Source organism: Strix uralensis, chromosome 13 (genome assembly GCF_047716275.1).
Source record: "Strix uralensis isolate ZFMK-TIS-50842 chromosome 13, bStrUra1, whole genome shotgun sequence".
NCBI lineage: Eukaryota > Metazoa > Chordata > Aves > Strigiformes > Strigidae > Strix > Strix uralensis.
In genome coordinates this window covers 24,414,903-24,553,071 of record NC_133984.1, presented here as the reverse complement: position 1 = coordinate 24,553,071, position 138,169 = coordinate 24,414,903, and the positions used below count along the sequence as shown (strand labels likewise).

The 138,169-nt window shown below is 55.8% G+C and overlaps 5 protein-coding genes and 1 long non-coding RNA gene across 15 annotated transcripts; 2 read left to right on the top strand and 4 right to left on the bottom strand.

Moving 5' to 3' along the window:
* The first annotated feature begins 9,294 nt into the window (after positions 1–9,294).
* PLP1 (proteolipid protein 1) lies at positions 9,295–16,682 on the top strand. 2 transcript variants are annotated; one of them, XM_074883153.1, is made up of 7 exons: positions 9,295–9,425; positions 11,784–11,970; positions 12,460–12,616; positions 13,532–13,700; positions 13,911–13,984; positions 14,101–14,166; positions 14,636–16,682. In XM_074883153.1, exons 1-7 carry the CDS (start codon positions 9,422–9,424, stop codon positions 14,705–14,707), a joined length of 729 nt encoding a protein of 242 aa, XP_074739254.1. In that variant the 5' UTR covers positions 9,295–9,421; the 3' UTR covers positions 14,708–16,682. The 2 variants fall into 2 exon arrangements, with proteins under 2 accessions (XP_074739254.1, XP_074739253.1); XM_074883152.1 differs by having other exon boundaries at positions 12,460–12,721.
* Positions 16,683–21,255: 4,573 nt separating this feature from the next.
* On the bottom strand, positions 21,256–28,475 carry RAB9B (RAB9B, member RAS oncogene family). 7 transcript variants are annotated; one of them, XM_074883160.1, is made up of 4 exons: positions 27,289–27,348; positions 25,257–25,617; positions 24,837–24,944; positions 21,256–24,702 (listed from the first exon to the last, which is right to left on the bottom strand). In XM_074883160.1, the coding sequence occupies exon 4, from the start codon at positions 24,665–24,667 to the stop codon at positions 24,062–24,064; it is 606 nt and encodes a 201-aa protein (XP_074739261.1). In that variant the 5' UTR covers positions 24,668–24,702; positions 24,837–24,944; positions 25,257–25,617; positions 27,289–27,348; the 3' UTR covers positions 21,256–24,061. The 7 variants fall into 7 exon arrangements, with proteins under 7 accessions (XP_074739261.1, XP_074739260.1, XP_074739257.1 ...); XM_074883159.1 differs by lacking the exons at positions 24,837–24,944; positions 27,289–27,348 and adding an exon at positions 28,457–28,475 and having other exon boundaries at positions 25,548–25,617; XM_074883156.1 differs by lacking the exon at positions 24,837–24,944.
* A 13,649-nt stretch (positions 28,476–42,124) lies between these two features.
* Positions 42,125–43,493, bottom strand: LOC141949412 (thymosin beta-15A homolog). The gene is made up of 3 exons (XM_074882949.1): positions 43,409–43,493; positions 42,985–43,089; positions 42,125–42,607 (listed from the first exon to the last, which is right to left on the bottom strand). Exons 2-3 carry the CDS (start codon positions 43,082–43,084, stop codon positions 42,570–42,572), a joined length of 138 nt encoding a protein of 45 aa, XP_074739050.1. The 5' UTR covers positions 43,085–43,089; positions 43,409–43,493; the 3' UTR covers positions 42,125–42,569.
* Positions 43,494–48,004: 4,511 nt separating this feature from the next.
* PRPS1 (phosphoribosyl pyrophosphate synthetase 1) lies at positions 48,005–60,495 on the bottom strand. Its single transcript, XM_074882948.1, has 7 exons — positions 60,151–60,495; positions 57,236–57,419; positions 56,797–56,895; positions 54,840–54,964; positions 52,971–53,144; positions 52,145–52,304; positions 48,005–50,069 (listed from the first exon to the last, which is right to left on the bottom strand). The coding sequence occupies exons 1-7, from the start codon at positions 60,270–60,272 to the stop codon at positions 49,977–49,979; spliced, it is 957 nt and encodes a 318-aa protein (XP_074739049.1). The 5' UTR covers positions 60,273–60,495; the 3' UTR covers positions 48,005–49,976.
* A 56-nt stretch (positions 60,496–60,551) lies between these two features.
* Positions 60,552–64,349, top strand: LOC141949413 (uncharacterized). The gene is made up of 2 exons (XR_012630758.1): positions 60,552–61,526; positions 63,429–64,349. It is a non-coding gene; the product is annotated as an uncharacterized LOC141949413 (long non-coding RNA).
* A 1,119-nt stretch (positions 64,350–65,468) lies between these two features.
* On the bottom strand, positions 65,469–137,686 carry FRMPD3 (FERM and PDZ domain containing 3). Of its 3 annotated transcripts, none has more exons than XM_074882945.1 (15): positions 137,581–137,686; positions 102,780–102,942; positions 102,429–102,531; positions 102,005–102,050; positions 100,661–100,765; positions 99,494–99,601; positions 98,839–98,970; positions 98,177–98,296; positions 97,901–98,037; positions 96,916–97,039; positions 96,130–96,219; positions 94,415–94,594; positions 83,417–83,561; positions 75,962–76,783; positions 65,469–75,147 (listed from the first exon to the last, which is right to left on the bottom strand). In XM_074882945.1, exons 2-15 carry the CDS (start codon positions 102,928–102,930, stop codon positions 72,281–72,283), a joined length of 5,130 nt encoding a protein of 1,709 aa, XP_074739046.1. In that variant the 5' UTR covers positions 102,931–102,942; positions 137,581–137,686; the 3' UTR covers positions 65,469–72,280. The 3 variants fall into 3 exon arrangements, with proteins under 3 accessions (XP_074739046.1, XP_074739047.1, XP_074739048.1); XM_074882946.1 differs by lacking the exon at positions 137,581–137,686 and adding an exon at positions 108,741–108,800; XM_074882947.1 differs by lacking the exon at positions 137,581–137,686 and adding an exon at positions 103,314–103,368.
* Positions 137,687–138,169: the final 483 nt, after the last annotated feature.

Below are 138,169 nucleotides of genomic sequence, written 5' to 3'. Positions count from 1 at the left end.
TCCTTTTTCAGCAGGAGCAAAAATCATCTCCGGGCAACAAATGCATGGCTAAGGGATGAATAACTGTGGTGGTGCTTTGGTGGGGAGACTGGGGCCCTGCCAGCACCAGCGCATGAGCAGAGAGCCCAAACCCCCACCGTGTCTCAGCCGGGCAAGCGGGCACTGGGTTCGGATGTAGCCACCAGCAGGGCAGGGTGGGACAACCCCTCCAGGAGCCCAGGAAGGTCATGGGATGCGGGGGGGGATTTGGAGCTGCTCCGAGGGGAAGGTGGCACTGTGGCATGGGAAGAGGGGACAGGATGGCAGCGGTACTGGGCAGCCCAGTGGGTGCCTGGTGTTTATGAGACAGTGCCAACAGGACCCAGTGCCTCGCTGAGCTGGGCGGGGCGACCCGGAGGAGATTGCAAGGTGAAATGAGACGTTGGTCCCAACTCCAGCTAATGTCACTCTATGATTTTGTGGCGCTTTTCCAGGCTAAAAATACCCCTGCTGTTGATGCGGGGCGGGTGCTGTGTGCAGCGGCTGCGGAGGGCTGCTCCGTGCTGTGGGACTGGCCAAGGGCAGCCGGCTGGTGGGGCTGGGGTGGCCTTGCAGCAGCCTTGGAGCTGGCCCTCCTGCTCCCCAAGCAGCCAGGCGCAGAGGTCACCTCGTCTCTCCTCCCGCTCCGAGGTAACCTGGCGCCTGTCTCCAGGGCTGTGCCAGATGCAACCGCCCAGCCAGCAGTCCCCAAAATACCGTGTGGGGAGAGAGCATCCTCAGTGACCTCTCTGGGCTGAGTTTCAGCCCAGCACTGGGTCCTCTGCTGATGCTGAGGGTCATACTGGCTCATCTAGGCGGTCCCCGGGTTGCATCTGGCCTATTTGGGGACCAGCCTGGGGGTGGAATGCTGCAGCAGGGCTCATTTCCCTAACGAGCTCAGCCCATCCCTGTGGCTGTGGGGCTGCTGCATGTGCTGAGGAAATGTGCCCCCAGCCCCTCCGTACAGCTGGGGGGGTGTTGAGCTGAGGGACCTCACCTGACCTTGAGAGTCTGAGCTGGTGGGGAGCTGAGTTTGGGACACATGAGCAGGTGTCTGGAGGTGACAAGGCTGGCAAGCCTCTCCCAGGCTCGGAGGCAGTCCCAGCACAGCAGGACCCGACTGGGCCAGCCCCATCCACCTCCTCCACCCTCCTCACCGCCCCGCACCGCTCTGCTGCCATGAGCAGATCGCTCAGAGCCAGGCAATGAGAAATGCAGGATCTGGCCCTGGGCCCATGTCTGCATCCGTGACAGGACTTTTCAGGGTGATCCATAGGGATTTGGTCCCCTGTGCCCTTGTGCAGCCTTGGGGTATGTCGTGCCATCCTGGGGATTGCTGTGATGGAGGCGAGGCGGGTAGCGCGTGGCTGGGGCTGGGTGCTGTGCTGGAGGGGAGCTGGCCGGGCAGCCAAGGGAGGGCTGCTGGTGGCTCTGCAGCTTTGTCACCTGCACAAAGGCTGCCCGAGCCCTGCCCAGCATCCTGGAGCCCTTGGGCATCCTCTGTGCAGCTTGGGGGTATGTCAGATGTTGCTCTCCTGAAAGCTATCAAAGCGTCCAACGCTTGTTCTTCAAAACCAACCTCGTCTAACAGGTGTTTATCCTCATGTGTCTGACATATTTCTGGTATTTTATGGCAGCTTCTCAAGGAAATATTTTGTGTATGTCCCCCCCCATCATGTACGAGCAGGGGACTCCCACCCTGGCCTGAAGATATGGCCTAGATGGTCCCAACTTGACTTTTCCCATCCATGGGCTGCGGACCTTGTGCCTCCTGGCGCCGATGGTGCTTTGAGTAAACTACATGGGTCGTATCTGCAGACAAAGCAAGCGTGGAGGGAACTGCGGGCAGAGGGAAGGCTGGGCAACGGTACTGGCTGATCCCATGACCTTGGCAAGCTGGACACGCTGAATGAGGAGGTTTAATTTAGGTAAGTGTCAAGTGAGACTTTTGGGGCCAGCAGCAAAGCCTGGAACAGATTCCAAAACCCTCAGTGGGGACCTCGCTCTCCCAGAGTGGCCTGGCCATTTCCTGTCCTCGTGTCCCTTCTCTTTTTCCATGTGTCACCCCTTTGCTGCCTACCTTGTCCCCAAATCACCTTGCGGTGCAGGCTGGTTCCCTCCTGAGGCTGGGGGTGTGGGAGGGGAATTACAGGGAAGAAGCTTGGACTGGAGCTGAGCTCTCTCCTGGCTGAGGATGCTCTTATCTGGCCCTGCTCGGCGAGGACGGCGGCTGGAAGGGGTTGGAATCTGCCAAGGGGTTTGGGGAGCAGTGCTGGGGGCGACAGCACTGGCCTCACCCCTGCTCTGGTTGCCACCAGAATTTTCAATTACTGTGGGGAAAATTTACTGGATTTTGACACTGCAAGACTCCCCAGCCCCTCTGCCTCCCCTAGCCTCCCCCGCTGCAGCCCTTGACCCTGCCTGAGCCTGGGGAGAAGAGAAACTACTGTGCAAAATCAATGCCTCGGCCTGTGCTGGGCTAAGGGCTGTTGTACCAGCAGAGGCAGGTGGGGATGTGGGACAGGGTCAGCGTGGTCCCCCAGTCTCCTCCCCACTTTGGGGTACCAGGCTGTGTGCATCCTTGGCCACGGTTGCCATGGTGATGCTCATCCCTCACTGCAGCAGGAGCGCTTGCGGGGTTTGATGAGCTCTGTTTGCTGTTCCTTCCACCACGGCTCTCCTGCCCTCAGCCCCGGTGGTCTCCGAGCATGAAAGCGGAAGGAGATCACCCAGAGCAAAACACGCGGTAGCGTTGCGTGGTGTTAACCACTGGCTGCCCACCTCAGCCTAATTGGATGGGATTTTTTTTTTTTCCACTGGAGACTCCCCGGGAGGGACAAGTTTGAAAAAATGAAGCGTTACACATCTGTGACATCAGGTGTCAAGCAGGGAGGGGAGAAGTAATAAGAAACTCGCCCCCTGCCCTGTGCCCCCAGCGGCTTCCCCCTGGCACGGCCGCCGCGGGGGAGATGAAGGATTTGTTTACTTAGATGGCAAATCCTCCCACTGCTGCACAAACAGCAGCAGCTCAGGCAGCAGCTGCTTCCCGGGGGACTCTTGGCTGCGGGAGTCAGGGTGTGAGGCTGCTGTGATGGCACCTGCGTCCCACAGAGCTGGTGGGTGTCACGGTGCCACTGAGGCTGGGGGGGACAGTATGCTGGGTGCCAGCCTGGCTGTGGAGGATGGTGCCCTGAGGAGCCGAGTGTGACACTGGCTTTGCTCCCCTACTCTGTCCTCTGCCTCCCATGCTGTTACGGGCTCTAGGGTGCCTGTCCTGGGGTCCCCGCTGCAGGTGGCATCCTGGCAAAGGCATCTCATCACTGCCATGTCATCACCCCGCCACCCCCAGGGGGCTGGTTCCCCCGGTGCGGCCGCCGGCACGGAGGGGCTGCTCGGTGGTATCGCCCAAGTAAATGTAACAGCCGAGCAGCCAGCGAGTCCCCCCATCCCAGGTGCCACCCTGGGAGTGGTCCCTGCGTGGCATCTGTGCGTTGTTTCCACCCGGCTCTGCTGCAGGGGGATGCAGGAGGGTTGTGTGGCCGCGGCTGTCCAGCCGACTGTCCGAGAGCTGCCCACATCTGTGACTCTGGGGAGAGGCAGTGGGTGCTGGGTAGGAAACGTCTGCGTCTCCCACACCCACCTCTTGGTCCTACCACTGGGTTTGAAACTGCAGTGTGCTCTCTGTGGCTCAGGCACAAGGTGCTGTGACAGAAATGCCACCCCAGGGGCTCTCACTGCTGTCCTTTTGCCACCCGGCCCAGCCAGGAGCTCTTCAGTGCCCCCCTGGGAGGGGCATCACCCCTGGCATGTGTGGGTGAGCCGAGGCTGGGGCTGGCATGAGGACAGGCAGGAGGAGAAGCATCTTCCTGGGCTCTGGAGGGAAATACAGGGAAAAGCTCCCTCTCTGGGTAGAAATCCAAGACCAAACATCGCCAGCAGAACCTCCACTGCTCAAGGACTGTCCTGGTTAACCCAGGAGCTCCCTCAGCATCACTCTCCCTCCTCTCAGAGAAAGAGTGGGACAAGTTAACACCTCCTTGGCTGATTGGAGGCACATGAATTCACCTGACACTTTCAAAAATGGGTCCCATGGGCAGCAAGACATAAATGGGGGTGCCCCAGAGCTGAGCCTGGCTCTGACGCTGCCTGCACCCTCCCTTTACAGAGCCCGCTTTGGCTTTGCAGGAGCAAATAGAAGCAGAGGGATCCTGGGCTGTGTTTGCTCTTCTCGGACACCATCAGCTCCAAAGAGGCAGAACAACATTTGTCTTTCCCTTCCAGGATTTTCTGAAAGGTAAATGAGAACAGTTCAAGAATATGACCCCACGAACAGCAGAGCAAGAGAGTAATGAACAGCCCAGAGAACATCAGCGCGAGGCGTCTGTTTACTCTCCTTTAGGAAGAAAATCAAGGAGAAAGGCAGTGGATATGAAAGGCAAATCTGCTGGAAAATCAGCCAGGGAAAGAAAAAAATTACCTTCATCCCCAAACCTGTAATTAACCCAGGGGACTCACTGCACTGAGCGAGGAGCTTGTTGAGAATTTTGGGGGAAAATTAGAAACTAGGACAAAAAAGCGGTTTGGACCAGCATATTATCCCCAATTTCTGCAGTAAACAGCAGGGCTATTTGGTGGGTAAAAGGAGCAGCAAGTAGCCAGCAGGCTCTGCGGTGCCTGGGCTGCCTCTTACATCAGCTGGGCCCCGGGTTGTGCTGTCAGCAGCTGCCTGCGCCCCTGATTCCACCCCCCGAGGTGTGGGCAGCCGTGCCCACACCCCTGCGCCGTGTGGCCCCACCACCCCGGGCTTCCCAGCCTGCAAAAGATGTGGGGAGAGCGGGGTGGCAGCGGGGCTCCTGCAGGCATCACCCCCAGGATGTCAGACACGCTGCCCCAGGTACGGCTGGGGGGCTGGTGGCCCTCGCGGCTCCTCCTACACCAGTGAGCCCAGGCATGGTGACGGGCTGGACGAGAAGACCTTCCGAATTTTAAAACTTGGTATTTTTAAAGAATCGAGCTCCTGCAGGAGAGAACAGCCAGGCACACCAAAAAGGAGGTGTGGGCTTTTGCTCATCTTCTCTAAAGGGCGACTAGGTGGGGAGGTGAAGGCAGCCCCAGCGCGGTCTCAGCCGCCCCACACCTCTGTGGCTGCTGCTGGGCTCCCAGATGGAGCCGGCAGCTGATGCAGGCAGGTGAGTGCTGGTGCCAGGGAGGAGGGCTCTGCCCCCGGGCTACCTGGCAGGGCTTTGTCATGCTGCCTGCAGCCCTCCTTACTGTCCTGAGAGCCTTGAGCGTTCCTGGGGGGCTGGGGGTGCGGGGTCCCACTGCTGCCGACCCCCACGCCCAAGACTGGTAACCGCGGAGCCCGCTGAGGATTTTAGCCCGCTCCTCTCCCAAACAGCCCCCGCCCTTCCTCTGTCACCCTCCAACACTGGCCTGTCTGTCTGTCCTTCAGCGTGCCCTCCTGTCCTCTGACAGCCTCAGCCAGATTTTTTTTTTTTTTTAAATTTAATTTTTATTAGCACATTTTGTGGCCTTGCAGCAACCCAGGAATACAAATAGGACAGCGAGCGCAGCCAGGCCTGGGCAGTGGCGAGCGGGGCTGGCTCCGGCTGGCGTCCTTGGCACCGCCGGGAGGAGGCAGCTGGGCAGATGCTGCCGGTGCCACTGTGACCTTCCCGCAGTCCCCGCATCTCCTCTCTGCGTGGATGGGGCTGCCGGGGAGAGCAGGAGATTTTGCACCGCAGGAAAATCCCTGGGCATCCCTGGCTGCTGCAGGAAGCCACCTGGCTCGCCCTGGCCACAGAGCTGCCCTGGGGCACTCGATCGCAGGACGTGGCTCGGGCTCCCAGGCCGGGGTGTTTTTACCCCACTGATGGGTGAACCAAAGCAGAGAGGTGGGTGAAGAGGGACAGTTAAAATCGGCAGCAGATTATGAGAAATTCAGCCTGGCCAGGGAAGTGGCTGCCTAAAAATAGCAGCAAGGAAGGCTCTCAGCTGTGACAAGATGCACTGGGATGTCTCCCACCGCCCCGTGTATAATGGATAAAGGTGCTGCACACGCTGCTGCTGGCTCCTCTTGGGGATACTGGGGCTGAGCCTGCATTTTGGGGGTGCAGAGCAGAGGGGCTTTCTGTGTTTTGTAGGGTCAGCACCCACTGAAGCGTGTGATTTTGGCCACCGTACATCTTTGAAAACCCGGCCCCATGCCCAGGGCAGCGCAGAAAACGAGCCTGCGGGGACGTAAGTAAAGAAATCAATTAAGGAGGAGAAAAAATCCTCCCTGAAACTGTGGGGCTGCAGCAGCCGGGAGCGAGCAGGAAACCTTCTTCTCCCAGCTGGTCCCCGCTGCGACTGGTCTCCCTGCTGCGGGCTGGCTCACCCCGGGGAGGGCTGCCCATGTGCCCAGCGTGCCCGATGGGGGCCAGGGCAAGCAGGAGCCTGTCCTGTGCCATCAGCATGATGGGAGCGGGTGTGACAGGCTGTCTGCGGTGATTATGGGTGAAGCGGCTGCTTATGGGGACAGGGACAGGGAAGATGCTTTGGTCCTCTACCCCATATGTTCCTGCTTGCTTTCCCACCTCGCTTCTTTGCGCTAATGCGGTGGAGCGGTGCGGATCAGCGGCGCCTCTGTGGCTCTCCCTTTGCCATTGGTGTCACCTGTTTGTCCCCCCAGCCCCAAACTTGCCTTCCCCAGGGCCCAGGGAAAGCCCGACTCTGAGCCGCAGCTGTGAAACACTGAGGATGGAAGAGAAAAACATGCAAACATCCCAGCGAGGCCTTACCATGTGGGGTGTGGATTTAGAGATGTGTCTGTGTGATTTCCTCCAAATACTTCATTTTGGTGCAGCCCGTTCCAGTGTCTTAGTGCAGGTGGCGGGTGGCTGGGGCAGGAAAGCCTCTCCATGTCTAGTCCTCGGCGTGCCTCGCACGGGGCAGCGTGGCAGTCCCGGACTCTATTAATGAGCACAGGTAGCTAAGCCCTTAATTGCCCTGGGGGGGGTGGTTTTGGACATAATTGGCCACTGTCCAAGGGTCAGAACAAATTGCAAGGTGATGCAGATTGATTTATAAGCACGTTTATTTTTACCAGTCTGTCATGGCCCTCTCCTGGCTGGCAAACAGGGATGCATCTCCCTTTCCTGCCTGAGAAATAGCAGCATTTTCTCTGGCAGGGACAAGCCAAAAAGGAAACTTTTATGCGGGCTGGCAGGCTCCCTGCAGCCACACGCTGCCCTCAGGGCCTCATCCAGGAAGGGGCTGAGCTGCAGGATTGATCCAAGCGTGCAGTTATGCACTGAGGATTTGCAGGAGAGGCTCTCACAGCCGCTCCAACTGAAATGCAAAGGGAGAAGGATGCAGGAAGGCCTTTTGAGCATCCCCGTGGCCACATGTACCCCGTGGGGCTCTGCCCCCCCCAGCCTGGGGGCAGCGTTTGAGGTGCAGCTGCTCAGTGCGGGGTACCCACACTGCTGGCGGAGGAAAGGCAACCCCAGCCACTTTCCTGCACACTTTCTTCTCCCTCAAGCCTTAGAAATCCAGGGAGAGGATTTCCCTCTTTTCCCATCTCCCTGTTTTGCAGCGCCGCTCTGGAGCACTGGCAGGAGCACTGCTGGGAGATCGGCTGGTCCCTGCTGCCAGCAAGTGATGCCAGTGGCAGCGCCGAGGAGTTTCCATCCCAGGAGGGAATGGCTTGCTGGCAAACACTGCCCGGTCACAAAGAATTTTAAGCAGAAATCACAGTCGCTCTTAGTTGCCCACTTTCACCCCTATGGGGTAAAGCTGCTGCTTCCCACCAGGGTGTTCAGAAATTGCAGAATTGGCAAGACTGGAATTTATATGGAAAGAAAAAAAGGGCTTCTATTTTTTTCCCCAATGTCATATTTTTTTTTTTTCTGTTATATTTTATATGTTATATTTATGGAGGTTTTTGATGTCATATTTTTTCCTCCTGGTGGCCAGGGGTCCCCCTGCACTGCCGTGGGTTGCAAGCTGGGCCCTGCTGGTTTCCAGTGGCCATCAGGATCATGGGGTACTTCCAAAGGGATGTTGCAAGGCTGTCACCTTCCCGTGGCCATTACAAGGTGGCTGTGGCCAGCTGACATCACTGCCAGGCCACCTGGGTGCCACCTGGAGGGTTAAGGGAGGTGCCCAAGGATGCCACCTACAGTGGTGGCGGAGGGTCTCCCCACTCTGTTGTCCCTCCCCATCCCTTCCCATCCCACAGTCAGCTGGGGACACGGGGCAGCCCCCGGCCACCCTGCCTTGCAGTGGGAAACTGAGCCAGGCAGTGGTGCTGGGGGGCCAAGAGCTGGGTCCCACCGATGTGGGGTGCAAGTGTCCACCATGAAGCTCTGGCAGCATTTGCACAGCTGCCCAAGAGGTGTTTGTTTCTCCCCAGCACACCTGCGGGCAAGCCAAGGGGTGGCTCTTTGGGTGGGCGAGGAAGGGGCAGGGGTGGCCCACCCTGCTCCTGGCCTGCTGTAGCCCAGAGACCCCCCCAGCCCACCAGCATCCCCAGCCCCAGGGACAGCCAGGCCCTGCCACCTCGCTGCCTGGCACAAAGCGGGGCATTGAGGGACACAGCAGGGCTTTGTCCACCCCGTGCCCGCCAGCAAGGGGCTGGTTGCCCTCTGCAGGCTTCCCCGGCCCTGTGCTGGCTCTGCAGCCGCAGCACCCAGGGGAGCTGGGGGCACCCATGGGACGTGGGGCACCCGAGGGATCTGGGGTACCCATGGGAGCCCCCAAGGGAGCTGGCTCCGTCTGCTGCAGCCCTGCAGCCACATCTGTCACTGGGGACCTGGGGCTGTGCCCACTTGAGCGCCGTTCCCCCATGGGGACCAAGAGGCCAGGGAAAGCGGCTGCAGGATTCCCAGCAAAAAGGGGAGAACTCCCGATTTGGATCCCCCCAAGGCTAAAAGCAGGTCCCCTGGGGCAGGGGACCCCCGTTCCCTGCTGGCAGGTGCTGGGGGTCAGGGAGGTAACTGCTGTCCCATGTGGTCAGGCTCCCACACTGTCACAGCCTGGCCGGGCTCGGGGGGTGTCCCCAGAGCCACCGACAAGGGGACACCCCATGAACACCCCTGCCCCCCAAACTGCTCTTTCTTTTGCAAAAGCCTTTTCCCCCAAAAGCCCTGAGGCGGGGCTGTGGGGCGGCTCTGCCCACGCAGCCACCAGGCACCCAGGAGCTGGCAGCCAAGGGGTGCGGCTGGGGGGGCTGGGGGGGGCGGGGTCCTGTCCCTTTAAGGGGGGTGGCTGTCACTCAGAGAGCCCTTTTCTTTGCTGGAGAGCGGGACAGGCACCCAGAGGGGGAAATACAGGGCGAGGGACCGCCTGGCGAGGGCTTCTGCAGACAGCACCAACGCAGCCGAGCAGGTGGTCGGGGGAGTTGACCAAGTCCAGCGCCATGGGTGAGTATGGGGTGAGGGTGGCAGACACCCGGAGAGCTGTCACTGGTGGCTCTGGGGACCCTGTCCCAGAGCAGAGCCCCTAAAACCAGTCAGGTCCTGGTGGCCTCTGCCATGCTGGCAATGGCCACCTGCCGGGGGAGGATGCCTTGGCACAGCAAGGACAGCGGGTTTTATTTCCCCCAAAGTGGTTTTCTGTCCCCATGTGCTCATGCGCTGTCTGTGGGGACAGATGCCTTCCCCACAGCCAGTCCCACCCGAGCCCTCGCCGCACTGGCTGGAGAGATGAGAGTTCCTGCCTGGGGCTGGTGGGAGCTAAGGAGGTCCAGGCAGGACGCTGAGACCTGTCACAGCTCGTGCCACTTGTATGCCGGCAGCCTTGGAAAAACAGAGGCACTCCTTGTGCCTCAGTTTCCCTGTCGATACACCAGAGCTAGTACTTACCAGTATACCCCCCAGGGCAGCAGGGGTGCTTTGTTCCCAGGGGTGCCATGGACTGCTGGCACCCTGCCTCCTCCTCCTCCTCCTCCTCCTGCCTGCAGCGTATTGTTTGGATCCGGCAGCAGCTGAGCCCGGGTACAAGGCCTGGGATTGTGTGGCACAAGGGCTCTTTCTCTCCTCCCTTCCCCTTCCTCGGTTTTCCCAGTGTGGCTTCCCAAAGCCTCAGGGGCCGGAGCTGTGTCAGGGAGCTTGCCAGGGCCTGCCGCATCCCAGGACCCACAGACCCCCAGGAACGGAGCCATTCCCCATGCCCCAGCCACGGGCACCTGCCACACGACTTCCCGGGTGGCCAAAAATAAAAATAAAAAAAAAGGCGTGTTTGGCCCAGCACACTGCTGGGTGCGCAGAGCCGCCCCCGTGGGGCCCAGCGAGGTTTGGGGAGCAGCGCTGGCCAGGAGGAGCAGGACCCCCCTGGACCTGCCACATCCAAGGCAAACCAGGGGAAGGGGTCCCTGCGCTCTCCCATAGCGCTGCCTTTGTTCCCTGTTTGCTCACGGCACAGGGCAGCCGCCCGGGTGGCAGTGCCAGGACAATCCCCCATTGTCCTCGGTGCCACTGCGCGCCCTTGCTCCCAGCGGGGAGGGGAGGGCACTGCTGCCCAGGGCCCCACGGCTTTCTGTGCTTTGAGGGAGGAGATAAGCAGTGCGGGATCCATGGGGGGAGGCTAGCTGTGGGAACGCTTCCCACGGGTGACTTTTTGGCATTCAAGGCACAAAATGCGCAGACGGGATGTGCTCAGGCAGCCGCTGTGCCCGGGTCAGTGGGGTGCTGGAACCCACACCTCGGGGAAGGGGAGCAGAGGTGTTGTGCAGCCAGCAGCGGGTTATCACAGCTTAGCTGGAGCCAAACTGATGCTCCGGAGCCAGATGCCAGTGGGTGCAAACTCACCTGGCTGCCTGCCCCCAAACCAGGCAGGAGAGTGGCTGGCTGAGCACCTCCAAACCCAGCCCATCGCGAACCTGAGCTGAGGATCCTGCACATTACAGCCCTGACATGCAGAAGGAGCAGGTGCCTGTGGCCCCACTGCTGAAAAAAAATCCAGCGTTTAGGCAATCCAAGCAGCCGCTGTCACGTGCCCTTGCTTCCCTGCCCTCCCCGCCCCAGGTACATGTGCTCTCTTGCCAAGTATCTGTCCTGGAGGATTAAATCTGTTACACAAGCGCTGCTGTTTGGGGAACAAACATGGCTCCTCTCCATAAGCACATCTGCCCGCGTACCCGGGCTGCTGCAGCCCGAGCTGCCCGCGGGGTGCCAGGAGAGGGGACGGGTGCACCCCAGGGTGCTACCCAGGGGAAGCCCGGGGTGCTCGGGGCGGGGGGGGTGTCGGCTCCTCCCGCACTGCCCCAAGGCCACATTGCTGGGTCCCCGCTGGGGTTTGTGGAGGTGCTGGGTTCCCCTCCGTCTCTGATGGCAAAAGAAGGCAGGGCAGCTGGCGTCGCTGTCGCTCGCAGCTGGGCTGTGCTGGCCGCAGGGAGCCCGTTCGCAGCTTGTTTGCCAGGTCCTGCTGGCGTTACGCTACATCGCTTTGTATTTCCATCCGATTTTGCACGGGTCAGCACGGCTGGCTCGCCTCGGCTGCCCATCCACCTCACACCTGGGGGCTGCCTCGCAGCCCCGGTGCCCCACACCGCCCTCACCCCCTGTCCCTGGGCGGGCGTGGGTGCGATCCTGAGTGGGTGCTTAGAGAGCTCTCGGGGAAGCTGCTGGGTTTGGCTCTCCAGCACCGCAATGAATCATTTCTGGGTTTTCCTTCAACCTGCTTCCCGCCGGGCACCCTCCTCCCGCTGTGCTCGCCTGCTGCAGGCTCTGAGGGCTCCGCAGCCCCGCGGTCCCGTCCCACCCCACCTCTCTTTTCCCTAGGTTTGCTCGAGTGCTGTGCCAGATGTCTCATCGGGGCACCCTTTGCTTCGCTGGTTGCCACTGGCTTGTGCTTCTTCGGGGTAGCGCTGTTTTGTGGCTGTGGGCATGAAGCCCTCACAGGCACCGAGCAGCTCATTGAGACCTACTTCTCCAAAAACTACCAGGACTACGAGTATCTCATGGACGTGTAAGTACCCTGCTGCAGCGCGTGGCCCTCACGCAGGGGCCCCTCGTGTCTCCGTCTTGCTCTGCGCCGGGAGGAGGTGTCCGGCTGGCCTGGCCGGGGCGATGCTGTCACCCAGGCACCATGGAGACCCCAGGCTGTGTTTGCCATGCGCCGGTGCTGTGGCTCCATGGCAGGGTCCAGTGGCCACTTGTTTCCGTTTCACGCCTGTTTTTATCTGACCCTCGCTAGGTGCCCTGGCTAGCGCTGGACCTCTGCACTGGGTAGGTATGGGGGGCATGGGGGAGTCAGCAACGGCCCACAGCCTTGCTTGCTACAGCTTTGCCCCGGCTCACTCCTCTCGTGGCTTCACCCTCTGTTTCAGTCCCCCGGGGTGGCGTGGGGAGGGTAAGTCATGGTGGCCAGGCTGCCCCAGCCACGCCACATGCAGGGCTGAGCATCCTGGCACTGCCCTGGCACCTGAGCATCCCTGCCCACTCCTCTCCCCCACAGCATCCACGCTTTTCAGTATGTCATCTATGGCACAGCCTCCTTCTTCTTCCTCTACGGAGCCCTGCTGCTGGCCGAAGGCTTCTACACCACCGGCGCCGTCCGGCAAATCTTCGGGGACTACAAGACCACCATCTGCGGCAAGGGCCTCAGCGCAACGGTAACCGGGGGCCCGAAAGGGAGGGGAGCGCGAGGCCCCCAGCGAGCTCACTCGTTGCAGCGGGTGTGTCAGTGTTTGGGAAAGTGGCTAGGACATCCTGACAAGGTGATCTTAACCGGGGTTTGGCACCCCTTCGCGCGCCCGCAGCGGGTTCGCCACGCTCGGCGTGGCCGAAGGGCAGGAGACTGCGGCCGTCCGGGTCCGGGTTTTGGGGTATCCCAAAGGGAAGCGCAGCTCAGCCGCCCTCCCCCAGGCCTGCCGTGGCCCCCGGGGACCAAAGCAGCACAATTTAACAAAACCGCTTCATGTTTAAGCATCAGCGGGGAGAGCCACGAGCATCCCTGTGGTCCCAGCAGCCCAAGGCTCCCTGGCACCCGGTGCCCCCGGGGTTGTCCTCTCCGCTGTGCTTGGGGACCTTGACAGAGTGCTGGCAAGGGGAGCCCATGGCCTGGAGGAGCAGAGGGGGATGGCTGCGGTTCCTTCGGGGGGGGCCGCTCGGGGTGGCACCGCGGAGGGAGGGCAGGAGAGCCGCGTTTGCACGCCAAGGTGGGTTTTGCAGCTGCCCTCCCGCAGAGGCCAAACAGTGCTTGGCCGTGGCCGCGGCTCTCCCCCCCACATGGGACGTGGCAGCCATCCTGCTGCCACCACCAGTCACCCCCACGCAGGCCACGAGCCTGGGGCTGATGCTAGCCCTGGCTATGAGCTGCAGGGCCGTCTGGCTCAGGCTGCTGCTCCGTACTGGCTGCTTGGGGATGCGCCGGGTTTGGCAGGCAGTGCGGAGCTGGATGCAGGCAGCAGCTCAGTCCCCTGCCTGACCCACGCCCTCTCCTGCCTGGGGACCCTCGTGCTCTCCTGTCCGTGTCCCTGGCTGCTCAGTAACCACGGCTCTGCCCCGGCTTGTCCTGCCCCTTGCAGTTTGTGGGCATTACCTATGTCCTGACCATCATCTGGCTCCTGGTTTTCGCCTGCTCCGCGGTGCCAGTCTACATCTACTTTAACACTTGGACCACCTGCCAGTCCATTGCCAACCCCAGCAAGACCACGGCCAGCATCGGCACCCTGTGTGCGGATGCCAGGATGTACGGTGAGTGCTGGGTTTGCTGCCAGGGCTCAGGGTGGAGGAGAGGGGATGGAGGAGCGGGCCCAGGCGGAAAAGTCTGGGATGAAGCGGGGGCAGGTGCTGAAGAAGCCCTGAAACGCTGGGGGGTGTGTGACACACGTGGCTGTGGGAGGTTGATCCAGGCAGCTGGCTGGCCGCCGTGCCCGGCTCACCCGGCTCTCCGTGTCTCACCAGGCGTCCTGCCCTGGAACGCTTTCCCTGGCAAGGTGTGCGGCTCCAACCTGCTCTCCATCTGCAAGACCAGCGAGGTGAGCACCCCCCCGTCCCTCACCCCACGTGCGCTCCCCTCAGCGGGCGGCCTCGGCGCTGGCCTCCCCAGCCAGCGTGCAGGACCCCGGGAGCTCACCCCGCTCTTCCCTTGCAGTTCCAGATGACTTTCCACCTCTTCATTGCAGCCTTCGTGGGGGCAGCTGCCACGCTGGTCTCACTGGTGAGTTGGTGTTCCCCCCGCCCAGCCGTTCTCCTCCACCCGGCGAGGATTTGGGGGCAGAGGGCAATGGAGGTGGTGGGCACGGACGTGACAGAGCCTGTGCTTGTGTCATTTTCTGGCACATAAATGCAGACAGTGAATTCAGGCCCTAAGAAGGTAGAGGTGTCTGCTGGAGGGGGTCTGGAGAGGCTTTAGGAGACTACCGGGGAGAGGCCCTGCTGCCCGTGTGCCAAGTCCCCTGCCCTTCCCTGCCTCTCCTCTTGTTCACACCAGCCATGAGACACCACGGTGTCCCACCGGCACAGCGGGGCCACAGGGCTCCGTGGGGCAACTGCCCTGTTGGGGTGCTGGGCTGGGGAATGCCACCTGGCGTGCACCCCAGCGAGGAGTCCCACCCTGTGTGCCCTCCTTGCTCCCAGGAGCTTCATGTCTCCTCCTCCCCCCTCGCTCACTCTCTTCCCACCCACAGCTCACCTTCATGATCGCCGCCACCTACAACTTTGCCGTCCTCAAGCTGATGGGCCGAGGCACCAAGTTCTAGCCCGCCCGGTGGAGCCCAGACAGACCAAAAGCCCTTCTTTTCTCTAACCCTGAGGCTTTAACACTGCAGCCACCTGACACCAGGTCTCCTGCGTTAACTCTGCCTTTGCTGCTGACTCCCCTCCTCTTCCTCCCTCGCATCCATCATGCTGAGCGTGACCAGGAAGGAGAGCTTCCCACCAATGGACACCTCTTCATGCACTTTTCTCTCTCTGCTCATCCATAACCGGTTCGCTCTAGGGCCAAGCCCATCAAAACCAGCCAGAGAAGAGGAGGGACTTACTCCAGTGTCCTGATGTTGCTTAGGGATGAGCAAAGGCCTTCACACTCCTGGGGGAAGGAAATCCATGTAGGTTGTTCCATGAGTAGCAAGAGGCTACCTAGAGAGAAAAGGAAGTTGGCCCCGTCCTGGTACCATTGCTAGAGACTCTCCTGGAGCTGTCTGCTGTCACCACCCATGGATGGAGAATAAGAGAAGGATTTTTTTTTTCCCTTAGCAAAGAAAGATTAATTTACCCCAAATTGCCTGCTGCAGCCAAGGCAAAGGGAGTTCAGGGCAAGGATCTTCCCGTTGCGGAGAAGAGAGTGCTGACCCCAATGCTGATAAAGCCCTAACCCAGCTGCCCCTATTAAAGCCTAAAGGAGTTTGGTGTCTCTGCAGACAAGGGCAACTCTTGGCTTTACCCTTCAGGCAGCAGAGAGGCAGCAGATAGGTTTGACCGATTTGGGACATCTCTGCGCCGCGCCCCGGGAGCGTAAAGCCAGAGCTGTCCCTCCATAGGCAGGGGATGCCCCTCCGGACTGCACGGCTTCCCCCGCCCTGCCCTGCCAGCGCCACGCTCGCCGCACGCTCCCGTCCCTTCGCAATGGTGCTCTTCTCCGGGGTGACGTCCGCTTCGCTAACCTCCGCGGCATCGGAGAGCTTCATCTGTTTCTCACCCGTGTCCAACGTAACTTTCCTTTGTTCTGTCCCCCTCTTCCCCTCACTTTTCTCCCCGCGTTTCCTGCAAGTCAGGACAACTGTCTTGTGTCTGCCAGGGCGGGAGGGACTGGCAGCATCTCGCTTCCAGCCAAAACCCACAAAGGATTTGAGGAGGGGAGGAAAGGCGGCGGTTTGGGGGGCATGGCGCGGAAACACGGCCCGTCTCTGCAAACAAGATCTTTTCTGGTGCCAGTTCAGTCTTTTCCTGTGGAAGGGGGCAGTGGGGCAAGGGGTTTGGTGGAGACGACCTCTCCCCCATGATCACTCTCCACGGCAGGTGGAGGAAAGCCCTTTGGCTGGGTAGCATGGGTCCAGCCAGACCCACCAAAATGCTGTTTCCAGTCCTCCTCGCCAACTGGTATTTTGTTTTGCTCTTCCCTCACTCTCCTTAATGCTAATCTTTGTGTTTATTTATTGGAGAAACTACTTTCAGTGGCAGACTGTAGCTCCATCTTGCATGGATTTTTTTTTGTCTGTATTATTATTATATTTTTTTAAGCGCCAGTTTCAGCAGGGGCAAGGATAAAGGAGCAGATCTGCTGAGCAGAGCATTTGAAGGATCCTTGCCGCCAGCAGTGCTGAAACAGGTTGGCCAGGCTACCAACGCACACGGGCTGGGGAGGGGGGAGATGCCAGGAGGGACAGCAGGGTGAGGAGAAACCAGTCAAGATCTTGAAATTCACATCAACGCTATCTCTCTTGGGGGTTTGCTGGGGTCTTTTTGGTATTCATTTAACAAAAAATAACCAGATCCTCCTTCCCACCCTTGTCCCCAGACCCCAAACACACACACACACACGCACACGTGTACACACACACACACACACGCAAAAAGAGAGTTAATCAACTGAAAGTGTTTCCTTCATTTCTGATCTAGAATTTCAACTTGTTAACAAGCAATAAAAAGGAGCAAGTTTTTAGAGACTTATCTTACAAGATGTATTTTATAAAAATTAAAGAAAATAAATTAAAATTAAGAACATTCTGAACAAGATATACGTCTGTCTGTCCTTTTGTTGTGCTGGTTTTCCCACCCCACCTGGCCAAAAAAAAGCAGGGAAAGGGAGGCTGCAGAGAAGGTCACAGAGGGGCAGCACTCACCAGCCCAGTGTGTGGGCCAGCAGCCCCTGCAGGATTCTGCCCACTCCTCCTTCCCACCCCAGCCATGAGGTTTCTCAGCCCTGACTTCAAAATCTCTGTTCCCAGCTGGGGAGCCCTTAAAACCTCTATTTCTCCTCCAGCCACCCAGCGGAAAGCTGGGGTCTCGCAGGAGCCGCTTGCTCGTGCTTGGTGATGTGCTGCTGCCCTTTAACACTCGGCCTACGCAGTGCCAGCCTCTGCCACGTCTCCTAACGTAGCACCTACAGCGCGACCACAGCAAAGCTAATCGGCACGGCTGGAGCAAAGCTCGCTGGCTCACCTCAGGCAACGCGTGAGGTACGAGCACGACCAGAGCCACGCAGGATGCCTGATTCTCTCACCTGCAGAGAGCCCTGTGTGAAGTAGGACGGTCCTGTTTAGGCACGAGGGTGGACTTGACTGTCGCAGGGCTCTACGTGGCCTGTCCACGCGCTCGGTGGGTGGCTACGTGCCATTTGCCCCAGGGTTGTTAACAGCTTGCACAGTGCTGGTGTGTATCAGCTGGTGTCTTTCTGCCCCTGATCAGACGAACGCTGCCCTTATATGCACGTGTCCACAGCAGCTCTCAGGAATTATCGATTCAGATGTTGCTTCTCTTGGAAATTCCCCCCAGGAGCTGTGCTCAGGAGCCTCTGGGGAGCAAGGCCATGGAGGGATGCTCCCAGCCCCACACTCAAACCCTGACACTGCTTCCATGTGCAGCAGATCTGCCCGAGAGGCAGATTTCAGGCACAGCTAGGTGCCCACGAGCAGCAGGGTGGGCCGAGAGCTGGCAGGCTGTTACCTACCCATGGCAGGACCCTCGCTGCTCTTCCTAAATGGGACTCTAGCCCAAATCCCAGTGCTCCTCCTCTCTCTCCCCTGGCTTCAGCCCCGTCCAGGCAGTCAGCAAGGCTTCCCAAGCAGCCCAGCCAGAGGAGGTTTAGCTCATGCATTGTTGCTGCCCCAGCTCAGTGCCCAGCTGTGCCTGCACCCCGGCCTTGCCCCAGGCTCACAGAAATCCATGGGGCTGCAGCCAGCATCAATGGGGCCCTTTGTTCCCTGCGTTCCCAGATGCCATCACCCTCCTCTCCCCATGCTGAAAGGGCCCTGTGTGTGCACGATCAGCCGCTGGGCAGGAGCGAGCCGGGGAACAAAACACCATCTCTTTCCCCTGGCAGAGACTGGTGCCCCCCGGCCAGAGTGAGGGTTGGGGACAGCAGTGTGAGGTAGCGTGTGAAAGCAGCCAGCATGGCCAGGACACTGGGCAAGTCCAAGGGCTGAAGGACACATGCAGCCTCTTGTCAGGTGTGCCCTTGGCTGTGTCCTGCTGCCACCCCACCTGGGGATAGGGGACCTGCCCTCACAGCTCCTTCCCTGGGCACCCAGTGCCCTCCGGGAGCTGGCTGAGAAAAGACAGGGAATAAACCCTGCCTCGTACCAAACCACACCTCTGTAAACTGGCCCTTCACGAGCGCTCCAAGGAGGGGAGCCAGTGCAATCAAACACTCTCCCCCTGTCTAGCGGCTGAAATGTGGCAGCAGTTTGCTCCCACAAAGGCTGGACCACAGAAAGGGACCCTGGAGCAACTCCTACCCCTTCACCCCATCACCCCATGCCCTGCCACCCCGGGAGATGGCTCTGTGCCCTGCTAGCAAGGGACACCGGGCACGCAAGCCCTTGGGACAGCGATGACACCCCCCCCCCTTGCGCAGAGCAAGGAGAGGGGAGGGGATGGGGGCGCTCAAGGGTGTCGATGTAGGGACAGCCCCATTCCCCAGCCCTTCGCTGCGGCGGCCTCCGCGGGCAAAGCCCCAGCAGGATGATGCTCCTCCCGGCCGCCTCGCTCCCGGGCTCTCGCATTCCCGGTCCTCCGTCTCCTCCCCGCGGCCACCGGCCGCAGCAGCGGCTGCCCGGGCTGGCGGTGCCGTGGCACAGCAGGACACGGCGGGCACCCTGCCCGTGCGTCCCCAGGGAAGGGTGCCCTGGGAGCCCCCGAAACGCCAGCCCACCGGCCACGCATCAGAAAAAATAACTACTGTCCCCTTCGAGTGCCTTCATTTACGCTGGGCTCATTCCTGTACAATGCAGCAAGGGAAACGCAAATAAAAGCTACCCTAAACAGCCCGATGCTGCCCTCCAAAGCCCACCTGCAAGCCCCTAACTACACAGCAAATTCCTCTGAAGCCACACAGGCAGGCACAGTCCCCGCTTGCTCTCTTAGCAAGGCCTCGGGCTCAGCCCTGGGGAAAGGCTGTGTGGGACGAGCAGGAGGGCTCAAGGAAAGGAAGCGGAGCTCGAGGCAAACCCAGCGGCTGCCCTGGCTCAGCCCCCAGCCCTCCGCCGGCGCTGAGGCTCAGCGGAGCGGGCAGCGGGCACTCCAGCCGTGGCAGGGCACACGCAGGCTGCTCCTCGCCGGCAGCTCTGTGCTGGCTTCAGTCAGGGCAGGGAAAGGGCCATGAGAGCCAGCGATGCCCTGGCAGGGGTGGCAGCTGGCAGGCAGCCCTGCCTGCAGGGCCACGGCCCATCCGCCCTAGAGGAAGGTCTCACCTGTCACCTCTCAGGCACCCAGCTGGTCTCCCTCCGTTTCCCCACGCAGTTTGGCTCTGCTAGGGAAGATGCCCGGGGACGAGGAGCCAACAGCAAGTGGGAAGTTCTCACGGGAAGGACTGACAATAGCACAGGCAGATGCTGTACCTGGCTGCTCATGAAGACAGGAGTCCTGTGTCCGCACGTGGCCACATGCACCAGCCCCTAAAGGACCCCCTGAAGCCACCAGGGAAGAGCTGCTCCACCAGCCACGCACGCACTGGGGTCAAGGGGTATCTCCGTCCATCCTCGATTGCTTTTGCCCAAGCAATCGCCTCAGCAGGTCGCCCACTATTTCACTGACTCCACAGATTGCCCCAGGGCCCAGACTCCCAGTCTCGGGACTCTGACTCACACCTCTTTGGGCAACCACTGTGGGAGCTGCCATCGCCTCCCACCTCAGCAGAACGGGGAGTGCTCCCTACTCCAGAGCAGGGGGTACCAGCGCCCCCGGCACCAGAGCAGCAACAAACTCCCTGTTGAGAACTGGAGTGTGCTTCAGAAGCTCTTGAAAGGGCATTTTTAGACTTTCTATCTTTCTGCTCTTCCTCAAACATGCAAGAACATGTGGTCCCCAGAGCCTGTGCTCCCACAAACCTCCTTACAGCTGCACTGCTGTGAGGAGCCAGGAGAGAGGAGCAGCACTCAGGAAACACTCAGTGTGTGAGCAGCCTCGATCACCCAGAGAGCAACCCCAGGGCAACTGCAGCCATTTGGGGCTCCTCAGCTAGTGGTTCTAGAGAAGATTTCAGTCTCCTCATCCCACCAAGCAGCTGCACGGCCTTACAGCTGCACTACCCGGTCCAGAGCAGCAAAATCCTCAAGAGGGCTGTGGGAGAGAGGGGTGGATGTGACCAGGAGACTCCCCACCACTCCTCCTCCTTTGCAAGCACATGGGGATACGCTACAGCATCTGTTCCCCACAGAAGCAGCTCACTGCTTTCCTTTGGAGACACTCCTTTGCCTTCCAGGGATCCATCTTCTCCCCAGGCCGTGACACTGAGCCCCCTGCTATTGCCTGCAGCAGCAAAGCTGGGAATAAGGGAACAGCCTCGCTCCTGCCTCTGCCCCGCATTTTCTTACAAACATCTCCCATCAGGGGAGTCAGTGGTTCTGATGGTTTTAGACAGACCCTCGCTGACCTGAGACAGCCCTACCACACAACTCCTCCCACCAGGTCATGTTGGCTGCCTGTTTTCAGCTGTTTTGGAACAGCTGAAGGTGCTGGAGGCCCCCAGACACTCCAGCCCACATTTAAAAAGCAGGGTTCCCAAGGCCTTGAAACCCTGCGCTGCCTCTGGAAGCGTGGATAGGAAAGCAGACATGGGAGAAAAATAAACTCAGAGGTTCTGCCAACAGAAACAGCAGGCACAGACTCTGCAAACACAGAGAACGCATCCCAAAATAAGCAACCATCCTGGCAGCGGAAGAGAACAGTCCCCATATGCTGATTTCTGTTTCAGCATCCTATGGAAATCATGCCTGGTTACAACCCCCTGGAGCCCGAGGGACCGGTTCCAAGATCGCAGGAAGAAATTAAAAGGAAAGTACCTGACTTGCTGCTGATAGCCCAGGCAGAAAATTAAAATCTGGTGACAGAAGGAAGCAACGTGGAATATTTCTACAACAAAAGTGTTTTCTGATACTCTTGAAAAAACAAAACTGGTCACTGGATTCAGCTGGTAAGTTCTATTCCTTCAGCTCCTGGTCTCGCTAGGTTCATTCAGGAATAACCAACCCCTCTGATCCCTTAGCGACTTCTCTCTGCCAGATGCTATAACCAACCCAGGTCCACATCCCTCAGGAGAACAGGAGCCAACTTGAACTTTGATAAACCAAGAAGGCAGCCACTTCCTGAATTCACTTGAATACATCCATGGTTTATTTGCTTAAATAAAGGTAGAATCTCGGTTTTACAATTCCAGTTCTGTAGCGATAGCAACAACCGCAGCAGCGTGAGTGGACACAGGGAGGGGGTGGCTGTTGGCACTGAACTTTGCAACAAGAGTTCAAAATCCTGTCTCCTTTGGAAATTGTGCGTATCGTTTAAAATAAGTTAAACAATTTAAATATATTATACTATACTTTTTAAAATGGATTTGTAAAACACCTAGGCCTAATAAAATAGGTGGCTTTTTAAAAAAGTCAACAATCCAATGTCTGTTAGGAATGAAAGATGCTGTGTAACACCCTCTGGCAGTACACACTGTTTGCACAGCCTGTGCACAATGAGGCTCTCGAGCTTCAGCTGTCAGCATCAACACGCACCCAGGCTACTGCAAACAGCGTGCTGCACCCGTGCCTTCCACAGCGCGGCTCGGTCAGTCTCTGCCCTCTCCCGGGGGTGCCAGTCCTCACACAGATCCCCCGAGAGCCGTGCTGGGGAAGCAGCAGCTTCAGCTGCAGGGAGCTCCCTCAGCAGTCCCTCTGGCAGGGCCGGGCAGCACACAAGGGCCTGAGCCGGGTCCAACGCCGGGTCCCTGCGCAAACCAGCTCTGCAGGAATGTGTCAGAGATGTAAATCAGAACCACAGATCAGAGAGGCTGCGATTTTGAAGGAAATATCAAGCAGTGTCAAACTGAAGAAAAATCTAGAGGCCTGGGGAGACAGACACTGGTAAATAAACAGACATTGGTAAATAAACAGTAACAATAACTTTAATATCCCGTAAAAATCTGCTGTACCTACAGAGGCAGAGCCTTCTCCTATGCCTCAAGGGACCTGGTTTTTCAGAGACTGCAAGCACTTCCTATCTATCCTCGTGAATATGAGTGTTCAGTCCTGTTTAGAAATCAGATCCTTCTAAAGCACTTTGCGTTAAAGCTTCAGTCCCTTCCACACGTGGGTGCCCTGCGGAGGAAAGCAGGATCACCCCAAGTTCCCCCAGAGGAGACTCCCTGCATGCTCAGAGACTGCTTGGCGATGGGGATTAGCTGCCACCAGCCAGCACCAAGGCAGAGATTGCCCTGCTTCAAAGCACAGGCTGCTCGATTTGAGCTACGTCACAGTGGGAATCACATCCAGCAGCTAGAGGACACGTACTCGGGGAAGCTCTCCCCACGGCAGGCTCCTATGTGCTTATGGGCAAAGTCATAGTTTTAGACAAACGCTTGCATGGGAAGTTGCAGGACATGAGGTTATAATGGTAATGACAGCAGTCAGCAAGCACTCATCTCTGCTACACAGACAGCTTGGGACTAACACCTAACGGGGGCAGGAGCTGGGATCAGCAAAGCCTGGCGCCCTTTTCTAGAAGGTTCCTTGCCCACCCCCCATAACATTTTTCAGGCGCCTTGAACAGAGGTGGAAGCAGTGCAGCTCTCTCCCCAGTGGACTGAGCACAGCAGCCACTAACAAAGGCCAGTTAACAGAGCAGACATCCTCTACCAGTGAAGCTGGTTGTATGAATTACAGATAAAATGTACTGAACTCCCCGTTAGGGAGTAAGGGCCAGGACAATGGCATGAGCTAACTGCGTTCAGCAGCACTGCACTTGACACAACAGGAAATAAAGTGAATGGTTCTATGTCGCAGCATCCAGATGGGAACACCCGTGTTAAAGCAACCGAAGGTGCTGATGCGCCAGCTAACGAAGCACAGTGGTCACTGGCCCTGCGCACCCAGTGAGTGGATTTAACAGCTGACCACACATGACTCCCCCAGCCACCTGCACACCTAGGAGACATCCCACCCACCCACCCACCCACCCACCATCCGGGCTGCTAGAGCATATCATCTGGACACAGCGATTACTTGTGACAGAAACCAGCTGAAGTTTCACGCTCCAGATCTCCTGAACTCCTGAGTAACTCTAAACCCTTTGACATGACACAGCAAGTGTCCACATCGGTATTTTTCATCCAGGGCTTCAAGGTTTGAGAAGTGAGATCCGGTGTTGAGCCTCCACAAGAGACAAGGAAACAGATATTAAACAAGCAGCAGACAGTCTCTCCACAAAATAACACTCGCACAAGACAAAGTTAGAGGTGAGGAAAAACAGACCAGAAATAGGCAGCTACGAAGAAGCGATGCTGCCACACTCAAACACAGGTCCATCTCTCCTTTGTACGTTGCTTCAGATCAGAGCTCTAACAACTCTCAGCACAACTGAGTCTCAGGACACAAAGCACTTACCCCAGACAACAGATACACACATCTCAGCCACTCTAGTATTTGGCATTCTCACAGTCGCATGGGCTAGAGTCTCTACAACAGGTTTTGTTCGGTATGTTGAGCAGACTTTCCTTTGGCAGTAAGGTCATGAGTTTAGTGGTCTAGTATTTCTTTTGAGTTCAGGACTAAAATACTTCAAAGAGTGTCTAGAGAGCTCTCAGCTTTGTTTCGCAGGCAGTTCTTGGTACAGATCAGATCACTACTGTCTTTAGTGACTTTAAAGGACTTTAACCCAGTCCTTTCAACCTGCTACAACAGGCAGAGATGGAAGCAGGACTACGCTCACATGCTCTTTTAACAGCTGCCTCCTGCAGATACATGCTCTGTGCCTGAAAATTCCAGCCAGAATTCAGATGGTGAGGCTGCAACTCCCCAGTGAGCAAAAACACCTATTGTCCTTGTGGCCCCTCTCCTCAGAGTGCCCCAGAGCTGCCTGTGCTTATTCCGATCCAGCCGCCAGCTCGAGCGACGTTCCCGAAGCAGCAGCCACTCTTAACAACAGGAAGACCCTGACTTGGAGCTGGAATGCAGGTCAATGGTGTGGCCCAGCATGCAGTGCTCTAGCTGCTCCTCCACCGCCAGCACCTGTCGCACGGCCTCCTCGAAGGCCACTGCCACATTGGTGTCATCCTTGGCACTAGTCTCCAGGTACGGATAGTTACCGTTCTCCATGCACCAGGCCTGGGCCTCCTCTGTGCTCACTTGTCTCTCGAGTTTGTCTATCTTGTTGCCCAGGACTACAAATGGGAAGTGTTCAGGGTCCTTCACATCAGCATAATAGACAAACTCCTTCTGCCAGTTACTGAGGTTCTCGAAGCTCTGCCGGTCGTCCACGCTGAAGGTCAGCAGGCAGCAGTCTGCTCCCCTGTAAAAGGGGGTTCGCAGACTCTTGAATCTCTCCTGTCCCGCAGTGTCCCAAATCTGGAGGGTCACAAAACGTCCATCCACCTCCAGGTCCCGGTTTAAGAACTCCACACCAATCGTGTGGAAAGCCTGTGAGTCAAACTTGTTGGTGACATACCGGTTCATGAGGGAGCTTTTCCCAACTCCACCATCCCCAAGGAGAATGACCTTTAAGAGCAAGGACTTCCCACTCATTGCAGCAGGACGGAGCGGCGCCGTACCAAGGCAATCTGCAGGGTTCAGAAATAGTACAAAATGGCTATTTGACTTGTGGATTCTGCAGAAAGTTGCACACAGATCAGAACATGCTATTTCCATTCCCACTTCTGAACAAATTTTGTATATAGGAGGCAACCTCTCTTACTAGATATTAGAGCTGGGAATTGGGCAAGTTTTCAGGCACACAAGTCCTCCATCAGGTCCAAAATGGAAGCAGCAGGAGGTCACCACTGTAAGTGCCAGGTGAGAACACCTGTTGAGAGTTTAGTGTCAATTATACCACTTCTGGTGAAAACTCTGTATCTGAAAGCTTGTCTAGTTTTTCCAAACGCACCATCACTAGTTAAACATCTCTTCTGGCCTGTGTCCTCAGGCTATCACAGAAACAGCAAAATCACCAGGGATCACCATCACCAGGCCTTCCTTTCCACTGTGCAATCACTAGCTAAATAATTCCTCCTATCTGACTTGCTCTACTGGAAAGATATAAAAGATGTACAGGCCTAACATCAATACAAGTCATCTGGCAAACCAGTTCTTAATCACCCCAAGAATGCTGACTCACCTTACAAGTGGAGCTGCGCTTGTTTTCTGCATGATCTCTGCAGCTCAGAAGGGGTTTCTCAGGCACAGAGACCCAGCTCCTCTGCTCCTCTTTTCTGGCAATGCTCTTTGCAGGCCAGTTTGCTATGGCACAGCTGCAAGTTCCCATTGCAACAACCCCGGCACCACAGTCAGCGGTCCAAGAGAAAGGCCAAGTGCCAACCAGTCCTCCCCCTCCCAGGGACATTCTGCAAGCAAAGGTAAAGGCCTGACACGGAATAAGAGGTTTGTTTGGCTGCTGTCTGTACTGTACCTGCTCTAGAAATACAGCACTTCTGTCTCCAGGACTGTCCAGGGAACACCTTCCTCCAGCATAACAGTCACTAAAAAACAAACACCAGTCAGTGAGGTTGCCAGAGCTGCACTCAGTGCACTGCCTTTCAATTTGTAATGTTTCATAATGGGACCCAGGCTGGAAGAACAACACCAAAGCTCTAGGAAGCTGAAAGTGCAGTACTGATGGCCGAGATAAACCAGGCAAGAACAAGGCGTTGCAGACAGAGTTTTCCTTGCCCTAAGTAGAATGGAACACAGCCCATTTCTGTCCAGGGCAGAGCCGGTACATTACAGATGCTAAACCCAAATAAGAAAATTATAAACTGAAGGTGCTCTGGCATGAGTGCACTGGCTGCGTAACCCACGTCTCCCCTCAATCCAGGGGATGCCAATAGCTTTGATCTGCTTGGCCTGCCTACCCACACACTCTGGAATCTGATCTGAGGATTGAACATGTGCCTGAATCTGCTAACCAGAAGAGTGAGCCAGTTGGCAAGAGCCTGGTATGAAAAGAGATGAGATCTAACTTGCTTACACCTGCTACCTACGTTCCTGGGAAGGGTGTGGACATGTAGTGCTGCTTTAGTGATGACACCACCAGACCAGCCTCCACCCAACTGGAACAGGAGCATTCGACACTGCTCAGATCAGCACTCCTATTCTGACTGTTGACTTTCAGGTCAAAACCCACTTTCTGCATTAATCGCGGGGGGCCCTGCTCAACTTTGTTTCTGCTCTTCTGCAGCTCTTTCAACCAGCGCTTACCACAAAGCCAAAATCAAAAACTTCTGCTTCTGTTTCAAGTTAGTTTCTGTGGAAAGTGCAGAGACTAACTCACGCCTCACCGATTTCACTTCCCCTGCACAGAAACACCCCAAATCAAGCGCAGCTGAACTAACCTGATGTGCCACGGGACATCTGAGATGCATCTGTGCAACCCAGTGGTTCTAAAGCAAAGACCAAAATGCAAATATCACAGAGACAAACAGGAATTGCAGCATAGCTCCCTGGGGCTGACAGCTTTGGGAAACTCTCCCCTCATCAGGTGAGCTGTTCAAAAGCCTTGCTCTTGCTTTTCCAAACCCTTGCTGAGTGGGGTTTAAGATGGTCCCTGCCCCCTGTCACAAAAACCCTTCCTGACACACGCCATCAGCCCTGACAAGACTTTCCGTTTAGAAATGATTTGTTAGCAAGTGATGAGCAGACACTTTAAAAACGTCTAATGGGTTATGCGAGGCTGCTCCAGAGCCCGGCAGGTCAGCAGACATGGCACAGCCACGACACCGATGGGCACGCTGCCACCCGTGACACCCGCATTAGCAACGCCGGCTGCAACCTGCGTTCGCCCATCAGCCCTTTGCCAGAGATTTCAGAGGCCAACCTCGACTTGCAGCAGGACCGAAGCCCCTCACGCAAGCCACCAGCACCTGTTTGCAGATAAAAACAGCGGGGTGCGGGTGTGGGAGCTGCGCGATGGGCCTCGCCCCCCCCCTCGACTCCCCAGGCCCTGGCTCCTAGCTCGGCCCGAGGCGAGACCCTCCGGCGGGCCCTTGCCCGACCCACAGGCCGAAGCGGCCGAGGAGAGGAGCGGGGAGGCGCTGCCCCCCGCGAGGAGGGGGCTGCCGGGGCCCGTCAGAAGGCTCCGGGGAAGAGCAGCGACCCGGCAGCGCCGCGGGGTGCCCGGGGCGCGGGGGAAATGGCGCCGCGCCCGCCCTTACCTCCCTCCGCGCCGCCGCCGCCCCCTGACCCGCCGGGCGCAGGTGCCGCCTCACCCCGCGCATGCGCAGCGCACGCGCCCGCCCGCCACCCGCCGCGCGCGCCAAGGGGCGGGGCCTGGGCGCTGCTGTCCCGCGTGTGCCCGCAGCGCCCGGCCCCGCCCCCCGCCGCCCTCCTCCCGTCCCCCCGGTGCTGCCCCGGCCCCGCCGCCCTCCTCCCGTCCCCCCGGTGCTGCCCCGGCCCCGCCGCCCTCCTCCCGTCCCCCCGGTGCTCCCTGGCCCCACCGCCCGCCGCCCTCCTCCCGTCCCCGCGGTGGGGAGGGCGGGCTCCGCGGGACCCGCACTCCGGCTCAGGCACGCGGCACCAGGGAGCGCCCCACTGCGGTGGTGGGGCCATGGGTGAGGCCGTGAATCCCAGAATCATCTCGGTGGGAAAAGCCCTTGAAGCTCCTCCAGTCCAACCATGAACCTCACCCTGACCGTTCCCAACTCCACCAGATCCCTCAGCGCTGGGTCAACCCGACTCTTCAACCCCTCCAGGGATGGGGACTCCCCCCCTGCCCTGGGCAGCCCATTCCAACGCCCAACAGCTCCTTCTGCAAAGAAATCCTTCCTAAGAGCCAGTCTGACCCTGCCCTGGCGCAGCTTGAGGCCATTCCCTCTTGTCAGCAGCTCCTTGCCACACAAAGCCCCGCGCCCGCCTGCAGAGCACAGTCCCCCACACAGTGTCACCACAGGCCACCCCCAGCCCCGCGTGTCCCCCCGCACCTGCTCCGGGGTGCTCGGCGGCCTCTCCCTCACCCAGCAGCTGCAGAAGGGGGATGTACAGAAATAAATAAACAAATATCCCAAACGGCTTCTCCCTGATTCCCCATTTAGTGCTGAGGGAGGCAAATGGCTGGCAGCTGCCCGAGGGAGCGCGACTCCCCCAGCCCTCCCCATCACCCCTGGGACCAGCAGGGAGAATGCCCTTAAGGAGGGTTCTGGGAAAGAGCAGTAAATACAAACATTCCAGGTGGTTGAAAGGAAAATTAGTGACAAGGTCACCTCAGCCTGCAGAAGACAGTGAGGTGAGAGGGAGGGGGAGACCAGTCCCCCAGGTGGCTGCAGGGAGGGTTTTGAGGAGCAGGAGCCACCCGCCCCGCCCGGCATCATCAGCTCTTCTTCCTACCAGTGCCTGGTGCACACCCAGAGACAGCTCCGAAACTTGGGGACACCACTCGCTGTGGGCTGCAGGACACCCCGGGCACCTTCCCTGGGGGGGACAGAGCCCCTCGCATGGATGGCCGGGGCTTTTTGGCCATCTGAACTCAGCACCAGCCCCAGGGCCGAGCGGGTGCCACAAAAGTGCATTGATTCTCTCCTCCCCCCTGGAAAAACATGAGCTGGGAGGAGGATTTAAAGTAAACCAGGGATTATAGTAATACCGGCCTCGGTGATCTATCAGAGGAGATGGGGAACGAGAGAAGCATAGCGGGGTGAGGAGTGGGCAGCAGGGGAGGGCCCGAGGGTGCAGGGTGCTGGTAGTCTGTGGCCAGGGGAGCCCAGGGAGTAGGGGGGTCCTCCTTGGGTGTGTATTTGGGGCACCAACGTACGCGCCAGCTCCAGGCCCAGCAGCGCAGGGTGCTGCTGATACAGACGGCAGACCCAGCCCCACCGCTGGCTGGGCCTCGCTCCGGACCAGCCCTGCCAGGGCCACCCGCCACTGGGGCGAGCCTCTGAGCACGGCACACCTCCCCCTGCTTCAGCAGCCATTTAACCCCATTATTTGTCGTTATTTATTTATTGGAAATCTAATTTAGCTTGTCAGAATACCAAGGCCAGGAGGGGCAAGACACCTCCTGAGTGAGGTAGAGCTGCCAGGACAGATCCTGCTAAGGCAAGAGGGGCACGGTGCTCTGCCCTGGCACACTGGATCACCCCAAGCAGGGCTGGCAAGCACCAAAGCCTCCGGGGATGCTGTCTGCAGGGCTTAGGGAGGGCAGCATGTCCCTACAGCGCATCCAAGGACACCACAGGGCCAGTGGCCCCACCTGATCATGCTCAAGGGGCCCCCATGTGCCCCCAGGCTGAGCCACAGGCACTGGGAGACGTTAGAGAGTCACCTGCCCATCTGGGCAACTTTGGCTCCTGGGGCCTGTGCTCGCTGAGCTGGGCGACAACCTGTTTGGCATCTGGAGTGGGTTGACCTTGGCTGGACACCACATGCCCACCAAGCTGCTCTATCACTGTCCTCCTCAGCAGGATGGGGGAGAGAAAATAAGATGGAAAAGAACTCATGGATCAAGATAAAGGCAGTTCAATAAAGCAGAAACAAAGGCTGCACATGGAAACAAGCGAAAACGAAAGATTTATTCTCTACTTCCCATCAGTGGGCTATGTCAGTATAGAGATAAAGCACTGTCCACTTTTCTCATTCAGCAATCCGTAGGGCTAGTTGCATGGCTTTCACTTCTGCAAACTGACTCACCCTCTCCTTCAGTGGCTTCAACAACTTGTCGTGTGGGACTCCGCACAGCAGCTTTCCACTTCTGGTGGTTTCCTACAACACGACAGGATCCATCAGTAAACAAAGCACAAGGCCTTTCATCTTCTGACAACTCATCATATGGTGGTGCCTCTTGGGCATGAGCCACCTCCTCAGGCAATGCTCCAAAATCTCTGCCTTCTGCCCAGTCCGTGATGTCTTCCAGGATTTCTGGGTGATTGGGTTTCCCCAGTCAAGTTCATTGCATGATAAACACTACCCACTTACTCCATGTAGTACTGGTTTCGTGATGCGTAGAGGGGATGTTTCCTTTGAACATCCAGTGTAGCATGGGCAATTGTGGTTCCAAGAGGAGATATGCTTCTGTACCAACAACTTCTGAAGCAGCTCAAACCCCCTCATATGCTGCTAGGATCTCTTTTTCAGTTGGGCTGTAGTGGGCTTCTGATCCTCAATACCCACAGCTCCAAAACCCTAATGGTTGACCTTGGATTTCTCCTGGTGTTTTCTGCCAGAGAGTCCAGGTAAGACCATGCTCCCCAGCTGCAGTGTAGAGTACATTTTGCATGGCTGGTCCTCTCTGGACAGGCCCAAGAGCTACTGCACGAGCTATCTCCTGTTTGATATGCTCAAAGGCTTGTTGTTGCTCAAGACCCCACTCCAAATAGCTCTTCTTTTGGGTTACTCAATAGGAGGTCTCACAAGCTGACTATAACCTGGAATACGCATGCTCCAGAATCTCACAAGGCCTAGGAAAGCTAGTGTTTCCTTCGTGTTAGCTGGGGGAGAAATAGTTGCTATCTTGTTGATCACATCCATAGTGACATGACAGTGTCCATCCTGCCATTTTATTTCCAAGAACTGAATCTCCTGTGCAGCTCCCTTGACCTTGCTTCTTTTTATGGTGAAACTAGCTTTCAGAACCATAGAACCATGGAATGGTTTGGGTTGGAAGGGACCTTAAAGATCATCTAGTCCACCTCCCCTGCCATGGGCAGGGACACCTTCCACTAGCCCAGGTTGCCCAAAGCCCCGTCCAACCTGGCCTTGAACCCTTCCAGGGAGGGGGCGGCCACAGCTTCTCTGGGCAACCTGTGCCAGGGCCTCACCGCCCTCACAGGGAAGGATTTCTTCCTTAGATCTAATCTAAATCTCCCCTCTTCCAGTTTAAAACCGTTACCCCTCATCCTATCCCTACACCCCCTGAACAAGAGTCCCTCCCCCCTTTACTGTAGCCCCTTTAAGTCCTGGGAGGCCACTCTAAGGTCTCCCCGGAGCCTTCTCTTCTCCAGCTGAACACCCCCAACTCTCTCAGCCTGTCCTCACAGGGGAGGTGCTCCAGCCCCCCGAGCATCTTCATGGCCTCCTCTGGACTCGCTTGAGCAGGTCCGTGTCCTTCTGATGTTGGTGCCCCCAGAGCTGCACCCAGCACTGCAGGGGGGGTCTCATGAGAGCGGAGCAAAGGGGAGAATCCCCTCCCTGTACCTGCTGCCCACACTGCTCTGGATGCAGCCCAGGACACAGTTGGCTTTCTGGGCTGTGAGCGCACATTGCTGGCTCACAGTCAGTTTTCCATCCACTGATACCCCCAAGTCCTTCTCCGCAGGGCTGCTCTCAATCCACTCCTCGCCCAGCCTGTATCTGTGCTTGGGATTGCCCTGACCCACGTGCAGGACCTTGCCCTTGGCCTTGTTGAACTCCATGAGGTTTGCAGGTCCCACCTCTCCAGCCTGTCCAGGTCCCTCGGGATGGCACATCCCTTCCCTCAGCGTGTCACCGCACCACACAGCTCGGTGCCGTTGGTGCACTCTGTCCATGTCGCTAGCAAAGATGTTAAACTGAATTACTCTTTTTTTCCTTCTCAAACACTTCTGCGTTGTTGCCCCACACAATGATGTCATTGATGTGTTGGAGATGTTGAGGGGCGTCACCCTTTTCCAGTGCAGTTTGGATTAGTCCATGACAGGACTGTGCTTCCATCCCTGGGGAAGTAATTTCCAGGTGTTTTGGACACCCCTCCACGTGAAAGCAAACTGTGGCCGTCATTCTGCTGCCAAAGGAATTGCAAAAAAATGCATTGGCAATGCCAGCTGTAGCATACCGCTTGGCTGTCTTTGACTCCAGTTCATACTGGAGCTCTAACATGTCTGGTACAGCAGCACTCAGCAGTGCCGTGACTTCATTCAGGCCACTACAGTCTGCTGTTAACCTCCACCCTCCATCAGACTTTGCACTGGTCTTATGAGACTATTAAAAGGTGAGCGAGTCTTGCTGATCACTCCTTGGCTTTCCAATCGATGCATCATCTCCTGGATGGGGGCCAGGGAGTCTCGGTTCGTGTGATACTGCTGCCGGTGTAACTGTCCTGGTAGAACTGACACCGGCTGTTCTTCAACTCACTGCAATCCCCCAACGAAGGGATCTCCTGACAGGTCAGGCAGGGTAGATAGCTGTTTGATCTTCTCTGTGTTCACAGTGGCTACACCAAAAGCCGGTCTACGCCAAGGATACACGGGGCCTCTGGGCCGGTCACAATGGTGTACTTTTGCCACTTGTCCCCTGTTAAACTCATCTCAGCCTCCAATACAGACAATTCTTGGTGTCCCCCTGTCACTCCAAAGATCCAGGTGGGTTCAGTGCCCCCATACCCTGATGGCACCAGTGTACACTGTGCACCAGTGTCTACCAAAGCCTTATACTGCCACGGGACCAATGTGCCAGGCCACTGAATCCACACAGTCCAGTATATCCGATCGTCCCTTTTCCCCTCCTGGCTGAAGGCAGAGACCCTCTATTCCTATTCCTGGCCAGAGTATTCACTTTCTGACCCTTTCAGTGCCAGACCAGAAGTCCCCTAACCAGGATGAAGGAAGGTCATCTCAGTCCTTTTCTGTCTGGGAGACTGCTGATTGCCTTCTTGTGTCTCTACAGGGACAAAGCTGACAGCCTTCTTGGGTGGCCCTTTCTTAATAACCATCTTCCCTCTCGGTTTGTGTACACGGGCTTCCAGCTTAAAGGTGGGTTCACCATCCCACTGCCTGTTGTCCTCCCCCTGGTCATGCAGGAGTGCCACATGGTCTCTTGCCCTCTGACCAGGGCAGGAGGGGACTGACTTCTTGGGTGTCCCTGACAGTCAAGGCACTGACCCATAGGGATGAGGAGGGACAGAGATTTTCTTCAAAGTTTTGGAGCCAAGAAGACGCTCTCTCCGCAGTTGGTGTATCTGTATCTGGGCAATACGTCACTGCCAAGCTGTTAGAATAGGACACTGGGGCACTTTGAATCACCTTCCTCTGCGTGCACAGGACATCCCCTGGATCTTTGGAGACCTCATCATTGTCTAGATCACTATAGAGGACTTCCAGCACCGCTAATTCTCTCAGGGACTGGATGCCTTCATCTGCAGTAGTCCACTCTCCTGAGTGGTTCACAAGATCTTCCTTGAATGGGTACCTTGGCCTCACACTTGAGAGGAGCCATCTCCAGAAACTGCAAATTGCTATCTCTTTTTCAATTCCCCTCCCAACTCCTCAGTTCCTAGCAAGGGATAGCAGCTACTGGGCTTCCCTACCTTCCAGTTGCTGACTGTCAGCCCCGTTACCCCAGCGTTGGAGCGGCCAGGCAGCAATCCATTCACCTGTAATCTTTCCACATGTCTCAAAGTTCTGATGAGGTTGGAGACCAGATAGTTCTCACTTCTTGTCTGAATTCCCTCACTCATTCCTCCAATTTCTTTGCTGAGGGACCAGCTTCTTGATCAAACCCTTCCTCTTCTTCCTCCTCCCTTACTAATTGATGATATGGACCTGTTGACCTGCTTGTCTGCTGTCTTTTTCACTACTGGGACAATTACTGTAGTTGTTGTTTGGGTCTCTATCTCAACCACGTCCTCAGGTGTAGTTTGCACCCCAGTCTCAGTCAAGGTATTCTCAGAGGCCTCTTGGGTCCCTGCCTTAACAACAATCCTCAGTTGCATCAGTCTGACAGGGTTACTTGCCTGTTCAGGTGTAAAGTCCCGGGCTCTGGGAGGTGATAACTGCCCTAGGCACCTGCCCAAATGCTTCCACACACCCTGCTGCCCAGGGACTGGCCGCCTCAGGGCACGCTTTGGTACCGCCTCACCCAGAAGTTGTCTTCTCTTACACCAGGACGACAACAGATTCCACAGACCCCGTAATATGCCAACAGGGCTAATTAGTAGCATTAAACAGCTCACCTAAGGCTAACAAGGACCTTGGGAGGCTGCATAATAAAACCACCCACATCAGCCCTGGGTAGGGAGAGGGAGATGTATTCCCTTGTTCTGTCCACAAGGTCGCTCCCCCAGCACAAGGCCATCAATGCCAGGGCAAAGCACACAGCCATTGTTTGTAATAACATGTTCCCAAGCTCAGCAAAATAAAGAGATAAGCATTGCAGCCAACAAACTCTGTGACCCGCACAGAAGCTTGCTACTAAATAACTACTACAGCCATACCACGCTTAATACAAAACTGCTGTTGTCTCGTGCCCCATGTTGGGCGCCAAAAAGCACTGTGGTGGGTTGACCTTGGCCAGGTGCCCACCAAGCTGCTCTATCACTGTCCTCCTCAGCAGGACGGGGGAAAGAAAATAAGATGGAAATGAACTCATGGGTCAAGATAAAGGCAGTTTAATAAAGCAAAAGCAAGGCTACGTGTGGAAGCAAAGGAAAACAGAAGATTTATTCTCTACTTCCCATCAGCAGGTGATGCCCAGCCACTTCCCGGGAAGCAGAGCTTCAGTAGGTGCAGCGGTTGCTCCGGAACACAAATGTCGTAATAACAAATGCCTCCCCCGCTCCTTTCCCTTAGCTTTTATCGCTGAGCAGACCTCATACGGTCTGGAATACCCCTTAGGTCAGTTTGGCTCAGCTGTCCTGGCTGTGTCCCCTCCCCAGATCTTGCCCACCCCCAGCCTACTGGTGAGGGGGGATGTTGGCGGGACAGCCTTGGTGCTGGGGGCACTGCTCAGCAGCAGCCACAACACGGGGGTGTTATCAGCACCTTTCTAGTGACAGCACAAAGCACAACGCTGTGAGGGTCCCGTGGGGAAAATCAGCTCCATCTCAGCCAGACCCAATACAGCATCTTGGGGAAAAATACATTTTATAAGTGAAGGGAGACCTCCGAGGGGACTAACTTGATGGGTTGCAAACAGCATCACAGCCACTTCCTCGCGGCACAACCTGGCACGACCTGGCATGGTTTGCTTGGCCACGCAGCGGGGAGGGGAGACCTGGACCCTCTCCTCAGGAGATCTGGCAGGAACAAGGGGAGAATTATACAGGAGGCAAACTGCAGAAGCAGGGCTCCCTGCCGAGCCCCCGGAAGGGAGCAATGGGAGGGAGCTGGGTGGAGCTGCTGGGAGCACTGGTGCTTCCCACGGTGCCTGGAAACCCGGTGAAGGAGAATGGGCTTATCTGGGCATGACCTTGGCTCATGAGGAGGCTGCCAGAGCAGGCATCACCCCAGCACTGCAGGCAGGACAGGCCCTTGCCTGCACGCCCTGGGCACCGCCACCAGGATTTGTCTGGAGATGGGGATGTTGCCCAGGAGCCATGTGCAGGGCAGGGAGTGCCAGGGCAGTGGGGCAGGGACTCCAGGGCACCAGGCTCCTGCAGCATGAGAGGTTTTGCTCCCCTGGGCTCAGCGGCACCTCTTCCCGGAGAGGCTGTGACACACTCACCTGCCGCCTGGCTCTCACTCCTGGCTCTGGGTGTTACGGCAAACACCGGGAAGCCCGTGCCAAGGTAAGGAGCCCTGATACAGCCTTGTCCCTGCTGCCAGCCTGTGGCCACGCAAAGCACTGCCAGCTCGTGCCCCGATGAACTCATCACACATCCCGTGCTGCAGCTGGGGCTTGGGCCTTTGTTCCAGCCCCGGTGCCCAGCTCTGCAGCTGCTGCTCCAAGGCTCGTACCCGGCAGCGGCTCCAGCCCACAGCATCTGCTCTGAAACACCCCCCAGCACACGTTCCCTCCAAGCACCCTTGGCCACCCCCATTCCCCTCGAGCCCATGGCCCTGAGCAGTGTCAGGCACCCCGGCACCCATTTCCCCCCACCAGGACGAACATCGATGGAGCAAAGCTGGGGAAGTCCCCCCCTCACATCCCCCTCTACCCCACACAGCTCAAGCTGCCCTGAAGAAGTGCCCTGTGAGGTTTTGTGAGCTGGGCTGAGGCCTTGCAAACTTGACACTTGCCAGCCACCACACAGGCAGCAGTAGCTCAGGGGTGTAGCAGCGTCCCCAAACAGCATCATCCATGGTGGCAAGTCCACACAGCTGGTGGCCGGCTGGAGATGGAGTGGCTGCCAACACTGCAGGGGAACCGGGACTGTGGCAGCAGGGATGGGTGCTGCCTTCTCCCCATCTCCTCCCTGCCATGGCCTGGGATGCCAGAGGTGCTGCTGGAGCCTACCCTGCGAAAGCTGCCGCCCGGTGAGGTCCCTCCCTCCTGATCTGGGAGCGGCGTGGGAGAGGAGCGAGGAGAGGAACGTGCCTGGGCTGCCGAGCCGCCTCTGCCAGACACCACACTGCAAGTGGGGGCTTGTCCCAGCTCCACCACAGCCCTGGGGCTGGCAGCAGCCGAGCTGTGAGCCACTGCCGCAGCCTTTCTCTTGCTTCTTTGCCCATCCCCAGCTCTTCCCCAGAGCCTCTTGGCTGGTTATCAGGGACCTGCTGGGTGACAGGGTGGTGGAGCAGGTGGCACCACAGGAGGAAGCACCAGCCAAAATTTTACCCTGATGGAGGTGCGCAGGCAGGCCGGGGCTGTGGGAGGCAGCACGAGGCATCTGTTGCAACAGGCTTATCCGCTGCCCATCGCTCCTGCGCTGGTTCCTGGAAAGCTGCGGAGGCGGATGGCAGGCTCTGGCTTGCAGCCTTGCAGGGGGGAGCTTGGCCCCGGCTGCCGTGGGCTCTGCTCGGGGACTCACAGCAAAGGCACACGGTGGCAGAGCAGGCTTCATGGTGGCAGGGACAGAGAGGGGCACGTGGCATCCCGGCTGCCTCTTGGCAAGGAAAGTGCCTGGGCAGAAGGTCCTGCCACTGCTTCGGAGGTGCCTCTGCCCTGCCCGCAGGGGATTTTGGGGGAAGCAGCAAAGTCTTCCCATGCTGATCCCCAGCTCGTGCCCTGCACCGCACCCTCTGTGCCCAGCTCGTACCCTGCACCCAGCCCAGCCCCGGTCCCCCGTGGTCAGCGGGACATTCCCCATAGGCTCATCCAGGCAGGTTTGGGGCTGTGATACCACATGGTGTGGGGACACCCAGGCCTGGGGACAGCAATATCCCTGGGGAGAGGCCCCTGACCTCTGCCTTGTCTGGACAAAGTGAGGCGACATCACCTCACGGGTGACACCCACCACGGAAAGGCTTGGGTTTTGTTTTTCCGCCCCTTGAGGTTTCCTCACATCATGCAGGTGTTTGCACAGTTGCTAGAAGCCTCAGGCACCCCTGGCAAACCCCGGCTGGCTGTGCCGCAGCTTGGGCACGGGATGCACCCCTGCTGCCACCACTGCCACGGGTTTGAGCCCCCACCTTGTCTCCCCCCAGCTCCTCAGGGTGCCGTACCCCAGCTGCTGCCTGTGGAGGGGAATAAATCACAGAGTGGGGGCTATGCATCAGGAGCAGGGGAACAAAATGGCTTTTCATGCCATAATCCTTTGTAGTAAAGCACCAGGGAGAATAAAGCCGATAAACAATGTCTCCTGTGTGAGCCAGCTGCTTCCTAAAATAAAGCGCTCCTCTCCGCCATCAGCTGCCCCTGCTCGGGCACAAGTGTGGACGCTGCCACACGACACCAGAGCTGCATCTCCACAGAAGCATGTGCTCCTGCAGCTCCCAGCGGGGCCCCACGGGCCTGCGGGAATCTGCAGAATGCAACTGGGGGGGGCCAGAAACGAGCAATTCATTCTGGCTGCTCTCGGGAGTGGGCTGTGAGCCACCGAAGGGCTCGGCACCCCCAGGCACCAGCAACGTGCACGCTGCTCGGCAAAGGCACGTGGCAAAGCTGCTCCCGTCGGCACCCTGCGCTGGGAACAACCCGAGCGAGTGCGGGGAGCAGGGCGTGTTGTGGGGTGGCTGGGTGCGTAACTCCCTGGCTTTATTTAGACCTGGGTGCTGGCAGGAGCCGGGTTATGGCCCGAGCTCTGGAGGAGAGGGCAGGAAGCTCTGAGCACTCCTGCTTCATCAGTACACGGGCTGAGCGCGTGCTGGCAGGGGATGAGTAAGCTCATCCTGGTAAACCTGACTCCCGGGCATTATTTTGAGTGCAGCAATAACTTCTCTGCTGCTGGGGAAGGTGTTGGGATGTGCTGAGTGTGGCCGCCTGGCTCTGCTGGCCCCTGTGCAGCGTGAGGGCGAGTTCACCAGTGTGGGTGTCCGGAGGCGCCCGGCTCGCTGTGCTGGTGCCTTCGCACCCGCTGCTCAGGGACAGTGGCTTTCCTGCCCCACGGCCATGGGGGCTCCCCGGCATGGCCCTGCTCCCCGCCACAGGATGGGGACAGCTTGCCTGTTAATCCCCCCTCCGAGTGTCCCCAGGGGACGGTCTGACCTACAGTGCCACATCACACACACTATCCCGCCCCGTGGTGGCCTCCCAGCGGCTCCATTCCCAAAGGACCATGGTCACCAGCTCACACAACACTTTGATTTCTCCGTTCCTGCTCAGTCTCTTCTCCTTTTACAGCCAGACATGCACACACGTATCCTCCCCAACAGCTCCCAGCAGAGGTTTGCCCTGGCAGCGAATGCTCGCTGCGCCCTCGCCTCTCCTCTCCACCACTGCCACCGCGGGGTTTCAGCCTGGCTTCACCTTATCCTGTTTGCTCTGCTGATAAACCCACACCTTCCAAGAGGGTGTTTGCTTGGACCAGCTCCGGTGTGCGCTGGGGCTGGTGATTTCCTGCCGTCCAAGCCCCGGAGCTGCCCCACACCCTGGTCACAGCCACCTCCTGGCTCTCACCACTTTCTGCTGCAGCTCCGGGGGCTGCCAGATGGAGAGTGGCCAAGGGAAAGCCCCGGCCGCTGGCACGCAAAAGCCTCCCTTGCACTGGGTGATCTGCGCTGCCAGCCAGCGTGGTGCTGCGGGGGGTGTGGAGGGTGCTGCAGCCCGGCAGGGTGGGTGCCCAACCAGGAGCAGGGGCACACCGGGGTGCCCAGCATGGGGCCGTGCACAAGCTGTCTCAGGCATCTCCTGCCAGAGATGGGATTATGATCCTCCACACTAGCACACATGGGGACAAATCCTCTCCCAGCTGAGTCAGAGGGGATGGAGCAGCGGCGGGGGCAGATGCCCATCCCAGCTGCAAGCCCTGATCTGAACTCACCCTGCGCTGCTGATCACCAGGTATTTGCCCAAATTCCTCCTGCCTGTGACTCAGCCTCCTCCTCCCTCCTGCACTGCTGGCCACAGCTCACTGCCCGATCCAGCGATGGAAGGAAACCACCCCGGGAGCAGTGGGGTGAGCCCCGGCCGGGGAGAGGCATGGATATTACCAGCAGAAGCTGACACATATAACTTACTGGCGCCCGGTGAGGGAAGGAGCATCGAGCCCTGCCAGGAAGGCCCAGTGCCTCGTCTGTGCATGGGTGGCTGCTGGGGGAGCCCATACCACTGAAGGCTCCACTCTTTCTAAGAGACCTCAGCCTGGCAGGCGTCCTGGCCTCCCACACCACTGCCATGAAAAAGGGAAGGTCACAGAGTCAGAGAATCCCAGAAACATCTCGGTTGGAAAAGCCCTTGAAGCTCCTCCAGTCCAGCCATGAACCTCACCCTGACCGTTCCCAACTCCACCAGATCCCTCAGTGCTGGGTCAACCCAAAAAGGTCCAGGAATGTCCAGGGCAGAGGAGGGGGAGGGAAAGTGTTGTTATAAAGGGCTTTTCTGTAATGGTTTTCCCCTTACTGGCTAATCCTCTGCTGGCAACAGGGACATTTTTGGCACCGGGTTGCAAAACGGCTTTCTCTTTATCCTCAGACCTGAGCATACAGCGTTTGGGCAATGTGTCTGGTACGTCCCTGTGCGCTGTTCTGGCAGGGATGTGGGTGGGAGAAGCCCCTGGGCTGCCCTCATTTTGGGTGGACACAGCCACATCGGCCATACGACCCACCGAGAGGGGTTCGCTGGGGCTGGGGAGCTGCCCCTGGTTCCAACCCGTGTCCCCGGGGCCGGGCTGGGGCTGCCAGCCCCTGGGGTGGCTTCCTCGGGGCACAGGCCCAGCTCTGCCAGCACTTAACCCCATGTCTAAACCTGCATCACTGCGTCCTCGGGGTGGCCCCAGTGAACCCTGTCCTCACCCCGTGGGTTTCCGGGATGCAGCGGAGTGTCCCACGGGTGGGTTCCACAGGCTCGGAGAGAACGCTGGAGCACCACCGGCTCCTGGCACCAGCAACCCTGCTGTGTGGGGCAACCGCGGGGGAACCGCAGTGCTGGCGCCGGCCGGCGAGGCGGTTGGCCCCATAGGAAGGGGGTGCGGAGTCGGCAGGGACCCGGGGGGCAGACACGGCTGGGAAAAGTCTCTGCTGCCTGCGTGTGCAATGCAGCGTGAGGGGGAGGTTTTTGTGAGCACGGCGGTGCCAGGACACTCCTGCCGTGACCTTGCAGAGGTCCGAGTGACTCAGGAAGAGGTAAGTCGAGCAGTGGTTTTCCATGCCCACATGACTAAGAGGCACCGGGCGGTGTCGGGAGCAGCCACCGAGCCCTCCCTATGCCCAAAAGCCCCGCTGAGGAGAGGGGATCAGCTCTGCCACTTTCTGTTTCCATCCCAAAAGCTTCGTTTGGTTCAGCTCATGCTCTGGCTGTCAGGGATGGGGAAAGGGCTCAGGCTGGCTTTGCCTCTGGGTTTGACCCGACTCCCAGCCTGGGCACATCAAGCTCCAAGGATTGCAAAGCCTCTCCGCAGGAGGGGGGAATGCTGAAGCAGCAAGAAAGTGCTTAGGCTTAACCTTTAGTGGTCTGTGAGCCCTGCCTGCCACTCCCAAGCCCAGCTCTTGCTGATGTGACCCTTTCTACCTTCTGCTCTCACAGAAGGGTCTGAAGGGGCCCCCTGCCCCCTCCCCAGCACAGGGCTGAGCCTGCCCGGTGAGAGAAACCATCCCCAAGAAGGGACAAGCCCTGTTGGGGCAATGAGTGGCTGCTGCCAGCCTGGCACCCCAGCAATTGGCACTGGGAAAAGGATTCCCACGTCCAGGATAGGGTGCTGTCCTGGGGACATCAGGGTCCTGAGGGGGCACAGCCATCCCAGCATCAACCCAGTGTAGCAGCAGACCCAGCTGGGCCTCAGCACCTCACCCCCCTGAAAACCCCACGCGCTGCCCCGACAGCACACAAACACCAACCTCCTACCTTCAGCTCTTTCAATTCTGCTTTTGAAGGGGTGAAGGCAGTTGCAACCACACAAGCAGTGTTATTTCCAGCCCCTGGCAGGCAGCGTGGGTGGAGGTGCAAGGCAGATAGGCACTGTGTCCGCACAGGCACAACAGCCCCACGTTTGTCTCCAGTTGACCAGGCTCATTAGGGACTCTGGCCAAAACTGTTGGCAAGTCTGCCTCCACCTCCTCTGTAAACAGCCCCTTCAGTGACCCCGCCGGGCAGGTGGAGGGGAGGAACCCCTGGCAGCACCCAGGAGGCCTCAGCCTAGACCTGGAAGCACAAGCAGACCCCAGCTCCCCCTCCCCGTGCTGGAGGCTGGCTGCAGGACACAGGGATTCCCACTCCCGCAAGGAAGGGCTGGGGTCAGCCCAGAGGGTGCCCAAGGAGTTTACTGCATGAATCCATCCTTACAAGGCTGCAAAAACCTCCTTCAGCCACAGGCAGGGGCAGAGGTTGACTGAAGGTGAAGGGCTGTGCCAGGCAGCGAGGGCAGAGCTCTGCTGAGCACTGGGCAGACAGAGCCAGCCTGGCCACAGCGCCAGCGGGACCCGGGCCAGCACCCAGGTTGCCAGCACAGGCACCTCCAGCGCCGCAGGTGAGGAGCCAGCCCAGCTCAAGCGCTGCTTTAGGCAGGGGACACCGACCTCTCCGAGGCAGGAGGCTCAGCCTTCAGGCGGGCAGGAAGGCCCAGGTTAGCCTCTGCGTGAAGGCGCACCGAGAAACCACTACGGTGGTGGGATCGGTGGTGGAACGCAGCCTCCAGCCCCACACTGGCAACGCTCCCAGCTCCGGGCTCCCCCAGGCCACCAGGAACTAAAGCCCCAGACAAACGCCAAGCTGGACTCGCCCTGCAGGGAACCACCCCCACGTATCCCTCTGAGCACCACCAGAGACCTTCCCACCCCCAGGGCAGGCCAGGCTGCAACCTGAACCTTTGCCAGGGAAGAAGCCACAAGCCATAGGTAAGTCATTACATTTTTTATTTTATAATAAACTTCTCATTTTTCCCCCAAGGAAGACAAAAAACCGTGAGTGAGGATACAGAACGCTGTCAGTGAAGAGTATGGGAGAGACAGAGGCCGGGCCAGGCCGGATCCCCACTCCCCCAGGCAGACGGGGCCCGTGCCCGGGGTCTCCGCAGCCCTCGCGCCCCTCCCCGCGCGTTGGAGCGGGGTCAGCACCGTCAGCGGGAGCCGCAGAGCTGGGGCAGGCTCAGGCTGCTGATGTACTGAGGGGGCCACGCTTTGTTGCCCCCCTGGGCCAAAGCTGCCAGCAAGGTGGGACAGTGGGTTAAGTGATGCAGCTGTTTTCTGTACATGTACATGATGTAAATTTAAAAAAAAAAAAAATAATTCAAAGCAAAAAAAAAAAAATCAAATGGTAGCTCTTCCTGTCAGGTCATCTCACTCTAGGAAGACTTCACGCATTCCTTCTCCTGCTCAATAGCTGCAAGAGAACAGAGGTCTGTTAGTGCGGGGGCTTTCTGGGGAACAGCCCCCGGGGAAGGCGCAGAGCGACCCCTCGGCCCCTGGCGCCCCGTTTCACCGCGTGACCCCAGGGGCGCAGACAAGACGCTTCAAGGCGGAGGGCGATGACACCCAGAGGTGACAGCGAGTTGGGCACCTGCCTCCAGCTGTGCCGGGGCACGTCCCGCCCCGAGGCGACAGCCCCCCGCGGGCGGGCACAGCCCGAGGGCCGCACCCCGACCCCTCGCGGGCTGCGGGGTGCTCGGGCTCAGACCCGCCGCCCCGAACGCCTCCATCCGCGCCTGGGGACACCCGGGGCCCGAACCCCGGGGCCCCAGCCCGCCCCTCCCTACTCACTCTCCTTGGAGGGCAGCGTGTTCTTCTCCTCCGTGTTGGTTTTCTTCAGCTTCTTCTTGTCGAATTTCTCCACCTCCGAGAGGTCTGGCTTGTCGCACATTTTGCCTGCGAGACCCGCCCCCCCCCCCCCCCCCGAGGTCAGCCGAGGTCCCCGGGGATGGGGATCGGCAGACAAAGGCGGCCCACCCCGGCCCCCCGCCCGGCTCCCGCCGCGGACAATAGCGCAGGGCGGGGCGCGCGCCGCCGCCCCGGGCACCGCACGGCTCCGGGCAGCCCCGCACCGCCCGGGAGCCCGCCCCGGTGCCCGCGCACCGCGGGGAGACCTCCCCGCCCCCGCCGCCCGCCCCTCCCGGGGCTCCCCGCGCCCGGGGCGCCGCTCCCTGCCCCAGCCGCGCCCGGCGGCACAGCCCGCGCCCGCCGGTACCGCTCCGCGCCGCCGCTCCGCGCCGCTCCGCTGCCAGGTGAGGCTGGAGCTCGGCAGCGTGGGGCGGCGCCTTATATACCCCGGCCGCCGCCCAGCCCGCGCGCCCATTGGCTGCCCGCCGCCCGCTGAGCCTGCTGGGAAGTGTAGTCCGGCCCCTGGCGGCCGCTGCCGCGCGGGCCCCGGTGGGAACTGCCGCTCCCGACATGCCCCGCGGCGGGGCGAGGGGCGGGGCCGCGGGGATTTGGGGGGGGGGACACACGACACACACCCGCCGGGGATGGAGGTGGGGGGGGACACACGACACACACCCGCCCAGAATGGAGGCGGGGGGGACACACACGACACACACCCGCCGGGGATGGGGCGGGGGGGGTCTGAGTGCGTTACCCGCTATGGGAACCCACGGCCACGGCGCTCCATGGGAGATCCGGTCAGTCCAGCAGCAGCACGGCGGGGCAAGAAGCAGAGAACGCTCCAGGGGGGGGCAGCCAGCACAGGCCTGGGGTGCGTGTGGGAAAAATACCTTCGGGAGGGGGAAAAAGCTGAGTGTAAGCGGAGGCAGCCGGTCTGTTCCCTGCTGGGGGGGGACAGGGATGGGTAGTGGTGGTCCAGGGGCATGCTGGCCACCAGAGGGGGGGGGGGGTGGAGAGCCAGGATGCCTGAGAGGCCTTGCAGTAGGGTCCTGTGGGTGCTGAAGGGCATGAAGAAAAAAAAAATAAAAATAAGGCATCCTGGCCCCCATGGCAAGCTTGCCAAAGCCATTTTGCAGAGCCCCCGGTGCCCCAGCAGGGTGCTGCAGAGTGCCAGGGTAGCAGTTGCACTGCAGCAGCCCTCACCCCTGCCTCCACCTCCTCCTGCCCCCCCAGCCTCTGGGTTTCGCTCCAGGCTCGTGTTGGAGATTTTGCAGAGAGAATCCCCAGCAAACCTGAAGAAACATTTGCTTTGTTTTTTGCCAAGAAGGCTGCCATCCTGGGAGGGGGGCTTGGTGTCCTCCAGCACCAGCAGGTCTCGACTGGAGGTGGCCATCTGCAGCAGGCCCTGGGGACAGAGGCGCCTTCCCGCTCCAGCCAGGGGGCTCTGAATTAAAGAAACGCCGTGATTGCTATACTTAGAAAAGGCAAAGGCCAACAGCTAAGGCCAAGTCCTGAGATGGAGTTGCTACTCAGAGAAGTCTGATGGCAAACAGCCCCCAGGGAGGGAGAGGAAGAGGCCAGCCTGCTCCCCCAGCAGCTCTGGTTTGTGCTGCAGCTCCCCAGCAGGGCCAGGGTGGGAGGGTGTCCCATGGCCAGGAGCAGCTTCACGAGCATCCTTCGAACCCACCCTGCAGAGCCAGCACCACGAAAGCCCACCCCAAGCTGAGAAAAGGCTTATTTTTCCTGCACAACCAAAAGCAAACAAAAACCCCACCCAGTTTCAAAATGAAAGCAGGAAATCCTTTTTGCCTTTATGCAAACAGCCAGACAAGTGTTTTACCATGTGTTTACTCTCCAGCTGTGTCTGCCTCCCCCCGCAGTTTCCCCCTCTCTCCCTGCCTGCTCTCCACACGCTTCTCCTTTGTGGATGCTGCAGAGCTTTTGTCCCCAGCAGGCAGCGGGTGCGAAAGGACCTGGTCCCCATCCTCCCCGTGCGCAGCCCCTCTCCAGCACCGCCTGCGCCCACCCCAGCCGAGGTACAGTCCCTGTGCGACGTGTTGCATCTCCTCAACACCGCAGCGCTGGGGAAATGCCGGGCTCTTTGTCTGGGCACACAGCCATCACGGTGGCCGTGCAGGCAGGGGAAGGGGAGCTCCCTCTTCCCTGAGCCAGCTGTGGCCACGCAGGCACCCACCACGCTCTTACAGCCCACCACCGGCGCAGCCCTAAGGCCGACCCTCTGGATTTCCCACAGGCAGGGTGTGCGGCTGCTGCTGGGGAGCTCTGAAAACCCATCTTGCACAAAGAACAAGGAGCCTAGATCCCTGCAAGAGCTTTTTTTCCCCCCCGACAAATTCGCAAAGCCTCCTGTAACCACACAGCCTGCTTTTCTCATGCATTTTAGTATTTCTGCTTTCAATAATTTATAACAAAAGAACTGAGACATCAACAGATAGGGGAAAAGCAGAAAGAGCCCTGACCTGAAATAGCAAGGAATGCCTGCCAACCATTTTAGATGAGTTTTAAATCTCCCCCAGCACAAGGCTGTCAGGGCTCAGACACAGCTTTGCTGATGGCCATTTCCAGGAACGCTTTATTCTCTTCTGCAGGAAGGAGGAGGCAGGAGGTTTTCTCTATCTGCTCAGAGAGGTTTTTTTCAGCCTCCTGCCTACTGCCCCTCCTGCCTGCAGGGACAGGCAGGGCACCACGGCAGCCAGGCAGGACCTGAGCCCCCTTCAGCCACTGCTGCCCAGCTGTGAGCCAGTCCCGCTATTCCACAGGGCCACAGCTTACATTTTCCTGTTCATTTTTAACCCCTGCCACGGCCCTTTTCCTTCCACCGGGGCAGAAGCAGAGCACCCCAGGAAGGCAGCCAGAACTCTGTTGTATCTTACACCCGGGCTCATTCCTCCAGTGGATTTTGCTGCTCCTTGAAGTTCAGAGAAGGGCTGTTACCCCTCACTATTTTCCCACTGCCCAACAGCAGCAAGGCAAGCTGCTGCTTCCTCTGTATCACAGAAACACTGACTCTAGGAGGTGAGAAATCAACTGTACACTAGTAAGGCACAGAGAGAAGCAGCAGGAGGGAGCTACTGGTGAGAGCAGTTCGAGAGGTATCTCATCTTGCTCCAAACAGCAGAGAGTCCTGCTGCCTGCAAGGCACAAACAAGTAAGCCCAGCTTTCACAGTGGCTTAAGGCATCCCGACCCTGTGCATTCACTTCAGCTACCCAGGCCGCTGAGCTGGGCTAAAATGCGGGACTTTTCTGCTGCTTTTACAGCAGGCAGCAGACATGAGACAGCTACTGGCACCAGTAGCAGCATCTGGACACCCGCAGCCACGCTCCAGCCGACTGTGGCACAGCAAGCTGCTGTAGCCATCCTGCTCTTCCAGCTCTCCAACTACAAAAGCACAGCAAGTTGCTCACTTGGGATTTCCTCCTGGGGAAGTAATGACTTGCTTTCTATGGTATTTCTTCAGCAGCTGTGAAGAAAGCCTGAGGACACCACACAATTCCCCTCCAGAGCACCCGGAATGCTCCGTACCCACTCCAGCAGCTCTCCAGGACTGGCTGAGAACCACCTCCACTCCACCAGGTAGCTCAAGATAGCACAAGCACTCCACAGCATGGCTGATGCTGCTGGAGCTGAGCTTGCCTGGGTGAAGGGATGAGCATCCCTGCATCACTCCCAAACCTGGGAGGTCACCAGAGGAACTTGGTGCTCTGCCGTTCACCCCTCAGGGGCTGGTTTCCTCCCAGCCCACACTGCAGTGAAGGGATGCCCTTCCCCCGGCTGCCTGGTACTACATCCATGACTGTCCGGGACAGGGAGAACAGTGCTTTAATTCTACTACACACACATGTTACAGGCAGCCATACTTGCTCTAATAGCACAACAGTTACTTCTAGTCAGTCACAACCTGCCTACAAATAGGTTCAGTAATTACAGGGGTTTTTTTTAATTTAGGGAAGAGACTTTGGTAAAGTGTCCAGCCCTTCTGATCTGAAGGAGGTTTCCAGAGTGGAAGAGCTTTACCTCCTTGGGACAGTTCTCATACCTTGTGTGTCACCCATCCTTTCAAGAGCTACAGTGCTGTCACACAGCATTATAAGTCTGTGCCCTCCCCCACTCCAGCCCCCAGGTTTTATTAAAGTAACTAAGAAAACAGTATCTACACACCAAGAGCAATGGTCACTGTTGTACAAATTTTTGGCTGTAAAGCTCATGTTCTGTTTCTTCTCTAAGGAAGGTGAAGTCTGCTACATCCCGACAAGACCCACATCACCTCCCCATTTGAGGAAAAAAATACCCAGTTCACTTATTGACCAGAACTGAAATACATTTTAACAGATGAATGGCAGTACTCATCCTCAGCAGAAGTCTACCTGAGGCCATGGTCATGTTTCAAGCAATGTTCAATCTAGGCCTGGAAGTCTATTGTAAGGCCAAAGACCTGCTATCTCATCCTTCTGACTTCATTTATTCTTTCTCAGTCTACAACACACAATGGGAAAGGATCATAGTTTAGTTAGAACCAGTGCTTCTCGGGACATAATCCTGCTGCCTCTGATCATTTGTGCAAGATACTTAGCAACTCCTCATTCATACCTGCTAAACTATTCAGGTTTTCCCCTACCTGAAAATTATGTGAACAGATCTGCTCAGATATATAATTAAACTGTACAAGAGAAACTGCACTACCAACTCTAACAGTTAAGTCCTGGAAATCAGATACAGACAAAAGCCACTACTCACCAAGAGAAGTAGCTTGGTCCCAAGCTTTTTCTTCCATGCCACGTGAGCACAGCCAAGCTGAACCTCAGTCAGCCCTGCTGCAAGAGGGTTAAAACCAGATGACCTTCCAAATAACATTACTCCATGATCTACCTTGTAAGTGACTCAACTCAGAAGATGCACATCACCTTGGTAAGGTTTTTAGAAGCATTTATAGGCAGAGGCCATGGTTTTTAAATAAAAGTTTAATTCCTTCATCAGGTCTTAAGTTTAAACACAAATGCTGCTGAAAATCCTCACGCCGCTGCTCCGATGTCCTGGCTCTTGGCTCTCAGGGCATTGGCAGGGCAGCAGCAGGGGCTCCAATACAGGAGGCAGGAATCAGACTCTTGGGAGAGCTCAGTGCAGGATGCAAAGCAAAGAAGCAAGAGACACACACTTTCCAGACAAACACCAATTCTTATACAAAAAGAAAGAGACCTACACTGTAATAGAAGTGTTAACGTTGCCACAGGACAGGAGATCTAGAAAGGGAGAGAAGTCTTCAGTAAAAGGCACAGCTAAAGAAGTACTTCCCTAGATCTTAACCAAGTCTTTTTTCAGTTAGTTTCACTTACACCCCAGCCCCCAGCCTCTCAAAGCCATGCTGGTTACTCTAGCAAGTAATTTCAAGTTCCTTCTTTTCCCTTTTTCCCTTCCTCCAGCTCAAAAAACAAATAAAAGAGGAGTGCTTATAAAAACCAGAGCATAAACCAGTTTGGTCTATAATCCCGTAGGAGTCCAGGAGAGACTTAACAGTTTACCTTACGATTGTCTGGTACAGTTATTATGTATTCAAGTTTCAGATGATACTTGTTACGTCCAGGAGCCTCAGCCAGCTCTAGTTTTGGTATTTTTCTTTCAGGCACTTTGTTGCCTGTCAGGTTGGTGTTAGATCTACAGTTTTCCCAGTACTATGTATCACCAGCCTCTTCAACCTATTGCCATAAGCAGTCATTAGCAGCATCAGACCCACTCCAAGGGCTTCTTCAGGTTTTGTAGTCCTGCAACCTCCTATGCTCCTTGGTTTAAGACCTTTAAGATGCTTTCAAGGCAAGGCAGACACTGACCAGGACAAGCAACCAGAATATGTCAGTATCTTACAGGACAACAGGATTGCAAGCAACGAGAGGCTAAGACAGCTGGACACAAAGCTGTTGTGTATCATGTCACCCCAGCGTCTGAGCAGGCACTTTCTAGATGCAACAACCAAGCTACTACAGGATAAAGAGGCTCAGTTTACTAGTACTAGTGTACTGGTAAAAAAAAGGATCAGGGATTTGCACAGCAAGTCAAGGTGCAGCTATAGTACATGGCAGCAGTCCTCTAATCGCTAGCAAGGCTAACACACTAAGCTGTGAAATTGAGGAACTGGTTTTAGCCTACACTAGAAACTAAAACACACAACCACTGAGTCCTCTACATAAGAGGGAGAATGCTTGTCCAGGGTGCACCTTCACCACTAAGTTAACACAGCAAAGGGGTACTGCACAGACTATGCTCTCACCTGCACTTTGCTGTGTAGCATGCTAAAGGACATTTAATTTCATCAGTCATTAAGATGAATTCAAGTTTGCAAGCTACACTGATCTCCTTTGATGGGAGGAAGCTGTAGCAGAACCGCCTCCCAGCCAGGGCTTCACCGAGGGTCAAGCTTGGCCAAGATGCAAGCCTTTCCCATCGCTCTTCAGGGGCTTCTGTCAGGGATAGAGTGGTAAGACAGCCAGCAATCTCTCAGGCTCTTGCTGCAGATCCAGAACAACACGTCCTAGGGAGCTCTACTTCCCAAACAATTTAGGGTGCACATGCCAGATCATCTAACCCTGCCCACAGACAATCCCTCTCCCACCCCCCCACCCTCCGTCAAAATAATTGTGGCAGTTTGCCATGTGTCAGTCCCGCTCTCCACAGATCGGCAGAGCTGAGTCAATACTACTGATGAGCCCCAATGCACAGGGTTGCTGGTGGAGTTGGAGTGTTACAGAGATGAACTTCCCCCGCCAGCCTCCCAGTGCTGGGATTAGAGACAGTAAGCCTGACTTAAGCAGGAGGAGCTGTGGAGAACTGCACTGGAACAAGCAGAGTCTTCTACTGAACTTTACAACAAGCTGAACAACTTTTGGTTTTAAAAAAAGCCATACAAGCAGCAGCTGGCATCTGTTATAAAGGGACATGGCTGAATAGGTAGGAGACAGATTCCCCATTATGAGTCCTCCTGATGGCCTCTGCAAGGATCATTGAGATGTCGATCACCTGGAGGGGAAGAAAGATGCATCAGCGTCACTGAGAAAAGATATCAAGCCTGGAGGAACAGATGATAAGCTGGGAAGAACTTAAAGGGTAAACTCACCACCCAAATTTATAACATGTCAAATGCAGACAAATGACTTCTACACAGGACTCGGATTTAATTACATATAATTCTGAAGATATTCTACATATAGCACTACAGGAATTATTTCACTGTTGATCTTTGTCAGGATGACAGTCATCTTTCTTTGCTGAGACTCCCTCAGCTCAGACTGTTTACCCTAGCAGTATCTTATTCACTTTGTGTAGGTTGCAGAGAAGTTAGGGGAGTCTAAATCAAGATCAGATCACCTCCCTTGAGTCATGAGGCTTTACCATCCCTGCCAGCAGTCTAATAAAGATGAAGCTACGGTGCTGCAGCTCAGCAGGAGTCACTGTGCTGGCTCCACCTGGTGGGGTAAGCCACTTAACAGGAGGGGGAAAAAAAAAAAAAAAAAAAAATCAAGCCTCAGTAAAACTGTAGCTCTGAATCCCAGCAGCTAGAGCATTTTGATATATGCAGTCTCAGTAAGAAGCACCATGTTCATGGGGCATTAAGAAAACGAAGTGAAATCCAAATTTAACATTTTTTTTTTCTTCTGGGTAGTTTGCCTCCTAAGGAAAGAAAAACAACTTAGGAGCTGCAGAGCAGACAGAGTATGAGACTTACAAACCCTTTAGTTCTGTATTTCTCAACACCAAACATCAGATGTTAGTGTAAAAGAGTGAGGTGTTAAGTGAGAGCCCGAAAAACTACTCCACTGCAATCTCTGGCTACAGCTATTTACATACTGATTACCAGTGTAACATTTTGTAGTGTGGAGCTTGGAAAGAAGCTGGAAGCATCAGACACCTTTTAGATGCACTCAGTTGCAGGAATATCATCCAGAAGTTAGCTTTAAAAAAACGCAACCCAATAGCGTTTGCAATCAGCTTAAAACTTACTTCCAAAAGCAGCTTAAAATTCACTGCAGCTTCAACCAGTTGAACTTCCTTTTCACCAGAACCCCAGTACTGGGAAACCTGCTACACTTACACCACAGCACTAGCTGAGTCTTACAGTGCCATTCACTTTCCAGAACTTCTCCAACTGCCTGTGTCATACACCTGTGCTGTGAAGCTAGTATTTAGGATGCCCTTGGCAGTGTGTATGCTATAGCAGTACATGAAGCTTCTGATGGACCTATTATGCCTGAATGCTCAGGTAAAGCTGCAACTTTCAGCTGTCCATTAACAGAGGAAATCCTCAAGCTCTGCCTAGCTCAAGTTGTACAGCCAGTTTTTTTTCTTCCAGGAAAGTCATCCTCAGCTTGGGAAACAAAACGTCACAGTACTTTTCCCAAATGGAAAAACCAAGACAGAGCGAGCATGAAGAGATCAGCTTTTAGCTGTCACGTGGACAGCAAAGTGTTTTTGTTTATATTTGGCAAGTATCTGAACATGGTGCTGTGGAGCTGTGTCAACTGCTCTTTGTCAAACCAGCAAGACATGTCCGTGGGACAAGACTGCACTCCCTCTGCAGCTCACCTGCACTGCTATTATGACCAGATATGAAGCGTTCACCTTCACCAGACCAGGCCTGCTTTGCTTCACAGAAGGAGGGGACACTCTGCCTCAAGGGCTGGGCATTAGGTGATAGATACACAACTGAAGCTGGCATTACCAACTTCAGAATTCCCACCTACTTCTGCCTCAGTATTACACGCCATCAGCATATTGCTCCTCCAAAGTGTAGACACAACTGCTTGCTTACATCATGGCCCCACCAGGTCAGTGATCTGATCTAAGTAAAACAAGCCCTGAAAAAAGTTTACTGAAATTAACTAAGATGAGCTAGATTAGAAGCTGCATTTTATCAGTGTAACAGGTCTGCTCTCCCACAGCGATAGGAACGTGAGAACTAGTCAACACCACCGGTGATTCCAGTACCCATTAAACTGCTGTAAGCACTAGACAGTATTATGGGGTTTTCCCACCAACAGGAGGACAGACAAGTGCTGCTGCCCCCAGGAGTGACAGAAGAGAAAGTAGATGCTCACCTGGATTTTAGGGCACTGCTTCATCTTGTCCTCCTGGGGTATTGTGTTTGTGACTACAACTGCCTCAAAACAGGCATTGTTGATCCGAGAAATTGCTGGCCCAGAAAAGATCCCATGAGTTAAGATGGCATAAACTTTGGTGGCTCCAGCTGACACAAGCCTACAAGGGGGGAGAATGGAGAAGGATGAGAAATTCTTAGCAAGTATTAAAGTGATGTTAATGCAGGGCACATGGTACGCATGAAAGGAGACAATACCATATGCTTAGGGGACAGGCTACCTTTGATCCCCCCTTCCAGTCCACTATGATTTGGGAGAAGAAAAGAGTTTAACAAGTACCATTAAATCCGCCACAGGCAAAGCATACATTGAAAAAAAATATTGTTCTTAGCCCTGGGACATTTGGATTAGATAATACAAATCGCCTTCTGTGATTTCTGCCAACACAAAGTGGCAGATATTTAACACTGAGTGTTGCGTATGCTGGCGTTTCTAGTGTAGAAGGCTTGAAAGATATCAAAGCTTGAAAAGTTTATTTTAATAGAAATTCAGATGTATGACCAGACAGCATAGTCAGTGATGGTCTAATGGAAGATATACTTTCAACACAAGTATTTTTCAGACACACACTACAGTCTTCTAGCTATTCCCACTGTGAGAACTTTAACTAGGCTTTTTACTTATTTTATATGACACGAGATAAATAATCAAGAAACTCTATGTTACTTTGTGAAACCTGACATGCAAATCATCTGATTAACTCGTTACACAGTGTTCACTAACAGTAGGTTTCTGATTTAGGAAAGAATCAGTCAGCCCTACTCACTTGTCCGCAGCATGACAGATGGTACCACATGTGTCTGCCATGTCATCTACCAGAATGGCCACTCTGTCCTTCACATCACCCACCAGCACCATGCGATCCACTTCGTTGGCCTTCTTGCGCTCTTTATGAATGAGGGCGAAGTCTACATTCAATCGATCTGCAATGGAGGTCACCCTGAAGAGAGAACAGTTTCCAAACAACTCTGAACTCCACACAGCAGCTTCAATCGAATCTCTTAAAACCATTAAGTGCAAACTGCCGCTGCAGTAAGAGAAGCTGTCACTACATCTGTTACTGCTCCCAAGCAATTAATAGAAGACACTCTGCTACCTTAGTTTCCCTTCAAGCACTTAAACTGCAATCTCTGATCTAATCTCTCCTGATGACAGCAATTAGATTAAGATAAAACAGTCTTTCATCCTGACCGCTGTAAATTAATTTGTACTTAAGCTCAAAACAAACCTTAACCAGCAAGTTTGGCAAACTTCAAGTGGGAAGTTGTAATCTTTCTAACACTACACTGGAAAGGCTTAAGTTGTGCTACAATAGGAATCTACCTGAACTCATATAAACATTCCATTGTACAAGTGCTGGCACAATGACCGTGGCAGGAGTACACATCCAAGAAATGCAAGTCCACCACCTCACATTTACCTTGGTTAAAGTGACCACAGAACCACCTTACTAGGGAGACCTAAACTTGCATTAAGAGTGAGAAGGAGCAAAATACACATGCCCCTAAAATTCTGCACTTGAGATGAGTAGGCTCCTAGCCTCCTAGCATCACCTTGGGAATCCTACACAAGATTGTTAAACTCATCTGTTTACTGAAGTATTTCGTTCTGCGGTATCTCCATAAAATACTGCACCAGTTGAGATCAACACATTTCAGTATTAAGTGGCTTTTGAAGATTTTTTTTTTCAGGAGTCAGATCATAGCTAGCTGCCTTGGCATTTCGTATACTGCATTATGCAACAAGCTACAGAAGTACCTGAATGTACAAAAGGTCTTGTCCAACAAAGCTACAGGAAGACATGCAGTGACCTACAGCAGTAATATCTCTTGACTGTTTCTCACAGATTGCTTAGGCACTCTAAAGTATGTGAATCAGGTCAGCACACCCCAACATTCTGGTCTGACAGTCCTGGATTAAAGAATACATCTGCCTCCCTTTGCTGTTCACATGTAGCCCTTCTACAGAAACATCAAGGAACAGCCTGGTTTCCCCTAATAAGCACCTGAGAACATTCTGAACTACCCACAAACTGGCATGTTTATCTGCAGAAAGATGGGAGATTGTCAGACTATCAAAGTGGAAATGTGCTATAACATATGCTGCTGCGTTTTGGAAAGGAACCATCTATCTTCCTTGCTCTCAGGGAAGAGGAAGAGTAGCAGCAGGCTTAAGTCCCAGCTAGGCATTCAAATCAAGAGTAATAAAATAAGAAAATGCATCAATAGACTAACCCTAATACTGCAAAGAAAACAGTCTGGATAAAAATGTATCACTAACCAGCAGTGGTAACCTTGTCTCGGCATAGGGGTACAACCTGCATGATTCCCTCCCTCAGCCTGTGTAATCACCCTTCTACAAAAAGTTGTTCTAGTCCAAGGGATGTAGTAATTGTGCAATTCCTACCTATGCAGCTGTGGCTCCACAAGCTATTTAATCCTCCACGTAGCCCAAGAAACCTTCTAAACATTCCCTAGGAAGAATATCTGACCACTCTTCGCTAAGTGCCACAGACTGCCTTACAGAAGGCAGGCTGGCAGGGGGAACGTGTGTCTTAAGAATAAGGTCACAAGCAGTCTCAGGAATTCAAGTAGCTGTAGAAGCACCACCTCAAGCTAGCTGTCTGACAGCTTACCTCTTGGCTCCACCAGCATCTGGTGAAACAATGGTGCAGTTCTTCCACTCTGCAATATTCTCTTTGATCCATTTCAGTACGGCAGGCTCAGCATATAAGTTATCAACAGGGATATCAAAAAAACCCTGCAAGGAAGACGACAGGAACAGATGTAGCTGAAGGTCACATTCCAAGAACAGTTGGAAGAAGCCTTCTATATGATCAGGCATGCAGCCACCGCCTTTCCACAGCTTTCCTTTCTACTTTCCTTAATGCAAGGGCAGTAGCCTTTGGGATACACAGAATAGTAACGTAAGAAGTCTCCAGAGTCAGAAATAGTTTAGTACCATAAGTAACACTTCACATCTGACACCTTCACAACATGGAACTAGTTCTATCCTAAGGGGGTGCAGAAAACGAACATCAAACACTCATTTTCAAAGCAGCTACCTGCCCGTTTACATAGCCAATCTTTAAAGCTCATTACCTACACTGTTTGCATCTACAGGAAACCTATGAAAAAGGCCTGAATAACATTTGTTTTTAAACTAATGCAGCTGGTTCCACAGCTTTACACTGACCCAGCAGATTCCTCCAGGTAAACCTCAACAACCACTAAAAGCCAGAAGTTAATTCTGGTTGGGCAGTAATACACAGGAGAGCGGGGGCAACTACTCTAGAGGAATGTTTCAAGGTATAGGGGTGGCAGATCCTTCCCACCATCGTTCCTTCTGCACTCAGCAACCCAGCAACTACAAGAGCCAGGCTGAAACCAGCCAGGTGCTGGAAGCTTATATACACAAGTCCAACTATTCAGTTGAATCTCACCATTGCTGTTGGTGAAGGGTCAACCCTACGGCACATCACAACTTCAAGCCTCTTAGGGAAGAGATATACCCCTTGGGCTCTGTTCTTTTATTTCGTGATCTTTCCGAAAGTCTTCTCAGCTGTGCCCCCCTAGATTTTGTCCATCCGAGAAAAGTATTTTTGGGCAAATTAAACTGGAAGAAACTATATGGAAGTGTGAATGGCTGCATTTTCAACTGTTAAAATGACAGCCAACCCACCTACTTCACCAGGCAGTAGGTATCTTACCCTTCAAATTCAAAGTGCTTGCAGCAATACAACAAACAACCTCCCCTCTGCCACACTCCTCTCAGTTGCACTGAATTGGGTTTCTTGATCTCAGAACACTTGCTCAAGGTGAAAAGAAACAAGACTAATCATTTAACAGCTTTCTGTCCCTCCTCTCCCTGGTATACACTCTTGCCACTTCTCTTACACCGCTCTGGTCAAGATGTTTTGTGAGACTAATCTGTTCAGTAAGACAGCAAAACCCATGAATAACTTTCAATTCACCAGCAGCCTGGGAGAGAACCAAAGCCAACTTATGTGGAAGGGTGGTACCAAATGGGTACGAGTGGGATTGCCCATCTTGTCCGCAGCAAGCTATCACTGAGCACAGATCACTGTCCTGGCAGCTGAACCCTCACAAGCAGCTGTGCTGGTACACCTGGAGGCAGGTGTACCTCAGGGCAGCAGGATTATCAGCCACTGTGTCAAACAGAGCACTGCTCTCTTCTCCCTGACAATTCAGTAAATATCAGAAAGCTCTACTCAATATTTAAGAACACTCTTGATAAAACCATTCTCCATCTCAAATTCCTCAAAGGACCAGTTAGGAACACACAGTGTCACTGTGTGACAATAAAGTTGCACGGATCATTTACTAGTCCAACATTCATTTACACAGGACTCCGTGTGCTTAGTCTGACCAAGAACAGCTATAATTTCATTTACAGATAAACCTGTTACCCATCTCCCCATCCTCTTCTGACTGATTCTACAAGTCCCTTGTACTCCCACGTTCCCAAGTCCTGATCACTGCTGTGTCTGAAAAAAGCAGATCACTGGAAAGCCCGCAAGGCAGTGAAGAGGCCCAGATGGGAGCAGGTACTTCCCCAGTTTTAGCTCCTACCTGAATCTGAGATGCATGCAGGTCCATGGTGATTATATGATCTGCACCTGCCACAGACAGCATGTTTGCAACCAGCTTGGCAGAGATTGGAGCTCGACTCTAGTACAGGAAAAAACAGTATTTAAGACAAGTTCAACTCCTTCATCAAGATGTCAGTCTTCCACTTCTAGGCAATGATTCACAAGCAGTTACTAAAAGGAGTACTCATTAACATTGCATCTTTTCATCAGCTGGTGATTACAGCTTGGTGTATTTTCAGGAAGAACTAGATCTTTATGAAAAGATGAATATGCAGTCCAATGCCCTGAGGTTTAAAGAAATTAAAATAAGTTTTATCTCCTTCTCTACATATTCAACTTCATCTAATCCCTGTCCAGCAGTCAGGACTTTCAAGGTGCGCATTCACCTTCCCAGCAGAAACCTTTACCACATCCCTTACCTTGTCCTTTTTGTCCTGCCGAGCATAGGGGAAGCAGGGTATGACAGCTGTGACTCTGCTGGCTGAGGCAATCTTACAGGCATTAATCATGATAAGGAGCTCCATCAGATTGTCATTGATTTCACCACAGCCACTCTGCACAATGTAGACATCCTCCCCGCGTACACTCTCACCTATTTCCACACTGGGAACACAGGAGGAAAGGAGAGTTGTATCCAAATACAAATTTAAATGCAGCCATTACATATGCCTGCAGAGCAACCAAGGGATTGCATTCCCAAGGGCCTGTGGGTGACAGTGTCCTATAATCAAGGGTGTTGAGCTGGCACACTGTTGCTTATTTGCTCAGTCACTATTTTACATCGCTCACTGATCAAATTTAATGGTTCTGTCAGTAAGGCTCAAAGCATTCAGCGTGTATTCTCGATTTCAACCCAAGCTGAGCACGATAACATCCCACAACAGGCCTTGTTCCCCCTGAATCAGAAGTACAACCCCTCAGCTAAAAGCAGCAGTGTACAAAGGAAGCCGAGCCAAACTTCCACCAGAAGCTATGCTGCAGCTGGTTATTTAGAGTCATAACAGCTATTCACTGGCTTGAACAGAGAAGCCCTCCAGCATTTCACTTTGGAAAGGCTTTTGGGGTTAATTTCCTCCTGGATGTAATGCACACTAATCCCTGCTGATGAAGAGACTGAACACAAGCCAAAGGTCCTGTTTGCCAGCAACAAACTGCCAGCTTCAGCACATGTACCAAGACACCTGCACCAGAGGCAGAGTTGGAAAGAAGGCAGTAGTCTTAGGTTTGAGGTTTCACACAGAGCAACGCTGCCTAAGGTCTTTTGTAGGAACGGATTAACTACTAAGTACTTCCAACATTTCAGTTTAGAGAAGTCTGCCACAGATTTGGAAGGAACCAGAAGTCAGTCTATGAGGACAACACTCTTCCACAGTTTCCTTCTTCTTGCACTGGAGATACTCACCCACTCTGCAGACTGCTGCCACAAACTCTAACAACAAGTAGGAAGACAAGCAATCACCCAACCCACTCCTAATGGCTCCATTTACAGAGCACCTTAGGGTAGATCTCTAATTTTAATATTTCATTCTCTGATCTTCCTCCCCTCTTCTTCAACACGTTTTTGATGACCGCTAGGTATAGTCTTACTGCTCAACATCCATCAGCAAACTGCTGTCAGCTTCACTGCACACTGACTTACAGCACACACCAATCTCTCATGAAGGATTTCAGCCAGCATGAGAACTTTTTGCTAGGTGTCTGAACTCACAGTAGTTAGCATACAAGTGTCATCTCCAGCTGTACTAACTAACAGTCTAATACTAGGCTGATGCAAGACATATTTTGTACAAAAGGATGTACCTATGCTGTTAATCTTACTTTTTCTGGGAAGCATCTGCTCTCAGTTTATTAGGGTAAAGAAGACATCTATTAGGCCTTAAAGTCACATTACCTGTTGACATAAGAACCTGCTGGCTAGCCAACTGGATGGATAAGAGCAGTTAAACAGCAATGAGAACAGTGCTATGGCAACAGCTGTAAATCAAACAGATTCTTTTTACAACTCTCCTCTACAACTCTTTGTACTACCTCTTAAGTTTTCAGTTACAATCAATACCCATGCAATACAAACATAATATTCAAAGTCACGTGTACATCCTGGATTTTCCTGGAAAAAATCACTGTCACCAGATGACAGGAGTGGGTTGGAGCAATCATTCAAGGTTCTTTGTATTATACTGTGTGGTGTATACACGCTTAGTGTACTCCTCTAAGGCAAGCTTTAAGAGCTCTGAGGAATTTCTAACCTCTCCTTCCTTTTAGCTTCAAGTAGGATGGCAGCAAGACTTATAAAGCACAGAGACAGAAAACAAGACAAATCTTAGGTGTTAGAGCTTGGTGGGGAACACAGACTGCAACTGCATCACTGCAAGGCGGTGTCAGCCTCTGGTCTTTCCTGAGTAATTTTATCTATGCCATTAAGACTCTGATGCTCTTCAGGGTAGTTTAAAGGCACCAGCTACACCCTAAGCACTGTCAAACCTCAAGTCATCACAGTCTAGACCAAGCATGGAAGAGGCTAATCCATGGGGGTGATGCCCCGGGAGGTGCATTCCCATCAGCAGCTCCTCGCTTTTTTTGGGGGGGAGGGGGGGGGGCGGCGCCGCTCCAACCTGTGCCCTAGCGGCAGGGTAACACAAACCCTCTCCTCCACGTGTGGGAGCCCCGGGCGCGGTGAAGCCATGCTAACGGCCCGTCGGAGGCACAGCCCGCGTGGGAGACAGGCGCCTTTCCGCGGAGGCCGCTAGAGGCATTGCCGGGGCCGTGCGGCCGCCCGGGCCGCGGCTCACGGCCGCCGGGAGCTCCCCGGAGAGCACCGCAACTCCGGCCACCCCCCCGGGGCGTCACGCGTTACCGGGCCGGCTGTTTACGCTCCCTCTCACCCCGCACTCGGTAAACCCCGGCCCGGCGCCCAGCGGCACCATCACCGCGCTGGCCGCACGTTAAGGTGCTCCGGGCAGGGAGCTGCTCAAGCGGAGGCAGCGGCGCTGCACGGCGGCCCCCTAGCTGAAGGGCGCCCACGGGAGACCGGGCCCCGGCCGCAGCCCTGCCCGGGGGCTGCGAAACGACCGGCCGCAGTGGAGGGGCAGGACGCGCTGGACACCCCCTGCCCGGCAGGGCCCAGGCCAGGAGTGCCGGCGCCCAGCGGAGGTCTCCGAGCGCGGCCCAGCTCGAGCCGCCGCTCCCTCCCCCGGGCTTGAACCGGGCCGCAGGGCCCACCCCGCGCCCCGCACTACAAGTCCCAGCAGCCCCCGCGCGGCGGCCGCGCGGAGCCCAGCGCCACAGCGCCCCGCGGCCCGCCGGGAGCTGTAGTGCGGCCCCGGCCCCGCCTCACCATGTCTCCTGGTTGCTGAACTTCTTCGTGACCACCTTGCCCAGCTCCAGGCCGAGGCGGTCGGCGATCTTCTGGGACAGGTCCTGGTGCGAGCTCCCGCTGAAGATCTTGATGTTGGGCATGATGGCGGCGCTCCCCTCCTCCTCCTCCTCGCTCCGCCTCGCAGCGCGACCGGCTGCCGCGCGGGGACCCGCCCGCCTCCTGCGCGGGGACGCGGCACAGCGAGCGCGAGCCACGCCGACCCGCCCCTACTCCGCCATCTTACCCCTTCCCGCCCGCCGCGCGGGCCCTTTATAGGCTTCTCGCGCCCACGGACACGCCTCTTGGCGCTTCCTATTGGCTCCGTGGCGGCCGGGGGCGGGGCCCTGCCCGCCCCCCAATGGCGCGAAGGGTGGCGGGCGTGGCCAGGACGTGTCTCCGCCTGCCCCGCCGGCCGCCGCAACAATGGCCCGCTCGCGAGCCCCGCCACGGGGTGGAGCATAGGGCAGGAGGAGGCCTGCGATTGGTCAGTGTCTGACCGCCTGGCCTGCGATTGGTCAGAGCGCCCGCGGCCGAAGCTGGCCGACGGCCCTACCCCACGTGGCCCGGGGCGGGGGGGGGGGGGGGGGAGGAATGGACAGGGTTTGTTGGCCGCGTGATTGGCACTCGCCCCCTCCCCCGGCCGCCATGATGGCTCCGCTCCCTCAGGGGGCCCCGGGAAGGGGCAGGGCGGGGGAGAGAAAAATGGCCCCGTTCTCGCCGCAGGGCCCCGCGCCCGCGTCCCCCGCCGGTCTCCGCCCCCGGTGGGTGAGGAGCCCCGCAGCGGCGGGGCGGGGGTTACCTCAGCATGCCGGTGTGCCTGCCCCCGCTGCCTCCGTCCTCCGCCGCCGCGGGCTGCCGGGGCCTGCCCTGCGCTAAGCAGGCGTCACCTCGGCGGGCTGCAGTACCGCGGCGGCCCGCAGCACCCCGGCGGCGGGCTGCACGGGGGTCACCTTCCTCACGCTGGGCTCTACCTACCCGCAGGCAAAGCCCCGACTTGTGAGGTGACGGCCCGCGGAGCGCCAGGCGCAGCAATGCCCTGCCGCGGGCTGGGCCCGCACCATTTCACGTTTCTCTCTGATTTTCACAGCGAATAGGTTCTCAGTAAGGGAAACTGTAGCTTTCCCAGCACAAACAGAAGCCCGGGCGCCTCAGCTGAAGGCTGCGCAGAGTCAAGGTCAGGAGGGGAAACGGGAGCTCTGCTGCCTGATCAGCCGTGCCCAGACTGACCGCGCCAAGCCCAGCAGTTGGGGCTGCTCCCCGATAGTCGCTGCAAAGGTTGGGTGGGACGATGTGTCGATATTATCAAGTTGGAGAAAGGTTTTAAGTTTTGAAGGATAGTCCTTCTTCACCTGAAGGTAAACTTCTTGCTTTTTTGCCTTGCAAACTTCTAGTCTACAAAAATACTAATTTTCTTTGTATGCAGTGCTCAGGCCCTTTCCCTTTGGCTGAATCGTGAATTGATCCATTTCAAAAGTGAAAGGATGGTAGCAGGTTTTATGTGCAAAGAGGCATTGACTTCTCGAATATATAGCCACTACGACTGGTCTCACTGCAAACTCGATGAGAAAAAATAACATGATAGCCGTAATCAGCATTTTCTGCACTCATCCTCACAATTTGCGGCAATACTTTGCTATTCATTTTTATGTTGGAGGTAGCCTTTGGCCATGTTTTGAGATTAAAAAAAACATAATTGTGGTGGATACTGAACTGCAAATACAGAGGTGTTTTTTTCTGGATCATTGTTAAAACCCGTGTGGGTACTATTTTAGCAGGCCATTTAGTTTAATTTCTGAGGGTTTTTTACATTTATAATCAGGGTTTTGTACCTAACTCTGCAATTAGTCTCCTGTGAACTTTCAGTCTGTATGTGATTATATTATGCAGATTAATTTAGCTTTTGCAAATATAAACATTGTGTTTAAAGGTTTTTAAATATACAAAACAAGCCACAAACACATTCTTCAAAATTTGCATGCAGTAGTGTAATTCCTACTTGTTTTACTTGACTGTGTCATAGATACCAATTTTCTGCAATGAATTTGCTTTGAGTCCTTGAGAATTCAACCAGAAGAAATAGTCCACAATTCACAGAGGCTCACCACATTTTATTTATTTCCTCTTGCAACTATCCTGGCCCAAAGTGTTGCTGTCACTATCCCCAAAGACCAGTAAACTAATGATGACAAAATTGAGGAGGTTTACTATAACCCTTTGTAGGGTGTCATTAAACTTGGAATTCATCTGGATTAAAATAGATATTCATTCCCATGCTTATCACTGATGGGAACTGGAATACCAATATATGGTAATTTCCACTTTTTTGGTGTAACTGTAGCAGCTTGTGAAATGCTGTGACGTACAGCAAATCCAAGGAATGGGAAAGGAAGGATACAGCCCTTTGCTTCTACTTTGTTGCTAAACATTGCTCATCTTAATAACACAAGTAAACTTCAGGGCCAGATGGCTACCTGGCGGTTCAAGTGATGGGATTTGTGGATAACTCCCAAATTTCTAGCAGCCATATTCTTGCACCAAATCCACATCACTGTAACCATACTCTAATAATGACTGCTGTACTTTTGTCTGGAGGACACCTAAAAAAATACGGCAATTTTGTTGGCCTTTCACAGTTCACACAGTTTTTTTTCAAATAATAGTTCGGGATAATTGGAAGTTTGCAACGGCTGTTCTGTACATATTTCTCAGTGATAAAGCTATGTAGTCTAAAAATAACTTCAAGGCCTCCTCTCCCTGCAAAACACAGGCTACAGAAGGTTTGTTGCTTCTATTGCAGTTTGAAGAATTTGGCAGATGGATAATAACTTCTTTCCAGTCCCCAAAATATTTGTTTCTAGTTTTGAACCATTTGCTTCAGTCTTGGTTTAAATTCAGTTTTTTCCCCCCTGCTCTTGAATGCAGAATGAGTGTCTTCTGTGCTCCAACGTCCCTGTCCCCTCCCAGTTTTTCATGAACCAGGCACTGGGAACCTGAGGCTGAAGGCAGCAGAAGGTGTATTAAAACATGCAAATTATGCCTCTCGTTGATGAACTACGAGTTTCCCCGACACAGGACTTTTGAAGTAGCATGTCTATCAGTTTCCTCAGATTCTATCAGATTCCCAGGATCACAGAGATGGGATTTGCAGGAGTGACCAATCTGACAAAAGATCAAATTTGATCCTTAATCCTGTAAACCGGGGACTGGCAACCTTTCATGTATAAAATCAAAGACTTTCTTTGACTTTCTGCTTTCAGGAGCCCCAGTGAGCCGGCAGAAGCTGCCTCCCAGGAGGGAAGATTTTGCGGAGCTGCTGGTGGATGACACTTTTTCCTCCAAGGCAAACAGAGCCAGGGGCTGGGTGCTGTGGCTGCTCAGCCTCTCCAGCTCTGGCTTGCTGCCTTGCACTGCTCACAGCAGCGTTCAATGGCCACAAGAGCCATCGAAGAGAAATCCCTGCTACCTTGCAGTGTTTCAGCTACCACAGCGTCTTTGTAGGTGAGACAGCACTTTGGTTATGAGGACAAAAGTCCACCTCCCTTAACGATTTATCACTGTCGCTAGCCAAGCTCTTAGAACACGATAATCTCAGAGATTTGATTGAGAAGCTCTTAATGCACCAAAGTCTTAGTTAAACAAAGCCAAAAAGCTTGCTCATGAGGTTCCCCAGCCATGGCTTGTCTCTTAGCAGCTTGCATTGCCATTAACTGAAGGGACACGGAGAACCAGCTTTGATGAGGAAAATGTTTATCTGGTTCTTGGCCTAAATGGGATGAAAGGAGAGACTGTGTGCTTGAAAACCACTGGCCTGTGAGTCAGGTGGTCTGTCAAAGGACACTCAGCAAAACGATCGCAGCCAAAGTGAAGTTTGGATGTGAAAGTGCATTGGAGTATCTCAATTCTTGCGTGGACACCCGTATCCAGAATTAAAGCACCTCGTTCCAGTTAGCTTGCTTCATTCTGAAAGCAAAACGTAATACATTATCTACCTCCAATCTGATGCAGACAAGCAGGAACTGATCATAGCCAGAGCTGTCGTGTTCCCTCCTGTTTTGGAAATTGTGATGTAAATTACCGTCAAACTAAGGAGAACCTGAAAGCACACAAACGACAAGAAATTAATTTTATTTACCCGATTCTATGGTGATGCATTTAATCAGAAATACCTTTGTGTTTCATGGCCTGAGAATGTATTTTCCAGGAAGTTTTAAGCAGTGCATTAACACCATCAAATTTCACGGTGGTGTCAGTCAAGCCAAGTAGCCCTTGTCCCTCTCCTGGCACATTCCTGCGTACAATTGCCACCGGCCACTTAATCAAGGACACGTTTCCATGCAGAAAAGCTGAGGGTTGATTTTTCTGTCTGTTGCCCTGTGACTGCATTGCCTCGCCGCCAGTTCTGTTAATGAATGGCATTTGATAGGAGTAACACAAGGCTCTGCCCTTTGCCTTGGCGACTGGAAGAAAAGTGTAAGCCAGAAAAAAAAGTGGAGGCTAAAAAGGGGTGGGAGGCAGAAAGAAACGCTGAAGTGGAGAAGGGGTGGGAGGATGAATAGGAAAGTAGAGGCTGAGTTTAAGTTAAGCCCGAAAAGGGGGGGGGGGGAGGGGGAAGGCCAAAGGAAAAATAGAGCTGGAAGAAAAACAGAGGTCAAAAAGGGGTGGGAGGCCGAGAAGGGGTACACGAGCAGAGCTGCAGCAAGCAGCCCCTACTCCGCCATCTTACCCCTTCCCGCCCGCCGCGTGGGCCCTTTATAGGCTTCTCGCGCCCACGGACACGCCTCTGGGCGCTTCCCATTGGCTCCGTGGCGGCCGGGGGCGGGGCCCTGCCCGCCCCCAATGGCGCGAAGGGTGGTGGGCGTGGCCAGGGGGTGTCTCCGCCTGCCCCGCCGGCCGCTGCCACAATGGCCCGCTCGCGAGCCCCGCCAGGGGGTGGGGCATAGGGCAGGGGGAGGCCTGTGATTGGTCAGTGTGTGATCACCCGGCCTGCGATTGGTCAGAGCGCCCGCGGCCCAAAGGAAAGTCGAACCCAAAGAGGGGTGGGAGGCCTCAGAGAGGTGTGAGGGCAAAAGGGAGTGGGAGGGCAACAAGAGGGTGGAGGCCCAAAGGGAAGTAGGGGTCAGTCGAATTTAAGGCGTCAGAGGGGTGAGAGGCTGAAAAGGGGTGTGAGGTGGAGGAGGGCTGCATGCCATGGGCCCTTCTGGATCTCACTCTCCTCCCCTGACTCTCACTGAACGCTTCAGAGGCCTGAGGCTTTTCTGTGGGCGAGTAGAAAAAACAGCCGTCACTGTGGGAGCAGTTCTACTGGCTGCTCCTTTCTGCCCCCTTCTCTGCCTCTATCGTTTGTTTTGCAGAGCTAATTTTTAGATAAATCCTCTCTCTGCTACTCAAAGCCACTTGGATGCAGTAAGAAGCGTCTTGGTTTGAATTTTTACTGACTCTGCCAGAACCCCCCAGTCTCTCCTCCGTAGAGAGCATCACTTGATCACAGGTATCTCACTGGGTCCATGAGTTGTGTTGAGGAATGAAGCTCACCCGTGGCACTGTAAATGCTGCCAGAGTTACACAGGACATAGCCAAACCAGAGCAAATCCACCAGGAAAAAGCACACCATTTGTCAGGAAAAGAAGAAAACTTTGGGAAATAAATGGTATTTTCAAGTATCCACTAGAAACAATACAGACTTAGGGATGAAAAGCTCTTGAAGGGATCCTGACGGGTCCCTTTGTGTTCCTCATCTTTCTACTCAGCATTTTTACTGTCCCTTTCTAAGGAGCCCAGTTATGAGGATGGAGTCCTGTTGCTCTAGCTCGATGTGAACATTCATTAGATTCAGGAGCATTTCCAAAGTGCTTTTCGAAAGTGGGATTTAGTGGAGCGTTATGAAGTGCCCTGGACCGTGTGTGTAGACCTGGTGCACGTTCCCAGCCCTTTCATCTCTCTCCCCAGCCCTTGGCATGTGCAACAAACCTCAGAGAGGCAGCACTGGGATTTCTGCCGCTTTGAACACAGCGTGTTTGCTTTTTAATGGCTTTAGAGTCCAGCTGCAGAAAACACCCTTCCTCTTCACTCTGTAGCTGGGGGTCAGGTAACAGCAAGGGCCACCAATCTCAGCGGGGTGGAAGGTTGTTGTGGCAGCTGCGGTGGGACGAGGCATGGGCAGGTTCCTCATCTGCTCATGTCCTGACGTGGAATTACATAGCCTGACACAAAAACCTTTGGAATAGTTTCCTATCATGCGTACAGACTGTTTTCATATATATTAAATAAGGTTGGGCAATAGAAATAAGCTGAGATACCTGTCTTCCCTGGCAGACTTCTCCCGTGTCCAACTAAAGCCATGGGTGTCCCAGCCAGCTCCACAGTGTCTGCCTAAGCGAGGAATTTGTTAGGATGTTTTACACAGGAATCCAGACACTGTGCTTTAAATGAGGATAAAATTTAGACATTACTCATTTCTATTCGACTGTCAGCTCCCTTGGGCATGATGAAAGCAGCAGTGGGTCCCAGCTATTCAGCTCACCCTGCTGTTGTATCTGGGGCTGCTGTGATTCCTGTGTAGTGTTGCCAGGACCTTGGAGAGGATGGAAATCCCGACAGGAGAATGCGGCTGCTACGCCATGGGGATTAGAGTTCAAAGTGCTTTAAACCATGGTGCCCAGTTGTTGTCTCCAGCTGACAATGACCAGCAAAGTCCACAGAGACACAAGCAATTTTATCCAAACCTATCTTGGGACTACTGCTTGAGGTCTGCTAATTTTCCAGCTCCTGCTTTTGACACTTTAACCCCTGAAAGCCAGGTCTTCTGTTTTTCTCACATGTATTAGAGGGACCAGCGATGGCCCAATTTTTGATCCTTTTCTATCCATATACATAGAGCCCTGATGAGGACCCCTTGGGATTAGACATAATTTAGAGAAAATTAAGGGAGGGAGCAGACTATGGGAGTGCAGCAACATCGTATGGTCCTGAATGTGTGTTGTGGCTGAGCAATGCTCATGGGAGCCATGAAGGCCATGGAGGAAAATTGCACCAGCTGTAACGCTACAGCAGAAATCTCAGGGTGAAGGCAGTATGGGAAGGGCAGACACAGCTGGCACTGCTCTGAGAGGGTGCTAAAGGACAGGCGAACACAACCTGCCACGCTCTGGCAGGTTGCTCTGGAGGCAGGGGATGGAGAAAAATTGATTTGTCCTGAAGAACAACATTGTCCTTTTCTGAGAACCATATACTTTGCTTTAACTTGCTGGGGAACAGTCGCTTTGCTCTGAAGAGATGCTGATGCTAAATGAGAACAAGGCAGTCCGCAGGTAGACAAACTAGATGGACAGTGAAATGGGAACTAGATTTGAAAAAAGAATATTTGCTTTTAATTCTCTGCGCTGTGTAACTGAGATGCAGGGTTTTTTTTGAAAAATCTGTGATTCAAAAACATTAACAACAACGTTTTACCTGGATCATTTAAGAGTATTTACAAGTGCCCAACAGAGTGAGGCCGCAAGGACAGCACCTAAAAGACGAGTACAGCAATAGTAAAGGCAGGGCTTCATCATCCTTCTCGGGTACCACTCATATAGCTCCCCCCTTCACACAGGGACATTTGACCGATCCTGGAGCACCTATGCCACCTCTGTACAAATAATAAGTGTGCTGTGAAGAAATAATTCCTTTCTGACGAGGTGCTGATTGCCCACTAGATGGTACTAAGCATCGACTCTGAACCTGATTAAACTGCCTGCTGTCAATAATACTTTCAGGCTCTGGGGGTTGTTAGAAAACCTCTTGGCTTTTCCATTTTTTTGATCCATACCCAGCTTTATAAATAGGTAGGGTTTGTCCCATACAGTGTCATCGTTAGTTGGTTCACCATGGGAAATGGTGTGATGCAGATTAAAATAACAAGCCTGGAGGCACACAGAATGTGTGTGAGTCTCAACTGCTGCTGCCTTTGCTTTAGACAACACATTCAACCCCCGTACAGAGAATGACCCAGTTCCTAAGTTTTTTGTGTTGGATCTTTATCAGACTTAGCTTTTATAGTTCCTGGAGGCCTTGGGGGACATAGAGGGCACACATCAATGCCTTCCTCCCTGATAAACAGAGAGCAGTTCATTGTGCCAGGCAAAGTGCGTCCCCAGAGGGAACGGGATGTTGAAAACATCATCTGTAGCCAAGAAACTGTTTGCCTTGCTTAGATTTCTCCCTGGGACTGGCATTATGCTTTTGCTGGGCTTTCCCCTGCAGACACACCAGAGCAGTCGCACAGGGCAGCAGAACCATCAGGCCACCGGCAGCAGGTCACACGCCATCACCTCTGCCCAGGCAGAAGCACAAATGCCAGGCAGAGGCTGCGACTCGGCTGGAAACACGCACTGGATGTGGTCAGTGGGTGCTCAGCTTGGCTCATCCGAAAGGGAACAGGCAGGAGTTTGCTAACAGAGGAGGGGTTAAAGCATGTCTGGGCTCTCCCCTGCTGTAGGGGCAGGAGGTGTCCTGCAGCACCAGGACCACGCTTTCCCCCGCACGCATGGCCGCAGTGCCCAGCACCAGTGGTGACGGGGTGAGTGCTGCTGGGGCGTTCCCCTCCCAGAGGGGAATTAAGCCAAAATGCCCATTAACAACAGAAAACTGTGCCAAGTCAGTTAATCTCAAACCTGCATCTTTGCTGCTTCATAGCTTCCTTCATAGCTGGTACTCAACTGCTGCGGAGTCCAGTGACATTGTAGAGTCCTTAAGCCGTGCCCTTTCAGTACGGAGACACATGCATTTCTATAGCAACAAAAAGAGGGGGTTTTGCTTATGAACAGTGTTTTGTATGGCAAAGAATAGCCACACTTCCACCAAGTTCTTAAAAAAAGACAAAAATGCTAGTTTGGATATTAAGATTAATATATTTAATCTTTCTTGTTTGTAAAACAAGACATAAATTTGTGTATATATATAATTTATATATTTTTATTTATATATACTATATACAGACAATAAAAAAATTTTCCTCTGTAGTAGATTGAGAGATTTATGGAGGGATGATATAGGCATAATGGGGAGCTCGAAGAAACTCAGAGTTTCGTAATAGATAATTCACGGGGTAAAGAAAAACCACGGCTCCCTCTCGGCTTTCAGCATTATAACAGGCTTTGCCCACCATGGACTGAAATCCGAATTGGCTCTTCCACTGTATATTTGCTACATGGTTCTGGAAAGCAGGAGGCTGTCCCCACAGCAGGATCCTCTCTGCCTTGCTGACAGCAATGGCCAAAGTCCGGGACAGCCGTGGGCCAGGGGAGGTTATTGCACTCGGCAGAGGATGCGCATGTTAAAAGCACATTGTGCATTTCCATAACTCCTATGGAAGAACGAGAGATTCTGAATGTTCGTATTTATAAAAAAATAATAGAGATGGGAAGCGATTGATCGTACGGAGATCCCTGATCATCCCCAAGCGCTGGGGCAAGCTGGCTGGGTCGGACAACGGGTCTCACTCCTGGTGCCATGAGGCCGATGCCATGATCTCCCTTTGCAGCCAGAGGTGGGTGCGGTGGGGAGAGGCACAGGGACCCCAGGAGGAGCCGCTCTCCCCACGCACGCGTGAAGTGCAGTGGTGGCAGGGTAAGGGCGATGCAATGCGTAACCTTGCATTTTTCTCCTCGCTCTGTTTTGGAGGGTGGGTGACTGCAGTGAAGCACCAGTTAAGGCTGTCTGATTGGTTATGTCTAGAAGCTAGACCAGGAGGAGGAGGGGAACCTTGGGGTGCAAAGGGAAGCAGTTAGGAATCATTTTACCATTCACCTGGGAGTGAAAAAAAACAAACCAAAAACGCCAACTCCAAATAAATAACCACCACACAGTACTAAAGAATGCTTCTTATGGCAGTCAGTCTGGTGGAGACAGGAAAAGGACTCCGATGCCCTGGCAAGGAGGGCAGCTCATTTGGCCAATGGCAGTAGCACTGCCTGGCTCGGGGGCAAGTCGTGGCTCCCAAAGCTGATCTGGGGCTCCTCTCTAATGAGCGTGGTGAAAGGAAATAGGAGAGGGTTTGGGCTGAGCCTTGGAGGCACGGACCTGGCCTCTGGAGAATGGTGTGAAAGAAGTCTCCTCTCAGCTGCTAGCCCAGCTTCTGGCTTGTAATGGTCAAAGATCTATCTGGGTTCCTTGCAGGCTCTCTAGCATGGACACAGCCATCCAGCAGAGGAAGGGGAACACAGAATCACAGAATCATTTAGGTTGGAAAAGACCCTTAAGATTATCAGGTCCAACTGTTAACCTAACACTGCCAAGTCCACCACTAAACCATGTCCCTAAGCACCACATCTACACATCTTTTAAATACCTCCAGGGATGGTGACTCAACCACTTCCCTGGGCAGCCTGTTCCAACGCTTGACAACCCTTTCAGTGAAGAAATTTTTCCCAATATCCAATCTAAACCTCCTCTGGTGCAACTTGAGGCTCTTTCCTCTTGTCCTATCACTTGTTACTTGGGAGATGAGACCGACCCCCACCTTGCTACAACCTCCTCTGGGGTAGTTGTAGAGAGTGATAAAGTCTCCCCTGGGCCTCCTTTTCTCCAGGCTAAACACCCCCAGTTCCCTCAGCTGCCTCTCATAAGACTTGTGCTCCAGAACCTTCACCAGCTCCACTGCTCTTCTTTGGACAGGCTCCAGCCCCTCAATGTCCTTCTTGTAGTGAGGGGCCCAAAACTAAACCCAGTATTCAAGGTGCGGCCTCACCAGTGCCACGTACAAGGGGACAACCCCTTCCCTGTCTCTGCTGGCCACACTATTGCTGATACAAGCCAGGATGCCGTTGGCCTTCTTGGCCACCTGGGCACACTGCTGGCTCACATTCAGCCGGCTGCCGACCAGCACCCCCAGGTCCTTTCCCACCAGGCAGCTTTCCAGCCACTCTTCCCCAAGCCTGTGGTGTTGCAGGGGGTTGTTGTGCCCCAAGTGCAGGACCCAGCACTGAGCCTTGTTGAACCTCATGCAATTGGCCTTGGCCTGTCCAGATCCCTCTGCAGAGCCTTCCTACCCTCCAGCAGATCAACACTCCCACTGCAACTCTTTGGGCCTGGCCATCAGCCAGTTTTTTACCCAGTGAAGAGTACGCTCGTCCAAGCCAGGAGCAGTTTCTCCGGGAGAATGCTGTGAGAAACGGTGTCAAAAGCTTTACTAAGTTCTAGGCAGACAACATCCACAGCTTCTCCCTCATCTACTAAAGTGGGTCACCTTGTCGTAGAAGATCAGGTTAGTCAAGCAGGACCTACCTTTCATAAACCCATGCTGACTGGACCTGATCATGCTGTCCTGCTGTCCTGCACGTGCCGTGTGATGGCACTCAGAATGGTCTTCTCCATAACCTTCCCTGGCACTGAGGTCAGACTGACAGGCCTGTAGTTCCCTGGATCCTCCCTACTTGCATGCATTAAGTCCTTGCCTGTTGCACAGGTAGTACCTGTGCTCAGGACTAGGGCACTGATGCCTAAGCTGTGAAATTAGAGCCTGCTAGGGTAACCTAGCTCTGCCCCAGGATTATGGCATCCCGCCTGTGCTAGGACTACTTCCCAAGCCCTAGCATAGCAGCAGGGACTTGCACCCCAGAGATCCCTTTTGCTGCTAATTTTGTTGCATTTGTGGGCCAGGAAGATCCTGGAGGCAGAAGAGCTGTTTACGTGGCAAGTTTGGCTCCAGACTGCCCAAGTGAAGCCAGGAGATCTCAGCTCAGTTCCTGCTAACTCACTGGCCCACCACACACCGTGACAGAGGTCTTTGCATAAGTGAAGCCCAGAACCCCATGAAACCAAACTAACGTGGAGACGGGGTGACTGTGCCCCCCAAGTACCGTCACCGACAAGTCAACATGGGAGAGCAAGCAGGACAGCTGCTTGAGACCCCTGACGAGCTGGTTGCACAACTTGTGACAGGGCATGAATTTACCCTTCAAAAACACCACCAACACAACCATCCATTCTGCAGAGATAATAGAGCGTCTTGGCTACCGCAAACCCCAGTAGATGTGGGCCTGTAGACACGCATCCTCACCAGACCTATGCGATTTGAGAACCACTAGCACATGGCCCAGCACACACTGGCTTGTTGGTTTTCGTAGCTGGCTTACTTATTGATCAGTGTCTTTAGGGAGCGTGTGAGCGTGCTCATGACAGTGGCAACTGTGGCTGACTGGCGGGCAAGCTGCTCCACCGTCTGCTGGTGGCTCAGCGTTCTGGCTGTGGACTCCTCTGCAGCCTTCAGGAGGAAGGTGTAGTTTCTCACTACTTCTTCCACCTTCGTCAGCAGCTCTTGGCGCTGGGACTCTGAGCGCACGACGTACACCAGCCTCACAAACGTTTCTATGAGGCTGCTTAGCACCTGGAAGCTGCTCGTGATGGCGGAGAGCATGTGGGTAGGACTCTTGTCGACGGCTGCCACGCGGCGGCAGGATGCCCGGAACTCCTTGAACTTGAGGGCGAGCTCTTGCTTGTACTCAGCCAGCTGGGAGATGTAGGGTTTGCAGTCCCGGATGTCAGGGCTCACCACACACTGCCTCAGGATAGTCAGGAGCTCATTTGTGTCCAGCTGCACCTGCAGAAACCCATTGGGAAAGCTGTAGGCATGGCCGCGAAGGGTGTTGATCTTTGCCAAGCTCCCCTCAAAACTAGAGGTCCTTAAATCTATTTCCTGGGTCTGACTTTCATTGGGACTGCTGCAGGCTGTTGCATCTAGGACCTGAAGAGTCCTGCTCATGACTGGGACCATCTGATTGTCCAGCTTCATTCCTGGGAGTATCTGCATAGGGATGGAATAGGACAGCTCATCCTTCTCGCTCCCATCATCTGCAACATCACATTTCCTGTAGTAGAAGCAGTACCGGATGGAGCAGCACTTCTCATCCTCCATGTCTTCATCCCGTAGCTCAGCAGGACTTGGATACATCTCCTCCTGCACAGAGAACACTGCTGAACCCTTCTGGTTCTTTTTCTCCTGTGCTATCTGGACGTAAGAGGGGTCAGCCACTCCAGAGGCTTCCTGGATTTTGCTCTTCAGAACAGGACAAAGGATGCTGGGCTCCAGCTCGTTCTGGGGGCCTTTCTGCTTGGTTGTATAGATGTTCTGGTAGATGTCAGAGGACAGGGATGTCCTATCAGTCTTATCTATTTCACTGACACTGTAGCGACGCAAGAGCTTCCTGTAGTGTGGAGCACCCATGCACTCCCCTGGGGAAGTGCACGTTGTCAAACAGGACACGCTGTTCTCTGGATCTGACCGGTAGTCTCTGGACTCTAAACTTGTGGATCGTATCCGCTTGCCTTTGGAAGGGCTGCTCATGCTTGTTAACCTAATGGCTTCTGACTGCTTCTGGTCATCAGTAACTTTATCCCTCCCTCGCCTCTCCAGTTCTGGCATCACCAACTGGTTAGGGGGTGGCCTCACCCCCCTGCAAATCCGCTTGCAGTCGCAGCTGCGCCTTTGCTCCCTGGACATCCCTGGGACTTTTTGCACAGGACTGCTCCTTAGCTGGCAGCTACAGCGCCCAGGGGCAGGAGGGTGCAGATACTCCTGTGGTGGGAGGTCACCTTTGCTTTTTGGCTTGAGCAGCTCTTCAAGGAATTCCAGCTCATACTGCTTCACCTTCTGCAGCTGGGCCTGCCGCTCATCCGTCTCCTTCTTCAGCCGGGTTGGAAACGTTGCAGAGAACAGGTTCCTCAACCTGAAGGGAGCTTTTGGAGCTTTGGGTTTAGCTGGGACATCAGCATCTTGTTGGGTCACCTCCAGGACTTTTTCTACTTTTTTGGAAGGCACAGTGCTGATCTGCAGGCTCTCGGATCTGGACACCAGCTGGATGGGCCCTTTGGGTTCCTCACTGGTGGTCCTCAGAGTGCTACCAGGTAATGCAGAGTGCAGATTGCTACTCTCAGCTTTTAAGCTTTTGGCTGAAGTTTCCTGTTGCATTTTCTGTCCTTGGTTTGACGGAGCTGTGTGTTTCTGAAAGACAAGGCCCGTGGCTTCCCCACCTGCCTTCTGACCTGGCTCTCCGCCTGTGGCTTTTCCTGGAGCATCTCTACACACTTTTTGCTGGTAGCTTTTAGAGGCAAAAGTCTTACCGGGCATCATTTCCTCACCTGCTGAGGCAAGGTGGAAAACTTCAGCCTTACTGCCATGAATTTCTTTAGGATTTGGAGAAACTTCACAGTGCTGCTGTGGAGAGAGCTGCTGCTGCTGCTGCTGACAGTTGCATAAGGTCTCTGCAGTTTGTGGACCTCCTTTAAGTTTCAGAGACTTGCTGCTGGCTGATGCACAACTGCCGGTACCATTCATGTTCTTGTCTTCTTTCAAGGCTGCTAGCACTGGGGGAGCTGAGCCTTTTGCGTTTGCCACTTGCTGCAGAGCAGCTGAAATGATGGCTGGAGTTACACCACTTTTCTGATCCAGGAGGAGCTTGGAGCTCAGCTGGACTTCTTTGGGCATCTTCTCTTGTAGATCCTGTGCCTGCTCCCTGCTCGGGGTGGCTGTGGCATGCAGAGATACCTCAAAGGCAGCTTTTGTGTGGGCTGCACCTTTGCATTCGGAGCCTAGCGCTGGAGCCCCCCTGTTCTGCTCATTAAGCTGGGGGCTCAGCACTGGCTGGACAGCCAAGGTGTAGCTCTGCTCAGCACGCTGCTGCTCCTGTTTGCTCTTGCAGTTGGTAAGGCTGGGGCTTTGGTGAGAGAAAGCTGGCTTCAATGAAGGGCTCGGCTCCTGGCGGCTGAGGGGGTAGGGTGACGTGAGAACGGCCTGGGCAGCACAGCTCTGGATTCGGAAAGGCAAGTCCTTTCTGGCCAGGAGGTTTTCCTTGTTGATGTGTTGAGCGAGGAAGTAGGCTGCGTTCTGATGCTGCTTCATAGCAGAGACCATCTCCGAGACATCAGTTAGCTCTGACGAGTTGGTTTCATGGCCAGAATCCAAGGATGACTCAGGAGTGATGGCAGCCAGGACAATAAGACCTGAGGAAGGACACAAAGAAAACTCCAAGACAACACTCACACCACACTGCTATGCGGAGGAGAGGGGAACTCCATGCAGCAGGAGGGTCCCTGGAACGCAGGACACAGCATCCCATTGGAGAAACGTTAGTGACTTCCTGCAACTAAGAGTGAATGCTTTTAAGAGACATCACTTGTCGGCACTGATGTGGCTTGCTAGTTCAATTCAGCAAGAGCTCTTGGCCCAGGAGGAGGACCTGGGAAACCTTCCAGTGTTAGAGACAGCAGAGCTACAGGGACTTGTCTGGAGCAAGAAGGAAAATCAGGCAACAGCTATTCTGCGATAGTGGGAAGGGCCACCAAGGCAGGGAGAGGGACAAAGGACTGTGCTACCAGCAGGCTGGTCCCAGAGACCATCTGACATGGCATCTGACCGCAGGTTTGCCCCGTGAAAGGCTCACACACTGCAAAACCTGGGTGGGAACTTGTGAAGACTGCGGGCCAAAGGTACCAGCTGAGTGGGGTCACAACAGGGAGGAACTCACAGTTTGTTAGTGCCTCACCCCAGCATCTTGGCATGTGGATCATGGCAGGTACAGGATAAGCAAGAGACTCCTGCAGCCACTGTCAGGGAGAGAAGTCCCACCTTAGCTTCTTAGAAATCTTCTGAGCAGCAGCTTGGCTGCTCCTGCCTAGAGCCGGTTGCCACAACTTAGTTTTTACTAGAAGCTGCTCCACAATCACATATAGGATAGGATAAGGAGACTAAAGGGAAGGATGTGCCATAGGAAAGAAAGGCTATAGGGAACAAAGAAGGTCACAGCCACTGAAATACCTGCTGTCTGCTGTGGTGGGGGATGCGGACAATCCTCTGAAGCAGCCAGAGCTTCCAGTGCCTGCAGGGTGGACACCAGGGCATCATCCAGCTCTTGGGCATGGTCTCGGACTGTCCGCGGTTGCACGTTGTCTATCAGCGTGACGGGGATCTCATCGTAGAGGATGCCACAGAGGTGCCGGCCCTGCTCCTGGCTCTGGGCAGCTGCCCGGCGCTTGGGGTCGTCCTCGTCCGAGCTGTTGTCTCGGAAGCCGGGAGGGGGGGCAGCAATGGCGGGGAGCAGGGATGTCGTCTCATCTTCTTCCTCATCGCTCCCGGGAGGGGGAAGCGACATCAAGTCCACCATATTGTCCCGGGTGCTGCCAGGCTTGCCCCCCTTGCATGAGGCCAGGCGGCTCTTGATTTTGGCTTGGCAGGACTCACAGTAGAATTGCGAGGCGTCGCTCCGCAGGTGGGTGTCTATGGTGTGTGCCCTGGCCCTGCTCGCGTGCCTGTCTTGGTCAAGGCCATCCACGTCGTACTCATTAGCTGCCCCATTGTAGCCTTGGCCGGAGCTTTTGGAAGTGGGGTCAGATTTGGTCCTGGGACGAGTTTCCTCAAAAAAAATCAGGTTTTCATTGATATCCGTCCTGCTCTCTCTTTCCTTCCTCTGCTCTCGCATGTGCAGGTAGCAAAAGCTGATGAGCTCCGAGTCCGAAGCCCTGGTGGCTGGAGCCCCAGCTGCTCCGGAGCCGGCGGCAGAGCCACCCACCAACCCGCTCTCTTTCTTTCCTGTGTGCCCCGCCGCAGCAGGCCGGTGGAGGTTGTGTGCGTTGATGTAATCTAAACCAAAACCACAACAGGCATATTAGCGGCAGCACCCGGGAGAAGGGAAAACAGCACGGGGAAGCTCCTGCTTACCCTGGAGAAGCAGCTCTCTGCCCCCCAGCCCTCGGCATGCCGGACTGCAGTGGGACACGCGTGCTCCCTGCAGCACAGCCAGGCCACCAGGCTGGTCTTCTGAAAAAACATCTGCAACCCGCTGGGCCTATCTGTCAGTAACGAGCGGAAGAAGAAATGTCCTGCACGTGCAGATCATAGTCATCGAATGGTTTGGGTTTGAAGGCACCTTTAAAGGTCATCTAGCCCAACCCCCCTGCCATGAGCAGGGACATCTTCAACTAGATCCAGTTGCTCAGAGCCCTGTCCAGCCTGACCTTGAACGTTTTCAGGGATGGGGCATCTACCACCTCTCTGGGCAACCTGTTCCAATGTTTCACCACCCTCATTGTAAAAAATTTCTTCCTTATACCTAGTCTGTATCTACCCTCTTCTAGTTTAAAACCATTACCCCTTGTCCTACCCCTACAGACTCTACTAAGATGTCTGTCCCCATCTTTCTTATAAGCCCCCTTTAAGTATTGAAAGGTCCCCTGAACCTTCTCTTCTCCAGGCTAAACAGCTCCAACTCTCCCAGGCTGTCCTCCTAGGAGAGGTGTTCCAGCCCTCTGATGATTTTTGTGGCCTCCTCTGGACCAGCTCCAACAGGTCCATGTCTTTCCTGTACTGAGGACTCCAGAGCTGGACACAGCACTGCAGGTGGGGTCTCACCAGAGCAGAGTAGAGGGGGAGAATCACCTCCCTTGACCTGTTGGCCTCTCCTTCTGCAGCCCAGGACACGGTTGGCTTTCTGGGCTGTGAGTGCACATTGCCAGCTCATGTTCAGCTTTTCATCTACCAGTACCCCCAAGTCCCTCTCCACAGGGCTGTTCTCAGTCCCTTCATCCCCCAGCCTGTGTTGATACTGGGAGTTGCGCCGACCCAGGTGCAGGACCTTGCACTTGGCCTTACTGAACCTCATGAGGTTCACATGGGCCCACTTCTCCAGCTTGTCCAGGTCCCTTTGGATGGCATCCTGTCCCTCAGGTGTGTCAACCGCACCACTCAGCTGGGTGTCATCTGCAAACTTGCTGAGTGAGGGTGCACTTGATCCCACTGTCTGTGTCACTGATGAAGATATTAAACAGTGCTGGTCCCCATACAGACCCCTGAGGGACACCACTCGTCACTGATCTCCATCTGGACATTGAGCTGTTGACCACCACTCTCTGGATGCGACCATCCAACCAATTCCTGATCCACCGAACAGCCCACCCATCAAATCCGTATCTCTCCAGTTTAGAGAGAAGGATGTTGTGGGGGACCTTGTCAAAGGCCTTACTGAAGTCCAGCTAGATGACATCTGCAGCAATCCCCTTGTCCACTGAGGTGGTCACTCCATCACAGAAGGCAGGACTTGCCCTCGGTGAAGCCATGCTGCCTGTCTTGAATCACCTCCCTGTCCTCCATGTGCCTTACCATACCTTCCAGGAGGATCTGTTCCATGATCTCCCCAGGCACAGAGGTGAGGCTGACAGGTTGGTAGTTCCCAGTCGGTAGTTTACCTGGCTGCCATGACTTTTCAAGTATCACGGAGACTGACTTGATAACTACATCAGCCAATTCCCTCAGGACTCTGGGATGCATCTTGTCAGGTCCCATAGACTTACACATGTTCAGGTTCCCCAGGTGGTCACGAACCTGATCTTCTCTTACAGTGGGAGGGACTTTGCTCCCCCAGTCCCTGTCTTACGGCCCATCCACTCGAAAGGTGTGGGAACAGAGGTTGCCAGTGAAGACTGAGGCAAAAAACTTGTTGAGTACCTCAGCCTTCTCCTCGTCTGTGGCTGGCAGTTTGTCAGTTGTGTTCATCGCTGGTGTATTGCTTTCTTTGACCTTCCTTTTCTGGCTGACATATCTATAGAAGCCCTTATTATTATTCTTTGCATCCCTTGCCAAGCTCAGCTCCAGCTGCACCTTGGCCTTCCTGACCCCATCCCTACACAACCAGGCAGTGTCCCTGTACTCTTCCCAGGATACCTGTCCCTGCTTCCACTTCCTGGCCATTTCATTCCTGTGTTTTAGTTTGACTGGCAGGTCTTGACTCATCCATGCCGGTCTCTTGCCTTCCTTTCCTGATTTCTTACACCTGGGGATCAAGAGCTCTTACGCTCTATGGAAAGCGTCCTTAAAGACCTGCCAGCTCTGTTCTGCTCCCGTGTCCCTGAGGGCGGTGTCCCAGGGGGTCCTATTGACTGACTCTTTGAACAGATCATGGGCTGGAAGGGGTTTTGGGTGATCAGCTTGGCTGTACCCCACCTCTGAGGCAGGAAAACCATAACTAAAGTAACCTGTGTGATGGAGGGGAGCACATGCCCATGGGCGACTTTGTATGCGCCACCCAAGCCTTGGCCTCTCCTGCTGAGTGCGTGGGTCTCTCTAGAGGAAAGGGTTAAGCCCCGAGGGATACCAGTGTGTTGCCACCAAGAGCAGGGGGGGACTGCTGACACTGAAGACCTTCTGGCTCTGAGAGATTAACCCCTCCCTGCAATAAGGAGAGAAGGGATGACCTGGAGGAGGCAGAAGGGAGAGGGATGTACAAACACTTACATGGTGGATGTGGAAGATGGCCAGCTCAAAAAAAGCCCATGTGGTATCGAAGATGCTGACATGCCTTTTTTTCCTAAATCAATAAAATCTGGATTCCCATTAACAAAGAGTCGTTGGAAGTGTTTTAGTGAGGCCCTTAGGTGTGGCTGGGGTATAGCGATGATGGAGGCCAGAAGAGCCTTGAGGGTGGCTGGACAGGGTTTAGAATCAGTTGAGCTCCAGCCAGCAAAAGCCTTGTGACACACTGATGGAGCAGGCCACCTCCTCATGTGGTTTGCGCCACTGTCTCCAAAATGATTACCTGCTATAGAGTTTAATCATTTAAATCTTATAAATTTAAATGTTATGACATTTATGATAAGAAAGTATTGACCCTAAAGCTGGTTTTTGTGAGGAATTAGATCAATGACACCACAGACCAGCAGCACAACTGATCAGTGCCCTTTTACAAACAACATTTAGACATCAGAAATATTGTCCTGTTCCTCCCTCTCCATCTCCTCACCCATCTCTTTTCTAGACTAACCACAGCAAATTCCTTTAACCTTTCCCGACAGGTCTGTTTTTTGCTGCTCTGGGCTGGACTCCATCCGCATCGGCTACCTGGGGAAATGTCTTGTTTCTGTTCTGCATGACAGCAGCTGGGGGAGGAAGCAAGATCCCAGTAGCTTGCTGGGAGGCAGAGCTGGGCAGAACCAGAGGTCTGGCCAGCACAGTGGGCACTGAGACACAGGGATGCGGGTGCTGCATCACCGAGTCACCGGCCATATTCAGAGGGCAAGGGGGCAGCCTGGCTGCACGCAGGACCTTCAGCCTCAGTCTGCCAGTTCACACGTTATATGGCAAGAAGGAATTGTTGTCACCATTTTTGCATAACGTTGGCCAGACCAAGCAGTTTTCCTCAGGAGACTGCTAAATGTGGTACAATATTGCCTTTCAGGGACACATCCAACGTAGCTTGGCTGACTTTTAAGTGACAGACACCCCCAGTCCCTCGTCCCTTGCTGGCCACGATCCATGCATTGTTTCTGTCTGGCTGACAGCCACCGGATCAGGCCAGCTCCAAAAGAGCCCTCTGCTCCTGCATTTCCCTGTGACAGCCTCCCCTTGCTCCCTTGTGAGAGGCACGTGCCTGAAATATTGCTTGAACTTCTGGCCAGTGGTCCAGCCCTCAGGAGGGGCATCTGTCTGCATTACAGGTTGAATTGTGCAGCTGTGATGAGAACGGCTGCCAGGGGGATGCAGGCTCTGTCTTACCAAGTATAAATTAAATCAAATAAATCCTAATTAAATTCATTAGCTGAAAAAATTGGACAATTTGTCTCCCTAAACACACGTTTGTATTATACTGTTCATCACCTGCAATGCCAAAATCCCAATCAAAACAATATCTCTCTCGTTTATGGACATAGTGGTCTGCAGAACTGACAGTTGTGGGAGTCAACACAAGGCTCCGCAGCTGGGGACGTGCGTTCAGCGCCGGGCTGGCAGCAGGGCTGTGGGGGACCGAAGCAGAGTCTTTCCCAAAGCCATACCCCTCTGACGGGTCACGCCAGCAGCCTGCCCTGCTCGGACAGCCTCACTGCCTGCCTGCGCTGAGCCAGCGCCTGTTGCTGAATGGGGCCAAAACTCTAAAATCCATAATCCAGCTGCTGGATGCTCTGGGGGGGAAGGTCCTGACAAAGCTGAGAGAACAACCAAGGGCACGGAGCTGCCTGGCTGACGAGGGATGCTGGTGGGAGCCGGGAGAGGAAGGGGCAGGGAGGTGAGTTGCCTGCGCAGCTCTGGCATGGCACAACCCGTCCTGCAGAGGCCAAGGATCTGGCATACGGTTGTGCAGGGAGATGCGGAGACATGGATCTAACTGGCAGCATCCGGACAGAGCGGGCATTTCTAAAAATGTCTGCAGTTCAGCATGAGGTTTTAATGGGCTCAGAGAAGATAGATGTGCTCCTCCTCTAGGCAAAAAGCATGGGCCAGGGCTTGATTTTACATTTAAGATTCTGGCACAGCCTGCCTGCAGCCTGGAAAGTCAAAGCCTGGGCTAACTTGACTCATCCCAGTGGGGCTTTCTTATCGTTCCTGCAGAGATGTGCTAATGATCAGCAGTCCCTGCTCCCTGTGATCTGCCTAGCTCCTGACAGCTCAGCCTGCAGCCATAGAGAGACCAGAACTGTGAGCAGACTTTGTTTTCTCAATACACACTAAACTCACTCCTGAAGGATGCCTGAGCGGCTGGGCTGAATGTACTGGGTCTGCAGGGAAACTGTTCCACTCCACTGCTCAGAGAGGTTTTCATCGCACCTCTGAGGACAGACCAGGCCATCCAGAGAGGGGCTAGCTCTTTGGTATGAAGACCATGGATCTACTGCTCCATCGCTGTCCTACCCACACTGTGACTTCCCCTCACACTCACTCCAGCCCCCTGCAGAGTAATATTGGTTTCTTGAGACTGTAAAGAAAAGGTCAAGATCTACTACCCCTTTTAGCACAGGTTTGGACCATGCCCATGAAGCAAAATCTCCCTGAGGAAAAATCCTGGCTATTATCACTGTTGCTAGAGTGTGGAAAAGAACCACTTGCACATGCTGAGACACCCCCTGAGTGACCAGTAACTGTGGGCGCTGCCAGCCTCCCTTCAAGCCCCTGGGGATGTTCTGGGACGCTCTCTGCTTCGTACCACATTCCTCTGACTCCCCACAGCCATGCGTCCCTGTAGCCCATCTAAGGGTGACGTGACCCAGGGAAGGACCACTCTGATGATAGCCAGTTAAGTTGGAAACACCCTCCACTCACAGCAAAATGTGACTAAATGTGTTTCTGTAGGGCACCCAGAGCAGAGGGCACAGGGATAGCTGTCAATAAGAGCTGCAGGTGCAGAAACAAAAGGAAACCATGCGTGTATACTTACACCAACATCACCTGCCAGGTCCTTCCCTGGATTCACTGAGGTTGCCACAGATGCTTTCCTGATGCCTCTTGTGAGTGTGTCCTCCCACATGTGCTAAGTCCATGTCCCGGCGCCTTCCTCAGACCTCAGAGGCACCGAGTCCTTTCCCAAGGGCCCTGCTAGCTCTCAGCAATCCTCCCACCTCCTCCAGCTAGTCCCATCTCGAGGAGGCAGTTTTGACACTCCGCCAGCTACACTGATGACTTGTCACAGCTCTCTGGAGCTGCAGTGTCACTCAGGAGGGCTGGGGGCAATCTTCCAGAGTCAGCTGGGTTGGTATTTTGCCCATCTCCAGCCACTGATCCTGTATTTTATATTTCCCCATACAAAACATATTCAATGTGAACACCTGCACGGAACAACAGCACATAGCTCATGGCTGGCTCTTGTTTGAAATCACTCTTGAGAATCATTGATCATTTTGAGGGTGACTCACACCTGCAATCCATCCTCAAGGAACAGAGCATCAGTGCCTGGTGGGACAGAACCTGTCTTCAGCTGTTCTGGTCTCCCGCTGTGCCCAGACCCACCCTCTGCTCCCTGCATCAGGCTGGGCACCTGAAAAGCTGAGCCACCAAAGTTTCCTTCCTGATTTAGGAAATCAGCAGAGCAGCCGAGCTGGCAGAGCAGCCCAGACCCCCACTGCTGAAGGCAGCAGGAGCGCAGTCCCTGGCTGAGTGCATACACTCACGGTGGCCTCCGGCTCTGGGATGCCGGCCAAGGAGCGTGTGCTGCATCCCTGTGGCAACACGCAGGCTGTTCTGCGAGGACCCAGCGTTTAGCTGGCAGCATTACAGGTCTTTTCAGAGGCACCTCCTGGATCTGCTCTAGGAGCTGCCAGAACAACACTTGCAGTGAGTCTTCAGGGCCCAAGCTGACACCACAAGTCAGAGCTTTTCCAAAATGAGGACTTGTCTCCCTGCTCCTTGTTTTTTGGTTCAAAGGGGCTCTGCTGGTTTTGCAGAGCCCTGGGCTGAGGGAGGAGAAGGGGGAGGCTGGGGAAAGGGCTCGCACAGAAAGCAGAGGCTGAAACGTACCTGCCTTGATAATCTGAGGTGGGGGTGGCTGGCTGGGGGCCCTGGAGAATATCATCTTCTTGGAGTCCACCAGGAGACGGCAGTAGCCTGCGATCAGGCAGGCGAAGTTGGTGGCTTCAGGCCACTCCATCAGCAACACCAGTGGCTGGAAGGCAAGAGAGGCAAAGTGCATGAGGGCCACGCGGCTCCGCTGACACAGGACCAGTGTTCCAAAGGGGCTGTGCTGGGGCCCTGCACTGGTGTAACTGGTGAACTGGCTGCCACTTTTAGCACCCACACAGGAAAAACCAGCCGGGTGCACATCCTTACACCAGATCACCCAACAAAGCGCTGTGCGCAAGAAAGCGCCTCGCTGCAGCTGTAATTGCCACTCTCTGACCCCCCTAAGGATGAGGAAGGAGGTGGAGCCCCGCAGGGCTGAGGCTGGGCCCCCATGCAACTGGCTCCTGATTGTCTGCATGTCAATGCTCTAAGCCCACCTACAAGCACCAGTGTAACCGTCAGGCCCTGGGGAGCTCAAGGAGTTTGTGGAATCTCCAGCTGCCAGAACCCCTGTTTCATTGCAGGCACCATGTCGCCCTCCCACAAACTAAGACATCTGCTTCTAGCAAGATGCAGAAGGGGCAAAACCCCATTATAGGCTCCTCCAGCCACCACTCTGAGCCTGTGGATCTTATTTAAATCTAACCCTTTGGAAAACTGACTTTGTGCTTAGGAGCAGATGGCATCTTCTCTTTTAGGAGGGCATTTATTTGAACACTGAAAAAGGTCTTTGCTTGAAAGAGAAGAAAAAATCAGACACGATCTGTGTGCCACATATAACACCATTGCACGATCTAGCGGCAGACACGGCGACTCCCCAACTCCCAGCTTGTCCCAAGGAGAAGGTTAGCGAGCCCGGGGAAGCTGTCAGGGTGGGATCTGCTCCTGCCTGCCCGGTGAGGTCCTGTATGCTGCTGGGACCTGGCTGGGCAGAGCAGCCTGTGCCAGCACAGCTGGGTTGAGCTGTCCATGCTCGGTCTGAGCCCCCAGCACTGCTCAAGGTGGACCCGTGAGATGGTAAAAAATTGACAGTGCTTTCAATAGTTCTTGCATGGCAGCTCTAGCCCTCATCTACCCCTTGCACAAAGCACCCTTACCTAAAGGACCTTGGCACCCAGGTACAGGGCCTATTTGGGGCAAATGGGGGAGGATTAGCTACTGCTGTGGCTCGGGCTGCCCATCCTGCCATGCTCAGCCTCTTGCACACTGACAGCCCTCCAGGACTCAGAATAACTTATTTACCACGTCCAGGGCAGACCAAGCCCGTTTTAAAAACCACTTAAGCCTATGCAGTGTGAAAAGCATTAAAGCTATTTTGCTTTTCTTGTTTTATAACCACAGGAGGTTCCTGGTACCCACTGGCCAGTCCTGTGTTCTGCTCAACACTTGCTTTTTTAAGCCACCAAGCCAACTCTGGCAAAGGAAGACCCAGCCTTACAGCACATCACGCTCTGGATCATACAACGCAATAAACCTGGGGGTGAAGCCATCAGCCCTGGGCAGAGCTGTGTGTGATCCCCAAGTCATGCCAGCCCCTGACAGGGGCTGATTTCTTCTAGGGCCAGGGTAAAGAAGTTCCCTCTTTGGCTGCTGTGCAGGAAGAGAAAGGAGAATAAATAACTCGATGTGGAAGAGAAATAACTCGATAAGTGAACACGCTCTGCTGAGAGGCTCTGCCCCTGCCTGCTTGATAAGGCTCTTTCTGCATCATGGAAAAATAAACCTGAGATGACACAGATCAAAGGGAAAGTATCAAGATAGAGAAAAAGGAGAGAAGAGATTCTCCACGCAGCTTGAAGGAGGCAGGCATGCAGTGGTGAGGGGGGGGTGACACCTCTTAGCCCAGCTTCAGTCTTGACATAAGTGATGAAAGGAAACCATGTGTTCCAGTTCTGCTGTATGAAGCATCCTTAAAGCAAGTGCCTTCTACACAGGGCTAAGCCTTCTTGGGTTTATCAAGCCATCTGTTGAATAAAGAGACATTTGTGCCTTTTCCCCCCTCTGTTATGCAGCAGCGAGGGTTTGAGTACTAGCAACAAGAAAGGAAGCAAATGCCAAGGAGAGGAAAGCAATGGCTGATGAGTATCCACTAGTGGGAGATTAAATGAAGGGGCCAAGGCGGGTTAAGAATTCCCTTTCAAAAGGAAAACCAGGGGCATAGTTTCTACCACGCCAGAGATTCACAGCTAGCTCTCGGGGACACCAAGGCTGAGTGGCACAGAGTCATGAACTGTCATTGCCTCCTTGTCAGCGCTCGCTGTTCAGCCGGCGGGGCAGTCCCGCTTCCCCAGCTGGGTACCAGCACCTCTGAGACCCAGCCCTATTTCCATCCTTGCTCAGATACCTCTGCTTCAGGATGCTCCCACCCACCCAGAGATGGGACTGTAGGTTCTTGCTGGCAAGAAGCAGCCCCTGGATCAGTCCTCCTGAAGGGAGACAGGACTGAGACACAACCACCCCAGCTGGTGTTTCTTGCCTACAAATGAAACACATGCAACACACCAAGATGCTGCGAGCTCCCTGCCAGCTCCCCGAGCCAGCCCAGCCTCCAGAGTGGCCTCCAGCAATTGCTGCATGGCATGCTGGGGTTAATTGTAGCACTGTGCTCTGAAAAACAGGAATCTTAATACTGATTAGCATTACAGCTTAGCGAGGGGTCTTAGAAATGATTATTCTCACGTCCTGGCAAGCAAGCGGCCTGAGAGTTCTCTAGTTGTCAAGCATTCAAATATTGTTATTAGAGATTAAGTCACTTCAGGGGCAGCTTGAAGCCGTGCACCTGCGCTGCCGGCAGTGCTCCAGCAAGCTCCCCATGACTCGGGAGCCCACGCTGCAGGGGCTCTGTGTCCTGCTGATGCATTATTGGCTGTTTAAAAAGATATCAGATGTGAGCAAAGCTGCTGCAGTTGGGCTGTGCGTCTCTCCCGGCCTCGGTGGCCTCTCTGATGCTCACTAACAGAGGGCTGGCTGTCACCCTTTCCCACGTGGGGTTACAAGATTGAATCTCTCTCTTCCACCCACTTAGGTAATTTTGCCAAGATTGCAGCATCTCAGCTGCCTTCGACACTTCCACCCTGCTGCCACATCTCCCTGAAAGCGGCCAACAGATCTGAAGTGATTGGTGGGGTCAAGAGGCAAAGAGGCAACACGATCGCAGCAGCCTTGTTTCCTTGGGCAATCAGGCTACAAAGAGGAGGTGTCAGGGATGGCAGCTAACGGAGATGTTATTTTTAGACATCGGCAGTCTTGGCCACCCTGTTCACGCAGGCGAGGCAAATAAGATCGCACGGACGCAGCCAGGCACAGGCGAGCTGAGCAAACATTGACTTTCTGAACAGTTGCCTGAAAATTTTCCAACTAATGTCGCTAAGGGCTTTAGATGGTAAATTCAGGGCAGCTTTGCAGGGAGCTGCTCTAAGTAACAATAACGCAGGACTGTAGTTTGTGCTTTGGGCTTCTTTGTGATGCTCATGTCTTACGGCCAACGGGACTGACCTCCTTCCCTTTGGAAACATCCTGCAAGGAGCAGTAAGGACTCACGCCTGTGGTATTGGCCTGGTCCCCACAGGGCTGGGGCTCAGGTAATGTCCCTGCCTCCCCCTGCGATTTTTTTTAACCTGCTGCTCAGTCTCAACCAGACCTGACAGAAAAGCAACAACCTGAAAGAGCATGAAACCTCGTTAAGTTTTCTAAACCTGGTGGTGTGGTAGAGCAGAGAGTCTTCGGTGAGCAGCTGGAAGGCAGGGGAGGATGCAGCAGGAGCAAAACGGTGTCATTCCTCTAAGACCCACTCCCTGCCCCATCAGCACGGACTTTTTTGGAAGTGGCCACAAAATGCAGTACCTCCTTCCCAGCTGTTAATCAGGAGATGGTGTTAATCACCGATGGGGAACAAGTTACTAACTAGTATAACCCTCTGGTTATCCTCCTGCCGTGCACCAATGGTGTGTCTCATGCCAACCAACCCGTCCTCTTCCTCCTCCTCCCCACCACATTCTCGCTGAGCCAGAGGCAGCAGCTCATAGCTCAGTGGCCCCCAGGGTTCTGGCTTCTGCTCTGGCTTCCATGGGATGCCAGAGCAGGAATGCTTGTCTTATTTTTGTCAGGTCAGCAGCACCTTTAGGCTGAAAGCTGGTTTTACACAGAAACAAACTTACTGGGATAATCCTACTGCTCTAAAAATGCCAAACATCACATTCCTAGTGGGATGAACATGTAAAAGTTCATCTCTGACCTGTAATATGCCAACATGAAAAGAAGCGAATTTTAAAGAGAATGCTCTTTCTAGACCTAAATGCAGAATACCAGCCTGAAATTACTGATGTTTTGATCTTTCAATCATACTGGTGTTCTAGATTTTCTAGTCCTAATGAGAAAAGCACATTTGTCACTTAAAGTTTCCTTCTTGGCAATCAGTCTCTCTGGAAAGTAAAACAAAATAAATTTAATCTGGATATAAGAGGTAAGTTTTCCATTAGTTTATTAAGGATATAGTGCTTTTTCTATTATGCCCTGCCTTTAAATCAAACCTTGATGTCTTTCTGGAGGATATTCTCTTGTTCAGACAAAGGTGAAGATTTCACAGAAGAACGTCTGGAGGAAATTTTATGGCCAGGGTTATGCTAGAGGATCTTAACAGTCCTCATATTTAAATTAATTTATGACCCGATCTATGCATGCTATAACCCTTAAGCTTATGTGCATTGCCTTTTAATCTCCCCCCTTTATCACGTACTTTGGGTCTTACCCTGCTTCCTTTAATGTAGTGCAGTAGAAAGGTGGGAGATGAATTTACATAATTTATGTACCCTGGTTTACTTGAGGTGCACTGCCAAGTTTATATTTAATAATATAGGCATCCGGGCCTAACAAGACATCAGTCAATTTTTCACTTGTACATTGACCTTTCCTTCCCTCCCTTTAAGCATTATTAACTCAGCTCTATCGATACCAGGCTGCTTGTGATTAGGACCATTATTTCCCATTTGTTGATCAATAAAGCTCCTGCCTTTGTTAGCAGCAGCGTCTCCTTCCTTAGGGTCTGAGCAGCCACCACCTCTGCCAGATAAACACCCTCCTCGTTCCCCGCACGGTCCTACCACACGTCACAGCGGATGAAGAGGAACCTCTATCGACTGCAAACCTGTAGGTGCCTCCTTCTCTCCACTTCGATGGTGGGGCTGTGTCCCCTGGCAGTGCTGCTGTGTCCCGGGGAGGCACAGGTCCAGCCTACACCCTCGCATCAAGCTGCAGCTGCCACCCTGGCCGGCTTTCATCTCCTCCCCAGCTACTCAAAGGGCTTGTGCTCTTCCCTGTGGGTTTTCTAATAACCACAGCCTGCTGGCACTTTTGGCATACCCCACGTTTCCTATTTGCTGAAGCGAGTTCTCAGGACTCCCAGGATTGCAGCACCATCGGGCTGCACTCACGCCCTCAGCGCTGGACACCTGAGGTCTGCTTGTTCGTTTTTTTCTTTTTTCTTTTTTTTTAAATAAACAAATCAAATTTGGTTTTGCAGGCTTGGAAACTCATCCTCTCCACATGTCGTCTGGCTCTTCTGTTTCTGGCAGGCTCCCATGTTTCTGGCTGGCTCCTGTCCTGGGTGCCCGTGGGCAGCGCTATGGGTGGCACCGGGGCTGGCACCACATGCTGGTACATGCTTTGCTTTATATCCCACTAGAAAGGCTCTGTGAGGCAGGAAACTGCATCCACCCCTCCCACCCCAGGTACTGAGCCAAAGGAAATCTCAATTCCTCCCTCTCTCCTGTGAGATGACAGTGTTTCAGAATGGCTTAATGCAAATAAAGAAGAATTCAGCTTAGGGAAGCAGAGCCTTTAGGTCCATCATCACTCCAAAGCCTCGCTCTTTGTGTAGGAGAAATCCGACGGGCTTCAATCATGGCTCGCAGGAGTGGGAATAATGCTGGCGTCGCCTGCCCTCGTCAGTTTGATGGGGCTCCCCACCATTTCCAGATTACAGTTTGGCGAACACACATAGCACCGGCCTCGGCACCCACAGCGCGTCCCTCCCGCGCTTGGCTGGGGGAAGCACCACTGGGGCTGGGGTCAGCTGCTGCCCCGCGGGCAGCGGAGGCTGGGAGGCACAGGGGTCACCATCCCACCGCCAGTGAGAGGGAGGGGTGGCTGGTGGACAGGACTTGGCTCCTTCCAGGGGAGAGAAGAAGGCTGCACCCCGGCCACGCACGGCAGCTTTTTATTTCCCTGGCAGGCTGGAAGCATGTGGGGCCCCTGGGACACCGACATCAATAGTCAGATTCCAGGCACAGCAGCAGCCGGCGATCTTTCTGAATTAATTTTTCCTTTGTTTTCCTCTGTTGAGTCTTGATCTCGGCTAAAGCGCCGGTTGGCTGCTGGCCCTGCTGGGAGACATGAAGTCAATTACCCTGATACCTTTGATTGAATTGTGTTTGGTGAGCAGCCAGCTGCTGTGGGCTCCTGCCCCGCAGCCCGGCGCGGGGACAAGGTGCAGCCCGGGACAGCTCCTCTGTTCAACTGCAGACGCTTGTTTGGGCTCAGGCAATCCGGCTGCCCCCCGAGCGCTCCTTTTCCATTCCCACTCAGCAGCTTTTTTGCCAATGTCAAGACTGTTAATAATAAGAAGCCCAGCGGCGTGTAGCTGTGTAAATCAGAAAGGAGAAATGCTGCATTTGAAAAGGCATTTCAGCAAGAACAAAACCTTCGCTTCTGCAGGAGCTGCGGAGCCGCACAGCCAAGGGTGCGGTGTGGTGGAGCCACCCAGCTGAACGGCAGCAGCCGGCTCCGCTGTGTCCACGGGGCTGAGCAGTTCTCCCCACGCCTCCTGCACCCCATCAGCGCTGCCGGGCTTGTCTGGATGCTGGGCCGGAGATGCTGACGCTGCCCTTCCTGGGATGCCGCGAGGTAGAGGAGGACTGCGCAGTCCTGTGCCGGGGAGGCGTGGAGATGCGTGCCTGGAAGCCCAGATCTGAAGCACTGATTGCTCTTCAGTGCCGGGCCCAGCACTGCTGGGCAGCTGGAGGGGGAAGCCCCAAGGAGAAATGACAGCCCCAGCACAGAGGGGACTTTGCCAGGTGGGAATGACCACACGATCCTGCAAAATGCCCGCACCGCTGCAGCGCAGCTGGGCTCGCACCGTCCTGCCCCCAGCTGCATGCTGTGAATTTTCTCAGCGTTTCCAAGCAAACCTGCCCCACTCCCTCTGTGGCTGTTGAGGCGACGCCTGCTCCTCTCCTCCCAGCAGCTCCCTTGGACATCGCAGGGAATAAAAATCCTTCTTGGACCCAGTAGCAGCGTCCTGGAGGCTTTTGTTCCTCTGTCCTGAGGTTGCGCAGCTCTTCTACAAGGGGTCCCACCAGCATTTGCACCCCCCTTGCCACACCTGCAGTGGCAAACAGCTGAAGAAAGCAAAGCAGAGGCACCAGCCCTGGGCTTGTATCCTACATGGGCTGTTTTAAACAGAAACCGAAGCCCAGGATGGAAAAGGTCCAAAACAAACCAATTACCTACCCAGTGAATAATTTATAAGACAAACACCATTTCTTTTCCTCCTGAATTAAATGCAAATGGTTTATGATCTCCTCAAGCCTGCTTGTTACCTGAAAATCTTCCCCTGCTCCTTCCCATCAGGTATGTCTGGGCTGTGGTTGCCGGCAAGGAGCAGCTAAGGACGTTTGGGTGGCGCTGGCTGGTGCGGTCGGGGAGTGCAGACCTCTCGGCTGATGACTGCTCCGTGACCTGAGCCCTTTTTTTAACCCTTAGGATCAACTACACATCAATAAACCTGGCACTTAGAAATTCAAAATGGCCTTTCTGCACAAATCCCTTCACCGTCACTGACCATCTGCCGTTTCCACAGTAACCCAGCAGCTGCCACAGGCCGCCACCACCCCGCCGACTCAGGCCGGCTCACCCACATCCCTGCTGTTACCTGGGGGTACCAGAGCTGCCCTAGCACCAGCACCCCGCAATGCAGCACCAGGAATCACAGTGCAACGGCCCCCGCTCTGCTCTGCAGCCTGCAGGGTTCTGACAGGCTTCTGGGGCTGATACGGAGTTGAGCACAGGTCCCCAAAGCAGTCAGGACACTACTTCGAGCACAACCCTCTAATGGCTTACGACTCATGGTGGAAGCAGATTTATTTGCAACCCAGGGCTTTAGCCAGAGACCCCATCAGTGCAATAGAATAACTGCAGAACGCAGATTAGCACTGCGATCTTTTTGCCTGCTTTTCTTAGCCTGCCTCACCCATGGCTGTCCTGCACAGCATTAGCATGTGCCTCAGTTCGGAGCAGACATTCTGGCTTCAAAACCCAGCCCTTTGGATAATGGTTAAATGAAGACAGATACAGATATCAGCAGCCTCTGCACTGGTGGGGTGCTGTTGAGCCTGCTGAGATTCACAAATGGGCAGGCAGGCTGAAGGGCTCTCGGTGGCTGTAGGCAGCTGCCTGGGATTTCTCAGGGAGATAAAGCTGCTGTGCAGGTGTACGTGCTTGTGGAAGTTGTATGGGAGCTGCCTTTTCTCCAGCAATTTGGAGGCTGGATGGAGGGGATATGGGAGAAAGTCTACTCCTACAGCAGGACAGGGCTGGTGGTGTTAGGGAGTTAATTACTGCTGCAGAGCGTAGCTGAGGGGAGAGGCGCTGCAGGATCTCTGGAGAAGCCTGGTGGGAATTGCCACCTAATTTACAGCAGATGGACGTCACCATCACCTCAGCCCCCAGCACATCTGCCGCTCCTGCAGCCAGTCTGAGCCACGCGCCTGACGGTGCTGGGGGGGACGGCTGCCCTCTGCCACGCCAGGGAGGGGCCGGTGGCACCAGGGGGGCCTGTGCACCCCACCATGACCTCGATGAGGTGCTGGGGCTGAGCAGCGCCTCGGGGAGCAGAGCTAACGCCGCGTGTCTCCCCGCACAGTACTCGGGAACACGCCGAGCTCCCAGCGTGAGCCGTGAGCAGCCAGTCACGGGGTCGTGAGCAGCCTATTATTAATATCATGATTTATACACACATAGGAGGGGCACAGGCACCAGGAGGAACCAGAAGGGTTACTCATGGTGCAGATGATATCCCTCCGTTATACCTGCTCCGCAGGCAGGAAGGAGGAGACCCGATGGGCTCCTGCACAGCCCGGGCTGCAGGAGGGAGGTTTGAGGGTTTTGAAGGGTAGGGACAGGCACAGCAGAACTCTGGCACTTCACCTGGGCAACGACTGACCTCGGTGGGATGCAGGAGAGGGAATATTACAGCTGACCAAATACTCACTGAATTACAAATGCAAAAAAAGGGCTTCACTGATTGGGCTGTTGGAAGGGACAACCAAGGCAGAGGGGATGAGGATGAGCGCAGAGGCTACTGGGGTGTTACTGCAGTTCAGCAGAGCTACTGGACCAGGCACAGCGGCAGCAGGAAAACAGACTTGGAGGAATTAATGAGCCTGGTAGGAGGAAGTGCTAAAATCCACCAGGAGAGGAGGCAGCAGGAGAATCCTAAACAAATCCACCCTGATTACATCTGCGAGGCTATGGCTGAGAGCGCAAGGAAGGGGCTGCAGAGAGGGCTGAGGATGAGAGACCTCGCAGGACATGGGGAAACACAGAGGCAGCCAGCAAAGCAGCTCAGCTGCATCAGCCTCAGGGGGAAAAGGGATCGATGTGGGAGCAGCAAAACTGACCTACAGCCAAAGGCTTGGAGGGCTTGTGCAGATACACCCTGTCTGCTGCACAGCAGCATCTCCATGGCCCACAGCGGTCACAGCTCCACCGTGCCAGGTGGCATGGCATGGGACGGCCTCTGCCAAGCACTGCTCCTGTCTAATTTAGCCCAAACTTGATCTTAACTCTGTCCTGTTGATTTGAAAGTGGGAGGAGAGGAGAGGAGAGGATGAGGCTTGGCAATCATCTGTCAGGTCACTTCAGCTCTGTCCTTCCCCACAGGGCAGGGAAGAGCTGGGTGCAGGGAGGCAGTGAACCCCGAGGATGCCCTGGAGCAGGCACAGAGCTACCTGCCTGCGAGTCTGCTGGAGAAGTGTCCTAGCTTATTAAAAACCTGAGCAAAGGCCAATGGAAGATGTCCTCTGGATCTTGTGGCTGCTGGACCAGACACCAAAGAAGGCAGTGAAGCTCTTACTGTATTGCTGACAGTCCTTCTGAAGGATTTGGGACCCAGGAGAGACAGGAGACCGTGAGGGGTGAGGAGGGGTGATGGGGCCTGGCCGTGGGGATCGACTACCAGAATCAGCACTGCACCACCCAACTAGCAGGGGATGGCAGGATGATAACACACAGGGCCCAGGAGGGCGTGTACGCCAAGGAGTGGAAAGACTGCTCTGTGGGCTAAGGGATAATGGAGGCAGCTGGCAAGGTTCCCAGGGGGTGGCTTACTGGAGCCAGAGACACCCATGGCCAGGGATGCCCAGTGATCTCTTCTCGCCCTCTGAGCCTGACACACCCCCATCCCATTATTTCCAGCTCACTCAACGACCCTGCGTGGCTTGCCAAGGTCCTTGAGCGCTGCTAACGCACAAACCACCACCAGTTCTCTCCAGTACCTGCATCCAGCCCAGGTATGGCCACAGACCGCTCCTCTCCAGCCCTGAGCAGAGGCGAGGCTCTGTCCTGGCTCCAAAGCGCCCTGCTACCTGCCCGGCCTGCGTCACCCCCATCTGCCTCAAGGACGCTGCTTGCACCCTTGGGTAGGCGTTTGGGTTGTGGCCAGAACACCACCGTGCCTGTACCACACCCCCCTGGTGTGAGTCCCTGCCCCTACGGCACAGAGAGGCAGGGGAGATGTCACAGACCTTGCGCCCTGTGCCCGCAATGCAAAAGGGGCTTCTGAGTCTCCAGAAATCTCCAAGCAGATGCTGCAACATGCACGTGTGTCCTGAACCCCCTCACACCCAACACCCAAGCACAGCCCCTCTCCCTGGTGCCTGCCTCTGTGGCACCCATGCCTACCTTGGCATCCAGGATGCTGGTCTCCACCCGGGCCACCCCCTGGTTCTCCCTGAACAGCTGGATCTTGCTGACCTTGCTGAACTCTGACAGCACGGTGGTGAGGTTGGTCTTCAGGTCAATGACGTGGCTGATGCCGTGCCGGGGTCCCACCAGAAGCGTGGTGGCTGGCTGCTTCTCATCCTGGTAGCACGAGCACATGGAGAAAGAGAGACAGATGGAGGGGGGTGAATGAACGTACCCTGGGGCTGCACAGGCTGCGCCCGGCTCTCTCCGAGGAGCCAAGCCTCAGTGTCAGCAGATCAGGCGGGTCCCAGATGGCTTTTGTAGAGCAGCAGGTGAGGCTGGTGCCATGAACCACCACCCCCACCCCCAGCATCTCTGCAGAGCTGGGAATGCGTCCTGGTGTGCAGGATGCCAAGGCTATTTAAAAATAAAGCACTGAACTGACTGTCCACATGAAATATTCAGGCCTGCTGGTGTCACTACAGAAAAGTAAGAGCACGTTACAAATCTGCCTGATCTGACATTGCCTCTGAGAGAAGGAAGCAGAGGAGGGAGTGAATGCATTTTAGAAAAGAAGAAAGACTAAAGCCTTGACTGAAAATACAGCTCTTTCTTGCTCTGGTCTGCCCAGGAAGGATGCTTCAAGCCAGACCTGGAGCTGAAGAGGAGCTGGGCAGGCCTGTGCAGAAGAGAATAAAGGAATACTTTTTATCACTTACAGGTGGTTCAACTCCTACGCTGGCTCAGAGTCATTGCTTTGGTGTCAGAGATGAAAAAAAAAAGGCAGGGCACCCACACCAGAGGTGAGTTGCCCAACATTGCACGCCCAGGCAGTGCCGGCGGCAGGCTCCGACTGCTCAGCTACAGCACCAACCAGACACCCCATGGCTCTGCCTTCCTTGATTTCCTACAGGCAGCCCCCCGAGCTGCAGCTGAGGAGCTCCAAGGCATGGTGGAAGCAAAGCAGATCAAAGGCTGCAAGAGATGGGTGGAACCCAGAAGGCAAAGCAAGGGAAGCCAGGGAAGTGCTGAGACCTTGGGTGGGGGTAAAGGGAAGGATGGCAGGGAGGTGACACCTACATGGGGCCCCCTGGATGGGAGGTGGAGAAAGAGGGATGGAGAGATGAGCCAGGCAGCAGGTCCACCATTCTCCTGTTTGGCTTGGTGCCTTTCCTCCTGCAGTGGAAGAAGTGAGGTGGCTTGGGTGAGGGGTGGAGATGCCTCTGAGGGAGACGAGGGAGGAGAGGGCCATGGTGGTGGCAGCTTCCTGAGAGCTGCCAAGCAGTGGTCGGGCTGGACCACTGCTGATGGAGACAGTAAGGCCAGCCAGGCTATTCCCTGCATGGACAAGCAGGGGACGTGGTGGCCTTTGCCAAGGGTGGCCTCCTGTGAGACGGATGGCAGGATGCTGCCAGGGCAGGACTGAGCTATAAGCATGTGTCTGAATCTACTCCGACTTTGCCGAGCTGGTCATCTTGTTGCCCAAAAGGCTGGCAAGAACAGAGCCGACCCTGGCCCTGCAGAGCTGAAGATCTGACCTACTGCCAGCAGATGCTCTGAAGGTTTTTCTGGATGGGCTTGGACCCTAGTGGGGCAGAGCAAGAGCCTGAGGGAAGTAATTTCTGTGGGAGCCACATCTCCCCTGGCTCTCCCCTCCAGCACACACTCAGGACCAGTGCAAGCACCTCCCAGCCCATCCTGAATTACCGTACCAGTCCCACTGTGTTGAAGAGGACCCCGGCAAAGGTGGGAAGCTCATTCAGGATCCTCAGGTACTGCAGCTTCGCCTGGGCCGTGGAGACCTGACAAAACACATCACACGGGTGATCACCACCAGCACAAGGGGTAAGAAATGCAAGCGGCTGGCGCAAACTTGGCGCTCCCAAGCAGGGGTGCGCAGGCAGCTCGGGGCATGGGCTGTGCTGACAGCGAGACTGGGGGCTTGACATGGGGTGGAGGGGGTCTCCGCTCCCCTCCTGTCCTGGGCAGATGCTGGGAGGTAACTCAGAGCAGAGGCACAGCCAGGGAGGACCCAGATGCTTGATGTATTCCCCCCCCCGGGGGACATATAATCCCCCCCGAGATGTATAACTCTCCTGGGGGATATATACCCTCCTTGGGGAGCTCTGACAGCTGCAGGGACCAAGGTAGTGGCTCAGCAGCCTCCTCCACAGCTTTCCAAGCCCAGAAACAGAGATAACGATAAAGACAGGCTTAACTGATATGTGCTGCTTCAGCCAAGCTGAGAGCCAGCTCTCGGCTGATCTCACCCCACTGATCCTCAGTGCAGTCCCCGAAATCCAAATCAGCTCTCAGAAGTGGATTCAGGAGAGAGAGTGGCTTGCCTGGCTGTCACCCTGGGATTTATCTCCCGTGCAAGGGGACTTAAGCAGCAGTAACAGGAGTACCCAAGCAGCTGGGGACAACAGGATGGCTGGGGCGGAGGGCACGCTGCCACCCCACCAGCCCTGAGCCGCGGCCGTGCGGGTTGGGCTCACCTTGGTGCCGCCAGGCTGGTTCTGGTGGGCTTTGAGCTGCTGCGACAGGGCTTTCCGGAGGCTCTTCTCTTTGATGAGCTGCAGGAGCGAGGGGGGCAGGAAGGGCTCCAGGCCCCACTCCTTCCTGTGGGGAGGGAAGCCTGCTTGAGCCACCAGGCCAGAGACCCCACTGATGGGCAGAGAGGGTCAGAAACCAGGGATGCTGCTTGAGAGCATCCTCTTGCCATCAAGAGGGAGCTGAAGCTGTACACCAGCGCTTCCTTGGTGTCACAGCCAGAGCAGTGGCAGCCCCCAGCCTGGGTCCCCAACGGGATGGGACCCCCGGCTGGTGTCACGGCCACTAGTAGAGGGCTGGGGAACACCACTGTGCCAGGCTCTGCAGGTGAGGTGGCTTGGGTGAGGTGTGGAGATGCCTCTGATGGAGATGTGGGAGCCCAGCTCCCACTCACTTTCATGTAAGGTTAAGGGGTGCAGGGCAAATCCCCAAACTTTTTTTGGGGTCCTCCCGGGGTGCCATCTCCCCCTTTCCTCCTCATGCACGCTGGGCAAGGCCAGCCTGCACAGATGGACTCTGTATGGATTTAAGACCACCGGGAGCCACAGGAGGGTTGAGCCAGGGCTGCGCGGCTTGGTGATGGGCTGAGATTATGCAGCCACAGTGCCTTCTCCTTGCCTTGGATGCCAGGTGGAAAATCAGCCTGGGTTCCCATGGAAATGATCCTGGGCTCGCAGCAAATATCCCCGCCAGCCCTGGCGAGGCTGCTGTAGGTGGCTGGATGTCAGCGTGTGGGGGTCTTACATGGCCCCATGGGGGCACCAGGGGCTGCATGCCAAGCTCCAGGGGGGGCTCCCAGGGCATCTCACGCTCAGCACCCCAAAAGGTTGCTCAGAGCACCCCAGTTACTCAGGGGCTGTGAGCAGGATTGCAGGGAGGGGACACAGGGGAGGGCTGTGCAGCAGTGTGCGCAGAGGGAGGAAGACTCACTCCACATTCTTGAGGGAGACCTTCTGGCTGGGGCGGGTGGCTGAGACAGTGATGTAGATGTGGAGGGCAGCCAGCCCCAGCAGCATCTCTGGCTTCGGGTCTGTGCCGAAGCGCTCTCTGATGACATCGTTGCGGCTCTGCAGGAGGAAGGAGAGGTGTCTGCAGACAGCCATGGGGACGGGACACCTGAGCGATGCCTCCACAGGGCCCAGCCGGGGCAGCTGTGTGGGCCATGAGCACCATCAGCGCCCAGCTCCTCGGGGTGAGTCCCCTTACCTGGATGTACAGGTACTCAAATGCTGCAGGATCACGGCGCAGCAGCTCCACCGGGTCCTTGGGGAAGAAGCTCACACGGAAGAGGCATCTCATGCCATGGTAGTGTGTCCTCTGCACAACCTGTTGCAGGAGCAGAGGAAAGTGATGAGCCCAGGAGACACATATATTTGCCGGCAGAGCAGGAGACCCCCTCTCCTCTCCCCTGTGAGGGGCTGATTTCTCTCCTCCATGCACCACCTGATCCTTTCATCCCGGGAACAGCCCAGCCTTCCTTGGTGTGACAGCTTTGCCTGGTGCTGCTGGGGTTTATGCAACCAAGGCTACCGCTTCCTCCACGATCCCCATTTTATCCCTGGTCCCGTGCAGCACCAGCTTCCTGGCTCTCCTGGGTAGGCCAAGGATGTTCATGAATGCTGTCTGCAGCTGCACAGGCTGGAGCACAGAGCATCTTCACGGTGCTGTCAGGGTGGGATGGGTAGAACCCTGATCATCTCCCTCGTTGGCCACCCTTTTCACCCCTGAGCCCACAGGACCTTGCTGGAGGCAAGGAGAGCTTACACCACCCAGGACACAACCCTGGCCAAGCCCCATGCTGGTGGGAGAAGAGCCTCCCTGTGCCCAGCCACGGCTGTCCCCCTGCCCTCCCACACCCAGTGGCTTACATGGGCCAGTGGCTGCTTGTCCTGGAGCAGCAGGAACCGGTGGCTCTGCTCTGGGCTGGAATACTCCAGGACCAGGGCAAAGTGCTCGATGTGCCTCAGGGACAGGCGGTCCTGCAACGTCACCATCACGTCCTGCAAACACCACGGACAGGCTTGGGTGCAAGGCACCGGCTCCCTCCCAGGGTGGGAGCTGGCACCCCGCTGAGAGCCCCCTCCTCCCTCGAACTGAGGCCGTGCCAGTGCAGGATGAGGCCCTGCACTGCTGAGAGTGGGATGGTACCCAGCCACTGCTGGGCAAAGTGACCTTGCAGCAGCCAGGACCCCAGCACCTCGGGTAACACTGCGGCGTTCCGGAGGGGGCTGCAGGGAGCTTGGCCCCTGGCAGGGGGACTCGCAGGAGCACCCATCCTGGCTGGAGGGCAGGCTCACAGCAAGGAGAAAAGTTAGGAGTGGGAGAAAGACAGCAAAACCCCATCCCTGGCAGCTGCAAAGCGTGTCGCCTGGGGAGGCGGAGGGGCTATCTATCATGCAGTGGCAGTTCGCAGCCAGCCAAGCGCCGCTGCGGTGTTTGTGCACGGAAGCAGGAGACAAGGAAAAATGGATCAGGCGGGCGGGAGGAGTGTCACGGTGCCATGGGGGGAGCGGAGGGGCGCACCTTCACGGTGGTTCGGCCATCAAACGTGAAGGATTTGATCTGCCCGTTCTCCAGGAAAACCTTCAGCACGTTGGGAATGAGGAGGAGAGCTTCTTTCTTGAACATGTCCTGGCACACGGGGCCGGCAACGGGGGAGGCGAGGAGGGTGGGGGGCACGGAGAGACAGAGGGAGGGTGGGGAGAGAGAATGAGTGTCAGTGATGAAGTGGTTACGGCATCCTCAGCTTCTCTGGGCTTAGGCACTAAGAGGCACATTTCCCTTGAAAATCCAGCGTCTCTGCTGAGCCATCGAGAAGCGCAGAGCTGGAGCAATTCAGAGCTGCCTGACAGATTCACCTCCCCGGCTCCCAGCAGCTGCAGCGGGAACGGAGCATCCCACTCTGCCCAGCACGTCCCCGAGCCGTGCCCATGCCTGGCAGCCTGTCCCCCTCCCCAGCTGGTGTCCCAGCGGGGTGACAACGGCCGGGGTGGCTCAGAGCCGATCCCCCAGTCCTGACCCTTAACCCAAGCCTAGCCCACCTCCACCTTGCCTATGCCCCGTGCAGGAAGTTGGGTGAAGGCTGATTTTATTTAGCAAGAAGTGTTTCGATCAGATAATTACTTAATTGATTTTGCTTAAAAATAGAATTTGCTAGAAGCGCTTTACAGGGGTTTTTTTTCGGTTTTGTTTTGGATTTTTTTTTATATGCTGCTTAATAAAACCTTTCTGTAATTAAGCGCTAATGGCACTGGGCTGGAACGCTACTGCAGCATAACAGCTTCCAGTGCCAGGCAGCAGTGCCCTGGTCACCCTGCCCTAAGCCTGGGCGCTCCTGCGAAGCCTTTGGCACCGGGTTGGAAGCCACAGACCTTCTCTGGGGCAGGCACTGGCCCAGATGTCACCCTTAGGTGCCCAGGAGAACTCAGGTGGGACCAGGTTTCCAAGGACAGTTTCTGGGGCTCCATCCTGACGGTGGGACAGGGGAGGACCATGGCGTGTCCCCCCAGCACTGACCCAACACCTTGAGTGTGCCCAAGGACATCTGCCCTGCGGGGCTCCCCAAGCCAGAGGGCTGCTCTCACCCAAATCAGCAGAGAGGAGCCCTGTGGCCCCTGGCCACCTCACACCCCATGGCCCCAGGGATGCTTCAGGGGTGTGAATCACAGAGGAAGGCGGGGCAGGACTTACTGGGTCCGTCTCGCCGACTGTCACCTGCTCTGAAAATCGGACCTTCGCCGGGTTGGACCTTAGCTTCGCCTTCTTGGCTGCACTGATGAAAGCAGATTTGGGAGACTGGAAAGAGAGCACCGGGTAAATCACCTGCCTGCCCTTGGAGCCGTGGTGTGGGGAAAGCCAGACACGGGGCCCTGGGAAAGCCTCTCCAAAGCCAGCATGACGATGGGGAGTGGGCAGTGAACCATGAAAAGGGAGTGGGTGGAAAGCAAGTCCCCTTCTCTGCGGTTATACAGTGCTGTAGGCAGGGCCAGAATGATGAGCAGCAGCCCCTGAAGTCACGCCAGCACCCTCAGCGTTTTGGGGGAGGCTGCACCCCCAGCTGGCACACACGTGCCCGGCACCCTCTGTTCAAGCTGAGCTCCCGCAGACATGAGCCAGGGCTTGCTCGGAGCCACGGCCACTGGTCCCATGGCAGAGACAAGCCCCTCGGATGTGGGTCTGCAGCTGTGAGGAGGAGCCAGGTGGCTGGGAGCCAGGGGATGGCGAGACCCTGGGGAAGCCCTGCGGGTGGGTGCCGGGTGCCGGGTGCAGTGGAGGCTCTGCCTGCACACACGCTGGCACGGAGGCGGCGATGCTGCAGAGCTGTGTGTGGCTGAGGGCGCCGGTGTCAGACGAGCAGCCTGTCCTGGCTGGCGGCCATCCAGGGACGGGAATAAAAAAACTTTTTTGGAGCCTGGCACATGCCCCGCTCCTGATGGAGCAGCGCTGAGCGGTGGCATCTCCTTCCCAGAGAGGAGGGGAGCGCAGGGGAGCTCTCACATTTATCTCCTTTACCGACATCAAAGGGCTCAGTAAAGCAGAAATTATGCCTTGTCACCAACAGCATGACAGTTCAATCTGCTCTGGCACCACGGGCCACCCGGTGCCAGGACCCCTGCCAGCGGCACTGCCTGGGGCCCGCAGCTGGCACTCCCGTCGCCCCGGGACGCCCTGCCCGGGCCTGCCAGGAACACGATGGTACATCCCTCCCCGCGTCTCTGGTCACTTCATCAGACACGCCCGATGCCCTCAGCAAACCATAGGGGTTTGGGGATATTTTTCCTCCCTCCCTTGTCACCAGGTAGTGACAAGGACAGGGAGGTGGCTGTGTGCCCACACTGACCCTGCCGGGCTGTGGCAGCTCTCAGACCCGACAGCTTGGAAGAGTCTCAGGGTGGTGGGACACCAGTCCAACGCCTCAGCAGAGCTGCCCAAGTGGTCTCCTAGGGCCTCCAGGGACCCCACCTCAGTCTCCCAAAGGGCTCCTAACCCCCGTCCTGGGTCCCCCAGGGCTGGCCATGGCCCCGCTGGTCTCACCTGGTGGGTGTGCAGGACCGTGAGGATGATGAAGTCCTTGGCCTTCCTGTGACAGAAAGGAGAAATGAAGGTGGATGGGACCTCATGGGGGTGGACCTCAGCACGTGCATTTGGCTATTGAGAGCACATCCCACCTTCCCCAGCCCGATGGTGGCCGGGACCTTCATGGGCATCGTGGGGTGCTTGGTAATACGGCTGTGGGTGCCCTCCCAGTGCTGCCCACCCCTTGGCCAGCAAGGAATGGGTACGGCACTTGTTCCAAGGCACTCCTCCTGCCCAGGTTGAGGCCTCCCCACACCAGCAGTGACCACTGGTGACAGCAGAGCCTGAGGGTGTGCATCAACACCCCAAGGCTCTGGTCAGGGCACAGCAGCCTGGCATGAGCTCCTCCCCAAAGGTGACGAGGGACAAGTGTTGTCCTCACCTGACAAGCTCGATGAATCTCTCTCTGGGGGCTTCACTCACATCCTCATCATTGATGGCCAAGATCTGGTCTCCTGGCAGGAGTTTATCCTCAGAGGGGCCGCCTGTAGGGACAGAGGGTCAAGGCCAGCCCAGGCATCCCAGGGCTGTGGGGTGGGGGGGAAGCAGGAGGGTCCCAAGCACCCCCAAAGCGTTTGCCTGTGTATGTGGCTGTGCAGAGCACCCCGCAGGCCCACTGGAGGGGACAGGAGAGGACAGGAGCCCAGCGAGGGGGTCCCACCAGGTGAAGGTGCCGCTGTGCTTCCTGGCACCCTGCGGCCGTGTCCAGGGACCCCCCCACCACACACCCTACCTGCTGCCACCGAGCGCACCACCACTGGCCTCTCACTGCCGGCCACGAAGCCGAATCCGTAGTGGGGGTGGCGCTGGACCGTCACCTGTCGGAGCGTGTCCGAAGGCAGCTGCCCACATTCCATATCATCGCCACCGCGCTCCTCCGGCATCACATGGCTGCGCTGCGGAGCGGAGGGGCAGGCTGTAAGGCACCCCCCCCATCACGGCAGCCCTCCCCGCTCACCCCAAGCCCTCTGTGACCTGGAGGGCAGCCACGCTCCACCTGCATCCTGCATCACTGCCGGCACTGCGGGTCCCAGCAGCTTGCCAGGGCATCCACAGCCCTCCCCAGCCTCCCTCGCAGAGCAGCGCTGCTCAGTGCCCGTCCTTGCCACGGCACCAGCAGCTCGGGCAGGGGGATGCTCATTTACCCAAGGGTAAATCACACCATCCTCTCCCAGCATCTCTGTCCCATCCCTGTCCCAGCATCTCACTTCATTAGATGGGAGGCCTGTGCGGGGAAAACTCCCGGTGGTGTGACTCTGGCCATTACCTGAGGGGTGCCACCGCCACGAGGTTCAGAGGAGAAGGCAGCCCTGGCACGGCTGGAGGGCTGTCTCTCTGCCCGTTCTGCAGAGGTTCAAGAGTAAACTCAAGGGCTGGCTTTTTCACACCGTGTAACATGGCTGTACAATATCAGAGATAAGTGGAAACAAGTTCAGCCAGTCTAAAAACTGGGATTAAGGCAGGCTCAGCCATGGCCACTGGCACTACAATCGAGACTCCGCTGCCAGCCTCGGGACTCCTCAAAGCACTGAGGGCCAGAAGACAGGAAGACCCAGCGCAGGGCAAGGTCACGCCAAACTCGCCCTTGGCATCCCAGAGCGATGCCAGGCTTGGCTCCAGGCCGCTCGGCAGGGCTGTAGCCTGCTATCAGGGAGCAATCCTAGCAGTGTCCGGATGGCGGTGGAGCGCAGCACAGACAGATGGCAACAGGCACGGCTGCGACCAGAAAAATAAAGTGAGGAACGCGTCATTGTTTCTGTGCTGCTCATTGCTTGTTCCTGTCCAGACTATTTAGCCTGCTTAAAAGAGATCCTTCCTGGCCTTTTGGCAACACATCAATTGTTCTGTCTCTTATCAGTTTAGGATTTGACGCATCCTCCATCTAATGCAATCTGTCTGCATTTCCGACACCCCCTGCCCGCTCCCCACGCCGCATGTTGGCACCTGCTGCAGAGTGAAGCGGGACGGCACGCCACGCCGAAAGAGGACGGCAGCTTCTTGCAGCTCTGCAGCAGCACTCACACAGCTTCGGGCTTGAGCATATCGCTGCCAGGAAAGCCAGCCCTGTGCCAGCCCTGATCCCCAGGTGACTTGTCCCGACGTCCTTTAAGGGAGCGGGGTCTGGGCCTGTCCCTGCTGCCGTGTCTCTCATGGGAGCCAGGAGGGCTCTGAGCAGTGGGACACAGGCTGTGGATGAGCCACGCTCCATGGTGCTGGGATGCCACCACTGCCAGCTCCACCCTGAGCCATCCCCAGTGCCCAGCTGGATGGGTACCCATGGATTTCCCCTCCCTCACGCGGCAGCACACGGCTGGAGAAGCAAAACAGTAAGACCTGGGGAAGGGAACTGCTGAGGAACAGAAGGGTGCAGGCATCTCCCGGGGCAAGGGGGAGTCTCGCACCCATCATCAGTCCCAGCGGGGCTGCAGCACCCGCCGGCGCGGGGTGCAGGGCCAGCTCCATCGCCAGGAGAGCGCAGCTGCAGGGAGGCGCAGGCGAGACCGTCTCCCCTGCGACTGGCTACACGCCGCCTCATTAGCTGCTCTGCTACTCCCATGAGCATTTAAAAGAACAACAGCAACGACGACAACAAAAAACCAACACAATTCAACCAATTTTCTCAAACGAACATTATCCAAAGCCATTGTCTGCGGCTGAAAAGGGGACTGAATGTAGCACCGCGTGTCCGCACGCCTGGCATGGCGGGGGTGAACGCCTGCTGCTTGTGGGATGGAGCTGGCTCCCAAGAGACGCAGAGCTGCTGAGCTGTTGGCTTCCCAGGGGAGATACCCCCCCTCTCATCCCACCTAAACTGCCCACAGCAACTCCGGCACCCCCATCCAGCAAGCCCCTGCAGCCCCTGAGTGTGAGGATCCAGTGCAGGGATTGGGATGCCTCAGAGATGTGGCTGAGCTTGGTGTGACTGCTCTGGGGAAACCGAGGCAGGGGTTTGCTCACCAAGCCACAGCCAAGTGGATGACAAGTCCCAGACTACAGCTGCCCACTTAAAGCTGTTACGTCCCCAGATCTGTCCTTCTGTGTGCAATTTGGGAGTGGGTCTTACCCCGCTCCTCCCCATGGAGCCTGTGGCCGAGCCATGGCCCTCTGATGACCACCCAGGAACAGCAGCCTCTCACGCAGCTGAATTACCATCAGAAAAGGTTAGTGGGGAAATCTTTGCAGCTTAAATGGACAAAAGGAAAAGAAAGCACACCTCATTTCAGCCACAACCAGTCTGCCATCCAGCATTAAAGGGAAGACGGTAATAAAGACCTGGATACTGACAATAAAACTCCCTTACCAGGCTCTTAAGCTGCTCCTCTCCTGATAAGACTTTGACGCTGCAGAAGCATTACCAGGAAATTAAATAAAAGAGGGCCAGTGTCCTCGTAAGCAGGACTTATCCACTCCTGGAGAAGCACTAATGTGCTCAGCAGCAGGTACGACATGCCTTCCCCGGGCTGCGGCTCTGAACATCCTTCTCGGGGCAGGTCTCCACGCTGGGCTTGGGGCACAACATGTGCTTGCCCTGGACCAGGGCAAGAGGTTGGAGAAAAGCAGCAGCAGCAGTGGGTAACACTGGTAATTACAGCTTGGTTCCACCCCAGGACCACAGGAGCCATCGTTTTCCTGAAGTCTATTTTTTGTTTCTTCTTCTAATTCCCAAGCAAAGAAGTGTGCTGGGCTGCAAATCTCTCAGCCTCACTCACGCAGCAGGAAGCTGGGGCTATAAAACAACCCCTGGAGCTCAGCAGCTCTGCCCCGTCAGCAGCACCCAAACCCAGTCCCATCCCAGGCTCAGCGGCCGGTGACCTGGGCCACAATGCTTGGAAACACCCACCGCCCTCCTTGGTGGGCACAGACCAGCGCTGACCCCATCCCACCACAGGGAGAAGATGGCTGTTCACGTCCGTGTCCCCACCCTGCCCACGTCCCTGCCTGCCTGCTGCCTGTCCCCAGCCTGAGAGGCTGCTCTGCATCCCCTCGCATTCCAGGGGACCACCACAATGCCACCGAGACACAAGGTCGTTGGAAAACAGCTCAGCACAAGGTAAAAGGACTCACCAGGGGAAACCCCCCCTGTGCCCATCAGCAGCAGGAGCCCCCCACGGACGTGTCCCTGTGGGAGGATGTCTGCCCCTCACCCGGCTCTTCACGGTGTCTCGACTGACACGGCATGAAGCTATCCCCTCTCCTGGGGCTTGGACACTTATCTTCTGTGCTTAGAGCTCAGACACCGATCCGGTCACGCTCTGCTGCCCAAGGTAAGAGAGACATCAGCTCCGTCCGGTCACTCCCCACCACGATATGCCGCCAAGGATGTGCCTTCAGCCTCCTGAGCACCTTCAGACCTCCGTGCTACAGAGCAGGGCTGACTCCAGAGCCCTCATTCCCCTCCAGACAGATAAAGGCAGAGCAAGAGTTACTCCAAAAGCTGACGTGTACATTTTTAATTTCCTACTGCAATAAATCTCCGCTGCCTCTGAGGACTGGTTTTCTCCCTTTGCTCATAGTGCTGACTGACCATCTCTGCTAGCGGGAAGAGCCACCAGAACAAACCAGTATCACCTGCCTGGGAGGAGCGATGGTCTCCATCTACCCAGGACACTCGCACCATCTCTAAGCACCTTTAAACAGGACAGATGGAAACACTTTCTGCAGCTGAAGAAGGGCTTACGGCTGAGCCCCAGGCCGGGGAGTGGGTATGGAAAGGTCTCGAGCCTTTTGCAGAGGGGCACTTTGCACAGACGGTGCTGCAGGGGTGGGTGCCAGCTCTCCTCCCCCTTTCTCTGCTGCCGTGAACACCCTGAGAACAAACAGAGCCTATGGATTCCTGCCTCTCCTGCTGCAAAACCATGCCCAGCTCCTCCATCTGCTGGGCTGCAGTTGGTGAACGGCTTGCGAGGCATGTGGGATCCTGAGCACGTGTGGCAGCGGCAGGAAATGCTGGGGAACGGGCCAAGAAGTGTTTTTATGGGGAGCATATGGCACCTCCAGCCTCGCGCGCTGGTCTCCATCGCAGGCGCAGCCCGCAGGGCTGCCAGGGCACACGGGGACCGACTATGGGGACAAGAGCAGAGCGGACAGAGCTGGCTGACACCGCGACACGCGTCTGTGCTCCATCATCCCTGCACATCTGCACCCAGCAAGCATCTGGTCACCTTGGAAGATGCCATTTGGACCACATAAATACGTCAGCTGTTCCCAGCGAGGGCAGACAGATGCTCTACTTCCAGACCATCGTGAGGCCGCTCAGACACGCAGTGCACACGGAGGTGGCATTTGATGGCCCGGTAATGGCTGCCCTTGCTTTGGCAGCTGGCTGAAGCGAGGCAGGCGGGACCGAGGGGTGCCAGCCTGGCTGAGACCAGCGTTAAAGGCAGCAGAATGACCCAGGCCTTCACAGCTGAAGTCCTTCATGGACCCAGCCTGGAGAACTGCAGCCTGTGTATGGCTCTGCCATACAGCCCAGGATTTTACCCCCTGTGCTCCAGCATGGATTTGCTGTCAATATTAGGAAGCAATTTAAAATCAGTAGAGCTCTTGAAAAGTGTTAGCAAGGGTTAGCTTTACCTTTGGTGCTGGATCTGTCCTGAGCTGGCAGGTACGCCAGGTACGCTGCTGGTACAGAGGTCGGGTGCCAGATGGCAACTGTTCAAGGGCAAAAATACTCGGGCTTTCAGCGCAGGAACAAGCAGACGGTGAGCAGCGTCCCCCAGCACAGCCGGAGCTGAGCTGCTGGAGAAGCCAGCAAGCGGCCAAAGGCAGCTGTAAATAATGAAGCAGCAGCCGCAGCCTGGCTCCAGGCAGCAGCCGCAGCTCTGCTGCTCAGCCTGCAGCTTTTTAAACAGTCCTGGCATCTCAGCTAGAGATAAACACAGGCAGAGGGGCAGGGAGGGATGGGGGCCAGGTGGAAATTCCAGGACCTGTGATACCCTGGGGGTGGCAGGGAGGGATGGAGAGGGGCTCAGTCCCTCCCCCGGCAGGGTGTGGGACTGGACCGACCTGGCGCTCAGAGCTGCATTGTGGAGGGCAAGTGGGGCCATTCCCGAAGTAATGCTGCTTATGATCAGGAAATACAGTGTGAGCATGGCTAACAAAGACCCTGCCCCCCAACCTCCAGACACCCTCAGGTCTACAGAACAAACAGCTTCTGCGCCGGGAGAGACTGTCCTGAAACAAGCCCTGTGAGACACGGCCAGAAGCACCACTGAGAATCTGAAGTGCAGCCTGGATTGCACCTTCCACAGACAAACACTTACAAACACCGTCTTCCCCATCTAAGACTCGGGCTCTCCAGCCTGGAAAGGAGAGGAGGAAGAAGTACCATGATGGGGCCTTCAAAACCAGCCTGACATGGGGCGGGGAGCCAGCACCTCATGAGAACTGGAGGGCACCTGTGGGAGGAGGTTTAACACGTGGAAAAGGCAGAACTTTGCCACCCAAGAGCCAATCAATCCCTGGAGCTTGCTGCCACAGAATGCTGGGGAGGCTGTAAATTCAACTGGCTTTGAAAAGCAATTTCCAGCTCCTGAAGCCAGAGGCCTCCAAAATTCCCATGTTATCGCTTGCCAAATCTTGAGAGAATTTACACCGAGAAGAGTCTGACTGGGATGAGTCCTCTCCCTCAATACACAGCAGGAGAGAGGACCCGAGCCCACCTCTCCGGCACATGGATGGGGTGTGTACCCACCTGTGTGCGTCAGGCCACTGGCACGGGCTCCCTGAGGCATGTGTGAGCGTGGCAGAGCTGGGACCCCGCTTGCACACGCCTGAGTGTGCTGCCAGGTGCCTTCAGGAGGCAGCAGGGCTCCGGGGCAGGCGCTCAGCAGCCGCGCTGTGGGACATCAGGTACCTGTGGAGCGAAGGATGCTGAGTGTGAGATGATGAAGACCTCCAGGGTGTTCGCACACGCAGCCTGGCCGTGCCTGCACGAACTGGGGACAGGCTGGGGTTCTGTGCAACCTGTCTGAATGCCCCCAAAGACAGCGGGTTGCCTCATTTGTGCGGGTTTCCACACTGTTACAGGCACCATTCTCCTATAAATGTGAATTATTTTTACCTGGGGGGTCCCACCATTTTTTCCTGCAATTTTCCCTACAATTTTTGGGTGTTTAAGGGACTTTTCTTCTCCCCAGCTGGAGAAGCACCTTGCTGAGAACAGGATCAAAGCAAAATCCTTTAGCAACAATGTCAGGCCCAGAAGGCTCGTGTTCCTGCCTCACCCTGCAGGCAGGGGAGCCACCACCCCGGGGCTGCTGGCAAAACTGAGCTGAGCTGGAGAGCCTGGGCTGGAGGAGAGGGCCTGGGGACAGGCAGGGCTTCCCTCGCAGGGCTGCAACGAGCAAGGGCTGGTGAGAGGAAAGCCTGTCTCCTCTCTAGTGCACTGAGCACCTCCCCTGAGCGTGGGCTGCAAAGCCACACTGTGCGACAGTTTCTTTAGGGTATTTTTCTTCCCTTTCAGGGATGCCCAAGCATTTGGGCACTAATCTAGGGCCTGGGAGAAACTGGTTTCCAGCCCCTCCTCTGCTGTCATCTGCCGTGGTGACAACAGGCACGTTACCTTGGTCCCCTCCTCCGCGGTGCTCCACCGGTGTCAGTGGGCAGGAGCCCCCCTTGCCCAGCCAGGGCAGGGTTGGGGAAGATGTTACAGACTCGGAGGGATTTTTATCTCTGCGGGGACTATAGGAATACAGTAAACAGACAGTCAACACTGGGCTAAAATGAAATGAACACATAAGAGGATTAATCAGAGATAAGGAGTGGAATAAAATTTGCAGCACTTTTCTCCCTTATTTGCATGACACTTCAGTTGTGTGATGGGGGCTTGGAGCGACACCAATTCCCCACCTCAGCCTGGCCGCTCTGCCATTCAGTTACTGCTGCTGATTGAACTGCTCAGCTCCTCTGTTCCCCGAATTTAACCCAGGAGACCTTCACGTTGTTATTAACTTTGCTTTCTGGCAGTACTGGAGACAAACACTCTCAGCCCCATGGGGAGGAGGGGGCTTACACCGAGCGATGGGTGCCAGCCCCAGGCTCTCCTGCCCCTCTCATGCTGACACAGGCAGCTTGAACCCCAACTGAGCCGGTCCTGCAAGAGACCCCAAACGCACACCGTGTGTCCCCAGAGCCTCGCACTCCTCAGGGACAGGCTCTGGCTGCTGCTCAGCGCGGCGGCTCCTCTCTGGCAGCGAGGCAGCAGGAGCACAGCTCCCTCCACGCCTGCCCGGGTACCAGGGGAGGGACACTGTAGCGGCCTGCCTTGCTCCAAAGGATTTGCAAGAGGAGAAATTTATTGCTGCGTACAAAGTCCAGAGAGGAGTTAAATAAAGGGGGGAGAGTTAAGGATCCTTTACTTCCCATTACCAAGAGGGCACAGCCTGCATCCCCTCCCTGGTGGCAGTGAGGAAGATTCAAGGAGGCTGTCAGCCCCTCTCTCCCAGCGCCACAGAAAGAGGCTTGAAAATCCAATCAAGCACTTTCCCTTTGGGCTCTCACGAATCCCCAGACTTTCACTCTGGATTTACAGAGAGCAATTTGCTCAGCTGATGACTTGCTGGAGGTTTTTGGGACTGCTATCTCCACTCAGCGCGGAGCAGGGAAGGGGCCTGGGGGAAGGGATGCCAACAGAGGCAGGACCACAGAAGCGACAGCAGCATCCCCAGCACAGACGTCTCTGTGACAGCCCCCGGGTGCAGAGGGAGCATGAGTTGGACCCAGTGAACTCACCCAGCACCTCCCAGTGTGGTCTGGTGACCCACGGCTCAGCCCTACCACTCCATCCAGGGTGAGAGCTCCCCTTGACATAGAGGTGGCAAACCCTGGAGCATTTCTGGGAGTGCAACATTGGCGAGAGGGTCCCCCAAGCCATGACAGAGCTGGTGATGAGCTTGCCTGTGTGACAGTGGGGACTGTCCCACCAAACCCCTGGTACTGTCACCAGCCTCGAACAGGGCTACACAGGCATCTCTGGCTCCCGCTCCACCCCTGGCCTTTTCTGGGACCCCTTTCCATGCTCCGAGGCTCAGTGAAGCTTTTGAGCTGATACCAGATAAAGGCAAAACCATTAAAAAAGAAAAAAGCAAAGGAGCAGGGGGAGCCTGGGGCTGCTGGCATTTCTAGCGGAGAGGCTTAATTTATACTTCTTTATAATCTCTTTATAACCTGCTCCGAGCTCTGCTGCCTGTGCCAGCGTGCTCCCGGGGGCGCAGGGTGAGGAGGGGGACTCTGCAAGCTGCAGTGAGTGGGCTTGTGAGTGCAGCATGCTTCCCAGGTAGCCAGGCCTATATTTAGAGGCACACCTGCCCACGCGTACTCTGTTTCCTACGTGTGTGTGTGTGTGTACAAACGTTGCACTGAACCAGCAGCCTCGGGAGACGGCGTCTCTCTGTTTGTTGACAGGAGACTCATTCCTCTCACCAGCTGCGTGCCTCCTTGCCCACGAGCCACCTGAAGGAACTCGCCTGAAGGAAACGGCACGGGCATGGGGACACGGAGCTGCTCCTGCGGTGGCACGACCTGACACGTGTGTCTCGGGGTCCCCGTGGGATGCATGCAAGCACGCTTCCCTGTGGGATGCAGGCACATGTGGTCCCCTGTGAGACACAGGCAGGGGTGCTGGGAACACCCAAGGGACCACAAGGCCAAATGCCACCCAAGAGCTACTGCCTGCCCGTGGCACAAATCCCTGCCAGTGACCCACGAGGCTGCCTGCCTGCTGGCACGTGCCAGGGCTCCCAGGCAGCACCCAAGGTCGCACTTGCCCTTGTGGCAGAAGAAAGAGCACACATACCGGTGCAGCCTCTCGGTCCCTGGCGTACCAGATGGGACCAGATTACCAGCAAGAGTGAGATGCTCATCCCCCACGTGCTGTGTGGGTGCCCTCCTCTGCTGGCAGCTTGGCTGTTCCCGTGCCGGCAGGCGCCGTGCTGCCGGGCCGTCGCGCTCCGAACGGGGTTTGGAAAGCGTCGGGAATGCAGAGAATCACCCTGATGGGTTTCTAAACCAGACTAAATGATTTATACATTATCAGTGTCATGAGTTTGCCTCTCCTGTCAGATGAGGGGGGGCGACATCTCAGGCTGCTGCTGGCAGGCGAGCAACGACCACCTCAAAGAGAGCCGGCATGCCGGCCACGTCCTGTGCACGGCTCCCCGTGGAGATGCAGCTTCATAGCAGCAGACCTCAGCACTCCTGCTGCATAAGAATCTGATGATTTTCCAAGTTCCTGCTGTAGTAATTAGCCTGATCAGCCCATGCAAATCAGTTTCTATTTGAAACCAGCCTTATTTAATGGGATCCGCTCAGTATTTGCCTCCTGAAGTTTTCACACAGATCAGTCCTCCCCATTTCAGGTGTGAAAAGCAACTGGGGCAGGGAATGGTTTCACCTGCTCCAGCATGGGACCCAGCCTGGCACTTGGCACTCACCGGCAATTTCTCAGCTTCATTTATCACACCCAAGTTGATGTCATTTACAGAAACAAAGGGGCTTAGGCTCTGAAAACCCACCTCCTCTGGCAATGGATTATGTCATGAGATCGTTGCAGTCATTTAGAGGAGCATTCGGATAACTGAATTGATACCCTCTAGCCCTTTGTGCAGGGGGTACAGAAGGAGAGCCCCTCCACAGTGGCCTATTGTGAATATGCAAATCAACCACATACAAGGAGGTTCATTTTGTAAAGTGCAAGCTGAAAAAGCCATGCCAGTTCTCATCCGTTTCCGGATGACATTTTATTTAATAGGCTACTCATTTGCCCCAGCATCCCCAGCAGCAGCAACAACCATCTCTTCAGCCTCCTGTAACTCGTATCCTGGGAGTCAAAGCAGGGGTCCCAGCACCTCAGTGGGATTTAACCCTCTGGTTCCCCTTGGAGAATGCCCATTCTCTGCCTGGCAGAAGGGGAAGGGGTTCCCCTGTGTGCTGGCTTTGGCTGGGGTAGAGTTAATCTTCTTCATAGTAGCTAGCGTGGGACTGTGTTTTGGATTTGTGCTGAAAATAGCGTACAGGGATGTTTCTGTTATTGCTGAGCAGCACTTACACAGTCAAGGCCTCTTCTGCTCCTCACCCCACCCCACCAGTGAGCAGGCTGCGGGTGCACAAGAAACTGAGAGGGGACAGAGCTGGGACTGCTGACCCCAACTGACCAAAGGGATTTCCCAGACCATATGGCATCATGGTCAGCGTATAGAGCTGGGGGGAGAAGGAGGAAGGGAGGGATGTTCGGAATGATGGCGTTTGTCTTCCCATCACCGTTACACGTGATGGAGCCCTGCTCTCCTGGGGATGGCTGAGCACCTGCCTGCTGATGGGAAGTGGTGAATGAATTCCTTGTTTTGCTTTGCTTGCATGTGCAGCCTTTGCTTTACCTATTGAACTGTCTTTATCTCAACCCATGAGTTTTACCTTTTTTTTCAATTCGCTCCCCCATCCCACTGCGGCTTGGTGCTTAGTTGCTGGCTGGAGTTAAACCATGACAGTTCTTTTTGGCACCCAACGTGGGGCTTGGAGGGTTCACAATAATGACAGATTCAATTGGAATGTGCTTGATGGAATTTACAGCTGTAATTGCTGTTTAGCTATTAACCGAGAGGCTCCTGTGCTTGCCACGGGTCTTGCTCGCCTCACTGTATATTAGTCTAGTGCTCGTTAGTGGCTGCTTTTTGCTTTTGTTGCTGGCTGTACTGCTTATCATCTTACTCTGCTGTGCCTGGGAACATTCTGATACCAGCCATGGCGATGCGCCTGGGCTGGCCGGTGGCCAGGGCATCGCTGCTGTTCCTGTGCTGCTGCGCCGGACAGGCTGGAGCTCCACGGGAACTCGAGCGAAGGGGCCGTGACCTGTGGGTGAGTCCACGCGGGAGCAGCACACCCCGAAGGGTCTGTGGCCGAGGGTAAGGCCATGCCCGAGCAGGTACACCTTGAGGCGCCTGTGGCCGTGGTTATGTCCATGACACAGCAGGTGCCTCTGAAGGGACCGTGGCCCAGGGGTAAGTCCACACTGGAGAAGGGACACCCTGAAGGATCTGTGACTGTGCACGAGGTGGTGCTGGAGCACGTGGCCATGGACAAGCCCATGACAGAGTGTGTACACTCCTGAAGAGACTGTGGCCGTGGGTAAGGCCATGCTGGAGCATGTTCACTCCTGAAGGGACTGTGGCTGTGGGTAAGGCCACACTGGGACAGGCGCACCACAAAGAGACTGTGGCTGTGGATGAGTCTGTGCCACAGCAGGTACAGCCCTGGAGAGACTGTGGCGCGTAGATAAGGCTCCACCTGGAGCAGGTACAACCCCGAGGGACTGCGATCCATGGAAAAGTCTGAGCCAGAGCAGGGGCAAGGGCAGGAGTTCACGGCAATGTTAAACCCGATGGTCTGGTCCAAAGGGACCAGGGGTGGAGACTGTAATGGAAAGAGCTTTAAGTTGTTGTCACCCATGATTTGAGTAGCATGTTACAGGAATTTCTATAGCAGGAACTGCCTGAACCAGTGGAGGACGAGCCTTGCAAGAAGCAGTGCAAGTGCAGCAGTGACCCAACCTGAGCTGGCTTTGGTGCCCAGTAACCACACAACACACGAGCTCTGCTGTCCTGAGTGACCACCATAACAGATGGAGCCTGAAGTCATGGACTAAATGAACTCACAGAATCACAGAATCCCAGAATCATCTCAGTTGGAAAAGCCCTTGAAGCTCCTCCAGTCCAACCATGAACCTCACCCTGACCGTTCCCAACTCCACCAGATCCCTCAGCGCTGGGTCAACCCGACTCTTCAACCCCTCCAGGGATGGGGACTCCCCCCCTGCCCTGGGCAGCCCATTCCAACGCCCAACAACCCCTTCTGCAAAGAAATCCTTCCTAAGAGCCAGTCTGACCCTGCCCTGGCGCAGCTTGAGGCCATTCCCTCTTGTCCTGTCTTTTGTTACTTCGTTAAAGAGACTCATCCCCACCTCTCTGCATCTTCCTTTCAGGGAGTTGTAGAGGGTGATGAGGTCTCAGTGGATATTTGTGGACATTTTAAAGACATTTTACAGGGGTGGTCCCTAGACTAAGGAAAATACATCTGTGTATTGTATCAAAGGATGGAAGAGGAGTGGTGGTTAATGAGGTTGTATTTGGTAGTGTGGTACCTGAGCATGACATAAATGGTATGGAATAAGGGGTAGAGAATGTGCTGGTTTGGCTGGGGTAGGGTTAATTTTCTTCATAGTAGCTAGCATGGGACTGTGTTTTGGATTTGTGCTGAAAACAGCGCTGACAGCACAGGGATGTTTCTGTTATTGCTGAGCAGCACTTACACAGTCAAGGCCTCTTCTGCTCCTCACCCCACCCCACCAGTGAGCAGGCTGCGGGTGCACAAGAAACTGAGAGGGGACAGAGCTGGGACAGCTGACCCCAACTGACCAAAGGGATATTCCATGTCATATGACATCACACTCAGCTGTTAAAAGGTGGGGGAAGAAGGAGGAAGGGGGGGGTGTTCAGAGTGATGGTGTTTGTCTTCCCAAGTCACCGTTACGCGTGATGGAGCCCTGCTCTCCTGGGGATGGCTGAGCACCTGCCTGCAGATGGGAAGTGGCCAATGCATTCCTTGTTTTGCTTTGCTCGCATATGCAGCTTTTGCTTTACCTATTAAACTGTCTTTATCTGAACCCACAAGTTTTCCTTTTTTTCAATTCGCTCCACCATCCCACCGGGTGGGGGGAGTGAGTGAGCGGCTCTGTGGTGCTTAGTCACTGGCTGGGGTTAAACCACGACACCCTGATAGCTGTGTCCTGGAGGGGGCTGATCGAGTTAGCAGTGGTGAAGGTGTTACAACAGGAACCTGCCCTGCTGCAGTCAATGCTGCATCCCCAGCACTGCCTCCAGGAGCCCTTGGACGGTGCCATGTCTTCCAGCACCAACTGATAACCCCAAATGGACAGGTAACCCCCAAACCTCATCCCACAGGCCTGATCCTTCCAGGGATGCAGAAGCCTGAACCCTCCTCGAACCACTGGGACAGAGGCCCCCTGGACTTCCTAGAGAGGCTGGGCTGGAGCCCAAGACAGCTGATGCAGACTGGGTCTGCACTGCACAAACCTTCCCCAGCTCCATGGACTCTGGACCAGGCATTTCGGCGTGCTGTACCCCGAGATGTGCACAAGCCCACCAGCGAGTGAAAGCCCTGGGGATGCACATGGATCTGCTCCAAGCCCCTGTCCAGGACCTCTCTCGCTGTCTGTCCTGCTTGGGTTTGTCTTGCTCCCTCCTATCTCTTTTCTGTTTGCCTCCAGAGCCCTGCTACAGTGCTCCTGGCTGATCTGCAGGAGCTTTAGCTCACCATCCACCAGGCTGGACTCAGCGTGTGTCCAGTTTTGGGCACCTCAATACGAGAGAGATCTCGAGGGGCTGGAGCGAGTGCAGAGGAGGGCAACGAAGCTGGGGAAGGGCCTGGAGAATAAATCCTGTGAGGAGAGATTGAAGGAGCTGGGGCTGTTCAGTGTGAGGAGGAGAAGGCTGAGGGGAGACCTCATCACTCTCTACAGCTCCCTGAAAGGACATTGTAGAGAGGTTGGTGCTGGTCTCTTCTCACAGGTGATTAGTGACAGAACAAGAGGGAACGGCTTTAAACTGCAACAGGGGAGGTTCAGACTGGACATGAGGAAAAAATGTTTCACAGAAAGAGTGGTCAGAGAGTGGAATAGGCTGCCCAGGGAGGGGGTGGAGTCCCCATCCCTGGGTGTGTTTAAGGGTCGTTTGGATGAGCTGTTGGGGGATGTGGTGTAGGGGAGAACTTTGTAGCGTAGGGCTGATGGTTGGACTCGATGATCCCGAGGGTCTTTTTCAAACCTGAATGATTCTGTGATTCTGTGATCTCAGCCCCAGCCAGGACAGGTACAGAGAGCAGGTCTTGGAGTCTGTGCTCCCAGTGCTCCCAGACCAGGCTCATGCAGGGCAGGTGCTAAGCCTAAATGAGCTTTGCCGAGGGGAGAAGGGAAGGGGGATGTCTGGAAGGGTGTCTCAGCGCTGCAGAGAAGGGGACAGGGCAGTGAGGAGGGAGCTGGAAGGGAATGTGTGCTTGAAGCAGCCCTGGGAGACCACAACCGGCACAGCTCCCCCCACCAACCGCACTGCTCTCCTCTTTTCTTTTTTTTTTCCCTCTCCTTTTCTCCAATTTATCTTTTTGACACATTCAATGATGCTCCTGCAGACTGAGAACAATAGAGACAGAGTTTCAGCCAAGGCAATTTCGGAGCTGAATCAAAGCTAAAATAACCTAGGCACAGAGCAGCTGAGCAAAGACACCTCGGTGAGGACGGACAGCAGCATGGGTGCCCTGTCCCCCTCTGTAGCAACAATTGCCTGGCTGGCCGGCGTGGGGGACAAAGACCTCACCCAGGAGCTCAGTGTGTCTCATTCTCCCCTGCTCACCTATCATCCCCTTCTGGTCCTGGTGGCATCATTTCCCCCCTCCCATGGACGCAAGCCCCGAACCCAGTGCAAAGCTGACCCTCGCTGCTGCAGCTGAGTAAGTACCTGCTTGCCCAGCACGTCGGTTCCGTGCGCTGCATACCAAGCACCAGCTTTTGCTTTCCTGACCTTACAGCCCAGCAGAGCAACCCAAATCTTCCAGCAGAGATTCTTTTTTCCCCTACAGATGCTACTCTAATGGTATGTGAAGGAGCTGGGAGGGATGGATGGACAGAGAGACAGGTGAGGAGAGGTGGATGATGAGCTGATTTCTGCCAAGCGAATATTGTATCTGGACTCTTTAACAAGGAACAAGACACAATCCTCAGCATGACTCAGCCTGGAAACACATGCTGCTTCCCAGCCCCACCGCCAGCACCGGCGTGTCCCCATCACTCACTCAGCTGTCCCACAAGTGAGCAGCCCATGGCTGCCGCCCCAGCGCCCACCCCAAATGCATTTCATGGCCAGGACAGGTAGAGCCAGGCAGCTCCTGAGATGTGGACAGGCTGTGGGTGCCGAAAGGCAGCCAGGCAAAACAGGGGTTGATGCTCTGCAGGTCGAGCTGTGCGTGGCTGACATGTTGCTCGGTCTGTCACAGACCTCCTGAAAGCAGCTGTCAGAGCCTGTCTTGTTCCAGCTCCCTGCCTCTCCAGACACGCTGGTAATTCTGCTTCACCGTGCGTGTTCCTGGTTTGTTTCTCTGTGAGAGTGAAAGGGTTTGAGCACTGGGAGCCTCACTGCTCTTGGAGAGCATCAAGAGCACCCAGCAACACAGAGAAATGGGACTGCAAGCATCCCCCTGCGGTGGTCCGTCACGGCACCTCACGCCCCAGAGCTCCTGCCAAGGGGACGGTGGTCCATACAGGACCTCATATCCTGGGTCAAGTTCAGGGGGCTGGGGAGGGCAGCTTCTGCTCCTGCGTTTTCCAACGTCACATCCAGCTCTAGGGTTAACCATGGGGCTGGGCAGGAACTGCCTCAAGTGCCCTCTCTGGATGAGCCCCACATGAGCATCTCTAGCCCCTTCCTTCCTTAAAATGGCTCCTTGAGCCTGGCAGAGGTCAGTGGCTACCCCAGCCCCAAGGAGCCGATGCCACCCCCAGCCACTCCCCAGCCAGGGCACTGTGAGTACTGTATGCTGCGGCAGCCGCAGCTCGCCCAAGTGGGTGCAAAACCCCTCACTGGGGCTGGATGGGGGCGAGCCCTGGAGCAGGGCACGGCAATGCTCCTGCCAGAGCCCTCAATCTTCTAAGGGAGGTGGTCAGCATCACCTCCTCCGACCAGGGGCGTGTTAGACCCCCCTTCTCCCTGCCCTCCTGCCAGCCAGCTCCATCGGTCTGGAGAACACAGCCCAGTGCTGATTATCTCCTGGAGGACATGCAAATAAAACCACAGCCCTTCTCACTCCTTAGACACTGGGGAAAAGAGTTACCCATGCTGCCTGTTTATGATAAACACCGTAGTGCAGAAGCCAAGGAGTGACAGCTCTGAAGATGGCATGTCAGCTCCGGCTGTCCCGGGAGGACCTGTCAAACTGTCACGCAGCATTAGCTGCGACACATTACCGCACGGCGCCCTGCAACCCGCACCGCCACGGGGCTGCAGCACCCCGAGCCCCAGTGTGTGGGAGCGCTGCCTCCCCTCCATTACCCCTCTGGGCAGCCCCCTCGCCAAGGGGTGCTGGCCACCGCCTTTGTCACCTGGGTCCTTGCATCTCTTCTGCAGCAGGACACCCACTGTGTGCTGCCCACAGGCTTCGCAGACCACGATGGACCAATGGGATCGGGCTGAAACAACCAACTGGCTGCTGTTTGAGCACCTGGAACTGGGGCTGGCACAGCGGGCAGGGGGCTGGGGTTATGGGTATGGCGGGGGGAGTGATGGAGGTCCCGTGTGACAGCCCTGGGCCACCTCACACCCACACTGCAACAGCCCTCCAGAAACACGTCCCCAGTGAGGAAGCTGGTGGTGGCACTGAGAGCTTGGGATGGTGCAAGACACCTCCCCACACCAGTCCCCTAGGATGCAGCCCCCCTCCCCATCGCCATCCCCTCCCCTGCCACATGCTATCTGCCCCTGTCTGTGTTCCCGAGACACTGCAGCACCGCTACTTTGCTTTTGCCAAGGGCACTGAAACAAACCCATCTGGCAGCAGGTTGAAACCGCTGGTGGGCAGTGGCTGAGCCTTGGGGGAGAGGTGGCACAGCCCAGCACGGCAGCAGTGGCTCCCTAAACTGCCATGCCCCTTCACACCGGCCATGTTACCATGCGGAGAGCATCGCAGAGCCAGGATCTACGCTGCTCCTCATCTGCAAGTGAAACCACTGCCCGTGGTCGCCACAGCTGTCACCTTGGCACTTTTGGTGAATGACAAGTCATAGCCGCTGGCGGGAATGCATCAGATGACTTTGTCCTGAGTCACAAGAAGCCAGAGGGAGAGCTGAAGCTTGGCCTTGGGAGCTCGCCACCCCTTCCTCTGCCTGCTCAGATTGATGCTTTGAAGCAGTGAGCAGCTCCGGGCAGCTGTGAGGCTGGGGTTAAGCATCACTGGCTGTTTGGGCACCAGCTGAGCCGTGGATAACACAAGGGGCAGCTGCAGTCCCGTGAGACTGGGCCAGGAACACCTCTCCCTGACACTCCTAGTTTGGCCAAGAGCATCCAAATCACCTCCCAGAGATGTGGACAGAGATCCAGCAGCCCTCACCGCCTCGCTGGCAAGCTCTGGGCACAGCTTCTCCCATTTCCTACTTCACTGTCCAGATTAAAATCCTTCTGCTAGCCTATAAAAAAGGTAATCAAAATGATAACAACAACAATCAAATGCTTTCAGCAGATGAGCCAGTTGGTTCTTAATACCTCCTGGCTGCCAGCAGCTCGTTGTCACAGGGAGATGGGAGCTACAAGCTCTGTCCTGGGGCTAGGATAGACATCCATCTGGGAAAACTGGGGGGCTCCTGGGGCAAGGAGTGGGAAAAGACAGGTTGGGGGTTCCCCTCCAGCACTGGGGTTCAGTGATGACTGCAGCAGTGGCCAACCCCTCACGGGAGGGGAATGTTTTTCCTAACAGCCCTACGCAGTGAAACATGAAGGATGGAAGGCCACCAGGATGAGTGGAAGGCCACCAACCCAAAGGGCACCCTGGGAGGAGGTCAGTCACAGCCCCCCAGACTCTTCTGACTCAGAAAGGCACCCAGTGGGCAGAGGCACCCTTGGAGGGAGGTGTGAAAGACTTCAGGAAAGAGGAGCTGGGCTCCAGGCCCGCTGTCTCAGTGCTAAACCCATACAAAGCAGCCTCCCCCTTCCCTGTTAACCGGGCATGATAACGGGCTCCCTGCGTGTGAAGGGGTCGCAATGAGGTTGGAGGAGAGCAGGCAGCCTGCCTGGCTCCCGGGGAAGGTGGCTAGCACAGACCCCTCTGCGCTGAACATGCTGGGATGCTCTGGCACCCTCTCGGCACTCAGCCAGCCAGCTCCTCCGAGAGGAGCCTCCAGTCACGCCTGGCCGCTGGCAGGGAGCTGCACGGGGGCTGGGGAGGAAGGAGAGCTCACAGGCTTCCCGCGCTTGTGCTCAACCACAATACCAATTATCCTCGTTGCAATTAGAAAGGAAGAGAGACAAAACCCTCTGACCCAGAGCATCTGCAAATCCTGGAACCAGCGGCCGGGGCAGAGGAAGGAGGGGCAGATCTCCCAGAGGCACAGCTCCCACCCGGCCCGTTCACACGCTGGGGATGGGTTACACGGCGGCGCTCACCGTAACCACAGGTGGTACCACAGATTTGCAGGACAGAGGAGATGCTCCCAAGTCCCTGGGCACCTTCTCACAGCCCCACCAGTCCTGCGGCTGTACACGCAGAGGTCAAGGTGTATCAGAGGTTACAGGCAATAAGAGGCTCAGGGTTTAGGGGCAGTTTCCAAATCATGTCTAGGGCTGGCGAGGCAGAGACGCGGTGTTATTAACTGAGACGTGCTTCCCAGTCTGCTCGGAGCTGTGGCTGGGGACACCGCTTACAGCCGCTGCAGGACTCAGAGATCACAGACTTACCTGGCCTAGCTCCTTCACAGCCAAGCAGGAGCAGGGCTCTGCAGCCAAATCACACAGGGACCGGGGAGACCCACAGGGTTACACCTGGCCTTTGCTCTTCGGGCCCAGCAGAGCGATGCCTGTGGAATCAGCCTGCACTGAAGCTTGGGTAACAAACTGCCACCTTCTCAGCAGAGGAGCACACGTTAAATCAAGCTGTTTCCACGAGGACCCTCTGTTGAACAAGCGCCAGGTGAAGGAGCAGGCGATGAGATGCTGTCATCTCAAACCAGCCTGGGAGACGGACCTTCCCCACATGCCACTGGCTCTCCGGCTGGATGCCAGCGTGATTCCTCCTGACCACGTGCCTCAGCCTTGCTTTATTGGTCCTGTAAAACCCACACGCAGCGGCTCGCATGCGCCAGCATCCCTGCTGACACCTCATTTGCAAAGAATAGTGCCGGGGGCAGGTAAACACAGGCAAGTTATTAGTATCAGCATTCACGGAGACTATCTAACTTGGATCTCATCCTGCATGAACAGGTAGCAAAGGAACGCATTGCCATAAAAAGATCTCCTCAGAAGAGCTGAGACAAAGCAAACCCTGGCATCCTCCTCTTACAGAGCCAAGGGATGGGAGCTGAGACTGGAGCATCCAGCTTCTCTCCCACAGTCACAAGGTCCTTCTCTCTCTGGGCAGGAACCCACAGCTTCAAGGAGGGCCCCAGCTCTCCAGGGAACACTCCCTTCCTTCGCCCGGCTCAGGCCTGGGCTCCCTCAGGGACTAGAGGATTTTGGCTGAGGAAAGGAATTTTTTTTTTTTAAAATCAGCATTTTATTGCTGTTAAGCATCACTGAGGCACACACTGGGTTATGCTGGCTGTGGCTGTACAGACCTTCAGGCTGATGACCACAGCTAATGGGCTGGGGATGCTGCTCCCAAGGTCTCTTCTCTGTGTCCCCACCCCAGGCAGGACCAGGTATCTAACACCTTCTCAGAAATGTCTCTCTAATTAGCAGGGTTACAGCAGAAGCAGACCCAAGGCTCTCCTGCGCGAGTTCTCTGTACAGCCAGTGAAAAGAGAAGTCTTAAAAGAGCTGCTCGGAGGTGACGCGGCAGCAGCCAGGAGGAGAATTGCCAGCTGCTCCACGCACAGAATACAATTCGCATTAAAGGGAGGGGAAAAAAAAAAAGCAAAGCACAAAAACCAACCGAGAACTGAACCACTTCAAAGCATCCTCTGTCTAACCTGAAGAAAATTTCCTCTGCCAGCGAGAGCCCGCAGCCTGGGAGATGCTCCCCCACCCCGTGTCCCACCACCTACCCTGCTTGGGAGATGGTAACGAGCTGCCTCCTGGGGGGGTGCAGAGAGAAACTTCCATGGGGTCTCTGAGGCAAGGTGTTGGGTGCCCTACCTCGTGTGGGAGGTACCACCTGCCTCCCCCTGGAAGGAATCAAAGCTGGGGGGTCTGCAGGGTGTGGGGCAAACACTGTCACAGCATCCCAGTGCCCCAGGCTCGACCAGCCCCGGTTTGGCTGCCTGGCAATGGGGGGCACCCTCCGCCAGAGCTGGGCACTGGGGCCAAGTGAGAGCTGCTGGGAGGAGAGGGCATGGACCCCACTGCAGCCAAGCCCCTGCACCCCTGCGGCCAGAGCACTTCCACGGGGAGAAGGACCTGGAGAGGAGCCACGAGGGGTTGTTAACCAGGCATCCCGCTAATGGCGAAGGGAATTAAGGGCTTCCCAGAGAGACTGGCACTGGGATCTGGATTTAGCAGCATCGTTCCTTGGGGATTGCAAAGACAATGTAAACTCCCGGGGAATTAAACTAGCAAGGAGAGAGAAGAGGCCAGCACTGTAGGAGGGACGGCGATTACAGAATTACCTGCCAGCCTTTAGGAAGATAAATGACATGAGATTTTATACAGATAAACTGAGACTTAATGCAGCCGGGGAGACGATCGGTGCTGGAGCAGGAGCAGCCTCTGCTATCTGGCTGATGGCAGCACAGAAGCAAGGCCTGGAGGGTAGAGCAGGCAATAAAGAGGAGCCAAGTTTGCATGGCAGAGGCACACCGGGAGCCACGCCGGTGCAGGAGAGCAGGGAGAGACGCAGCACCCCGCTCCCACCCAGAGAAGGATGGGGGGACAGTGCGGCTTGGCACGCACGGAGATCTGTGCTGTGAGAAACCTCAGCCCCTACTTAGCAGTCAGGTCAGGCAGCACCAACGCCACCCGGGTGCCTGGAAAAGGACGCGCTGTTTTTTTCTCTTGCAGTCAGAGAGCACAGGGATGGTTTAACCTCTGCACCGGGCCAGGCTGGTTTCTGCATTGCTGCCTGTCCCAGACCCAGAGGCACCCCAGGACCTGCAGACAGCACATGTGAGCTTCGCGAGAGCAAGGCACCAAAATAATTCAAGACCAGAACAGGCTCTGCTTCCCCATGCTTAATGGGCAGCAAACCCAAGAGCCAGTCTGCAAGCCCGTGGAGAGCTGGCTGCCTGCCTCTCCTTCTCCGGGGCCGTGGAAGGCTGAGCCCTCGGAGCTGGGCATTTCCCTTGCTCGCCGCCACATCCCAGCTGCCTCCTCATGGCTTTTCTAACCTTTGCCAACGCTGGGCAAGACCAGGCTTTGCTGCTTTCCACCCCAATGCAGGCTGCCCCAGGCGCGGGGGTCCTGCCCCCCAGCTGGCCACTTCCCAGCTCTCCTCGGCGGGCCGGGGGGAGCACACGCGCCCTACCCAGGCCCTGCGGACAAGGGTCTGGGCTCCCCTTTCAGCCATTGCCATTTAGAGACATCTCCTCAGTCTCTTGGAAACGCTGCCGCGTGGGAGCTGCTGCTCGGGGAGTGAGTCACACTGCCAGGCGGGTGAGGGCGGCAACGTGGGCATGCCAGGCACTGGCCACCGCTCGCCCCCCGAGACCCCCCGCTCCCCCGGGTGCCATGCCACAGTGGCCCGGGGCAGAAAGCCGGGGTGTCCCCCATGGAGCAGCATCTCCTGTGGCTGGGTGACAGCCCCACGCCTCCCGCCCCGCTCTGCTGCTCTGGTAGCTGCTAAAGCGCCACAGAACGCTTCCCAGCGGCTGCTTTTCTACGCCACGACATCAGGGAGAGAGGGAGCAACCCTGGGAAGGCAGCTCCTGCAGAGACGGAGACCCCATGTCCTGCCGCACGGAGGCACATGGCATGAGAAAATCCTCCTGTCCCCAGCTCGGAGACTCTGGAGCCAAGGGGAAACTGAGGCACGGGGCAAGGAAGGGACTTGCAGCAGGAGATCACTGATGGTGCAGAAGCTCATGAACAAAAAGGCTCCCCTGGGCCTCTTTGCCCCGGGGCAGGCATCCCTGGAGCCACAGAGCAGCAGCCCAGCCACCCCCCTTTAGGGATCACCTCTTCACCTGGCCTCAAAGATAGCACACCCCCCCAAAAACCAATGGGATGATAAGCACCTCTTCTGAAAGGGAGCAATTACCACAAAATAGAGATTATGCAAATACCTTGGTTACCAAAACGATGCTCCCTGAATGCTGAGTAGGAAAGAAAAGATTCGTTTAGCCAAGAGCTGCATCACATCTCTTCATTCAAAGCACCAGAGGTGGAGAGGGGCGTCCTCGGGCAGGGGGGCTTTAGGAGGCCACCACAGCCCGTCACACCAGGGCCAGAGCCGGCGCTCGGCGTTTCCCTTTCCTCCCAAAGCCCTTCAGGGCTGTTATCGCTCCCCTTGGCAGAATGAGGAGACTGAGGCACTGAAGGAGGAGGCACTTGGCCACCGCGACCCAGCGTGTGGAGACAGAGAAGAGGTTGAGGTGCTGCTGCTGGGATGCCCCAAGAGGGGCACAGAGCGGGGCACGGCACTGCTTCCCATTCCCCCGTGGCGCTGCCGGGCAGCTGGTGTTTGCTGCGCCGGCCTGATGGGTCAGACTTGGTGGAGTCGGCTTCGTGTGGAGCAGAGGTGTGGAGAGAGGCAACGAGAGCATGGGGTTGGGGAAGAAAACTATGTGGGCTACTTGGGATGGGTTGGGACAGCAGCAGCCACCGCGGCAGGCAGGAGGCTGGTTAGGGGAGGGCGAAGGAGAGACGTGTGAGTCTTGATTCAACAGGCAGGGACTGCCCCGCCTTGGCGCGGGCCCCTGGCATGGAGGCAATGGCGTTCCCAAGGCTCGAGAGAGCGGGGCTCAGCACGCCACCCACCGCTGCGCAGGCCTGGCCGTGCTCCTCTGCTCTGGGGTTTTTCCAGCCTCATCTGCCGCCACGGTGCATCAGCTTTGCAAGCCCAAGACCTCGGGCGGGCTGCACAGCTGGTGCCAGAGCCACAGGGGTGAGCACGGCTACCCTGCTGCTGAGAGCAGAGGGGGCCACAAGCGTGGTACCATCCTCGGTGGCAGTGGAGGACCCTGACAGTTGTTTCAGCCTTGCAAGCAAGGCAGCTTCGGGAAGATCAAGTGCTGATTTGGAAGGATGGAGGGTGACACGCATGAGACAAGGGCCATCAGGCAGCAGTGGTGGCACCATTTCACACCTGGCCACCACACTTCCCCCAGTGCAAGGTGGGTCTGACAGGGCCAGCTGATACGATACCGCCATGCCATAACCACGCAGCATCCCTGAGCGGGAACAACCACTTCTCACAACATCACTGGAGCCACCAGACCCTCACACGGGTCTGAGCTCCCGGCACACCAGTTCCTGCCCTGCGCACACTCGCCTGCCTGGCAGCAGTCACTCACTGAGTCCCACTGACGTCGCATGAGGAGGAAGGACAACTCATGACGCAGTAAATGCCAGCAGAGCTAGCCGTGCAATGCTGTCTCCTATCCCCGTGGAGCAGAGAAGCCATAAATCAGCTGGAATGCTCTATGCATTGTCCTCATGCACCGATGCCGGGCAGATTTACGGTAGCAGCACAGCACTAACGTGCAGGCCCAGCAGCCCAGCATCCTCTCCTGCAGCCAGCGGCAGGAGCAAGTCCCCAGTGCAAGTGTCTCTGTGGGCACCACTGGTGACACCCTCCCACTGCCACAAAGTGGACTTTGCAAAATCTAGGTGCTCACCCGTCCTGGAACACCGGAGGAGATGCTGGACAGCAGCAGCCAGCCAGCCCCACTGCTCGCCTGCTCCCGATGGCCTGGCTGTGCTGGCAGTGGGACCCCGTGCTGCATGGCAGCCCTGCACGCTTCTGGTCCTGCGGGGAGAGCCTGCCCTCCCTCCTCTTGTCACAGCCCCTCCTTGGGCACCTTTCCAGCGCAGCCTGTTTGCGAACCGCCCGGTGCAGCTATCGCACATGTAGGCAGTGCCACGTGTAGAGCGGTGGCATCGCTTGCCCAGGAGGTATGTGGTGGCTCCTCCGGCTGCCGCCCTGGTGCAGGTGGCCACCGTGGGGGCAGCAGGACAGAGCCCAGCCCAAACCAGCATCGGGAAGAGCTGCAAAGTCAGCTGAGCCTTTTCCATTTCCAGGGTGAAATGCCTGCTTGAGGACCAGGACTTTGCCCGCTCAGACCATGACAGCAGCTGCCTCTTCAAATCCATCTCTGGATTTGAGTGCCCCAGTGGTATTTCCAGAATCCAGGAGTTTCTTCCCACACCCAGGGAGAGATGGATCTCACCCCCAGCTGCTCTGCAAGCGCCTGCCCAGCTGCCCAGCCCCTTCCCAACTCTGCCTTGCCCTCAGGCAGGTCCCTCCACCACAGAAAGCCCTGTTTGGCCCTTGGCACTCCTGCAATGCCAGTGTTTGCTCACAACAACATATGTGTTGGATTTGCTTTTGATCAGCAAAAACACACCTCCTCCATATCTACCCCCCTTCCTGAGCTCACATTACCTCAGGAGAGACAGAAAGTGGACAAGGTGAGAAAAGCCAGATGCCTCCTGCTATGCACAGCCACAGCAAACAGTGCAGGCACTTTGCAGATCGCCTGTGACACCAGTAATCCTACCTGCTTCTGATACAGCTCCTGACTTCTCTCAATTAGCTCTAACTCTCTTACTCTTTCCCAAAATCAATCATCCTGTGCTCTGCTGGGGGAGCAAGGGACTTGCTGAAGGTGCCAGTCCACCCAGCAGGACTAACCTCAGTTTCTCCCCACTTGAGGTGGAACAAGTCTGGCCTCAACTGCTACATGATGGTGGACACCAAGTGATTGGGTGGCAGCACCTGGTCCCTCCTCCCTCCCATCCAGCACCCCACTCCTGCTTGCTTCAGCATCCCACAAGCTGCTCCACCACCCTCCTTCCCCCCAGCAACCCCACTAGGCCACCCCCACAGCCCTGCATCCAACCCAAGGGATGGGTTTGAGGAGCTGAGGAGCAGAGTCTTAACACCCCAACTGTGGGCAGCTGGAGGCAGGGAGGGCAGCAGACCCCCTCGCAGCGCTGCTGGTGCTGTGAGAGCAGGACGCTGTTCCAGCACACTGGCACGGCATGGCTTCACACCAGAGATGGCTTCTGGAGGAGCGTGGAGGTCTGTCTGGTGCGATCGGAGCTCCAGCCTCTGGCATGGACACGGTGGACGTGTTCCCGGCTGCCTGTCACCTCTCAGCCACATTCACTCATTCTGACAAAGAAAGGGCTTAGCTGTGGGATCAGAGCTCGTATCTCGGTAAGCCCTGCCATGGGGTCTCTCTCCTTTGGGCTCAGGCTCCTGGAAGCTCCGAAGACCTGGAAGGAGCCCTGCTGATGCTGCTGGCCTCTCCCACTGCCACCAGCCGGCCACAGGGAAGCATCCCAGCACTCCTCCCCATGCTGAAGGGGGTGAAGGCAGGGATCCTGCTGTGCCTCCTCCTGTGAACACACAGTAATGCTACAGGGGCTTTCTGTAGACACAGAAACCCCTCAGCTGCCCACACACCACCCATCTCCCCAGGCCAGCAAGCTGCAGCCTGTGTTTTCACTGCCCTCAGGAAAAACAGTTCAGGCACCCAGGCAGTAAGGTCCCCCTTGGTTGTATCTGAAGTTTTCCAGACACCATCGTGGTCCTCTGGAGATGTTTGGGGATGTTTGCGGCCAGCCCACTGAGAGACACCCATCTGCTCATCTGGGAACAGGCGGGAGAAGGCCACTGGGTGGATCAGGTGTGTCCCTCTCCCTGTGCAGATATCCAGCCTCATATGACAAAGAGCCACTAGATCACTCCCAGTCCTTGGCCGGAGCACAACACTGGGATCTCTGTTTGCCCCTGGGATGGGACTGGAGATTGCAACAAGGCTGGAGAGCAGCCAGCCGTGATAGATACCACCCAGACACCATCTCAAGTCTTCCCCAGAGAGACCTGGTCCAACCCCAGCAGCTGGGAGAAGGGATGTGACAGCCAAGGCAAGCTGGCTGTACACGCTGATGGCAGCATGTTCCTGCTGACCTCCTTGCCCACCTCCCACCAGCACCGCGTCAGCCTCCCGGGACTGTGGGCAGCAGCAGGAGGAGCATTTCCAGCTCGTGCTTGTAAAGGAATGGAGGGAGCAACCTCCAGACTGCTCCCCGTGGAGGGACAGATTGCTTCCAGTGCCCGCGGACAGTGCCTCCCTGCTGCTCTCTCCACCTGAACGCAGCACTGCGTGGTCATTCTCAGTACTGAGCAGTCCACGGTCTTCGCACGGGCAAGGCCCCCCACGGCAGCCCAAAGCTGATGACAGCAAGGAACAACAAAGAGGAGAAGAGGGGGATGGATGCTCAACGGTAGCTGCGGACAGTGGATGCAAGGGAGCATCGGAACAGTGGAAATAAAGAGAAGCAGAGCAAGGAAATATGACCTGAAAGAAGCAGTGAAGGCTCCAGAGAGGAAATGCAGGGCAGGGCCGGAGGCTGGATACCCGCACAGGGAGACGGACACGCCTGATCCACCCCGCGGCTTTCTCCTGCCTGTTCCCAGACGAGCAGGGAACTCACTGTATGGGCAACATCAGGGAACAGACCTGCTCAAAAAAGGTCTCAACCCTGGATGGAGGCCTAAGACACAACTTCTCTGGGGCAGGAACCGCATCTTTTGCATCCCCTGCATGCGTCCCCGTGCCCAGCTGGCAGGACAGCAATGCCCTGTACCTAGCCTGCCCACAGCACTCGTAGGAGCAGGCTGGGAACCAGAGCTGCCTGCAGCCTTGCCAGGCCTCTACAGGCATTTCAGCGGAGACATGACTCCAGATTTGTCAAAGCACTTACGATATGAGTGATGGCAGAAGGATATTGGCTACACCACATCGGCTGCCCTTCCCGCATCCTTTTTAGCGTTGCTCCTTTTAATAACTCCAGTTAATATTACATGCCTCTATCGAGAGTCCTTTTAGACCAGCAGCCTCCGAGTTGCTTGGAAACTGTTTGCTGCAGCAACCGAAAGCCGCTGTCGGGAGGGCTCGACGCCAACCCCGCTTCCCGGGGCTGCCAGCGCTGGGAGCCCAGCAGAACCACCGCTCTCCGGGCGCTGGGAGCCGGAGGAAGCAGAGATGAGCTGGGAGCAGCTCCGACACGCACCGGGGACAGGGCTCGGGGACTGCGGGGCCTGGCGGAGGACTCGGAGATCCCACGGCTGCGTTTGAAAATGTTCCTGGCCAGAGGGTAAGGGCGAGTTTCCAGACCCGCGTTATCGGAAAACGTGCTCGTCTTCGCAAGATTTATTTGGCCAAATCTGGACAGTGAATTCAATGATTAAGAAGAGAGAGGGTTTTGCTTTATGGACAAGTCTCGGTGCGGCTTTAATGGTGAAGTCATTTACCAACACCTCCGTAATACTCTATGAATAATTAGGTATCTCTTCCAATTTATGGCTTACCATAAAATGCTGCTATAGTTTTGGAGACAGTACTTTTTTTTATACTGTAGCAATGACAAAAAGCGTATTTTATTGCAGGAATGGCAGTGTAAGTATATTTATCCATTGGCCAGGATTCTGTGGTATACTTTCCTCCCTAATGGCTGTACAAACATATATACATCCCAGATTTATACCCAGATTTTCCATACTTTGCTTTTTAATTTACATAATATGTGAAAATTTCTATATAAAATGGAGAAGAGCACTGAGCCATTCCTGCCAACCCACCCGCCTGAATTCAGCGCTCCCTCGTCTCGCACCGGTCCTGTTTCCCCACAGCGCCGGTGCTCAGGGGATCCCACAACCGCCTTTGGGATCCCACCTTTTAGCTCAGTGCTGCTGGGGCAAAGGAAGGCCAAGGGGAAGGTGGGTGAGGACCCCAGGCCCAGATCAGCACAGGAACCCCCAAGAGAAGAAATGTGAGGGGAGCAGGTTCTGCCAACTCTAGTGAAATACATCTCCAACGCCATCCCACCTGACACCTCCCGCCATCACCCTGGTGAAGCACTGCCTTTTTTTTTTTTTTAAATATTGTGGAATTAGAAGTCTGATTGATATGAATATGTAACAACGCTGCTTTATTAATAGCAGCTGCATTATCAGTTCGCTCCCTGCTATTGGCAGGAGATCTGGGACAATATGTGGTTTGAAAACTAAAGAGAAACGCAACCCGCAAAGGCAGCGGCAGCGAGATAATTTCATTCCTTTTCCTGGTGAGCAAGCCAGGCCGACACAAACACGATGGTCACTGATGCATCACCATCGCTCTTTCTGCCCCATCGTGGGAGCAGGCCTTGGGATGGCTCCGGGGTGTGGATGGTCCTGAGCACACCATGCAGCCATCTGCAAAAGGATTTGCAGCCAAGGCCCCCAGTATAGGCAGGAGACACCCCTTTAAGCTGGGGAGCACCACAGCCGGCTTTAACCTCTGTACACTGAGGTCATTCAGCCCAGAGCACCACGCAAATCTCCCCGGCACGGGTAATAAACTCCCTTCGCAGTTTGCTTTCCTTACTCCCCCCATCACCACCCTGGAGGCTTAAATGAAAACAAGATTACAAAGGAGATTGGATTGGACATATTTCTGGTGTGCTATTTTAGCTGTAAATTATGCCAGCTTCATAAAACCCCAACTGTTCTTTCCAGAGATCCCTGCACAGATTGGCTTGCTAAGATCAGGCGACCGGGTGCTCGCTGCGGGCAGGCGTTGTCTAGAAAAACGGGGTCCAAACAGTAGCAAGATGCTATAGTACTACACATCTATACATATACACACACAGACACATATACATATGCACGTACACACAGGCACGGCAGCGCCCAAGAACTTCCCATGCCTGTTGATTAGCTAAACAGTGACACACACTCACACACGGGTCTTCCAAGCCCCGACCTGCCGGGCTTCAGCGATCCGACTCTACGGATCATCTGTGCCACTTGAGCTGCCTGTGCCAGCGCCGCTGACACTTTTCTCAGCCGTAGCTAATCCCCGGAGAGAGCAGAGCACCAGACAGCACGGTCCAAAGCAAGGCAGGACGCAAGGTACGGGACACGGGGCCACGCTCTGTCGTGCCGCGCGGAGCGAGCGTGAGTTCGCACACGTGGTGAGGCGAGCAAGGCTTGCTGCGGCGGCGGCCGTGAGGCTCCCAGCCCCGGGCAAGGCTGGGCAGCGTGGGTCTGCAGCACCAACGCAAAATGGCCACAGCCTGAACTTTGCTATGGCAAACCTGGCAAGAGGTTTTGCAATTCCTCTCACGAGCATCACTGCACCTTGGCTGTGCTCCACGACCCTGGAGGACAGAGCAGCCAGGCTCCCAGCACACGGTGCTGCTTCAGGGGGAGGTTAGTGGCACTGCCCAAAACTAAAAGGACAACAGCTTGGTTCACGCTCAGCTCCAGCCCCCAGCCCCTCTCTTACAGTGCTACCGACAGCGGCTCCCCCCCGCACCAGGGGCTGCCTCCACACCGTGCATCCTGCGCTACGAAGGCGCGCGCAGTGCAGGCAGCTAGGCAACGGGGACCTTGAGCAGAGTGCCACGACTCCAGCTGCTGCAAGCCCTCTGCCACCTCCGAGGGACAGGAGCCACTCCGAGCCCCGAGGACACAGAGCCGGCGAAGCCCCCACAGCCCACGGGAGCCCTCCTCCACCCCGCTCCCCGTTACCTGGAGGGAGACGGCTCGAGAGTGGCAGCACACTTTGCCTTTCCCCAAGCAGACACGGCAGCGAGCCGTCTCCCGTCACACTCCCACGGCTCCACCTGCTCGGAGCTGAGCCAGGTCCCACCGCGCTTCCCGCATGCGTCGGCTCACAGCCCACACTGCCAGCCCGGGGAGCGGCACAAAGAAAAACCCTCCCTGGTAGGACGGGTCCAGCCCATCTTGTCCATCCCGCTCTCCAACCTGCCCCTCCGGGCAATGCTAAGCAGACGTTGTTTTGCACATCTATCCCAAGTCTTCCACATGAGGAATCCCTGCGTGGTCAGTGACCTTTGAGGAGACCACACAATTTGTGGGCAGACATCTGCACGTCTTCTCCTACGGAAGGATACAGCACCCTACCCGCGAACGAAGAGGCAGTGCAAGCTGGCAGCGGTGTTTGCATCGCAACGTCACGTATTAGGAAGAAAGGACTAGAAACTCAAGAGTGGTCAAGGCAGCACAATAACGCTGGACAGTTGCAAAAGGGTTTGTACCCAAAGACCCTGGGGTGCATCACCTTGCTCTCTGATAGGGAGCTGCACGTCCCTCATGTGGACACACACACGCGTGCCCCCACCGGTGACAAGCCACCTCCACACGTTACACTGTGCCTTTCACCACCGGGACCTGGCACGGGGCTTGTCTGCATGTGTATGTATCTATCAATACAAAACCAGGCTTCCTAGGCAATCAATAATGCTATTTAAGAGATAAATCTCACTATTGATTGGCTGCTGAGGCCAGTTCCCGATTAATTTAAAAGAGAGAGAGAGAACAGCAAAGGAGCTCGGAAGTGTTGCCAACGTCACTGGGCATCAGTCCTGCGTGCTCAGGCTGTGCACGTGGGGATGGATTGGGTCGGGGATGGAGTGGGCCATCTGTCTCCGAGTTACAACGGGACAGGGCTGTGCAGGAACCCCGCTTCTAAGGGGGATGCAGCTCCACCACCAAACAACTCTGTGACCCGGGACCAGAGCCTTGAGTCTCTTTAAACCCAGCAGGGACCACAAGGTATGGCTACGCAGAGACATGCTGATGTTTACACAGCTGAGGATCCGTGCACCCTTGTGGAAGAAAAGGTCCATCTGTGAACGCGTGAGAGCACTTGCTGTGCCACGCACAAATTAAAACCGGACATTGTGCTCCCTGAGTCCAGCTGTGGCACCTCTACCATCCCACACCCAGCCCTGGTGCTTTGATCATCACTTTGAGTGGGTCGAAGGGGCTTGTTGGCTGCCAAGCCCTCAAGGGCAGCTCCTGGCCACCATGTCTGTCCTGGCTGCAGAAGTCTCTGCTGTGGTGCATGTAGGGCCTCCCCCAATATTTTTGGGAAAGGACAACTCCCACCAGAACAGGTCAGAGCAGAGGATGAGCAGAGCTCACCCCAGAAGGCTGTGAAGGAGCCATCCTTCTCCACCCTGAGCAGGAGAGCCATCCCTCACAACCATCTGAGGGAGAACGACAGAAGGGAAAGCGCTGCTGAACCCAAAGGACAGTACTGCCACGCCAACAGACTGCCACAGAGATAATATTCAGCCAGATCAGAGATTACCAGCCCTCCAAGCAGCAAGGATCTAAACATTCCCAGCAGGAGCCACAGAAGGAGAAAAGACTCTAGTTTAGGTAGGCTGGATCAATTGGAAAACAATTCAACAGCTCAGAGGCATCTTCCAGCCCACAGTGTCCAAGGCCACCACTTCCCCGAGCTGCACGGCTTGAGGATGGATGGTACCACATTTCCTTTCACGTTCCCAAGCGTTTCTCCCCAGCTGATGTGGATCCCTGGCTCTGTCCTCTAATTTCAAAGCCAGAGCAACCCAACAGCACTGGTGCTGCAGACGGGTGCTGGGTGGGAGAGAGCGTGTCAAAACAAGACCAGCTCTGCCAGGGAGCAAAAGGCCCCACTATATCAGTTCATCTCCCCCCGTCCTGTTGCAGGCTATGAGGCATCACCCAGCGATGCCAGAGCTGAGCCCTGGGAGGGGAAGGCGGCATCGAAAAGCATCTCAGCCCCTGGAGATTCGGGCTGCTTTCTGCCCCACAGCAGGAGAAATGGGAGCAGTCCTGCTGCCCCAGGCCCTGGCAATGGTGGGGGGCTTATTTGGTGGAAGACCCCCAGATGATCTGAGCTTTGTTCAGATCCAGGCTGGAGGCTCCTCAAGGCAGCAGCCAACTTGATCATTATATAAACACTTTCTTCACTACAGAAATGTGGTGCCCATTCGCCCTCGCGAATGACACCTCACTCATGGGTACGAATCAGGAGAGAGGGAGGGGAAGGACCAGTGCTGAGGACTTGAGGCTTTGTCCTTCAGTGCCAGGGAGCAGCTGCCAAGCAAACCATAAAAGCATCTTCCTTGTATCATGGGGCTGCAATTGGAGGCAAAACCCGGGTTCTGCAGACCCTGCTTCCTGCTCGCCCCCAGCGCGCAGGTCAGCTCCCACGAGCTCAGGCGGTGAAGCAAAACACGAAGGCGGCTGGTGCAAACAACGCCTTATCTCCCGACTGCTCCCGCTTGATGACTTCTCCTGTGCTAGACCGGGCTTTATGCTTTTAGGCTTCAGTTCAAAGCTCGAACTAGCTCACTTCAAGACAGAAATAAGCTCCAGAGCTCGCTGCAAGCATGCCGTTGTTCACTGCAAGCGTGAGGCTGCCCTCCTGCCTCAGCAAGCTTGAGGCCAGCGGGTCCCTGTTCACCCTAACTCCTCCCTTTGCCAGCCTTATCTCCAGCACTCTGCTCCTTGGCTTACAGAGAGGGACCAAGCCTGAGTCCGTTTCAGTTGCATCCCCAGTGTGCTCCCCTACGCATCGCTGTACAAAGAGGATGTGGTTTTGCATCTGCTGCACATGCCCTTCCCTAACAAGTGATCCCAATTCCCCCGCACTGGGAAATCCTCCCAGGAAGCCGAGTCAGCTGCTGGCAGCCAGCAGCATTGGCCCCTGGGACAGGATCAGGGACTTCACAGCAGGACTGCTGCAGGGACAGCCCTTGGTGCCAGCGGTGCCGAAGCCCTGGGAAGAGGCAGACACCCTCTGACCGCGGGGTGCCAGCAGTTAGGTGCTACCCATGCTGGAGCACCCAGCCAGCAGCACCCTGTGCCCCCTTCATGCACGGGTCCCGCAGAAACTGCCTGCAACGATGCACAAGCTGGGGCTTTGAAGCGGTGCTGCAGCACATTGAACTGCCAAAGCAGGACAGCAGCCACGCCAGGGTGCCCCGGGGTGGGGGGCTGCTCTCCCCCATGGGCTCCTGCAGCAGCATCGCACAACCCGAGGAGCTCCACTGCTCCCAGCCGATGCCCTCACCAAGCACTGGGCACTCCTCGGTGCATGTACCCCCAGAGCCTGCTCCCCACCCCACGGCACCCCCGGAGCCCACTCCCCACCCCACCACAGCCCTGCACCGTCGCACCCCAGCTCCAGCCAGCAGGTGTTTACAGACAGGATCGCTGGCACATCCCCACTGCTCGGGCGGCTGCTTGGCGATGGCCACTTGGGCAGGAGGCAGAGAGCACGTCAGTAAACGCAAGGGAAAGTTCAGCATCGCGGGGGGGTGAGCACGGCAGCAGGTCCTCAGCGAGCAGCCAGAGCAGGAGGCTGCAGGCTCAGCCCCACGCTGCTGCTCAAAGGCACAGGGAGAGGGTGGGCACCATGGGGGCAGGAGATGAGCAGAGGGGAGGTCAGAGCACTCCCTTCTTTAAAAAAAAAAAAAAAAGAAAAAGAAGATTATAACAAAAAGAAAACATGTTTTTTCTGTTTGCTGCTCAGGTGCGGCATGTCCTCGCTGCAGGACAACATGGATGCCAGCAGCTCACGCAGGGGCATGGAGGAGTATGAGGGGGAAGCACCCTGCCCAGGGCTCTGCCCAGCAGGGAGGCAGCGCCAGCCCTCCCCTGCCCTCAGCGCCTGCCCTCAGCACCCAGAGCCCCGGCACAGGCTCAGCCTCCCTTGGGCCTGGCCCAGAGCTGCTCTTGCCCTCGAGGCAGTCTCGTGCCAGGTGAGGCTCCCGCACAGGACAGCAGCATCCCGGCCCGTCCTGGTGCGAACCAGCCTTCCTCTCCTCCACCCCTCCCTTGTAGGCGTGGGGAAACTGAGGCACGGGAAAGTGGAAGGCGGCGCACTGGTTGTCATGAGAGAAGAGGAAGACGCGAACGTTTTCACATCGCTGTTACCCAAAAGCAAGGCACGTCTCTCTACCGGTCCTCCTGCTGACAAGGAGGAAAACTCATCCCATCCAAACTGCTCTAGAACACGGAAATGAGGGAAAAAAAAACCCAAACGAGCCCCAAGCCAGGAGCCAAGTGCATTCATCTCTGTTCTTCCAGCTCAATCAGTCACGATCCGTGACAGCAACTGCCACGATACCGGACTAACACCGAGAACGTCGCCGCCCGGGAGCATGCCAAGGTGACCTGGGGGGCGGTGGCAGCGCTCCCTGCCCTGCGCCCCCCCTTCTCCGTCCAGCCTTGCCCTGCCCAGGGGCTGTGGGATGGGGAGAGCGGTGCGGTGAGAGCGGTGCTCAGCAGCACTGATCCGATTCAGAGCACGCGAGCCCCTCGGCCCGGGTTGTTCCTCCTCCTCCTCCCCACGCACCGTGGTGAGCACCTCCCGCAGATCCACGGTCCGGGGCCACCGGGGCTGCGACAGGGCGACGGGATGGCCGGGGAGGGGATAACCCATCGCCCCCTGGCCCCTGCAGAAGGCCAGCACGGCTCCAGCTGGCCCTGCGGCCCTGGCTCAAGCAGCAGGACGAGGCAGAGCCCCGCTCCAGCACCTCCGCGCCACCGGCGGCTTCGGGGCACCCAGAGCCGGGGGAGCCGGGCATCCCTCCCGCCCCGCCGTGCGAAACACGGTGCCGCCTGGGCGTCCGCAGGCGCCGGGGAGGACACGGCAGGCCGGCCGCCCCCCCCGCCCCGCGATCCCCTCGCTCCAGCCCGCGCACCCCCGGGGGAAGCCGCCTGGCTCCCGGGAAGCGGCAGCACCCCGGACGGAGCGCCAGACCGACGGCTCTCCCCGCCGCCGCACACCCCCCCCCCCGGGGCCAAGGGCTCACCTGGGTTCCGCCGCTCCCTCCGCAGCCCCTCGGAGGCTCAGGCGGGCGGCGCGGCGGGCGGCGCGGCGCGGCGGGCGGGCAGGGCAGGGCACCGGCAGCCCCCCGCCGCCGCCGCCCCCATGGCCCGCCGCCGCGCTCAGCGCTCAGCCGGGGCCTGCCGCCGCCGCCGCCGCCCTGCAGCGCCCGCCCCCGCCATGCCGGCCCGGCCCGGTGCTCCCCGTCCCCCTCCCCGGCCGGCCGGCGGCGGCGGGCGCTGTGCGCGGCTCTGCGGGGCGGGGGCGGGCGGCGGCGGCGCGGGGCGGGGCGGGGGGCGGGCGGAGGCGGGCGGACCCCCCGAAGGGGGGCTGCGGGGTGCGCCCGCCCCGGCCGGGCAGCCGGCGGGCGCTCGGCGTGTCCCCCCTCCCTGTCCCCACCCCACCCCTTTCCCTCCCGGACGCGCCTGGACGGTCACCTGCGGTGGGCACCGGAGGGTTGGGGCTCCATCAGCCGCCACCGGAGGAGCCCCCCCCCCGCGCTCCTGCCCGCCGCCAGCTCCGGCCGCGGCCTCCCCCCGGTGCCGCCGGCCCCGCACCGCCGCAGCCAGCCCGGG

Bases quoted from the DNA above. Each gene is read 5' to 3' on its own strand.
- PLP1 (XM_074883152.1), top strand. The intron at 11,971-12,459 runs GTAAGTACCCTG...TCTCCCCCACAG, and splicing joins TACGAGTATCTCATGGACGT to CATCCACGCTTTTCAGTATG. The intron at 12,722-13,531 runs GTGATCTTAACC...TGCCCCTTGCAG, and splicing joins GGCTAGGACATCCTGACAAG to TTTGTGGGCATTACCTATGT.
- RAB9B (XM_074883159.1), bottom strand. From the start codon at position 24,667: ATGAGTGGGAAGTCCTTGCTCTTAAAGGTCATTCTCCTTGGGGATGGT.
- LOC141949412 (XM_074882949.1), bottom strand. From the start codon at position 43,084: ATGTGCGACAAGCCAGACCTCTCGGAGGTGGAGAAATTCGACAAGAAG. The intron at 42,608-42,984 runs GTGAGTAGGGAG...GTTCTCTTGCAG, and splicing joins CACGCTGCCCTCCAAGGAGA to CTATTGAGCAGGAGAAGGAA.
- PRPS1 (XM_074882948.1), bottom strand. From the start codon at position 60,272: ATGCCCAACATCAAGATCTTCAGCGGGAGCTCGCACCAGGACCTGTCC. The intron at 57,420-60,150 runs GTGAGGCGGGGC...CTGTGTTCCCAG, and splicing joins TTCAGCAACCAGGAGACATG to TGTGGAAATAGGTGAGAGTG. The intron at 56,896-57,235 runs GTAAGGGATGTG...TTCCTGTACTAG, and splicing joins GGCAGGACAAAAAGGACAAG to AGTCGAGCTCCAATCTCTGC.
- FRMPD3 (XM_074882945.1), bottom strand. From the start codon at position 102,930: ATGCCGGAGGAGCGCGGTGGCGATGATATGGAATGTGGGCAGCTGCCT. The intron at 100,766-102,004 runs GTGAGACCAGCG...CTCTCTTTCCAG, and splicing joins CGGTCCTGCACACCCACCAG to TCTCCCAAATCTGCTTTCAT. The intron at 98,297-98,838 runs GTAAGCCACTGG...CTCCTGCAACAG, and splicing joins ACAAGCAGCCACTGGCCCAT to GTTGTGCAGAGGACACACTA.